The sequence below is a fragment of the Ptychodera flava genome, chromosome 17 (genome assembly GCF_041260155.1).
Source record: "Ptychodera flava strain L36383 chromosome 17, AS_Pfla_20210202, whole genome shotgun sequence".
NCBI classification, from domain to species: domain Eukaryota; kingdom Metazoa; phylum Hemichordata; class Enteropneusta; family Ptychoderidae; genus Ptychodera; species Ptychodera flava.
In genome coordinates, this window is record NC_091944.1 from 6,959,666 (window position 1) to 7,103,844 (window position 144,179).

General features: G+C 37.1%; 4 protein-coding genes across 6 annotated transcripts; 2 read left to right on the plus strand and 2 right to left on the minus strand.

The window, feature by feature from the left end:
• Positions 1 to 11,223: 11,223 nt before the first annotated feature.
• On the minus strand, positions 11,224 to 33,536 carry LOC139115278 (gamma-aminobutyric acid type B receptor subunit 2-like). Of its 2 annotated transcripts, XM_070677285.1 has the most exons (19): positions 33,410 to 33,534; positions 33,089 to 33,259; positions 29,917 to 30,201; positions 29,492 to 29,629; positions 26,408 to 26,578; positions 25,516 to 25,617; positions 25,031 to 25,096; positions 24,087 to 24,281; positions 23,188 to 23,343; positions 22,225 to 22,347; positions 21,504 to 21,567; positions 19,308 to 19,382; positions 17,624 to 17,774; positions 16,825 to 16,966; positions 16,230 to 16,343; positions 13,900 to 14,022; positions 13,274 to 13,443; positions 12,574 to 12,733; positions 11,224 to 11,546 (listed from the first exon to the last, which is right to left on the minus strand). In XM_070677285.1, exons 3-19 carry the CDS (start codon positions 30,172 to 30,174, stop codon positions 11,421 to 11,423), a joined length of 2,334 nt encoding a protein of 777 aa, XP_070533386.1. In that variant the 5' UTR covers positions 30,175 to 30,201; positions 33,089 to 33,259; positions 33,410 to 33,534; the 3' UTR covers positions 11,224 to 11,420. The 2 variants fall into 2 exon arrangements, with proteins under 2 accessions (XP_070533386.1, XP_070533387.1); XM_070677286.1 differs by lacking the exon at positions 33,089 to 33,259 and having other exon boundaries at positions 33,410 to 33,536.
• A 2,596-nt stretch (positions 33,537 to 36,132) lies between these two features.
• LOC139115279 (uncharacterized) lies at positions 36,133 to 46,349 on the minus strand. Of its 2 annotated transcripts, XM_070677287.1 has the most exons (6): positions 46,004 to 46,349; positions 43,563 to 43,719; positions 42,006 to 42,129; positions 40,245 to 40,433; positions 39,379 to 39,546; positions 36,133 to 38,318 (listed from the first exon to the last, which is right to left on the minus strand). In XM_070677287.1, exons 2-6 carry the CDS (start codon positions 43,710 to 43,712, stop codon positions 37,540 to 37,542), a joined length of 1,410 nt encoding a protein of 469 aa, XP_070533388.1. In that variant the 5' UTR covers positions 43,713 to 43,719; positions 46,004 to 46,349; the 3' UTR covers positions 36,133 to 37,539. The 2 variants fall into 2 exon arrangements, with proteins under 2 accessions (XP_070533388.1, XP_070533389.1); XM_070677288.1 differs by lacking the exon at positions 43,563 to 43,719 and having other exon boundaries at positions 46,004 to 46,241.
• Positions 46,350 to 48,158: 1,809 nt separating this feature from the next.
• On the plus strand, positions 48,159 to 51,677 carry LOC139115280 (uncharacterized). Its single transcript, XM_070677289.1, has 2 exons — positions 48,159 to 48,445; positions 50,658 to 51,677. The coding sequence occupies exons 1-2, from the start codon at positions 48,296 to 48,298 to the stop codon at positions 51,549 to 51,551; spliced, it is 1,044 nt and encodes a 347-aa protein (XP_070533390.1). The 5' UTR covers positions 48,159 to 48,295; the 3' UTR covers positions 51,552 to 51,677.
• Positions 51,678 to 55,540: 3,863 nt separating this feature from the next.
• Positions 55,541 to 87,735, plus strand: LOC139116607 (gamma-aminobutyric acid type B receptor subunit 2-like). Its single transcript, XM_070679203.1, has 18 exons — positions 55,541 to 56,030; positions 57,756 to 57,893; positions 58,499 to 58,666; positions 59,182 to 59,286; positions 60,101 to 60,166; positions 62,167 to 62,364; positions 74,226 to 74,336; positions 78,406 to 78,486; positions 78,937 to 79,000; positions 79,545 to 79,628; positions 80,134 to 80,287; positions 80,713 to 80,839; positions 81,363 to 81,476; positions 82,209 to 82,325; positions 83,140 to 83,303; positions 84,219 to 84,381; positions 85,197 to 85,427; positions 85,771 to 87,735. Exons 1-18 carry the CDS (start codon positions 55,731 to 55,733, stop codon positions 86,059 to 86,061), a joined length of 2,676 nt encoding a protein of 891 aa, XP_070535304.1. The 5' UTR covers positions 55,541 to 55,730; the 3' UTR covers positions 86,062 to 87,735.
• The last annotated feature ends 56,444 nt before the right edge of the window (positions 87,736 to 144,179 follow it).

The following is a 144,179-nucleotide window of genomic DNA, read 5'->3' on the forward strand; positions in this document are numbered from 1 at the left end:
ACCGTATTTACAGAAACATCAATTCAAATTTAGAAAAAAATAACTCGAACAATAGAAGTGATTAAGACTTATGCGTCATTTTGATGAGCATGCAAATTTTGTACATGTCATTAGAAAAGAGTCAAAGTTGAGGCATGTAGTATAGTTCATGAATATGTCCTAATTCGGCAACTCAGAGCCAACTTAATGGGGTCTCACAAAGCTATCTTGACCGAAAATGTCCACGCAAGTTACATCGCTGATATTCCCGATACCCCTTGGGCAAGAAATGTCCACACAAGTAATATTTGTTTATCACTGTTTAAGCTGTTGGGCAAGTCTCTTTTTTGCTTCAAGTGCAGCTCGTCTTAGAGGGCGCCGTTAAATTCCTGGTCTTGTTGATTTTGCAGGTCACAATCTTCCTGAGCTAATTTTTTTAGGCATTCAATAGGATACAGTGAATTCGCAGGTCGATCGATGAATTTTCTGGACGGCAGAATTACCTTAACAGCTCTATATTCTCTATCTATGCTTTTGAATCAGTTCATGAACTTTCCCCACGTTCCATGATCAACTAGGCAAATTGTCCTTAAGACTGCATTCAATAAAAATGGTGAGGGGGGGGGGGGGCTGGAGGAATCGCGATTGAAATCTTATTTTTTTTTAGATCCCCCTCAATGCCCTCAAAAATTTTTAAGCCCCCCGTCTATATGATCAATTATTTTAAAGTCCCCCAATTATCATATGCGGCATACTCATTAGGAATGCACGCAGACTATATTGCGTAGTTCTGCACGCAGATGTTCAACGCTACCTCTTATCAGCAGGTTGTAGAGCTACATACCTAGGGCAAGTTCTTAAATTGATTCATGTTTAAATGCATCAGTGGACTTTTTGGATTTGTCAGTCTAAGCTGACGTGAGTTTATCCATCTCTGCCTAGTCAATGGCACCAGCTGAAAAGCATACAAAATGACAATCGTATGCAAATTGTGAATTCCTGTCTACATTTTACCAAAATGTGAAAAACTGAGTACAGTGACCTACCGAAAAAATATTTCTCTTTCAAAAGTACAAGACAAGTGTCCTATGACCCAAACTCTTCTTAAACTACATCATAGTCAGAGCTATCACTGTCACTGCAGGTATGCAATGACAGTGATGCTGCCCGTAGGTAGTAGCAAGGCAGTAGTTGTATTAACTTTGTATTTTGACAATAATTTTGTTCAGTTTATACAACTGTTCTACTCCCTACAGCACGTAGAGCTGTCCAGTATTCAGCTTGTCAACACAGCCTACTAGCTACCAATATTTAGACAAACAGGCTTTGTTGACAAACTGAATATTGTGTTTTTCAGCATGCTGTAGAGAGACACCAAGAAACTATATTTGATACCTTGCATAGAAATATTGCACAAATATCAACAGTTGCAGCTCCTGCCCCATTACTAGGCCGACTTCTTATATTTTACCAAAATTGTGTGGCATTCATACATTTTTATATTTTTCAAGATTCAAGTCATAAAATGCTACAAAACGGTTCTAGAGTTTGTTTAATTATTACTAACATTAAAACCATGGGACGCCAACAAAATTTTTGGAGCCACATTATTTTCAGGTTTCCCCTATAGGCAGAGAAAAACTTTCAAGTACCCCCTCGACTACCCCCCAGAATTTTCGAATCCCCCTGAATTCCTCAAGCCCCTCTCACCACTTTTTTGAACGCGGCCTAACAACACAACATCGCCAGTCTTCGGTTGGTAAGAAGCTTGAATTCTTGGTGCGCTTTAATGTTTCTGGCTTCTTTCTCTCAAACTGAGTACATTATTATCTTTCAACCTGTTCAAGAATCTGTTCAGAAGTCACTCTTTCTTGAGGTTTGTAAGAGTTTCTCAGCAGATGACATTATGGATTTGTACTCTAGGTCAGTATCATCGGATTCAGGCTCAGCATCGGGCATTTCAGTCTTCGGATTTTGAGTCAGAAAATCTGCTGGAGTCAGGGTTATTGATGAGTTGATATCGAAGTTGGTCGTACGTGAGTCTTGCTTTTCCTATTGCTTTCCGAAGGCACATCTTAACACACCCAACAAGTCTCTCATAAAATCCTTCCATCCATGGAGCAAGTCCAACGGTGAATTTTCCACTTGATACCATGACCAGTCATGTACTTTCTAAGACGACGATTCATGATGACATTCGTCTATACTTTGTCAAAGACAGTCTTTGCTAGGCTATTTTGAACTGAAGAGCGTTGTCAGGATTTACTTTGGCAGGGGTTCCGAGGCGAGCAATAAATCTCCGTAAGCACAGGAGAAATTGTTCTGCTGACATGTATTTTATCAGTTCAAGATGAATTCCTCGCACAGTTAAACAAATGAACAGGCAGATCCAAACTTTACTTTATTTCATTTATTTATCTTATTTTATTTATTTATTCGGATAACCAACAGGAGTAAATTCTCAATTACAGGCCCCACAGAACATAGAAAATACATAAAATTACAGAAAAACATACAAATGACGCAAAAGACAATTACAAAGAACATACAAATCATGAATAAAAATAATTCATTACACTTGTTTTAGAAAGACCAAATCTGTCAAAAATATCAATACTCGAGCTTAATTTTTAGATATCGTTATAAGTCCTGAGAGCACGTGGCATAAAGGAGTGTTTACGAATATCGATGCTGGAAAAGGGGAACCAGAAATAGTAGGTTTATCCGTAGTTAACACAAAGGAACGACACGGAGACAAGTGTTTGGCCGAAATCCGGGGTTATGCATGTACTGCCATGGCGGGGGCGACGAGGCGTCATGGCGGCCTGGATGGCGGCACCGGGTACAGGGGCTCTGGGTACCGTGCTTCGGGCAACGTGTTACCGGTCGCCCGCGGCAGACCCATGACAGTACCCTCCTGGAACTTTATTGTGTAAAGCAAGCGATATAGAGACATGCAGTATATTTTATTGTGAGCTGCTACCCTGCAGCGACGCTTTTTTTTGCGGAGGGTTGGCGGGAATTTTGTGGTGTGAACTTGAGGCTGGCAGAAGTTGAAATGCACGATCTATAGCTTTGATCACACTGGTATGCGCATGGATAATGATGTGGAAAGGGTGCCGCACCTTGTTTAGGTAACGGTAAATGAGGGCAGTTGGTAGAGAAGGTTACGTCTCAAGTGCATCCAGCCAGTAGTAGGAGTAGGTGAGTTGGTGACCCATACATGTCAAGGCCTAAACCCTTTTCCCCGACGTTAACAATGATTATAGCAAAGCCATAATCACCCATTAACGCAAAGGAACGACATGGAGACAAGTGTTTGGCCGAAATCCGGGGTTATGCATGTACTGCCATGGCGGGGGCGATGAGGCGTCATGGCGGCGGGGATGGCGGCACCGGGCTCTGGGTGCTGTGCATCGGGCAACTTGTTACCAGTCGCCTGCGGCAGACCAATGACAGTACCCCCCAAATTACCACGGGTATGCATGACTGCGGTACGGCAGTAACACAGTCCCCCCCGTGATGACCATGCGCCACTGGGAGATGTCTCATAGTATATGTTCATTGTTCCTGACGTTTCATGTCTCTATAGTTCATGTCGTGCCATTCCATCATTGGCATTGTCCAACGAGAACCGAGTCCTCCGTCAAATTGTTAGCCAGTCGCGAGTTCCTTCAGTACTACGTCGAGGGTCTCCCGTGGTGTCTTGATGTAGATCTGGTACGCGTCACTCCTCCATCTGCCCAGTGTCTTTATGTGCCAGTCAGGTAAGCTGGCTTCGGCAGTGGTTGTGGCGATGCCACTGCAGAAGCTATGCCCCCAAATTGAACCAGCGACTCATATTGGGTACATCTCTTTCCATTCTCTTGCCATTCCCTGGCAGAGATGGCACGACGAGTGGGCCAATTGTGTGGCCGAGGTGCAGTTTTTTTGTTATGGTGGCGGAGACATCATCCGGGTCGATCGTTGCTGACTGGCGTTACCAGTGTAGCACGGTGCACGGTTCCCACTGAAGCCAATGTTAACACCATGGTTTAGGTCGTGGATGAGGCTGGCTGTGGCTTGTTTGTGCGGGTGGTCGTGCAGGGCAGCTGAGAGTTTAGTGAGGTTGATTGGCGTTGTCGGCTGTAGCATTGCGATTGTCGCTGTGTGGACGGTCGCTCCCTCAAAAGGGCTGGGGGTTTCTTGTTTGGTGCGTTGGTGGTGGTGCAGAGCATTATGGTCAGTCATGTTACACATGGAACATTTGTGCAGTCTACCATATTGGCAGGGGGTCTTGCTTGAGCCACAGTTAAAAGATTGACATAGCTGAGGTTGGTCATACTGTTACCTGTTCGCTGGGTTCTCCCAGTAGAATGGGTGGTGTCGCTGCTGCGTATGTTTGGGCAGTCAGTCTTCACATGACCATGTTGGGCACAGGTGAAGCAGGAAGGACGCAGGAGGTGTGGCTGGTTTAGGAAGTACTGGAAATTGAGGTCTTGGTTTGGCTTGCTCCAGTTGGCCCTGTCTGGGTAGCGGGCAGGGTACAGCGGAAGAATTTGTCGTACGCGAGCCAGACCTCCGGCTTGTAGGCGGCAGCTTTGGAGGCGAGGAAACGAAGGTAGGTGGCCATGGGGATCGCCAAATGTGGGTAGTAGAATGTTCGATATGAGAAAAAGACGAGGAAGCACTGTAACCAGGTGTCAAAGTCGTCGATAGTTTTCCGCTTCACCTCGGTTGTGAATGTGGCTATGCCAAGGTTGTCTGGATCGAAAGCTACTTGTGTCTTGGTAGCCTGGATTGAGTTGGGCATCAGGGTGCAAGTCACCAAATTCGATGAACTTACCGAGGTTAGCCAAGGCGTTGAGTGTTGATTGGTCGACATATGGCAGTAGCAGGTCGGCTAGGGGTATTGCTGCGAGAAGATTTGTCCGTTGGCCCGGCTCTAGGTGGTGGGCGCCATGGCGGTGCGTTGTGGCCAGCTGGCCGGGCGGGTTGAACATAGGGCGCAGCCATATAGCGTTGATCGCGATTTCGGATTTGTTACTAAATATAGCTGCATGCGCACGACTTTCAGACAAATTTGCTAAAATTCGGACAAATTTTGTTGTTGTATGTGGGGCTGCTGTTGCAGCTTGTAGTCTCAGTCATCAATTCATACAAATAAGTGTGACGCTAAATAGCCATTCTAACACTCGCAGGTTTTATTTTCGTCGTTTCTGCGGAAAATGCGGAGAAATGTTTATTTATGCATATTAATGAGAGAGAACAGTGACGTCATTTGCGATCAGCGATATTGCCCGGGTTGTTGTTATGAGGTGCGCCACCATCGGTAGGGTGGTCCCGGATATGCGCAGCGCCACCACTGGTGGTCATGTCGGGTGGGGCAGCTGTAATAGCGGGTTGATATCCATTAACGTGATTAGCGAGATGATTACTTGGGTTGGCTTGAGTAAGCATGGAGCTGGACAGAGCGGCGAGCGTCGTCGGTCCTGCGACGATGACTGAAGCGGGTGATAGTGCACCAACGACTGTATCAGTTGGCTGGACTTGCTGGTTGGGCGTCGGGATAGGCGCCGGTGCTGTGGTGTTGGTAGTTGGCTGCCGTTGTTCGCATCAGATTGAATCAATGGCGCTTGCAATGCTGGTTTCTATTAGTTTGGCGACGTGGTCTGACATGCCTGGGTCGGCTGCTGCTTTGGCAGTTGTCGGCATGACGCCGGCAGGGTTGATCGGTGTGGTTTCCGTCGGTACTGACTGGAGTAGGTGTTTGTCGAGGTGCGCTGGGCGTCTCTTCGACCTCGTCGATGTACGGGTGGCCGCCCGGGCGCGGCCCCTGCTTTTCTTCGTTTTTGGCATGGTGAATTTTGTGGTGTGAACTTGAGCGTGGCAGAAGTTGAAATGCACGATCTATAGCTTTGATCACACTGATATGCGCATGGATAATGACGTGGAAAGGGTGACACAAGTTGTTTAGATAACGGTAAATGAGGGCAGTTGGTAGATAAGGTTACGTCTGAAGTGCATCCAGCCAGTGATAGGAGTAGGTGGCGCATGGTGACCCTTACTTGTCAAGGTCTAAACCCTTTTCCCCGTGTCCCTCCAGACATTAACAATGATTATAGCAAAGCCATAATATCCCAACTACGTTGAACGTTTAGTGTGATTTGAATTAAATGAGAACAATTTACCGCAGAATGAACACATATTTGCACAAGAAGCTAGATCAAAAACCTTTCTACGATGGTATAAAGGAGGCAAATTGAAAAATTTGCATAATTCTGTGTATTTCGATGAACAATAGCGCATATTAAGTTGAAAACACAAGTACTTAATGAATTTCTTTTGAACATGTTCGACTTTATCAACATTGTTGACAATAGTATGCATGACAAAAGTGATTTCAAATGTGTAAAGTTGGCCTTTCTAAATTTGTACACGAATCTTTCGGATTTTAGTGTATGGCGCTTACCAACAATGAAGAGCGTCATGATTAGATTTGACGGCATTCTCAGCTATAATTGTTGTACATGATCAACCAAAGGAAAACACTTCATCCAAAAAGTGATTGTTGTAAGTTCTTTGAGCGTTGAACTGGGTCAAACTGTACTCATTCATTATATGAATACAACGTTCCGACAGGTGTTTATTCCAGGATGTTGGCCGCATAACAATCTTACATATATTTAAGATTGTTATGCGCTAATACGTCACAGTGACTGGAGTTTGTTAAAGTACCATGGGACCGCAGCTACGGGAACCGTCGACACCGAGTGACCACCGCCGAGAACCATCATCTCATGAGAACCGTTATATATGTGTTGTTGGAGGAGCAGATAGGTTGCACTTCCAGCGTCACACTTCGTGGGAAAGACAATAGTAATGAATGACTTTATGAGGACGACAATATGTTTTGTTAAATGTTTCAGAATATTAGGCAAATGGAAAGGCTTTTGAAGTTACTGCTGTACTCAGCCATCGGAGGCTATTCTTTTAGATATTTATAATTAAAAATCACAAGGAACCGCATTTTTGATCACACGGTCATATTGTTTGGTTTATTTATCCCACATTTCATCAATAAATAGCACGTATGATACTGTATGAGACTAATCTTTAAATGGTATCCTTACTTTCAGATTTAAGAGCCTTACCTAATCATCTTTCCATATCCCAAAAGCAATTCATAGTTTTGAAGTATATTAGATCTTTTGTTGACGTCATCCAAAGCCAGTCCTTTGGCGTAATTCATTCCACCAGCTGACTAATTTGAGTTTGGATAGGTTGGTACAAACGTAAAGATAGATGCATTGGAACTAAAGACCAATCGATACTTTCCTATTTTGTCATATGTCTTTGATTGAGTAGTTTTTATTCAGGAGAAAGATAGAATATCGGGTCAGGTACAAATATTTGGACTCAAACCTTTGCAATACTTTTCTGTCTATTGCAGTAAGCTACAAGAAACATTGCTATCTCTCATCGGTACCTTTCTAATGATTACATATCTTGTGGATACGTAGAAAGGGAACATTAACCTTTTGCCAATTTAGATTAGTTAGTTCCCTGCTATTTCTTGTTACTCATTGTCTGCAATTAGTCACGATAAAACGTTATATTAACATGACAATTTGATGTCCCCGTTATATTTTTAATGCTCTGAGCTGGTAACTCTATATTGAATGTTCCTACAATATTTTGCAGGAACAGAACATCGAAAGGCTTCAAGATTGTACTTTAGAGTAAGAGCCTATATGGAAACAATTTTCATAATGGCGATAGTAAAAAACATCAATTGTCATCAACAATATCAATAAAAACAATACACTGTACTCACAAAAACGTAGGCAACTATAGCCAGTGAAATGTTAGCAGAGTTTGCAAGGTTGCTCTGGTGTAGGTTAATTCAAGAATACACATGCACCCTTGTAAGAAGCCCTGAAAAAAACCCAAACTTTGAATTTACCTTATCTTGACATCTTCTTCTGAACAACGATTTGGACAATGAAATTGTATGTAAGAAATCAGACGTTTCAACGTTTATGATGTTGTGCAATGTCGCGATCTGTCCGTCATTCTGACAAAGAAACTTGACTGAGAAGTCTTGTTTTCCGAGGGTCTAACCTTTCAACTCCTGAGATTTCAGCTGAAACGCCCCTAATTGCATGTTATCGATATTTTGTACGGTTGGCTGCCTCTATCTGCTAGCGATATTATTATCAACATGTGTAAAATTTTAAGTTAAGAACAATGGGTAGTGTAAAGGCCAACATTTGAATATCTCTCTCGCATCCAATTTGAAAACGTTTCAGAGCTCCTTTAAATATTCTATAAAAATGAAACATTTGGTCAGAGCTTCGCAGAGAAAGTGGCAACGAGTCGTAATGAAATCATTATGAAAACTACCTTCGTCGTGTTCAGTTAAGACGCCCTCCCTTAGGAAACATCGTATCTAAAGACATCGTTCACGGTGACAGATGCACTACGTAGAGACGGTACAAGTGCCATATATCTTATCAGTTTGGCTGACAAGAGAAAAGTAATGTCGGGTAACTTCACCTCATTCTCTAGGGTATCAAAATGATGGATTGGTGTAAATAAAAAACCAGTCAGTCCAATTGGCCATTGAATCTATCCCTACGCTCTAAGTCGATTCAAATTTCATTGTTATTAATGCACCTTCAATGAACAGCGGTATAGCTGTTATTGCAAACTCGCAAATAGGAGAGATTTTGCAAGCCGAAAGAACCTTTGAAATTTGAAAGCACCTTTTGTATTAGGAGTCCCATTGGCATTGTCACATGAAAATGTACATGAGGTTCTTTATAATGATATTCGGTTCTCATACGATTTTTATTAACACATGCGTGTTTATTATTAATTAATATGTACACTATTGGCAAGACATTCCTTTCCAAAATTACCATGTTGTTTGTGATTTTATATTTTTAATCGATAATGAAAGTATTCTCAAGATACAATGATAGTTGGCAAGATAATCCATTATACCAAGCCCACTAGCTGTCTACAAGCGATATAGCGACACCGAATTGGGTTACATACATGGCCCTATAGCAATGTGACCAGCGTTGATAGAACTTCCTTGCATATTTTGCAATCTCCACAAATTTTAATCATCAGTTATCGTTTCTGCATGCCAACTGTTCGTTGCTCTTACCACGCCACGCAAACCGCCTGATGCTAACACATTAAAAAATTAAAGGAACGTGCACCATGAAGATTCTAGTATCCAATGGCAACCTGAGAAACGCTACCAACGGCAATTCTCAAAACGTAGTGACGATTATAATCACTCTACCTCAAAATCAAACGGGTTCTATTTACAAGACCTGGAAATTTAAGCCTACATCAGGCAGCACATCACCGTCTCATATTATGTAGTCATCAAACCAAGAAATGAAACGACCTCATCCGAGAAGGCGAAAACATTCCCGAACTTTTGCGCAAAGTGTGGTTGAAGAAAAAAGCTTATGCCCTTTCTGTGACTTTTTTTATTTTACAGTGTTGATAATCATGAGTATTGCAACTGAAATGTAGCACCGCTTATGACATCATAACTCTTTGAGCGGTTTCTTGATAGTACAAACATCAACGGTTACAATGTGAAGATGGCAACTTTTAGACACTCGAGAGACAAATCATGACATTAAAGCTATTGATCAATGGTATACACTTGTAAATCTTTATTTTACAGCGTAGTCCAACTATTACAATGCACTGGTCACATAACATAGTCATATATTTGTTTCTCACTGCAATTATAGTGAATTTCAAAATAGCTTGGAATTACAACGTGCTTGGGTGATTAGAAAAACATTTCTGGCGATAGAAAATAACTCCAACTGCATCCATTGCAAATGTTCTCCTTTGATAGACTTTGCAACATTTTGGCCCATTACGACGTCCACTGTTCCCACTTACAGAACAAGTTCAGTGTAGGAAATAAGAATCCTTGTATCGACCTGTACAAATTCCACGAGAAGAAAACTATCGTTAGCGTTCCGTGAAGTTTCAGAGCCGGGAAATGCGATAAAAGCAATATAAGAATATTCCAGCAGTCAGTGTACGGGTGTGTTTTTCAGTGGGAGCGCAGCTACACCGACGATGTAGACTGTAGCACAGTGAACGTCGTATTGGGTTAAACTGTTGCAAAATTTATCGAAGGAGAACGTTTGTAATGAATGCAGGTGGCGTCATTTTCTTATCACCAAAGCACGTTGTTATTCCAAGCTATTTTGAAATTCACTGTAATACTGACACCAATTTTACAAAAAAAAGTGTTGGGGAGACGATGACTGATCAAGTTATTACATCAACGATTTCGTTAAATGGTAATCTGCTCCAAAACTTACATTTCCGAAATTTTACATGCGAATATAGGTTTGTTACAGAGCGGACGTAATCCTGCATGACTTTCGAAATGTCTAACAAAACGTTTGTTCAAGTTGTCACTGACAAAGTAACAAATGAAATTTTATCCACTAAGACATCAGGACCTAACATTTAGGTCGGTTTGCATAAACAGGAAACATACACCTAATCAACGGCGAGATTAATTGTGTTCTACTAATCTGTTTTCGAACGCTATTGAATTGCTCTATTTCACGACTTCTCTGAACTGTTTCTGGATGACAATTCCATCAAGAATTGTGATACTTTGAGAGCTCTATCGAAACATGTATATATATATATATATATATATATATATATATATATATATATATATATATATATATATATATATATATATATATGTATATGTAATGATTGAAGTCATACCTTTTTAGGCATTGTTTAAAACGCTGTATTTTACCAACAACTACAACATAGATTTAAATGAAAATAGCATTCATTCATTCATTCATTCATTCATTCATTCATTCATTCATTCATTCATTCATTCATTTAATCATAGACATCAATATGGTAGCGTTTGGAAAGTTTCCGAAGAGGTTGGTTCTCACTTTACACGGGTTATTTGTTTAATGGTATTGTTGTAGTTTGTCGCGGAACCAACAGATAGCAGTTATATGTGCCTCGAAAATGGAACAGACTTTTGCTCAAACTGTACTTTCGATGATTCTCTCACAAAACAAAGAACAAAAACGAAGGATCATTGTGCAGACTTTGATACTAGAGAAACAGATTACTTATATCATATACCAGTATTTGAAATTTAATATGGCCGCCATCCCAGCGTTAGATGTATGGGTGAAATATAATTCCGGTTTCAAAAAAAACAAATACGGTGAAAATTATTTTTATTTTCTCAACAAAGAATTTTAAAATGAGCCCTACAAGCAATAGACTAGAAACTTATTTGAAAAATATGAAAGTCCGAATATCCGTCCTCGAGACGCATTCTATCTTAAAATGGAAAACATCTATTCAGCCATTTGAAACTAAATATGAACCTCTATCAACTCTGTTGTGACAATTATTTACGATTGAGTTGTGCGACACTGGCAACGCCGTCGTGCTTGGACGTTGGTCGAAACAGTGAAATCCACGGCTGAGAACTTCTCCCGATGAGCACGTCCCGAAGGGTCTTTCACAACGTTCACAACCTTAAATGTAATAAGTAATTTCAGTAAATAGGAATGGGCAAAAATATTTCAACAGAATTGCTGGTTAATCCCCAATCCCTTAATATGAGAGAGAGAGAGAGAGAGAGAGAGAGAGAGAGAGAGAGAGAGAGAGAGAGAGAGAGAGAGAGAGAGAGAGAGAGAGAGAGAGAGAGAGAGTGCTTTGTTTTAGCATGAAAGCGAACGTACGTGACACAAAACGTACTATTATGGAATATGAATATTAGCATCTAGTTACTCTGTTTACTCGATATAGTGAATTTAAACAGTTGTCAGAGTTCCATTGGTATATACTCCATTACATATTTTTGTAATTTTTGCGAGACCCTCGCGATAGTTCGAGAAAATAAAATATACAGGCTAGTCGCGTTTTACTCGACAAGCTAAAGTGAAAATGTTGCATGATTCTTAATTGGTTGCCTCGGACTGATGTTTGGTTTCATTCATTCTTCAATTGGAACGAAACTTTGCAAATACCTCCTCTGAAACAAATGGTGCTATAAAAAGAAAACTTTGCTAACGTTCTAGTTAGCGATCACGTACAAACTTCGGCGAGCAATAGTATGCCAGGTATTATGCTAATATTTTATTTCTAAACCCTACGTTATGGTTAAATATTGAACTTTAATTGAATAAAAAATATTTCTCGGCAGGAAACCAAATACAAACACAATTTAATTTTTCAAACAATACACATAATTAGCTAAAATAGGACAATCGTGCGTGTGAAGGTGTATTCGCATAGAAATATGTTATAATTGACAACTAGATGTTAGAGGCCAGTAGGGAATGAACAATGCAGTGAATCTGTTTGATGGAAGCAGAAAATTCGTCCATCTACAGCACAGTGTGTTCGTGGTGTGCAGCAAAATGAATTATTTGCGAGCAACTTCTTTCACGGTATCACAGAATCAAGCGTATATCACACGAATGCTGTGAAGGCGGCTATGCACGGGTCATTAACCCATTTACGCTTCGTTTAGAGCAAATAACCATGGCAACAACTTACTTTCGGGATAAACATCATACAGAGCGTGGAAGTGAAGCATAACACTGTCAACGCACTGATCAAAATGAATTTTACGGTGGTATTGTCTCCGAGCACGAGTTGTAGGGTTATTCCGATAACGCTTGACAGAAAAATATTGTATATTGATATGCCAATTAGCCTGCAAAATAGAAAAATACCGATAAAATTTGATCATTTTCATTGGTCTTTTTGCTTTACGTCAACTTTCGAGGGACAGTTTAAGTAGTCCAGCTTATTCACTAGACTATATGATGATTGGAGAATGAAGTTTTTATACAAAAAACAAATATTTAGAAATGACATTTTGATATTAACATAGGACTGTGAATGGCATTCAAAATTCATAGAGCAGTGCTAAGTATGCAGAACCTTAACATTTGTTTCCAGGGATGAAATTATCCGAAATTTGTCAACAGGTATAGCGCGAAAAAATATATTTGCAGAGTCAGAGGTTGAGGTGTCGAAATCTGTTCACTTGGAAATTCTTGATCATACCCTCTCTCCAAATAAATGTAAATGGCACCGTGAAAACACTTATGAAATAAAAGATAAGCAAATAAAGGACTTATTTGTTTACGTTTTTTGTTGTTTTCCATTGACAGAAAGCTCTTATTGTCATCAAGTTTGTAATTTTGCATTAAACTTTCAATAATTATACGGCGGACACTGCGATGCTTACCTCGAATCGTTTAAACCTTCAACGGTGATATTTCTTATTTCGTAACTTAAGAAGCAGCCAAACAATAGTAGCAAGCCCTTTTGAACTAGTAGGGCGCCACTCCACCACCAGTAGAAAGCGGATGAACATTCAAAGACTTGTGTGACAGTTTTGTTGACGCCTGCAGAAATCTAAAACAAAAAATTGAACGACGCTATAATACTTAATAAAATATTTTTTGTCTTCTTTGAACACTAAAAGCCAATATGCGATGTGATGTTTAAGGTTTCGTAGCATTCCAATCACACCATACCGTATCATGAGTAAACACTTCAAGCTAGTTGTGTGTCGTCTCATCCGGCCTAAAAAGACTTTAGGTCGACGGTCAGATCCTTGCCGGGTTAGTAACCGGAGGGACTAATACCGACAAATATTTTGAGCAGAACAAGAAATTATATTTTGAAAGAAAATAGCAATGATGGGAAAAACACATAAGTACAGGTACTAAAAGACTTTCAACCATGGTGTTGAGTGACCTAGGTAAACAATTAGGTTAATGAATGAATAATTTGTATAGAATGCAATTTCCGTGTGTTTGGAGTGCAGCCTACGATGATTCATAAAAGCATGGAATTAAATGAAAATACCTCTTGGCGGACTGTTTTGAGATAGGTTTCACATGGATGAATAAGCTGCCAACTCGTCAGGAACACCACATCGATGAGCGTCAAGCAAATTACAAAAGCTATCAGGTTGGTGTCATGTATTGGCTATGGAGACAATTGATACGTGTTAAGAGAAAGGAAACGTTACTTTGACATTGAAATACGAAAATGGCTTGCCAGACAAGTGACACCCTCGCACAGCGGGTAGATAATTAAGCTGCTAAAGTGCTCACCATACTACTATACCCTACGGGATGGAAGCAAATTAAGATCACACAAAAGTCACAACATCCACTCTTCCTGAAATGAATTAAGGTACACAAAGTACGGTTACTGTTATTGTGTAATATGATCGACTTGAACGTGATCATGAACGTAAACAAACGCTCTTGCCAACGAGACGTTTACTTTCGTGATTGACAGCTACACAAAGTCTTCATAATTATCTCTATTTTTTGCATTTCCTGTTTCTGCTTCAAGAAAGTAATTTACTCTCGAACCTAAGTTTGCATTAAAAGTGAGAATTAAAGAGTACAGATTAGAGCTATCTGTATATAGATAACACAAATAGTCTCGGAACTCTTCTGTTTAACATGTTTCTTTTTCATTTTTCAGATTGGTTGTACATTGACAGAGAATAAACAAGTGTTTCCACATGATGGTACTATTCGTGGACATAGCAACAACATGTACGTCATATACTCTGTACAATATTAATCATTCCAAAAGGTCAACCTAAAATAAATTAATCATCTTTATGGAAGTCGCTGTTTTAACGACTTACTGAATTTACTATGCAGCATTAGAGTGGATCTATACATGATAAATGATTGAAGACAACAAATGGGTCACTGTCATAAAAACAACAAAGGCCGTTTTGACACATGCAAATCGTCGTATTGCTAATACACACAGTTCTTCAAGAAGACTGTGTAAATGTGATGTTGAAGGTACAGCATTATCGACAAATGTTATGCACATTGCGCTGAAATTTCACAGACTCGTGATAATTTAATTGCTTTTTAATAATGTTCACAATAAAACGTGACACAAACAATACACACACACACACACACACACACACACACACACGCACACACACACACACACACATATATATATATATATATATATATATATATATATATCACAATTAGCTAATAGCTTGCAATAACTATTAATGCAAAAATATCTATGCCTCCAAAGAAATTGTATTCAGCCTCGATAGTTTGATGAACTATCAGTGAGTTTAGTTACCTAAATTCACGATTTTGACACTGAGTGATAAAATTAAAGACAGGAAATCAGACCTTGGCCTTACAAACTGTGTGGCATTACGATAGAATGCACCTCGGTGACAGATATTCGGACACTCGAACTTATACAATACTTTATACAAAACTTGTTTGGTCTCATTTTGAAGATTATAGAGTAAATAAAGCTTTCACTGGCTTATATTTGTTAAAATCGAGGATTGATATCTCCCCAAAGAGAAAACCCTAGGATGGCGGCCATTTTGAATTTCAAATATCGTTAAATATCAGGTTATTTGTTGCTATAGTACCAAGATTTACATGGTGACCCTGGGTTTTTATTTTTGATTATGAAAGAGAATGGTTGGTGGGTTAGAAAGGTTCTAGCAAACGTTTAAGTCTTTCATTTTTGAGGCACGTTTTAACCTTTAATATCAATTGGCATAATCAAATGCATTAATACACCAATAGATAAAGTATATGCTGTGATTCTCACAACCATACCACATGCAGATAATGGCCATGAAACATTAAATTCTTTAGCTCCTTGGCTTTGAACTTCATGAAAATATCATGCAGGTATCTGGCTAACACTGTGTGCCTCATTAATAGCAATAAAGGGGCAATGTGAATTGAAAAAATCAAATCTGAAGATTAATCGTTTTGAACCTGAGAAAATGAGCTGTTAAACACTTATTTAGAGCCATTGCGCTAAGATGCCGCTTTACTTGACTTGTACATGACAAAGCATGTTTCGAAGGCTCCAAAATACTACGACATCAAGTTGTCAAATGTATACTTGTGTTTTCGTTAGAAGGATAGTTTTCAGACACAAGAAGAGTATCCTCAATAGAACCGAATGCAGGGCGTAGCCTTGCCTCAGAGAGACACAGAACTACGAATAGTCGTGCAGCTACGGACTTTTGTACATAAAAACAAAGCTTTTATAAGCTATGGCTGACAGTGTTTTGCCGATATCACAGACAGCAATTTGTTGTGAGTTTTTTCAGCAAAGACTATGTGAAAGGTTCATATTATATGTATATACATACGACTCACCTCTGTCATGGGCGCCGCCTGGAAATTTGTGAATATTCTGTGGATTCTCCATGTTTTAGCAAACATAGAGCCGAATGCCAACGAAAAACCGACCGATAGGAACCATTTTCCAGTCTGCAGATGAATCAGAGAGACAGATATGTTTATTAGTGCGTCCATATGAGTTTAGTTTGGTTACGTTGTTGACGTGTTGATTTTAACGTATGTTTTTAGTATTAGTGTGAACGTAAACTTTCCCCTACATCACTGCATGTTTCGTGTAAAATATACAGCTTGAATCATTTTGATCGACAATCCACCTACGACGTTAACGTTGCAGGTTTTTGATGTGGTAAGTTTGTATTGCAAACTTGGACGTTCTACAATTGTTTTTCAGTTTTCAACACCTACTCTATATCCACTTGCAAAAAATATATCGTTCATTGGCACAAACGTTCAAAAGGCAAGGTATCTCTAGATCTCTAAGCGTCATCATGATCGATGAATAGAATATAGAATGCCAGGCTTTTAACCTTTGATATTTATTTAAGTGGCGTTGGCAACTAGGCAACTTATGCAAAAGAAGAGAAAGTAAACTCTTCCAATGTATACGTACCACGCAGAAGAGATTTCGTATCTCGAGATCGTCGCCTAGGTAACTGCATCCAACTAAACCATTTGCAATGGTAGCGAGATTAACTAACAATGCACCGAATACTACCATATTATTCATCCGCGGAGATGATAACTTGACATATCTGAAAGAGTCACACGTCATCCTTTTAAAAACATTGGAAGGAAAAAACTTATGGGTTATTTAGAGTGAGAATGTTCTTATACCTATTGTACTTTAGTGAGAAAATCACATCAATGACGTTTCAAGGGTTACACAGTGAATGCTGAAGGCAATAAGCCGCTGCATCAAAGTTCGAAAATGCCCTTTTCTTCTAAATTCGGTTTACACCTCCATTATATTCCCAGTAAGTATTAAACGTCTCCCGTTCAACATGTCTCATCACACAATCTGAATTGCTATGTTACAGTGCATGATGTGTCGTCAGTCGGTTACTGCATATTTACACATATCCAAATATAGAAGAGGCTTGTCAGCCATTTTATAAAATCGACATTAGGAGCAACGTATAGGATTTTTCTCAGAGAGTATTCCATGACTCAAAGTGAAAACTAGTGACTGGATAATAGACACAGTAATTCCTATGTCGACATACATTAACAATACACGCTAAGGAGATTCATATTACGTTGAACAGCTAACTCAAGTGTCCATTTTTATGAAGTCGACAAGTATAAAACCACTTAACCGCTTTTTCTTCTTCAATGAAGAAACTTCTCCTCCTCAAAGTTTCAATCTCATAGATGAAATAGTAACCTAACGTTACCGTATGTGAACATACCCATGATTTCGATGACGAACATTGAATACCAGAAAACTCATAGCAAGGATCGCTCCGAAGATACAAACAATAACGACTGCTAGGAATACTTTATCGACTATGGTATCAATCTTGTACATAGTTTGTTCGCTGTCTAAAGGTGGATGATCTCCTGCGTAGGGTTAAAACATTGACATTTCATGGTCAATCATTGACAAAGCATCGAGCTACTCTAACATAAGCAAGCGATGCAATCTCTGTATATCAGAAAAGCTGCACATTATCAATGCTGAGAAATTTACGCTGTTAAACAAACGCTCTGAGTTGCTTTCAAAATGTCGCCACGAAAATATTATTTACCAAATTGTAACACCACCTACAAATAAAATGGTACGTCCGAGAGATGTAAAATAAGGTGTACGGCTAAGGATCCATTCACTTCATCTGTGTGATGACTGCAGGATGCATGACACTTAAGTAACAGATATCATTACTTTGTACTTGAAGTTAAATTTTGTGTAATTGTAACGCTCTGCTTTAGCATAGAGCACTGTAATTTCCGGGACATCTGTATACTTTGAGATATATATATATATATATATATATATATATATATATATATATATATATATATATATATATTCGAGTTCGAAAACGAATTTGCCACAATCAAATTGCTTGTATAAGCAACCACTTTATAGAGTCAAGGTATAACATTGGGTCTGACACGTGATATAAGATATTTGTGCCCATAAATGTCTAGAATTTCTTCGACGTTACCGAGCAAGAACATTACAGACAGATTTCAGTACATGTCTTCAACAGCGTCAGTCCCTGAGAAATAACCTCTGTTACAGGACCTGTAAAATTTATCAGATATCAGGGTTGTATGAACAGGTCTGTATCAGGCCAGGTATTAAAGGAATGTATACAGTCGTGTTATTTCGGAGTGTGTTCCAGTGCTGTGACCATATGACTGAAATGCTGGTTTACAAACAGTTGTGTGTCAGTGTTGAATTTACAGGGCCTGTTACAGGTTCTGCAAAATTGTCAGATTTCAGAGTTGCATATTTACAGAAAAATGGGCAAATTTTGATGACAGAAATGGATACAAGCATTATTGTGTGTACATTAAAATATTGACCCTGTTACAGATCTTTAATCACATTGTTGTGTACAATCCTGTAAATACAATAATGGGACAAGCAGAAATCTCAAGCCCTGTCACATTACTGTGTCTACAGCACTGTATATTGCCATGTCATCACAGCACTGGCCAAATACCTGTACATCAGCCCCTGTCACAGCAATTGGACGTCTTTGCTGAGACAGACCTGTGCCACAGGGTTGTGTCAAGGTCTGTAAAGGGGAATGTTTTTGCAGTATACACTTCTACGGCAATGAGAACTAATGTCGCAGGTGATCGCGTTCAAATCTACTGCACCAGCCAGCCGACCAGTCTGAAAGAGGTTTATAACAACCATTTGTTATGGTGCACCACGGTACTTGAAATTGCCATCAGATTAGCTCCTGGAAAGCGCGAAATTTGAACGCAAACTTCTGTAGCATTAGATAGATGTAATGAGGTGACTTTCAACTAACGAGGACAGCACAGATCACGCAATGGCGGAAACTACTTCATCTGGTTTTGATGACATTGACTCCCGGGATTCACTCCCCTTGGCGAAAATATCGCCAACTTTACCTTGCCATTGAAACGGGCTTGAAAGAACCATATTTCCCTCTGAATCGCATTCGCCGATAAGGCGTGAAATTCCATCTGCAGAATTTGAAAGGCGAATTTGCGACAGTTAGCAATTAGTTAGCATGAAGATAAAAGGAATTGACGCTTTAAATGTCGATATCATAGATCTTGTCGAAAAAGCCAGCCAAACAGATTCGCATCCCAGAAAAAAGAAACGATGTCAACATAACTATTTTCTTGACTTGGCAGATTACATTCTATCATTTCAATTTTTCAAAATACTCAACAGATCGGTATTTCGTATGTTAGTTATCTATTTGTTCTAAAGGAGAAAGTGAATGCGTATCATAGTTGGTTTTCGAGAATAAGGAAGATTAACAAATAAACAAAAAGACTAGAGACAAAATGTCTACGACATCTAACACTCCATGATGACGTAAAGTAAGGTTATCCTTCTTGCATGTATGTATGTATGTATTGATGTATTGTATGTATGTATATATGTATGTATGTATGTAGGTAGGTAGGTATGTATGTATGTATGTATGTATGTATGTATGTATGTATGTATGTATGTATGTATGTATGTATGTATGTATGTATGTATGTATGTATGTATGTATGTATGTATGTATGTATGAAAATGAGATTTTTGTGAGTGTGGATGAAGTTCGTACTGTTATTGACAATCTGGTGATCGGGAAATCACCCGGTGCAGACAGCTTAGGGGTAGAGCACTTGCGTTGTGCAATTGGTAAACAGGCCGTGCATCTGGCCATGTGTTTCTCGTGAATGTTAGTTCACGGTTTTGTCCCTCAGAACATAACAAATGAAATTATTGTTCCCCTTGTGAAAGACAAAACTGCTGATTTATCAACTAAAATAACTATCGTCCAATCGCCCAGACTAATGTGCTTTCAAAAGTTCTCGAACGCGTTCTCTTCAATCGCTGTGAAAAATGCCTCACAACTTCTTATCATCAGTTTGGTTTTAAGAACGGCCACAGTACCGATATGTGTATCTTTCTTCCGAAGGAAACTATCAGATATTATAAGAAAAATAGCAGCTCGGTTTATGTTTGCTTTCTTGATGCTGAAAAAGCACTTGACAAAGTGAATCATTTTAGCCTACTGAAAAAAGGTAATCGAGAAACATGTACCTCCTTTTCGTATTCTACTTTTTTGGTATTCCTTTCAAAGGTTTTGCGTCCGTTGGGGTAAATCAATTTCACCTGTTTTCGCTGTTTCAAATGGAGTTCGCCAAGGGGGAATTATGTCTCCTCTTCTTTTTAATGTATATATAGATGACCTTAATAAGGCACTGTCCTTGTGTAGCGTTGGCTGTGAAGTAGGTGGTATTATGTTAAATAATTTAGCCTATGCCGATGATATGTGTCTGGCTGCTCCGTCTGTAAAGGGTTTGAGAAAGCTTATGAATATTTGCGAGCGATTCGCCGCTGAGCATGACATTGTCTACAATGTACAAAAAACAAAATGTATGCGCTTTCATTCTGTACACAAACTTCGGTCTGTACCATCAGTCTTCCTCCGGGGACATTCAATCGAATACGTCACTAAATTCTTGTATCTTGGTCATGTCTTTACATGTGACCTAAAGGACGACCATCATATTGCTTCCCAACGAAGGGCATTTTGTGGCAGGTCAAATTTACTTTTGAGAAAGTTTAGAGATTGTAGAATACGTCGAGTAAAATGCTCCTTTTTAATGCTTTTTGTAACAATATTTATTGTATGCAACTTTGGTGTAATTTTACTGTTTCTGGTATTCGAGCTTTACATGTCTGCCATGATAACCGCTTCGCAGGTTGTTGGTTTTACCATGAAATGCTAGTATTTCATCGGCTTTTGTAGAAAATGGCGTCAACAACTTTTCTATACTGAGAAGGAAATCGGCATATTGTTTTATCTTGAGACTCCAGCCTACTGAAATGTTTTATTAAAGATTATACTCGCATCTGACGTCCGTTACTATGGATTACAGGATCATTGGTGACAGCTTTTGTACTTTAGATTTTAATGTGTATATTTTTAATGACTTTACTGTTATGTCCGGTATTTTTTTCATAGTTTGATGTTTGTGTTGTGTACTGGAGTTTCTGTAGTCGTTTTTGTTTATCTATGGACGGTTTTTGCAGTCTGAAATAAAGTTATAATAATAAAAAAAATATCATATCACCTTGTATTTGATAAATGGCAGTCTTCCCAATTCTGTCACCATGTTCGTTGAATGAAACCATACCCTGCAGAATGAATAATTTTCAGTGCCCCTTAAGGGAGGTTGAGCGAATGATATTTTGACGTATCCTTGACAATATCAATGCAAATTAAATTTTAATGCCAGTAATGTTGTTATAAACTGTCGTACCTGCCCTCTGAAAGCGTCGATGAACAGATGACTCGATGTAGGTAACAGGGCTCAGCTATTTGAAAAAGGCTCCTTCAAAGCAAGGTCGTTCTCGGCCTTATTGAAAATTCCTGCATTTTACGTTGCATTATTTTCAAAGTCACTATATCATAATGAAATTGTAGGACAATAATGTTTAACCTTTTAATATATATTTTCTATCTCTTCTACTGAAATCAGGAGGACAGTTTTTTAAATTTTGTCCGACAAATTATAATATGTAGACACACATCACATCATGGAAGTGAAAGACGTCTTCCGCTAAGTGTAAATATTGATGAACTTTAAATCTAAACACGAAATTCATTTGTTCAAAAGTCTAAACAAGAAAGTAATTAGTAAAAGATTCTGAACTGAAATAAGTTATTAAGTAACACGTAATCATTTGTTAAAAATCGGCTTGGTCTTTTACATATCACCAGAAGGTGTTTTAAAGTAAACAATGTTATTGAATAATGAGGTCGACAACATTGTATTTCGATTGTATTCCTACCGTTGTGCCACGAAAGGTAACGTTTTGGAAGGACTTCTTGAATATTTGAGCTGTTTCACGGTCCGTGTAGGTGAAATCGTCCAGTCTTTTTTGTCTTATTTCCCCGTTGGAGTCTGCAGTTGTCTGTACAGCGATCGAACAATCAAAGAAATGAAAAATGGAATTGACAAGATTATAGTGTCGATGTTAGGGGTTTACGCGAGCAAGACCTGTTGGTTTAGAAGCCTCGGTTGCAAGGCCGTATCAATAACTCAATTGAATAAACTGAATACTCTATAATATGCTCCGTATACTCTGTCGCGATTGTATTTGTTTGATCTGGTGATGATGAAACATTGACGAGCCACTGATACTCGTATACGAACGCCAGTATGACAGAATAAGTTGAGAGATTAAGGTAGAACGCGCCTCGGGGACAGATATTCGGACTCTCAAATTTCTACATTTCCTTTCTGATCTAAAACATGTGGGGGTTCATTTTAAAACTCTTGGAGAAAAAAATACTTTCACCGGATTAGTTTTTCGAAATTAGATTCGAAATTCAAATTTTCCTAAATAGAGTTACCACAGGGATGGCGGCCATTTTGAACTTCATATATCGCAAAAAGTTCGACAATTTTTTTTGCTATTTTTTTGCTATTACCCAGATTTATATTTTTGATTTGGTAAGAAAGTGGTTTAAAGTTTCATTTTGGAAAGTCTAAGCAAAAGTTAAAGTCTTTCACTTTCGAGGCGCATACTAACTTAAAGAGCGTAGAGTTTGAAAAACTGGACTCGTCGTAAAAAGAAAATGTTTGAACGATTATTTCTGTTCCTGGTTTTCGTTGAAACACTGACAAGCGCACGGTGACTGGTGACTCTATTAAATTTATGTGGAGTTTTCAACTACATGTACACTGCAGTTCATTTGTGACTTGAAGTGGTACAGTAATTGTAAATCTTGAGAAATATAGTCATTCCTACCTTACGGGCAACTTGGTCAATACTTGAATTTAAAACCAATGCAATCGCCCATATTGCGTCATAACCATACCCATGTTCTCCATGAGGATCGAGGTTCCTGTATTCATCATGGGTTTTGAAGCGGTCTTCGTATCGTTCTTCGTATTCGTCAAACGTCTGCAAGAGGCAAGTAGCTGTCAGTAAAGTTGCTAAAACATACAATAAATAATGAATGTTGAACAAAAAACCTCCAAAACCCATCCGAAAATATCCGTCCCATCCTTGTCATATAAAGTTTATTTATTTGTTTAGTTTGTTAGTTATTATTAAGATTTATCCAACGTAAACTGTATAAAAGGTCTATATAGGGTTGAGTGACCAAAACAGGTTCAAATGACCTATACAAAGTCAGTCCCCCCCGCGACACACTACACAGCGAGCAAAAAGAAAAGCTTACATAAAGTATACAACAATCAAAAGTAAAGAAACAACAATGAAAAAAAAATATTAAAAAGCCATGTAAAGCAAAGTTGCCCTGTTCATAAACACTTTAATTTTCTTGTTACAATTAACAGATAAGATACTTTCTGTAATCATTATGTTACTTGTTTATCGGCTTAAATTCCATGGTCTCCAATTTATGCATTTCATTCGACGGTATTTACATGTATAAGAATGCAAACACGCTACCCATTTCCGTGATAATATTTAGCCATAACATTTACGAGACTGAACAAAACATGTAAAGATTACAGTTAATTTAAGTCTCACTAAAGTTTAGCTAGTTAAGCAGCGCAAGAAACTGTTCTCGGAGTCAAAAAAGCAAATAATCAGAAAGAGAAAAAAAGTTGTATACATAAAAAATGCCATAAGTACAAGTCACCAAAAGTTTTATTCTAACTGTTAAACACAAAACTAACCTCTCCATTAATGGTTTCTTGGTTTGACGAAGCGTCCTTAATCACCGGCCCTGTCCCTATCGCACTTTCTACTGCCTTGTCCATTTCGTCGGCAGTGCAGTTAATCGTTTCGTCACTTTGTCGCCACCAATCTCGTGTCCACCAGCTAGGTATTATCCATGCATAGTTTTTTCCGTACATTCCGAGTTGGTACGCCTGCATATACAATAAAAAGGGAGCAATCAGTCCAAAAACAGACCTCCTGCATATGGGACCATGGTTACTTAAAACACGCGATTGTGAGCGAACCTCCGATTATATTGTTTGTCCTCAAACGCACACCTACCGAAAGAAAATCTGCCGACGAAACGTTGGCCTTCCCAAAATGCGGCAATGATAGTACTAATTATTGTAATTATAATTGTAATAAATGAATTGTAGAAATATCAAACTGTTGATACAATATGAACAACAAAGATTTCGAAACAAAACCTGAACGGTTATTGATTATCACGCATATCACAATTTCCATGCTTTTTGATAACCCAACGGTCTCTAAAAGGTTCTATCACATGCATTTCCTGTGGATTGTTTGCATGCAACGGCTTCTTACATTATCCCCACCCTATTGTGAAAACATCTATAACACGATTGGAACTAATTTGGGATAATTTGATGGTGAAGTAATGTCGAATTAATCTGCAAATGTAATCTCATCTGCTTTTCTTTTAAAGTTACACACTTGTTTTACAAATTGTAATATTGCAACATTCAGCTATAGGGCATCTAACACTTTTGAGAAATTTGAAAAATATGAAGATCCTATTATCCCAAATTGAATCCAATCGTGTTCTATGGGCTTCATTGAACTTTGTCAGGGCAGGTCTGGGGTTGTAAAAAGTTGTCATCTGCAAGAATACAACGTTTTACCAGGAAATATATGTGATCATGATTGGTGAACTTACGGCACAAAACAATGATCTTGCTTCATCTTGGTAGGAATGTAAGGCTATGATTCGACCATCGGTCTCCTAAGTAATGTTTAAAGAAATCATATATTACGTTATAATCTGTAGATATCAGATGTTTTTGAGGTTCCCTAATTTTTAACTCATCTCGATCAGGATAATCTAGCGCAGTGTGAACGCATTAACTAATCGGAGGATTGCGGAAGAAAGTTAATGTTAATTCTTCTTTTGCATATGTATTTCGTGTAATACTTATACCATGTTTTACCAATGAATAATTTTAAGCACAATTTACAAAAAGACAAAATAAGTTATTCAGTGAAGTGCAATTTCAAAAGAATCTCAAATTTTCCGTATTTTGTCATGTGGCCGCTGACAAACATTTTCATCAGATATCTTATTCGCTTTACTGTATTTTAATTTGTAAAAGCAAAAAAGTCAACGAAAGTCATGTCCATATATTAAAAGAGTTCATAATTTACCTTGATGATTCTTAGCTGCTCAGCTGGATCGTAATCGATCGCAAGTGACGTTATCAAATCTATACCCTGACTTCTCATTCTATCTATGAGATCCGCTATTACCTACGAAATAGAAAATCCCTGAAACTAGTTGTGTGAAAGTGACGAAAGACAGGGCATATTGTGCAAGAGGTAGGCGGAAGCTCTAAAGCTGGCAATATGCTACAAATATCAAACATAAGATATCCAATCATGTGTGAAAGCGATTGCTTCAAAATGACAGATTTCACTCGACACTTGTAGACCTACCTCAAAGACATTTTGCATTTTCCATTACCGACCGTTGATATGGAGACATATGTTTGCTAAACATGTATATTATGTAGTACAAGTGAATGAGTCCATTTCTGAAGGGAGCATGTCTTTCAAAGATCACATTATAAACCTCTCAACTTTAGGCAATTTGGAATAACACTCGTACTTAAATGCAAACTCTACTCAGATATCTTAATATGGCAATCTGATCTGAGAGGTATCCAATAAAGTGACCAAGAAGGCTGTGTATACTATCAATACGAAACCGTATACTACAGTCTAGTACCTTTTATTGCCCAAAGATTTGATAAAGGCTGCCATCGAACGTACACCGGACTTTGCACACGTTTATCAAAACATCGGCACTGAGCCGTGAACTTTGCAATTATATTCTTTATCAGGTTTAGCATCGTGTATTTAAACTTCCGTTAATGGACATATTTAGTAAGTTCATTGACAAACCTATTCTGGGCTGTGTACTGCCTAGGTATACATCTCATTAGATCTGACTATGATATATTCTCAATTTGGACATATCAGCCCGATCCCTGACTTGTATGTTATAGAAACACTTATAACATCGTCAATACATACATACCTCAACAAACATTCTCTGTTGCCCATACACCGTTGCAACTCGAGTCCAATTAAAATATTTCATGATCGTGATCCTAGCAGCATTGTATCTGTTTTCAGACTGCGAAGTTCTGAAAAATAGCGGATATTTGGTTTTGTCCGATAGCTCTGGTGATGCCGCGGAATATGACACCTGGATTGGAGAAAATATTCAATGTAATGTACGACAATGATATGGGGAGACATTACACAACTGTGATGGACAGACGGAAGGAGGATTAGAAGAGATTTGCAAACTGTAGTGTAATGGATAGATGGACAGACCGATGAGCCTTCAAACGAATAGGTAAACAGATAGACAGAAAAGGTAGTATGCACCTCGAAAGTGAAAGACTTAAACTTTTGCTCTAACTTTCCTCAAGGGATCTTTCAATCATTCTCTTTCAAAATCAAGAATAAAAATAGGGGATCACCGTGCAAATTATTGTACTAGAGAAACAAATTACCCAAGATTTACCGATATTAGAAATTCAAAATGGCCGCATCCCTGTGTTAACTCTATGGAGAAAAATAAAAATGTTTAAATTTCGAAAAACTAAGCCGGTGAAAAGTTTTCTTTCACCAAGAGCTTTAAAAAGAAACCCCCATGTAGTATATCAGAAGAGAATTGTAAAAGTTTGAGAGTCCGAATGTCTGTCCCCGAGGTGCGTTCTACCTTAAGATATTTATCAATGCGCAAGTGTAGTTTTATGTATATGTCTTAGGCTCCTGTTGTACGTGTATTGTATTTGGAATCACGTATGTCTTCGATGTAGTGTTACATGCTGCGCGCTCAGGTAGCAGGCGACTCGAAACTGAAAGACCTAAACATTATCTCAAACATTCCTTGAGGATAGTTTAAACAACACTCTTACCAAATCAAGAATAAAAATTGGGGGTCAGAGGAGAAGATACCTTAAGGTTCAATAATTGGAGAGCAGATCAAAACTCAATATTGGAATAAACTGTGATAGGGAAAGTATCTTATCAATAATAGCAATAACCCTACACTTATTGCTTTAATACTTTTGCGTTATAACAACAGAAAATTTTAAATTTCTCATACTCGTACCCGACAGCTCTAATTAAATCAAATCAAATCTAATCACACGCCAATTTCAAATCTGAAGCTGATAAAAACAAAGACGTCTAACTCTTGTTCTGCTCTTCTGTTATTTTAAATGGACGCATCGAGATTAAATGGCGAAACGGACTTTGGTTAATATAAATCGGATATGTTCTAGCTGAGCAATCAATTGTGGTCATGTAAGCCATTGCTTCTAGACACGGGTAGTTTTTATATTACTTGTGTATAGTGAAAATGCCATTTGGGATGACAAGATGATGCGTTACCTAAATTAGTTTAGCTGTCTGTATTGTCAGTTTAATTTTTGTGTATTCAATGACATGAAAATGATGAAATACAAAGAAAAAACGAGCAGAAACATTCGTTATTGTCAACACTTAATACAAGTCAGTAGATTTCTGAATGGATTCGAACCAACGACGTACGGCACCTTGTCACCCATAGTAAAGACATCGCTGTCAAAAATAAGTCGGTCAGTTTTAGCGTTTCACGTTTCAGCAAACGTTTCTAAAACAGAATCATTTATCATTCATTTGATAGAAATTATCAGAGTGGTATACCCTATAGTATCGTCCCACAATGCGGGACGTTAATAACGCGAACATAGAACTGTATCATGCATTTCTCGGAAGACTTACTTAATTAAGTCCGCCGACCTGAAATCATCATTGAGCCAGAATGAGTAATTTTCTTGTTTTACGTCCGCGCGCACGTTGATTTTCGATTTTTTCGGTATAACATCATAATCATTGTTGACGATACTCTGTCGCAAAACGATGCCATGATATTTTAATTGCACAAATACGTCCTAACAGCAGTCATACGAAAACAATTGAACCATGTGCTGAAGTAAAATTGTATCCTCAAGAAGCGTAGCTTTTAAGCTCAGTTAATTAACTTATACTCTGGCCTTTAAGTAGGTGGTAATTGCTAGAAATATAATTTTTACAATAAGAACATAAATAGTAGCAGAATGACGTCACCAGGTGAAGGTTTTCGTGTAAGTTTTAAACATCGCCAGTATGCAAGCAGTTCTGTTGTAATTATTACTCTCCCTTCGGGACACAGATGACAGTATTAGTAATGCATGTGATGAAAAGGCCAGTAAAATGCTGTGTTAGGACTCAGTATTTGACCATTAATGCGTTTTGCTTCATACCATCGTGATCTGCCTCTCTGTGAAATTCCAGGGAACATGTTCCCTTGCCAGATGAACCGTGCAGCCCGTCGGGAATTTGCAGGTATATTTGCATCTCAATACTCATTCAGATGAATGAAAGCTCTCTTTGACTCTCGATATGAAAGTGGAAAGATACAGGGGACATGTTTTTGGGCTTTTAAATTTTTACAAAACCTTTTTGTTCTGGTGTTTGCGAGTGTTCATTTTCAATCTCGATGGGTGAACTGATTTTTCACTGCCTTGTCTTCGCTAAAATAGTGCTGCAAAATTATTTTTCAATGCGTTATTCCAATTGAAAAATGTCATGATGACCTCTACCCTTTAATCTTGATAATGAAAGAAAACGGTTTAAGATTTTCTTGCAGAAAAGTGAATAAAAACGTAAAACTTCGTTTTAAATTTCGTTTGTATTTTTTGAGGTGTAAATTATTTTTAGGGCCACAAGCTGTTACTTTTAATATTTTCACAATGTTTGCTTTGTATTTCAGTAGGAATTTCTTGTTTTATTCGCTAAGGCAAGTTGGAACACAAACCATTTCGCTCGTTTAAAAAGTAACTGGAGCCGTAAAATGCAATTTACTGTTTACCTTTGAATTCATTCCTGACCAGAATTAATTTTGCAGCATGAACAATGTAGTCTATAGAAGTAAAGACCGAGCTGACAAGCTAAACATGCTTCGGTGAGTAGAAGATGAAAATGTTACATTGAAAACAAAGTATAGTGAAAAATTTTCAAACGTTAAAGCTTCTGGCCTTCAAAGGTCTTAACCGACAAGACAATCAACTATTCTTGCACATACCTGAATCATATTAAAGTACCACGAGAACGCAGCGACGGGAACCGTCGACGCGGAGCAACCACCGCCGAGAACCATTATTTTTTGTGAGCCTTGCAAGAGATGTTGGGAGAGGAGGTAGCTTGCCAGCCCAGGATTGCACTGCCAGGAAGAATGTACATACATTTGGCTTAGAAGCGTTGTTTGGTTCAGACGGTGAGGAATCATCATCACCATCATCATCGTCATCGTCATCATCATCATCATCATCATCATCGTCATCATCACCACTGTCACGTTCATTTTTTTAGTAACAGTCTTTTTTTTGTCCAGTGTGTTAACTCGGGATCATACTTATCTTCTCCCCTTTTCATCAATCTATGCAGAGTCTACACATGAACTGAAGATTACTCGAAAATTTGATCATAATTTTCACATTTGGTTCTTACCTCGTCGTCTTTCCATTCCCACACCAACTCATAATCCCTTAAAATGTCAGATCTATTGTTGACATCATCAATGGCCATCTCTATGGCAGGAATGATTCCACCGGCTGACCAGCCCGACTTCACGTCCACTGGAACAAAGCCAGCTAGGGTTAACACTTTCTTTTGTTGGCTTTTGACTAGATAGGCGCCAAAAATGGATGTGAACATGGCACATCGCAAAAAGCGAAAAAGCAGGTGACGATTCGTGATACTTGGCATATTTTTACCATTGGTCGTGTGGAGTTCCTAGATCGGGTAAGACAGAAAGCGTCACGTATGAGCATGCGTATATGATGATATGATGGAGAATCCGGGTTATCCTAGGACAGTTCACTGTCTCCAATCGAAGAATTGCCTGCCAGAGGTCGTCGAGACGCACACACAAAATATTGGCTCACAGTCTTAAAAATTAACATCCATTAGAGACTTAACATTGTCAGACAGTGCTAGCGGTAGGGGTATTGTCTAGGTCAGGTTTTTAACCGATTCATAAAGAGACGAAAGAATTTAAGATAAAGAATTAATCTAATCAAAAACATCGATACAACTCTTGATATGTCAGATGCATCGATCGTCTAATAAAGTAAATTTATTATTCAAAACCAAAAAAATCAGTCTCTTCAAAACTTGTTCCTATAATTCTGCACAAAAGAAAGGTCTCCTATACTATCTCCATATGTCTGACTTAACATTTTAAAATGTTAAAATGTTTCTATGTATCACATAAAAAGAGACTTTTGTGTACGATCGCTAATAGACGTGATGAAACATCTGTTAAGAAGGGTTTGACATAAAGAGCACGGTTGATTTACCCCCGGTAGATTCAGGATAAAAATAACTTTGTAATAAGTATATCGAAGTGCGCAAGCTCAGTGTGCATTTTACCATAATGTAATTAGACACACACGAATTTTTCCGTTTTTTATTATTTGAATAAACGCATTCTCCTGTTGATCATAGATAAGTTCAAGATTAGTGTTTTTGTAGTCATGTTTTGATAACAATGACTCTTCGCATGTTAGTAGCGGTGACTATACACTGAAACGTGTAAAGTTTATCGTGTTTTATTCCCCATCTCAAAACCTTTTAACATACATTGGAGTTGGCAAGCGCCTAATGGATGATTGGCCGATGAGTGACCTTGCATTTTCTTTTGCTTCTGTCATGAAAGTTGAATTAGTAATTTATATATTGTCCTCTGTGATTTGATATTGACTCTGGGTATGGCATTTACCTTTCAGACGAAGATAGCACTACTGAACAGTTGAATTGAAATTGTGCATTATAGACAGACGACGTCGCTAGCGTTGACATCAGCCATTAAGTCCCTATTTTATTTGTTATTCGACAGTCTCTATTTATCACATCGGTTAATGTAAGGCTAACAGGCTAATGTTATAAAAGATAAGTAAAATTGGATATTTTTTCGGTTTTACCTTTCTCGTTCTTCGCGCATATGACCGTGCTGAAAAGGGTCTCAACTACTTAGCATTGTATATTAAAAATCTGCTATGTAGAAATGTCTTTGCAGACGTTTGGCTAAGTCCTCACATTGTTAACTGCAATATTTTTCTTCAGCGACTTAAACAGAGATGTTATAATATTTCCATACGAGAATGGTGTTCAGATATGAATAATAGCTCGAAGTTAGTGACATACCGTGAGTTCAAAAATAACTTAACTTGTGAATTGTATCTTTATTGTATTTTAAACAGAATATATCGAAATGACCTTTCTCGTTTTAGAGTATCATCACATTGTTTTCTTATTGATAAGGGTAAGGGTAGAAAGAGTGGAATCCCACGAGAAAAAAGATTATGTCCTTTTGGTTGTAATTGCATAGAGGACGAATATCATTTTGCAATGGTATGTCAAAAATATCAAGCTATGAGGAGAAGATTTATCAACAAATTTTATTACACATCTGTAAGTGTATGGACATTTTTGCTACTTATGCAATCAAAACTGTAAATATACTGGAGAATTTTGGAAAATATCTCGTTTACTCATTTCAAAAGCGTGGAAGTCTTGTAACAAAATAGAATGTTGACAGAGAAGAAAAAGTACTTTCATTGTCACAGGTGACTGATACTGTGTCTTTCTGTTAAACTTTTGTTTTACAGAAAGGCTGTTGCCCAAAGTACTGAATAAAGTGTGTATCATATATATATATATATATATATATATATATATATATAATATATATATATATATATATATATATATATATATATTATATATATATATATATAATATATATACATAATCCGATGGTATTTTTCTCTGTTTGACATCATCGTATACAAGTGGTATTTCTTTCGCGGAGCCGCACAACTTCGAGTCCAGAAGTCCTGAACTAGCGTTGACCGCATAACTTCATCCGCCTCATTGACACAATAAAGTTCCAAATAATATTGTACCGTGAAGCCAGTTTTTATTCAAAATAGAAAATAATGAGGTCTATGGATGTGATAAATATGTAATCTCCCAATATTGCTCACTCGTGCGACGTCATCGAAGACTAGGGTTCTCCTCCCCAACCTAGCTGTATCCCTCCAATCGGAGGGATACTGCCGCTATGTTGGGCTCGTCTTCGATGACGTCACACTCCTTCGGAATGCAGGGAGATTACACACAGACACAGGCACAGACACACAGACACAGACACAGACATACACAGACACACAGACACACACAGACACACACAGACACACAGACACAGACACAGACACAGACACAGACACACACACACACACACATATATATATATATATATATATATATATATATATATATATATATATATATATATATAATATATTATAATAACAAAAATTACTTCAAGTACAAAATAATTTTATCTTCAACTAAGTTTCCTGCATCCTACAATCATCAGACAGGATGTCAGATGATTTTGTTTATCTTTTTACTGATATGTATGTCATATTACTTTGCTTTTTTTTGCTGCACCATGTTGAAAGCCGTGCTGTTTGTTTATTGCCTCGTGTAGACATCTTTCAATCCTGAGTCTACGAAGACGGAAATCAATATTATTTTTCTTAAGCTTATTTGAAATTTTGCCCAATAATACAAAAAAATAAAAAACATCGTGACAGTTTTGTAGATCACTTACGGTTATACTTGTAACGGTACCCACTAGTTTCGTAACTCATAATGACAGTTGCTTGCCCTTGTCAATTTTCACCATTGCCTTATAGTGATGTAGCGGGTACAATCATTGATGGAAAAGTTGTGAGCATATTTCGAAATGTCGTCTAGATGGATAACATACTCCGTGTGCATGCTGTTAAAAGCAATTCAAATAACTAATGATGTGAAGAGATCATAAAATACCAGTGATTGATTAGGTATACGTATACAACGTACCTGTCTCAACAACACACATTGAAGAATGTTTATCGGTAAAATTTTGACGTAACCAGGAGATTCTTACCTGCTTATTGGTTCAGTCTAATGTATAAAACGCTTTATCCGGACTTGTACACTACGGCTGGCGCCTCATGCGTGACCGTGGTTAACAAAGACAATGCAAAGACAATCTTCCAGGCGGAGCGTAATATTCGAACTATTGCGCATGCACAAGATATAGTCAAGCGGCTCTACAACGTAGAATTGCCATCGCCACGGTGATTGATTTAGGACTCTGTATTGAATATGATTTGTCAGTAACATCATGACATATCTTATGTATGTAAGGCGGTTTAAACCTTGATTATGTGGTCATTAGGTCTATCCTATCATACAGTGTCTTTGTCACTCTCGATTTTTGATATCGACGCTGTTAATAAAAAAGGCAATTTCATGGACCGGAATTAATGAGATGAAATTTGATCAGTCACAAAGCACGGAGAGCAGGACATGACCGCGTATTAGTACATACACATATCGCCAGCGAGCGGCCCATAGATGAAGAAGAGCTTCTTCATATGTTCACGTGACGACAGAAATTCATCACAATTTCGACCACAATTTCTATCAAAACAAATAATGTACATTATATAATGTACACTCTAGTAACATCAGTTATACAAACGCATAACATTGCATTTTTACTTTCAGACAGTCATCATATAATATCCACTTCAAGATTTCATGTGAATTACTTTCAAAGCAATCCTCTTTTTTAAGCCTTTTCACCATGCCGGCCTACGCACTCTATGGATCCCAATCACTGAGTAAATATAATTTCTCTCGGTTCGATAGTATAGAGAGAAACTGATGTCTTCGCTTTATACTTGGCATTGATAAATGGCGTGTAGGCGGGACTACGGAGCTATTAGTGGTAAGTTTGATATAAGATACTCAGTTGAGCCAGGCACTTCAGCAGCCTACAGACGGGTACGTCCAAGTTATCATCGAAATACAAACATTTGTTTTTGTTTGCATATTGATAGAATGAACGAAGTGGTGAAGTCCAACAACACCCGGTGGTCCTGTGTTATGCATTGTTTTCGGACACAGGTTTCCAGAGAATTTCCCTTATCTTAGGTTTTTTATCTCTGGTTTTTCCAGTGGGCGGCATACACAGTTGGCGCGGGTATTTCATTTCATTTGCTTCCGCACCCTGGTATTATGCGTACTGTATACTTTCCTCTACTTGTCTGTAACAAAGCTGCAACTCCTGGCTGATCCATCATTAATGAACGAATGGAGTGGGACGTAATTAATTTATTAAAATGAAAAGACCAGTTGATATTTGAGCGGGGGCAAGTCTGTGTCAGAGCGCCGCCACTGGTCAGAATAACTAATCCTTTCGCATAGCGCCACCACTGCTAAGATGGGAATAGCTTTTCCGAGAACGACATCACGGGTGACTGTTTGGGAAAATTAATAATGTGCAATCAAACTGATTCCTGGCTGGCTCTTTTATCTGTTTTTTTGTTAGCAATAATAACGGAATTGTCCACACTGGATTTTGATTGTCTACACTTAATTGAATTGATTTAATATGAAAAAAGCCACTGACGGCAATCGACGTCCTGATGGGCGAGATGCCAAGTATTTCGATGACAGTGCATCTTTCACAGGTATATAGTCCATGGCTGGTTGATGTGCCACTATAAATAAGTATAATTGAAGATAATTTAATACCGAAACAAATCAATCTTTTGATAAAGAATTGAAAATTGTCGTCAAGGCCCCGTCTTTTGATAGGCGCATTCGACTTTAATTTTGTTTGTGGCCCGTAAAACTATCAAATATTTACCCGATACAGATCTTTCAAGCTTGATTTTTGATATTCTAACTGCGTAAAAACGATAGTTATGAAGAATCATGGAAATAAATGAGATGAAATTTGATAAATCACACAGTGGGAGAGCAGAACACGATCGTGTCTCCCTGCACGGCGATCGATTGCCCGTTTTTAGTTGTCCCAAAAAATATTCGATGTCATGAGTCGTTTGATACTTCAAAATTAACAATAGAATGCATTTAAAATCGTTTCAATCACGTATTCACTGTTCAACCGCAATTCCCCTCGTCTCGGTCCCTGGAAAAGATAAGTTTTTATGCCACAATAAAAATCACCGTTTTCTTTCCTCATGATAAATATGCTACAAAATCAAAATCAAAAACACGGCATCTCAAGTCCCCTTTTTGGGTTATAACGTCCGACGAATGAACCTGTAATTACCCATAATGCTCCCTGATCTGTAAACGTGACGACCGAAGCACAAACGCATTCTATTAATTTCAGTTTAAAATGTACCACGTTACAACGAAGCCGTCACTACTTCTGATAACCAAATATTGTTTGCATCGCAACAGCGTTCCCTATTGTAACGATCGCACGACGTACAGCTTCATGTTGCTATAATTTTCGACCGTTACTATTATTCACAGGAGAGATGGTAAAATTACTATTGAAATTAAAAGTGGAAAATATATTTAAACCTTCGGCCATCGTCAGCCTTAATCGAATTCTGCTTAATTTTCCACGTAAATAACTGATATTGCACAACGCATATACGTGTGATAGGTTGACATGAATCTTGAACTCTCGGCATTTTAGAACACTCGTTCCAGTTGTACATTGCATGGTCATTTTAATTTGTCTGCTCTTTTCGCTCGGCGCAACTCTGGTAATGGGGCAGCAGTGATTTTTCTGGTTCCAGGGCATCATGAAGTGAGCGGGCGGGGAAGATTCCTACATCGTAGCTTTTGAGCAGTTACGAGCTTTAATCTTTTACAATAACTCGCAAAAGTACACTGTCGTGTCGAATACCAAAAATACAATTTCTCGAAAAAAGACTCAACCTGCTCGGTTGTCCCTGCTGTTGCTCCAACAAACATTTCTATTTTTCAAGTATTACACTGGACAAAGAGTTCACTGGGTCAGTTTAGGACAAAGTCAATGATTTTTCTTTGTTTTGTTTATAAAGGCCCCCTTCAGATTTTGAATACTACACGTATAACTTAAGAAGACACAAATGCATTCACACGTATTTTTTTTATTTCACTATAATTTTCACTTTGCTTCTTAATTCAAATGCAATACAAATGCATTAAGTATCAGCGCTAAAGTTCAAGTTCATAAAATTCATGAATAATATTTATTCTTCTTTGCATTTTGGCTTTCAGTTATGACTCATTGAATTGTCAATGTTAAAACTTATTTCCAGGTTAAAACGAGTAACTTTCCAAATCAAACGTGCTTGTTCTTTGTCAATATCCTTACTAGTAGACACAAAGTACTACCTGTATATATGTTGGGTGAGTCAACGGAATTCAAAGAGTCGGTAATCTTAATATTACGTGAGCAATTCTTCGTACTACGTGATGCTCCGTCAGTAGATTTCATTGTTATTGCCATGAAAGTACGTATGACAGATTGAAGTAAGATATGAAAATTAGGGTTATGATACAATGGAAAAAACATAGTCCCCGAGGAGAACAGACAATATCAATGCAGAGCTGATGTCATTGCAACGTTAGTGTTTCTGTTTTAGTAAATCAATCCATCAACTTTAATTCTTCCAGTATTTCGGTCTCCCTGTACCTCCGACAACCGTATACGGGGCACTATGTCTGAGTAACAGTCTCAACAACCGTAGACTTGAATCCATTCAGTGACTCTGCGATGGAGGTGTGATACTTCACGAGTCGACAATATCGATGCAACAAGGCATTTTCTAACAAAAGCTGTTCAGTGACGTAGCCCCTCTCATATTGACAGCGCAGTCCAAAAAACGGACAAAGTGTTGTCGTGGGCGGCTTAATGTCCTGTAACAGTACCCAGGGGCAAGGAATACAGCTATACGTATTTTTTATTTCTTTGTCTGGCAATATAGTAACCATGGTAATCTAAATATTGTGAGATGAGATTTAATTTAAAGTATACTTCACATAGATGGAATGAGAATGTTCGTAAAAGTTGCGCCAAGTTGATGAGCAAATATATTGCCTAAAATTTATTCATACATCCACAGACAAATCTTCTTGTTTTCCTCATTGAATTAGTTTAACTGAAACTGAATCACTTGAGGAAACCGCGGCCCTGAAGGTGCTACAGCAGCTGCATCAAATCGTCGATGCGGCACAGAGGATATATTTGCTCATCAATTATTTGTATTGAGGGCGCCATCCATTGATGAACTTTTCCAGTTTAATGGCGTGCAGTTTGGTCATTCCTAGGTCACTCTGCATGATGTCTGCAGTCAGTCCGCAAAGAAGATTGCCGTCAATGTCATTTTCTTCGAAGTTGTTCACGTATTTTGACATGTTTAAGGTTTTTAGGCAATTGCAAACTTCAAGAACGCTCAATCCATCTACTTTGTCCGGGAGCTCTGTTGTCTTTTGATCCATGGCTCGACCTTTGAAACCAACCACTGGTTTGACGGGAATCGCGGGTTTAGTTGTGGTCGTTTCAGCGGGAACAGCAGGCCGCGGTCTTAAGAAGACGTATGATTTATCAGGTGGTAAAGACATCGACTTGGTGTGCGGTATTGCAGAACTTTTGCGAGCATCTTCACCAGAACTCGCAAGGTGGCGCTCTCCAGTAGAGCTTCGAAATGCAGTGCGAGACGGCTTCTCATACTGCCCCAACTCCGACACAACGCGCATATACGTTCCAGGCGCAGGCAACGTCTTGTCTTCTGGCGGTATCGACGGTGTAGGCATCCCTTCCTTTACTTCAGCCCTAAAGATGTCCTTCACTTCAATTATATCCTCGTATGTTGCTGTCGAATCAGAGTAGTCAATGCCTCCCGTAATTCCACCCGATGTGCCTCTCAATGAGGAGATTCGCAAGATTTTCGGTTCAATTTCTTCATAAATTGTTTCTTCTTTCACATTTGCTTTTCTCTTCACGTGGACATCAGCAGCATCGTAAATTGATATACCTATCGGTAGAATGCATATATATATATATATATATATATCAAATTATACAGATGTCTTTGTGAGAAATTGCTGTGCTCGATGCGAAAAGCAGAACGTTATAATAACACAAATAACTTCAAGTACAAAGTAATAATATCTGTTACTTAAGTTCATGCATACTGCAATTATGAAACTAAGTAGCAGATTTCATTACTATGTACTAAGTAATTTGTGTTATTATTATAGGGACGACGTTTTGATTGACACATTACACTGAAGTTTTTTTTTAACTATTCTTTTATAGTGTGGTATTTTTAAGGTAGAATGCGCCTCGAGGATAGATATTCGGACTCTCAAACCTTTACAATATTCTTTTGGCCTAAAACAATTGGGGTCGATTTTGAAGCTTATAAAGTCAATAAAGTTTTCGCAGGTATAGTTTTGTGAAAATCGGGTATTTTGTTTTTTTCCCCCATAAAGATAACAAAGGGATGGCAGCCGTTTTGAATTTCAAATATCGGTACATGTTGGGTAATTTGTTTCTCTAGTACCAAAATTTGCAAGGTGATACATGATTTTGAAAGAGAAGAGTTGAAAATTTGATTGAGTAAAGTTTGAGCAAAAGTTCGTCGTTCGTTTTCGAGACGCGAACTACCTTAATAATTTTTTTCGCGCACGTCTGAGCTAAAATACAGGAATTGTGTATCATTTGATGAGACAAGATCATTTCATGAGCGAACAAGCTACATTATTGACGATTTATTATACAAAGATATTGCTGACACAAATATGGTGATCCGATTGGTCGAGACCTGACGATAACTGTGCTTTATTTACGATATAGCACGGGTTGAAACACACGCAAGCTCGTAGCTAGAGAAAACTTCCTTTTTCAACGTTTTCACGTCAGAATTTCAATATACTGTTATGATATAATAACAGAAAACCACCCCAGCAGCGGGTATACCACTCGATTCTGACCAGTTCTCTCCATTCATGGATATATGCGTGAACTGGTCAAAATCACGTGGTTTGTCGTCATCGTCGCTCGGTATAGTTTATTGCTTAAATATTTCTGACCTTCGTTTCCTTTCACCTCTTCTAAGTTCATATGGCTTTCTACGGCTTGTGTTCGTAGACGTTGATATTCCTCCCACTGTTTCTTTGTTCCTGTCACTAACCCTTCACCTACCACAACCTCTATGGTGATATACATTGGCAGTATAACAGGCTGTCTTGTGACCCCAGCTGTAGATTGTAGAAAATGAAATGCTCAAAGTTTGATACCATCTGTATCATTTAATTGCTTTGAAAGAGGAATGTATTTATGCACAAAAGTTGAGACAATGTGGCGCTATGTGAAGAAGATAATTGTAATATGTCGACTTATTACAAGAAACATACAGAGTGGCCACCATCGGTCAGTGTACGTTTGATTTCTCTCAGACATGTGGTCGTCCAGAACAGTCTCACAGGCTGTTTTGCCGCTACTTAAATTAGCGTATGCGGCTACCCTTATGTTCTAGCTTGTGCCGCTTTGCCCCTGGCAGATTCACACCTGATCCCTGGTTCTCCGTAATCAAATGCTGTCAAAACTGAAACCTGTACAAGTAGCAAAATCTTTTATGTACAGCTATCCGTCTACCTCATTCTGTGCATCACGTATATTCTTCAGTACGATGTTTTAGCACACTCACTGATCATCCATTGCCGACATATTACACCACGTGCTGAGATGAGGAAACGCGTAATACGCGTAAATGTATCAGGTGAAATTATCGCCTTTATAAATCAGTCTTAGTTTGCATCTATGTCTAAATGTTCGTTGACAAGTATACGTGGTCGTTTGTCCATTATGATGTTCGCACCTTGGCGTTATAGTGTTATACACTATCATTATCTGTTTCTGCTCCCCTTCGGACAATTCATTCTACCGTTTTACTTACTTGGTGTCAATGAATTGCAGACAAGGTAGGACACTTTGTGAGTTTTCAATAACTTGAGAACTCCAAAGGGATATTCATGCTTCTTCTGTCCATCGACAGTGATAAACATTCCGTCGTCCTTTACGAGTTGTATTTTCCTCGGCAGGGAGAACGCCGCCAAAATCTCTTCGATGGTGTAGGAATTGTTCGCTGAAAGGATACAATGGAGCGGTTCTAGGAAGACAAATTTGAAAACTTACAAATATGGCACCAAATCACGCGATTGCAGTAAAAATGCCGTGAAATCGATCATAAAGTGTCCAGAATGACATTTGCCCTAAAAGGAGCCTATATATCTGCAGCCATGGATTCTAGAACAGCCATAGGCCTAAAATAATTTCTGTACATTAATGATTTTTGCTTACGATATTCAAGTCTTCGAGCGTTGAGTTGCAGTGTATTAGAAATGGTTAGGGAGTATTTGAAAAGAGAGTAATGATTTGAAAATATCTTTAATATACATATATATATATATATATATATATATATATATATATATATATATATATATATATATATATATATATATATATATATATATATATATGATATATATATATAAATATATATTAATATATATATATATATATATATATCTAGAGAGAGAGATAGAGAGAGAGAGAAGAGAGAGAGACAGAGACAGAGACAAGAGAAAGACAGAGAGAGACAGAGACAGAGGGACAGGGACAGGGACAGGAGAGAGTCTTTTGTACAGGTATTGAAAGTAGGTATGGTTGACGTATAATGGAAAGAGATACAGAAATCGTTGCTGTTTGTGAAATCTGTTTTAGAACATCTATCACAACAGATTTTTGTCTGTACAGGTTTTGGCTTACATAAACTTGCAATATTTACGATCGAATATTTAACTTTAAGTTACTGCTCTCTGCCTATACAGCAAAGTGAACCAGTCTGAGATTAGAATTTTCCCGCCCTCTCGCGGACAAAAAGAAAATCTGGTCACACCAATTCGTACTCAGCTTCGTATTTAAGTCAGTTTAGCAAAATTGCCAGACGCTATTCAGCCAAAGTACTCGCTGATTGCAACGCTACATCACGTATTTAAAAATGTCAGTGTTGGGCGACGGAAATCGAGCATGAAGTGTTTCTATTTTTACCAGATTTAAAATGTAAAAATACTGTAATCTCTACTTCCTGTTTTTTTCACTTGTAAACGGATTTCGTGTCATGGTTTCCTGAGCGATTACGAAGAAGGCGGTACATAAACCAATGATATATTTTACTGTTAAATATAATGGATCGTACTCCCGCCGCAAGTTGTACGTTATGAGACAAACTTTGCAATATTTAAAATATGCTTAGTGATTATCTTTAAGCGCCTTTCCCCATAAAAATTTACAATTAGCTTGCATTGTCCAATAATCTATAAATTCCAAACTTGAAAGATTAAAGAAAAAAATGAAACGCAAACAGTGAAAGTACATAACTTAAACAAAACAAGTGAAACACTATAAATATAAATAAATCAATCAATCAATAATCAATCAATCAATCAATAAATAAATAAAAAATAAATAAAGCGCGAAAGCTGAAACCTTTGGCATGTTAAGAGAATTGCACAGATTTTTATTTAGAAAAGAATGATAGTATATTGCAGCTGTACAAAACTAGCTTCAAAATTATCAAAAGTATTGAAATTTGAAATTTCGTCGTTGAAATCTACACAGAGTGTACTTTTTAAACATTATTGTCTGCACTTACCATGTTCACTTGAAGGAAGAACGTTGAATAGGTGCGGGCAATCCTTCGGTATGCTGATGTGTAGCCCCAGTTCGTCCTCTGCAACCACACGTGGTTGTTCGGACATTCTAGCTACTCTCAGGATCTACGACAGGAAAATTAGTGAGCTTTGTTTTAATTTAGAGCTCCATTAGCTGTCATTTTTGATGTGTTGTCTGTTTTTGAGCCCCCATTTATACTACAGTTTCTTGCTCAACTCACAAATCAAAGTCCACAGCGTTCAAATTGTCAGCACAACCTGTACGTTCAACTTGTCAACCCAGGCTGTGATAGACGATGTTATTGTTAACAACTAAAATTTAGTCCGAACTATAAAACATGTGACAACAATACTATTGTATGTTGATTACCATGCATTGTAATGGCCAGGGTAATCTTATATCTATTAAAACACTTTGGGGAGAAATTGGACAACATGTACGCATTTTCTATAATTGTATTGGAATTGACTACGCCATATCACACAAAATTCATGTTTTGATTTTCAACACGTGTGGAGCATTACGCTATAGATGTGGGAGGCAGTCGGGCTAGTCGAGCACAACGGTTTGTGAGAGAATTTTAATATTTGATTTTGACATGTTTTCAGCATTTCATAGTTTGAAATCAGCTTAATAATAAAAAACATCTTACAAGTATTTTTTTTGAGCTGCAAGAACAAGTCTCATGTTTCTTACAGAATATCAATACCATTTTTGTCAATTTTCTGTCCACGAATATTTTTATTTGAAAAAGAAGAATCAAAATTTCCCAAAGTTTGCTTGCCGAATTGTTTTTGGCCGTCACTCTTCTGAGGTGATTATCAACTCAAAGATCGAACGTCCAATATCTCTTATTCTGTGAAAAAATGCATGAAGAACATGCATGTGTATTGATTGTCAAGCTTTAGTCAATTGTAACAACATGCAAAAATAGAAGTAGACTTTGAATTGGTGACTGAGTGAGAAGATAAAAGTCAGTGGTCCACTGAACTGGCCGTTACTAAGCCGGGCTGGACTCAAGCACTACACCAGCGGACTAAACGTGCTTAATACTTGACTCGGGAGATTGAAGATTTAAGCCTAATACTAGTATTTATGTTTAAGTATATTTTTCAACGACGATTTATTGAATACATTGTTAAGATAGAATGAACCTCGGACAAATATTTGGACTCGCAATTCTCTTCTGATCTACCACTGATGGGGGCTAATTTTGAAGCTCTTTGAGTGTGAAAAACTTTCACCCTCTTAGTTTTTCAAAGAAATATTTTCCGTTATACAGTTAACACAGAGATGGCAGCCATTTTGAATGCTAAATATCGGTAGAGCTTGGGTAATTTGCTTTAGTCTCTAGTACCAAAATTAGCACGGTTATACCGATTTTATCCTTGAATTTGAAAGTGATTGGTTGAAAGATTCCTTTAGGAAAATTTGAGGCGCATACTACCTTAAGAATAAGTTATTCGTCATGGCACAGTGGCTAAAACGTTCCCTAGAGGCGAAATTTTGAAGATTTGAGTGTAAAAATATCCCTCACCTGGCCGCTTGAAATGGTTTCGTGCTCATCGCTGCCACACCAGCCACTTATGACCTTCACGATCTGCGGCAACTGATAGTTTTTTGTAAATTTCTTCAAATTGTACTTGGATTTGGTCCACTTGATAACGGGTTTTCTTCTTTCGGCCATGATTAGTCTATTAGGGAAAACAATAATAACTATTCAAGTTCTTGCCGGTTTAAGGGGGGGGGGGTCGTCGCAGCTTTGCCTGTGTAACTTTGCTGACGTGCCTGTGTTTGCAAGCAATGTATTTCATGCAGTATATCAAGATAGCTGCAACATATTGGACCCATCCAACCAATGTAAACACTGTATCCAAGGTACGATTGTTGAAAGTTAAAACATGTTGGTCATAACGTACATATAAATGTTGCAGCTATATCGACGTGTTGCGTCTAGATATAGAGCATAAAATACATTGTTTTAAAGAAGAAAGTCACGTAGGCAACCCCATCCTAACCCCTTCAGTTTAAAATTGGAGATTTATTTTTCCTCATAGAGTTATGTACAGGATACTGTGGCCATTTTAAATTTCAAATATTAAGTAGAATTTGATAATTTGTTTCTCTGATGCCAAAAATGCACGACGAACCCTCGTTTTGTCTTGATAAAAGAAAATGGCATGTTTGGAAAACTAGCAAAAGTTCAAAAGTTCATATTTCGATAATGGGATAAGTTTCCCAAATTCCTCATAACAGCTATTGACAGCCAACCTCATCTCAAACAATAGACTCTAAACTTCAAATCGACGAATCGGTTCATCGAAATTACAGTCGCACTGTAACAATAACACACTGTATTTGAAGCGTTTAATAGTCAATGAAATATGACACAATTGACGTCGATAGCACTCTTACAGTGTTTCGATTCATCAGCTGACTTTCACGCGTTTTGATGAAATCTTTCAATGATACATGGTCACATTGGTTGGCGTAGTGACGAGATGTAAGTTTTATCACCCTCCAAGGTTTGACACATTTTTTCGGAGTATTAAGCGCAGACAAATTACCCCTCCACAATTGTAAACACTTTTCAGCTCAGGTGCAATGGATGTGAAAGAACAGAACAGTAGGGAGCCATTGCAAAGAATTTTGCTTAATCTGCACCCCTTTTATACAAGTCCAATGTTTCATCTCTTAGCATATAAATGCATGTTTTATTATACCCCTTAGTTTGCTTAACAATGACTATAATTTACGACTTAACGCTAAATCATCCGTAACTATTCTATAAACACGTGATTAGTGACGTCATCCTATTCCCGAGCTCACTGAATCTGATGCCCCCGAGTCAACGAACTATGTTGAAACGTCACAGCGTGCATTATACACGCGAGAGGTTTCACATTGGTTCAATATGCCCGCTGCTGAAAGAATAATTTACTTTAGAATATACGTAAACAGGTTTAAAGGTCACAACTGTTAAGCTTACCGACGAAATTGCCATCGATGTAACCACTAACACAAAGTATAACCTAGTATCCCGTCATCGTAAATGTATGGGGGTCAGTAAATTCTCGGTCGGATTCGAACTCATGAAGTCAGACCCGTAAAGTAACTGCTACTATTCATGATTAGAATGTCATACACGGAATTAGGTTGCCAACGGTGACCTCGGTGAAAACAACTGAAGTTTTAACTCGATAGCACCGTCACCCGTGCACAACTAGTGGAGAACTGACATTTCGGTCAAGTCTCTTGGAAATCAAAATTTCAAATGCATAGAACTAAACAAATTTTGACGACAAATATCGTGAAATGGTCCTTTTTTGTTCTCAAACCTTCTCGCGTCGCGTAGGCTGTATAGGGTTGTGTACCATAAACGTTCAGTAGTGCACCATTACCTTTTGTGTCGTGAGACTACGACGCAATGGCGGGCGGTAAAAGTATAATTCATACTCCGCGAGGCGCACAAGTGCGGGGACACTAATATCCTACAGTATTAAAGATGTATATTTTCAGACGATCTATATAAAGTGCATTTTGCATCAAAAACAAAGCACACTGTACATTTTTAGGAGCTTTGCTAACGCAACACCTTCAAAATATGACACGGAAATATATGACTTCGTGTCCTGAAAGTGAACCCGAATGCAATATGGCCTGCAGTATAGTGTACATTTGTAAAGTGTAATTGTTTTGCACCAGGCTGAGATCAGGATGTAGACACAATTATAAACTGTTGCACTTTCAAGTGATGACCATATTATATCTTATAGGTTACAGTACTGTCCACTGTCGCCGCCATGGGTAGGTAGTGAGTTTAAGGCTTTGCAAGGTGCAACCGAATTTCCGGCTAATAGGAAAACTTTCAGTGTACATGGTAGTTCAGTACAGTGATTCTCACATTATGGCACTTGAGTGTATATAGAGTCACTATTTTGAACATGTAATACCATTCTCAGTATAATTTCCACTTACCTGGATCAGCTTGGTGGAGAATTTCAAATGATTGCTTAATTTGCACGCTTCCTCTCAACTAGGCAACTCCCTGTTCCCTGTTGGGTCAAGACCTCTCACTTTTGTAAGCTCTGACGTAGAAACAGTGCGACCAGTTTGTTTGAATTGAGTTTACGGGTTTGCAAAATACAGACAAGTACTTCCAACGAAACGCTCCAGTGACTCTCACGAAGCAAGGCATTCAATTCAATTTCCCAAGTAAAGGTATTTAGCTATGTAAAGCGTATTAATTAGCATTGTTTGAGTATGCAGATCACCTTATAATGAGTTATCATCAATAGAGATCAGGTCTAAAACTGAGCAGTGTGTAAAGCTACGAGCAGGACACGAAAGCGAAGCAATAAAAACCAAAATAAAAACGAACCGATAACCTTAAAAAATGAGTCAATGATTTTCTACGAAATTAATACCATGAGGAGAGTTCATTGTTTGTATGTGAGCCACGTTCCTTCTCTTTTGTTACATATTGCAATTCAATGGCTATTCTCAGCAGACGTCACAGGAAGTACAGAATCTCTAGTCATAGCTATCATGCGTGTTCACATAATGTCTCATTTGATAAAACAATGCCTATGACGTCGACGTGACGTCACACTCGAAACAGCGAGAAACTGAAAGTTTGATTGTCACCCTATGTTTCTACAAAAAGGTGCGTTAATCAGTTTCCTTTATAGCCTACTTGATTCAACTAACGAACCAAAACCACATAGAACGTTACGGTAACATGCAGCGATAATTCTGAAACGCGGCGAGATTAGAGCAAAGGCTGATTTTAGCTTCAGAGGTATTCAGTGCAAATATATAGACATGAATTGATATTTTCTGCAGCTGTTCGTCACATCACTGTCGACGATATTTACATTTTTCAAGAGAACGCGAAAAATAATGAATATAGTTTACTTGCCTGTGCGATAAAATACAACCCTTGGCAATTCGTTCGGATAATCATTGTTTGTACCACTTTCATTTATTATGCCAGTGAATTGAGGCAAATGGAAGTTCGGGTTTGGCGAGCAAATCCGACCACTTTGGCCAAATTACTTGACAATTTTCAATCTCAGAGGAAACCACTGTCTAATAGTATATTGCATATTGTAGGCCTAACGCATTTTTATTCCTTGATGTTCACAGCTGTTGGTGAGGCATTTGTTCGACAACGCTAGAGGGCGTTTGAGAGTTGCCACAGGTTCGCAGGAGTCGGTTCCCATATTCGAAATTCGGTTACTCTTGATCCCTTCAATCCTATGTCATGCAATTGAAATGTTATCTCTCCTCATGGATGAATACATTGTATTTCACTTATAAGATGATGAACAAAACTGAGGATTTTATCACAAAGTTTTCAAGCCTTGTAAGACTTGAAGGAGAAGAATGCATCCTGAATGCATTCATATGATGATCTTTGTAATTAAACAGCTAATTATTTGATTTTTTGTTTTCAGACAAGACGCATTGTAATTTTAATGCATTCACAGTTATGTAGATTTGTTTTATTTGTGACTATGTGGAAATAAATTTATCTTTTTCAAAAAAAAAAAACAGGAGTCGGTTCCCAAATGACGAGTAATCGGAGTATAAGAAAATTAATATTTTTCCAATCAGGTAAACTTCCATGACAGTACAAAATAAACTGTCGATATTCTGGAGAAAATCGACAATGCACATATTGGTGTTTATCATGCAAGGATATTGTGGCGTTGAGCTGCACGGGGTCCTTCATTTCTGGACGTTCACATGCGGAAGAGTCGTGGACGGGAGCAGAGAGCTAAAAATAGATCTACCTATTCACGCGAAGCAACAATAACACCCCTTTATCGGCCAGTGTGCTCAGTACCTATATGTGGAAACTAATTGCACGTTTAATCCTTGCATAACCATTTCCAGCGTCGATGTACTCCCTAACAGCTTTTGTACATGGCAGTTGCCCCATCCCTGTTGTCTGGGTGTTCGGTTGTTTTGGTGCTAAACCTTGATAACTCATTACGCCATCGCGGGAATGCCAGGTGTCGCGCAAATAAATGCTAGTTACTGTTTAACGGCGATTTATACTCTCTGTACGATTAACAATGTAAGTATGCAATTATATATGCAATTAGGTTACCGTACATATCGCTGGCCGACATCACTTGAATTCTGTATACTCTGACACGGAAGCAACGGGTCACCGTGCATGAGGACTCCCTAGTATAGATTGTCATTTCTATTTCAGTTTGATTTGTCGAATACACGTTTAAAATTTTGCTTCACCTGAATATGAAGAAAAGTATGAAATGCATTTACGTTATCCGGATGCTGAGCAGGCGAAGGCTTATACTCGCCATCACGATTGGTTTGATTATCTTTTTCTTCTATGTCCTCCGCTTTGAGAGCAAATCCAGAACAGGGGTAGCACGTAAACAAAAGGTAGGTAAACCCACAGTCACCTGTGGTTCGATACACCGTGACAGCGAGGCCGCTGTTATATTTTCGAATGCTTTGTACAGCGGCCTTCGCTGTGTACCGAATCACGGGTGGCTGTGTAAACGAGACTCACTCATGCAGGCCGCGATACGATTTCAGGAGCAGAGTAAACCACAGAAAAAAAGGGAACTGGTGTTTGCACGGTTCTATACCTCATGTATCAAATTAGTACATTAAACTGGACAGCGTCGACGTGCGAGTAAGCCATATGCTAGTTTGGCGCACGGGACCTTGTTCTGTCTTTTTTATTCGTGTTCACCACGGTCAAAGGTCAAAACGTACGACATAAATTCAAATAACCAAGTATTATCATTACAACGCCTATCTCTGCTCCAAGGACTAGGCCTAGCAAATCGTACAAAGCCAAGAGATTAAGTATTTTCGAGGCAAGTTGATGATGTAGTACGCTCCGGTACTATTTTAATCTATCAACAAACTTTATCAGCGTAAACACGTGCGCGAACATACCATTTTGATTGATAAATTGGTGGTCATGAGTGTAAGGGTTCGTCCAAAAATTTTTGGTCGAGGATCATGTGTTCAGACCTGTAGATTGTCAAAATTTCCGGCCATACCTGATAGATTAGCGCAGACGCCTTCAGGTGGTTTTAAATTTCCTTACAAATTTGATCAACATTCAGGTTACGGGGGCTGAAGATGAAATTCTGTGTTTGTTTATGGAACATACTATGCCCATTATGATTGGCAACTTAAGGTTTTGAAAATTGTTCTTTAACACACTGGACGCTATCTCACATTTATTCTCACTCTAATTTCAGCAGATGAGAACTTTCTCAAGCAAGTGACATTAACACCCTTTGACGTCATTATGTGCACACGTAGCGAAAGTAAATGCAAATATGTTTGGTGAAAATATAAATCTATGGTAATTCTATTAGGCGTAATCATACGCCGTCCAAAAGCTAAGATGTTTCTACATCTTTAGCCTACTATCAGCCCCCGAAATAGAAGAAATCAAAGTCTTAGCCAAATATCGAGAAGCGCAATGAAGATTTGCGTAATGCTTTTTGCTGCTTACAAAGAGGAAATTTACCAGGAAGGTAATGAAGATGCGATCTGAAGGTTCATCCCTTCAGAAGCTGGTACTGATCTCAAACATGTAGCCTTACAGTGGTTTAAATGATGGCAGAGCACTGAACACATTCACATGGCACACCTAATACAAGGTGGGATATTTTCAAGAAATCTCATCGCTGTAACGCTACATGTGAGGAGTTTGAGAGAGCAAGCTCCTTCCCGAAACTGATATATGACTCTTTTGCGGCATTACTGTCCGAAAGGTGACATCATTAAGTATAATGGGCCTAATTAAAGGTATGAAAACATACCATTCAAAGATAGTGATATCCTTTGAAAAATGCTTGCAAAAGGTAACTATCCACCGTAAGCTAATATGTACGACAAGTTATGAATGGATCATCATACACGGTAGCAATGAAATTAAAGACATTAATTGCCTATGGCTTGAAACATCGGACTTAAAAGGTCTTACGAATTTGACAAAATTCTTAGCAAGAGTGACACTCAATAGTTTCGGAACCCTTCCGTGGAACGAATCCAAACTCAACAAGGTAACAACTTTCACCCCTCCCTCTGAATTTCTCTGACCCCTTGTCCATATATATGGTCGAAGCCTAATTATTGTAATACAGTGTGTTCAAACGACAGCTACACCTGCTCCTTCCCAGTCAGGGCCCATAATCTAACAATTATTAAATATTAATAACTATAATAGTAAGACAACACTATGATATTTTACTTGAACCAAGCTAGAGGGAGCAAGTACATACATACATACATACATACATACATACATACATACATACATACATACATACATACATACATACATACATACATACATACATACATACATACATACATATGCATGCTTGCATGCATACATACAGACAGACAGACACAGACAGAAATAAGTACACACGGAAATACATTTACTTAATATGAAAAATAATTCGTTGACGTACTAAATCTACAACGTGAAATCAAGATTTTAATGTAGGGATGCTTGTCATTCACCCTAAAACTCTGGGAATATGTGCCAAAGTTGTAAATATTTGATATTACAAAAGCTTAAAGCATCCAAATTAAATTAATAAATGATTTATGTTTACAGGCAAGGCCGAAAGAAATAAACCTAGAGGAATTAAAAAACTTGACCATTAAAAGGCACGAAGTTATCGGAGCATCGAATAAACAGGGAGAAGACTTTGGATTTTTGATGCCGAAGGAGCGTTTTGTGGTGCCAAATATTGCTCATTTTATATGGTTCACGTGTCATACATTCAGATTTGAAAATTTGATAAGTCTACTGAGCGTCCACAGGATAATGAGAGCAGATAAAATCTATTTTCACACCGACTGCGAACCTGACGGGAAACTATGGCAGGAAGCGCGGCAGTTGATCCCCACATTGATTGTGGCTCATCGAACACGTCCGTCAGTGATATTTGACAAGAAACTAAATCCGATGTGGCCGGAGCATTCGGCCGACATTGCTAGATTGGAGATCCTTATGGAGACCGGAGGGGTTTTCTTGGATACCGACGTCATCGTCGTTGCTCCGCTGGAACCGTTGCGGTACTACGACTACGTCGCAGGCAGGTCCTCCGACGGATACCTCAGTAACGGAATCATACTAGCGACCAAGGATTCTGAATTTCTGCGGAGGTTTTATAAGAGTTACGTCGAGTACGAGAACGACTGCTGGGATTGCAATTCGGTCACCAAACACCACGACCTGGCCGTACAGAACAGCGCCCTCATACATGTAGAACCCACAAGTCTCAATACACCGTCTCCTGACCAATGGGAGCAGGCACTTTTGGGAAAGTTTGACTGGAAACATGACCATTTTACTATCCATGTCTGGTTTAGAAAATTCAGAGATGGCGGTAAACGGAAGTTTACCTTCACTCCTCAAAATATTAAACTACTTGACACTTCCTTCGGTGAAATGTGTCGATATATCTACTTCGGCAATCCAGATCTAGTTAAACCAGGATTCTGACACTTCGAATTTAGAACAAGAATTTGGTGTAAATCTGGTATCTATTTGCTGGAAGATTTGCTGTATTTTCCTGTTATTGTTCTGTTTGTAAATACAACTTCTTGTTCCGCTAGCAAGATCATTTAATATGCGATTTGCCTTGACAATAAAGTATGTTAAAATATACAAGCTACTAAGCTATCCAATGTGATTGATCAACTGAATTTTACTTTCGGACTAGAATGTATTAGTCAATAATAACACTGCATATTTTAGACAATGCTTTATGTCAGTTAGCTTATACGTATTTTACGGAGAAAAAGAAGACAACATGATTTCGGGAATGGAAAGAAAGCTATATATAAACTATGTATTATACACAACAAAAACGTTGCGTATATCAAACAAGAAGAATACTCTAAAGGAGATTAGACGCTTCTATGAATTTTTAGCTCATATTTGGTTTTATATATAAATACCAAAAAGAGCTTATATGATGAGTCTAAGTGTCTGTATATTTGTGGGTATGTGCGGATGTATGTCCGTCACACACAAAGGCTCCCATACCGCCAAAGCTACTGTCTTAGTATTTGGTGTGCAGGTAGATGTAGGGGTGAGATGTGAATTTGTTCAAATGAACACATCAGTGTCAAAAATGTGCAAATGAGGTAAGAAAAAGCGTGTAGCTGCCTTTCTGCTATGCATATCATGTTGCTAAAGTTGATCTTCAGTACCTAAAGTTTCAGACCTTAATTACTTTTGTCATTCTTGTTTTTCTGGTTTAAATATTTCTTGTTGTTTTTCTGGTTGTACTGTGCAGAAATCATTGTCATAACATCAACGTAGAATTTTCCTGCACTGAACAGATAAACAACATTTATTGTTGATCTTTGGTACCCATACTGGTATGTACCAATTCTGATCAATTTGAGCGACACCGTATAATTGCGGTATTTTTTTGTTACGACTCTGATTTTTACGAGCTACAAAATATCATAGTTTCTCTCATTTGCTTCATATACTACGAACGGCAGCACAAACAGTGAACTGACGCCGCGCACAGTTCTAGGTGCTTACCGTCAGCTAGGTCGATTGGACTCAGTGGAATCGCGAGACCGAAAGAATCGTCAAGTGAGGGCGCCCTTTGACGGCAAGTTGCCGCATAAGTTTGGTGAACCTACTTCGATGTGTAAGAAGCGGCTGCTATAAAATGGCTATTCTATTTCAAAGTATCGGCGTAATAATATTTATATGTTTGCTGTTTATGAATAAAAAGTGTTTTTATTCATTTATTTCAAATGAATCACAATCTTCTGGCGTGCATTTTAGAAAGCCTGTTTATGTGTCTGATATCCGGGGATAAACCTGTATAAACTGGGAAGAATGGTTAGAAACGGAAAACGTCTACCGAGTGAAAATTATGAAAAAGAAAGTCAGGCCTACGCCTACTTCCTGTTCGAAGAAAAATGTTCACATTACTACTAAGTGAACAAAACATGTCATTTCGAAATTTTATCTCACTTTCTACCAACTCGTACAATAAGCTTATATACCAATAAATGTACGTCATTTTCTCTATCGCTTTCCAGCTCTGATTGGTAGTCACTCACGTTACCAACCATATTCAATTGTTACTATCCCCGGCGCACACCTCAATCGCACACAGCACAGTGACCGTGATCTTAACAACCGAATGCAGAAATTATATATAGTTGTGAGTTGCACGACTTGTAACTCGGGTAGTTCAGTATTGTTTATGACGTACTAAGTGTAAACGGTAAATATTAACTATCTTGTTGTATCTCAAACGAAACGAAAAAAGTTGTGGATAGATGAAAACGACTAAGGAAACCTCCGTAGTTATGAAATTAACTCTTTATTTTCACATACAGAGCGTGACAGGCACTAGGATTAGTCGAACACGCTTTCCTTCTGGCCAGGATATTTTCTTTCTCGTACGTTTTGACGAAAACACATGAAAAGACTGTCTGTAGATTTTGTAAGATCTATGCTGGCATTAAAGAAAAATTAACATTACAATACTATGTGTTTCGCAATCTGTCAAAATTTACTTTTTCAAAGTCAGTTTGATTTGTTCTTTTCATGTGTTGCGTGCATGAGTTAAGTTTTGTATTCTTTCGAATCCTGAAACAAACTTTGCATTCTGTTGAAAGTCAACAGATAATAATACAATTTTAAAATGTCCACATCACTAGCTCAAAAATCTCTCATCCGACCTTCTCGCTCCTGGTAAGTAGACTTTCAATGGTCTTACGATTGACTTAGCAAGTACCCATGGCTCGTCTTAGAGACAAAGTGATATACCACGGAACCGGTAGCATGTAGTTTATTTTCGGTGTCTAGGCGAGATCTCTTGTGACTTCAGTTTTAACGACGCATGTCTGATGTTACATTGTACTGGTCTTGTATGTAACTTAAATGAATGACTTTTTTTACCGTTCGCGAAATTAGATGATGAATTTCAAATTCTGGACATTCGTTAAACGTTATGGGCAATTTAATACAAAATTGATGGAAAGAAGACATTTGTTGACAGACATTGATGAAGTGCCATTATGGCAAAGGTCTGGGTGTCTCATTGTGCTATTTCTTTATGTAGATAGGAAGTTGAAAATAGAGAAATTGTATTGAATTGAAAACACAAAGGGCAGGACAGTGCGCGTGTGCGGATAGGGTTGATGTTTTCAAGTAAAGGCACAGTCATTAATTAGTAGAGAAGATGTCACGGAGGAATCCTTAGTTATAAGAAGCAGAGTAGCAAAGGGTAGGAGACAGCGGCGAAGATGAAAGAAAAGGAAGAGAATATCAAAGTTCGTTTGTGAGAGTAAGAATTGCCTTCAGTTTAAACACAGAGAAACAAAGACAGAGTCGCAACGGGTATTGTTTAAGGCGTGAAGCGGTTACGTAACCCATCCATGTTCGCCTCGCCTCAGGTTGCTCTCGCCTCTCTTTCCCGAAGAGTGCCGACCATGCATTCTTCGGTAATTTTCGGATTTTCGCCAATTGTTAAGCGAAAGTACGTTCGGCAAAGTTTGTGTTGTTGTTGTCGTGTGGTGCTGAGCGGAATTGACTTGCTGGCGAAAACGGGAGTGTTTTGAGCTTCAGGAAAGTGAGTTTTACCGTTTTAAAAATCCTCTCCTATTTTTATGAATATATAATGAGTGTGTTTGAACCAAATTTGAAAGTCTTTTATCGAGATACCGTCTGGTTTTACTCAAGGTTTACGGTCAGTCATACCGTCGTTTACACGTGCGTCAAGGAAGGACATGTTTATGAACTGCTGGCGTGTTATGTTTTTATTGGCGTGAAGCGGTGTTTTCTGGCCTGAAGCTCACAAAGTAACCATAGTTGCTACCGACTGGAGTACGATGCATCTCGCCATATTTTTCGCGTAATCTCGTGTAATTATCAACCACAAACAAAGCCTCCAAAAGTTTAACACCTTTTAAGCTCATTTTAATATGAAAAGCCAATAGTCTATCGAGACGGCCATGGAACAGAAGGCTTGCAAGCGTTGCGACTCTGTCTAATATGTTTCTCTTTGGTTTAAATCTGCGTTTGAGCGTAGGCATATATATGCGTTAATGTGTGAGAGACAAAATATTACACGGATGAGATCTAACAGACCTAAAAAACAAAACAAACGAGAGAGAGAGAGAGAGAGAGAGAGAGAGAGAGAGAGAGAGAGAGAGAGAGAGAGAGAGAGAGAGAGAGAGGAGAGAGAGAGAGAGAGAGAGAGAGAGTCTGAGAGAGAGTCTGGAGAAGAGAGAGAGAGAGAGAGAGGAGAGAGAGAGAGAGAGAGAGAGAGAGAGAGAGAGAGAGAGAGAGAGAGAGAGAAAGAGAGAGAACAGATAACTCGGCGAAGCGAACGACAAGCGGAATAATGTGATAATTCTCTCCAGTATCAATTATTGTCACATCTGTCCCAGAGGGATCATTTTTATTCGGTGTTCAGTGGATATCAGACGCAAATTGCACACGATCTGTGATGTGAGACAGTATTATTGTTAGACCTGAAGACTCTGAAGTCTTATTGAAGAAGAGCCACGAAACGGAAAGGATCCGCTTTGCAAAGCATGAGTTTCTTGTCGAAGAAGCTACCGCTGATTTATACGCTTGTCAACTTCTTGGTATATAGTGTAATCTTTTCGAGCTATTGTTAATCTTCTGTTCGAGGGGATGGATTACATTCGTTGCGTGAATCTCTGCCTACATACGCTGTTTGTGTCATTTCTGATACTGACACCTGCATTTGAGGGGACGACAATACCACTGACCATCCTCGGAATAGCAACTTCAGACTCACAAGCTGAGATTGAAGAATTGCAAAACGTCGTAGAAGGAGCTCTCATCGATTTTAAAACCCACACAAGTGCAACCTCCACAACCCGAAGCAGCGACAACTTCAATAACAGAAGCGACATCAATGGTGACACTCTACCTGGCTACGATATTCGCTTTTCTTGGATTATTTCAGATGTGAGTATGACATGTTATTTATTAAAGCACATTTACTGGAATGATTCATATCTCAAAGATTTAACAAATGGATAAATAACATCGATAGACACACTCATTAGGTCACATATCTATGTATCTATCTATCTATCTATCTATCTATCTATCTATCTATCTATCTATCTATCTATCTATCTATCTATCTATCTATCTATCTATCTATCCATTTACACTCGTATACATATTAAACAGATTATACATGGATTACACATACAGATTATTTATATAAGAGAGAGAGAGAGAGAGAGAGAGAGAGAGAGAGAGAGAGAGAGAGAGAGAGAGAGAGAGAGAGAGAGAGAGAGAGAGAGAGAGAGAGAGAGAGAGATATGGGGGAGAGAGAGAGCAACCGTTTGACGCAAAACTTGAAATTATTTTCAGATTCTATTAAAAATGAACACGTAGATGTTTATGTTTGCTGATATATCATACACAATTTGTGTATTTTTTCACGGAGGGATCGCGTGTAGCAGATAAAGTCATTGTTGTGTGTCTTTGAAATTGATCATTGAATGTTGAAAGTCCTTTAGATCGAAATCCCTGAATTAAATATGAGAATGTTGTAAAAAAACAAATTACACCCGCAAATCTGCCGGCGGCGTTCTGTGTATTGATAACAGATCCGTAAAGAAACCATAGTAAAAAGTTGTATATATGGAACCGTGTACAATAGAAATAAGGTTATCCATACGTAAAGCGATAAATATCCTGTATTGAAATATATAACCCTGCAATACAGTGTGAATCATTCTAAAATGATATGCCGCAGTAATGCGATTCGTGGCGTTGTTTATCGAATTAGGATGAAAATGCAAAAATGCAAATAAAAATGACATCTCGCATTGGTCAACGGCACCTCGGTCCAATTTTCTGCGTTTCGTGTACCACCGTTTAGTGATCAAAAGTGTGAAGAAGTCTGTGCTATGGTTCAAGTCTCCAAGCGCCCTGCGATGAAAAAATTCATTTAAACTTTCATGCACTTCACTACTTCTGTATCCGAATTACAGATAAACGATAATTCGGTGAATCAGGCAAATATAATCCTCCCCTTTGTAAAAACTTATCGATATGATTCTTAAAGTCACGCAGTGTTCCCACCGAGGGGGTTCATATTTCAGTATTTTCCAGCGTTTTCTTTAATATTGCTAATCTCTTTCGTTTTTCGTAGTCTTTATCGCTTTGCTGGTGTGAAAATGACAATATGGAGCATGGCTTAAAATTTACCCTACATCAATCATGATTATCAGAGACTAGGTTGACCAGCTTTCATACACTGGATTGTGACAGTAAAGTCATCAAAATCGAACTTTTTTCAGAAAATTAAACTCATGCTGAATAATTTGGAAATAGTTGGAGTAAAAATGTTTGCACCCTATTTTTTTTACTGAAACACTTATTTTTCCATTGTAACGTACAACAGCTAATAATTTCTAATGTTGGTTACATTTAGGTAATTCGTTTTGTCTAATCCCAAACTTCGCACACTTACCCCTTATCATAAAGGAGAGCATTTCTATTGAAGATATTGAAAGAATTAACGGCTATTGTCCTTTTCACAATGATTTTAAATCACTCTCTTGATATTGCCACAAAAGCATTCACTAGAAATCATAATTCCTATGTAAGCGCATTTTAAGGCGAACAAAGCAAAATAAACGACGGTAACCGCTATACTAAATTACCTTTCAGTGTAACGCAGACAGAGTTGCAAGGAAAGTGATCGCATCGGTCTCAGACCCTCCAATAAAATTGGCCATATTTGGAACTGCGTGTTTAGAGGCGACCCTCGCATATCAAAGATTCGTTCCGTACTTCAACCTCGTCCAGGTAAGGTTGCTTAATAATTGACTGGTACAGAGTACATGTAGTTTTACTATATTATCTTGATCGACGATCATGGAAAAATGATGCATTTTGATTTGCCATCAGCTATTATTTGCACCCGATGAAACGTTATGAGCATTCTTGTATCGTTAAAACGTCATGCTGATATACTGGCAGTGATCTCTTGCAATCGGATAACACTGTGAGGGACGTTTTATCTCACACCTTCTAAATTTCTCCCTACTTCACAGCGTCACTTATTATGACCATACATCAGACTGATATCAGTGCGGGCACAAGTGTTATGTTACCGAATGACTCGAATGACTATACACAACAGTATGAGGATCGCGTGATATTTTGGTCATGTCAGATTAATGAAAAAGAAAAACAATAGCTTTTTGTAAAATACAGTATACTGCAATAATGCTCAAGAAAGTTTCAGTGTTAGATTTTCTTTCAGTAACTCTGATAAAAGGATAAAATTTCAAATTTGTCGTTTTTCAAAGATATGATTACGCTTCATGTCCATATATATTTTTGAATAATGACTGTATGATATAAATCAATTATTTTCTTCGATACGTAAAAACATTTCACGTGACAAGATGGAAACACGCTCCCCTTCAGCCCTTCTATCCAACGCTGGCACCCAACTGGTAACCCGGATTATCGGTTCTGATATCTTACACAATAATGGACGAATACAAGTGCTGAAGCTCTTTGATTGGCACATGATATCGATTATTTACCAAGACACCGATGAACATTTTAAGGTCGGTGTACTTCTTGAATTAAAGTTAGCACACGACTAGAAACACAAGCAGCTCACATTTTCAGTGAGGAAACTGGAGGCTATTAGCTTACACAATATAGAATATAATCGGAGGTCACCTTGGAAAGGTAGTAATGAGAGATACGAATCCCCTAAAGTTTACTGATATTTGAAATTTGCATCAACCGTTATAAGTTTAGTAAACTGTGTTATAACTCAATGGGTGAAACTTGATATTTTGATTTTCACTAAAACATGATGTTGTAAAATTTTCTTTACTCCATGGGTTTCACAACTAGTTCACACAAACAGTATAGACAAGGAAATTATTGCAAACTTGATTTGTGTTCTAAAGGCTGATTTGAATAGTATTCCTTGTAATATCGTAAATTGATTCATCGACGGGGAAATGCTAACTGCAGCAACGAGCAATAGCACCAAAATCATTCGTCTATTATCGCAACATCGCAGTGACCTAGACATCTTCAGAAAGTATAAATGTGATTTCCGTTCCAGATTGCAAAGGATCTTCAGGAAAAGACCCTGGAAAACAGTATTAACACAACTTTGATGAAGTCGTTTCTGAAGGGCAGCTCTCAAGACGTGATCACCGAGTTGTCGGTAGGTAATATGTTGCCTAAGTTTGCCTCTCATTTTTACTCACTGACTGCAGTGATAGATCTAAGAATTTATAAGCGTGTACTATTGCAGAATTGCATTTCCCCACTTATCGTCTGATATAATACTTCTTACGTCTGGCCCCGGTTAACGTTGTTGCAATATCAATTTATGTGATGATAGTTTTGACTAACAACAATATTAACACTCGTAGCCTGCACTGTGGACATTGCTTTGTTCGTTGGTCGAGTCGGCGCACGCTCTGCATATCATCTGCTGATTCTTTGAAAAAGGTGGCATACTGTATCACCAATATTAAAGCTAAATACAGATCATAGAATCAACCTTAACAAGTTGATTTATATGTTGCGTAATTCAGTTTCGAGCACAAAATGTTCTCTTATTCTGATAGATGTCATTCCCCAGTATGATGCTAAAACGTCTATTGTAACGTGTTCTGGGACACTGATTTATAAGTGTTCTCTGCAACATTGTGCTTGACTTCTACGACTGTACTCTTTTATCTGTCCGTTAATTTATGAAAAGATAAACGAATTGATTCTTAACAGTGAGAGAGAGAGAGAGAGAGAGAGAGAGAGAGAGAGGAGAGAGAGAGAGAGAGAGAGAGAGAGGTGTTACATTTTCCTTACTTCTTATACATTCCTTGTATGTGTTGAACATTATATTCAAAGAACCAAGAGGAAAGACTAAATATCATCCAAAGGGCTTTTTAGCCAAGTGAGCTCGTTTCTCATAAGTGATGATGTACGTTCAAGACGAGTAAGTTTTGTAACAGGATCGTCTCTAATACCCACAGGCAGCAGATTCTAGGATAATTGTTTACGAAGGTTCTATCGAATTGGCCGTTGAACTATTCTGTCAGGTAAGTGCTATTCATTTCATTTGGATACGTCCCACCAAGGCGTCAAATTGACTCAATTTAAACTTTCAAGTTCTATTCGATTTGACATTGTCGAACGATATTTCAAACTACGACTCTGCCACAAACATCATAAACCGAATCGATGTCTTTTAAATTTGAACCTTGAGCGAACTCACGGCGTTCTTGAAACGACCCGTGTTTCCCCTAAACTGGCTTGCTCTGCAATTTATAAAATGAGACCGAGGCATGAACCCATGGCAGTGACAAAACAATCTGTGCACGCTTCCTTTCAACGACGACAATTGACTGGTAATCTCCCGAGATTCACTTTTAATCTTTTTATTCATTGTTCTCGACTACGCTAAACCCTGAAACTTCTACAGAATTGTTCGACAGTCTTTACAATTTAATCATCACATCTTGAAAAATATCCATGGAAACTGTATGTTTATAAAGATTAATAATACCCCCGGTAACAAATTGATAACTCTCATTGATCAAACATAATGGATTTCAATTTTTGTAAATTTCGAAAATGTTTTCACCTCTACACAATTATCCCAATTTATTAAATCATGGATAAAAAGGTGATAATTTCAACACGCTGTCAATAGCCTTTCATTCTAGAGTGATAGATACAGACCCGATAGACTAGTATATGTACAATAGAAATTAAACGCTATAGAGGGAGGTCCGGAACAATTTCTGAGTGTAAAAATGAGTGTTTTTTGTGTACCAGTATCCCCTCGCCTGATTGCGCTTGTCTGTTGAATATTTATTCGTAAGAAGTGGAAAGGCAGAGAGGAAACGTGCTCTTTCTTATCATTGTGATGATTGTCGTTCAGAGCACAGCATTTGTACTGAACAGAAGACATGCAAAGTGCTTGCTAAGGAGTAAAAATTATGCAAGCCAACTTAAGGAGTCAAACATTCAACTGTGTTACAGAAGATGTTGAATCTTAAATTGTTCTACTCAAATTGCTCCACTTAAACTGCGTCGTCACTCTTGAGAGGAGCAGACCGAACAGAGCTAACCAAGTTACAGTGCTGTTACCTTCTTCAAGCCTTCGTGTACGGCGCTAGATTCTGTTATAAAAGGCTAAATAATCAAGTCGATGTATGTAGCAGTTTCACATAATAGGAAAACTATATCATTGTGTAAATTATGAATACGTATTACTCACACATGTATACATACGTATAACATAGACAGGCAGTTAATTGTATATATTGTATATATATTATATATATATATTTATATATATATATATATATATAAGATATATATAGAGAAAGAACAGAGAGAGAGAGAGACAGAGAGAGAGACAGAGACAGAGGAAGGGAGAGAGAGAAAGACAGACAGACACAGAGGTGTGTATTTAGCAATTGCACATAATAGGAAAACTATATCATTGTGTAAATCATGAATACGTATTACTCACACATGTATACATATGTATAACATAGACAGGCAGTTAATTGTATATATTGTATATATTTATATATATATATATATATATATATATATATATTAAGATATATAGAGAGAAAGACAGAGAGAGAGACAGAGACAGAGACAGAGACAGAGGAAGGGAGAAAGAGAGAAAGACAGACAGATACAGAGGGACAGAGACAGGGAGAGAGTCTTTTGTACAGGTATTGAAAGTAGGTATGACGTATAATGGAAAGAGATACAGAAATCGTTGCTGTTTGTGAAATCTGTTTTAGAACATCTATCACAACAGATTTTTGTCTGTACAGGTTTTGGCTTACATAAACTTGCAATATTTACGAAGATTTTGCAAATTTTAAGTTACTGCTCTCTGCCTATACAGCAAAGTGAACCAGTCTGAGATTAGAATTTTCCCGCCCTCTCGCGGACAAAAAGAAAATCTGGTCACACCAATTCATACTCAGCTATCTAAGAGATTGTCTATCTGATACATACATACGATACTAGGCATTCCCCTCTCTGACTAGCTTCATATGTTCGTTTGAAGGCTTACAAGAACGGGTTTTACGGGTCACGCTATGTGTGGTTACTGAGGGCATCAATCGTGTCTGGGCTCCAGGCCTTTCTAGGATCAGATTCTTCATGTGATACAGGTCGGATATTACAAGTTGTAGATGGGTCCATCTTGACGTCGATAAATGATCAGAACATAGTTACCAGGAAGGGAGCGATGAGAGAGTTTCCAGTAAGTATACGTTCGATCACTGTATGCCAATGGCGTACTGGTAATGGCAGATTTAAGTCACCAACACGTTACATAGACAAATTAAGCTTGTAGAATTTTGTAGAATTAGGCTTGTAGAATTTTAAAGTGCAGGTAGTTTCTTAAACAATGAACATTTTAATAATAATTAATATAAGTATTATATAGAAATAATAACGCGAATAATAATAGGTTCAATTTCCGTGAAAATTTCACAATTAGGGTATTTTGGGTCGAAAAGACCAAATATGATATCGATTTCACTGCCCCATGTTTCCATGGTAACCATTTTAGGGGTTGAAAATATCAATTTTTCCAATATTCCATGAAAAGTTACTTTGATTGATATGAAAATTATTTAGTGGGGGAATTCGGGTCAGAGAACACAAAAACCAGACTTATTTTAATGTTTCAAGTTGCCATGGTAACTATTTTGGCATTGAAAATGTTCCTTTTTCCCTTATTCCTATTAAAAATGTACTCGGACATAAATCCCAGTATTTTGGGAATAACCTTATAATTATACACCTTTTTAAATCCAATTTTACCTCGAAAAAATCAAAATTAAAGCCTTTTTGGGGATGACCGTCCCGCACTGCACTGAGCGATCGCGAGCAAACTGAGAACGCGTTGAGCGCGTCCGCTAAGCGCACAGAACGAAATTTCAAACCGCGTAGCGCAGTGTACGTGTGAGAAATTGTAGGCCGGCAGCATAATTTCACCCGAATTCACAGGCTTTTGATTCACCACTACTAACGTTGTGAAGTACCCAATGTTTAGAAGTATTTCCCCGCATTGACGTAATGGTGTTTTGAGGTCAAATGTCAAATAGCGTCCAATAACACCAAAAGTTATTGTACTCCGCGGCAAAGTTATTGGACTCTGCGTCCTCTGATACCGAAATTTACTGTACGAAGAAAACTCCAAAGATTGCAGACGCAGGTGTATAATAATAAAGATAATGTATATTGGGGCCATTCTGGTCAAAATTATGTTTTCCGTTAATTTTAGTGTGTTAGAATTAATTTTATATAGACCAGAAATAATTTTTCAAGCATTTTTAATTTGTTTTCATGCAGTCATCTCAAATAAGTGTTATGTAGTATATTACTAACTTGGCATTCATCGAATTAAGTTTATGCCTACAAATTAATTTTGTGATAAAATTAATTCTACTAGTATCTAAAATTAATTTTTTTAAAATATGGTAGCAACGGCTTAATTTGAACATGGTGCCTGTATACCTTTAAACACTTTTTAAAAACCCAGCAGGCCAAGACAAGGGGAAATATTACAAGATATCACGTTTAATACTGCCCTACTTGACATAGTATAGGGCTCTCACTTGTGCGAACGTCGTAGGAAACACTTATTGCAACAATTTACCTACATATAAAGAATCGGCTGTCAATTAAACTGCGGTTACTAACCAACCGGACAGTGCGGACGCAGATATGCGATTTTCCGTTGTTGCTAAGCATGCTTATGCCAAATTCCATCGTTGCCAAGGGTCCTGACGTGCGCTTCAGAGCAACATCAGACTGACTGGGTGACGGTTCAGGTAGGTGGAGCTCTCCAAATTTTCGTTTAATTTCGCCAAGTAAGTTTGAGATCGAATATTTTAAGTAATCTTATTTTAAGAATACTGGTCTCCGATCAAAATTGACCGTTCATGCAGTAATCCTCCTCTAAATAATGTAAATATGCCCAAAGAAAATTGACATTGCTGACGATAGTGGATTGCATCGTTAGGAGAAAGTTGTCGGTATTATGTCCTGCTTTCTGATGTTAACATTTTCGTCTCACGGCCTTATCTTGAACAATTTTGGTAATTTCCGTAACAGTTTATGTATAGGAATAGATTTTGTGAATATCGCTTCTGGAGGAGGTCATTTGACAGTACGATAGCGTATGAAATGCAGACACCTGAAAACCGGAAGTACATTAACTTTCCAGGCGATATAATTGATGATAACTTCGTTCACAATATTCATATTTAGTATCACGGTCGTTTAATCCAGTTATTTGTTAGGGAAGCATTAAGTTGACAATCTTCTGTCGCTTACCGTCGCGGAATTTCAAAAACAATACAGTGCAAGTTACCCTCGAGCCACAGTCACTTGCTGTTCGATATACGGCGATGGCCGCTTTGGTATGCATTATGGGCCCTAGAAACATAAATGGAATAGCCGCTATACGCACGTACAGCCGAGTTCGGAGTCGGATTTTCCTGTCAAAAAGCTATAGTTTACTCAATAACCAGCATCGATGGCTTCCAATACGTCTCTGAATCCATACCTGTTATAGTTTATCGTCAATAACGATTTTCTTGCATTTTTGGGTACGATTTCCGATTCTTCTTGATTTTTCTCTGAGTGTTTACAATGTGACGTAGTATTAAACATGAAAAAAACAAAGTCCCCTTCCTATGACCCGCGTCTTTAGCCATAGCAGTGACCATTTTTTAGTTTCACCTGTACACATAAGAGAAAATGATAGTCTAGAGGGCGATGCTGTATACTAATTAGGCTGAAGTTCATATCAAGTATAGGGAGTCTATTGGGAGTTCACATAGGATGTGCATTAAGTTTGTGAGATGAGATCCTATCAGAAACAAATGAGAGCATTTCAGTCGGACGATTCCACAGAACAGCTGATATGGAAGGATGTTTTGTGAAAATCCTGTTTTATATAACAGTATCTGCTACTGATATCTGTTAATATATCATGCATGTTTATCCATTGAAGTGATAATTTTCAAAGAGTGTCATTCTTTGTACAATTTACGCACTAAATTGTCCTAACAATTGACTGAGGACTTGATAAATAATCATTGACAAATACTTTTAAAACACATGTATAATAAATGATAAATTTGCTGGTTTTTAACCCCTTGACTACCAAGGCCAATGTATTCCTATATACCAGGCCCCTTATGTAAATATTGATAAAATCTTGGGTGTGGTAATTGCATGAACACTGCTTAGAGTAAAAATTAAGTAAGTACCAATAAACCATATATTTTCTGAATCAGCATGAAATTTCCCACTTTTTCATACATAAGTTTTGTATTTCCAGGTCACGTGACTGATCACATGACACATCATGTGACCAGAGTTGGCAAAGAATATGAATATTTGAAGCATCAGGACGTGTTTTGAATCCATAAAATGACGCAAATTTGAATACAGTTGCAATTTTCATGGCATTGTCTTTACATATATGTAATAATAACTACCCTTTACTTTATTTATAGATGTACCTATTTAAGATTTTTCTCACAAAAGGCAGAGTAATGAACCACAAACATCAGCATCTGACATGATTCTGTATTTGAAAAATCAACACATTTTATATTTGTAAACACCTGCTTTATGTCTTCCTTGCAGAAATATGCATCTAAAATGGTTATGATTTATCAAAAAATAATTCACAATATTTAAAAATACATTTTAGGGAACAACATATCACATGACCAAACATATGACCAGTCATGTGACCAGTCATAATGTTAATATGGCTGCTATAAAATTTCACTGGCTTATAGTAAAAAATTGTATTTCCTCTAGTTTCATTCACGAATATTGCTGTTAATAGAACATATTTACATATAAATCATTTGTTTTCAATAAATAAACATTTCATTTCATTAAAAAAACAAACCATGAACATCTTCGCGATCGTCCGTACTTCTGAAAACTGTAAACAATCAGCGCGACGCTTCTGTGATCAGCCTGACCTTTCAGGGTCGAGGTCATGGGTCACGACATTTGCTTCCGGATTTTGGCCATACTCGGACATACGGGGGCGCAATCACATTCAGGCCAGATCGGAATACATCAATCTTAGTCGCGCTGCCTTCCGACGCCGAAATTACGGGATTTTTAGCGACAAAAACGAAGCAAATACGCCTATTTAACTGTGCCGGATATTTCCGGCACTCTAGGTATATGGTAATTCAATATGGCGCCGGATATATCCGGCGCCATAGGTAGTCAAGGGGTGCATGCATATCAATAAGTGGTGTGAACTTATTCTTTCAGATCAACATCACCATGGACTGACGGCCAGTGAACGTTATGCGTGACAAGACTGAAACATTTAAATTTCTTTTTGACATGTCATTACAACAATGATTTATTGCCATTAAAGACATTAATCATTATTACAATCTAGATTTGCTGCAATTTTATGAATTTTTGTTGAAAATGAAGTTCCATTATAAGATGGGTGACAGTGATATTGAAAATGTAGAAAGCGAAAAGCTGTTTGGTGTGGAAGATTCAGAGTCATTTATCATAAACATTACATGTTGATAGTATTGTGAAAAAATAAAGAGTAATCTGTATCTTCTTGCCAGAATTTAAGCATTTTGACCAGTTTCAGCAAGGCGTCAATTTTATGACAGTTTCATTTTACCATATTTTGATTATGGTCTCGGTATTTGGGGTTGTTGTAGTCAAAAGGATATGGATCACTTGAACTGTCTTTTAAAGCGGGCAATGTGACTGATTTTGAATTGTGACATTGGTACCTCATCCATTGAAATGTTTACACTTCTACAATGGTATCTGCTATCCCATCGCTATAAGTACAACCTAATAGTGTCTGTTTACAAGGGTATGTTGTGGCCAGTCTCCTCCATACATCCGGGATATAACAACGAAGTACAAAGATCCACAAAGATTTTAAGATTTATTGGTAATAAAGCTCTACAAGTTACATTTGCTAGAACCGAATTATTTAAGCAGTCTTTTTGAGTAATTACCTGTACAACAATTTGCCTTCAGCAATAAGAAGTTGTACAAGTGTCAGAGGTCGACAAAGCCTTTTTGACACTTTTATATGAAACCTGTTTGTGTTGTAATGTTGTTGTTATCATCCTGTACTCTGTCTTCTGTGTATAAGTTTTCTTTGTGTTTGACCCTTGTGAAAAGAGGCGTATACCTATCATGGCTATAGAGTTAAAATAAAGTTTATAGGGCCTATTGTTGTTGTATTGTTATAAGATACTTATTGCATCAAATTGTATAAGATTTATAAAAAATACGTATTTTAGTTTAGGTAAATCGCATAACCGTACTTTTAGAACAATAATTGTTAAAATAACTGAACTCAGGTATAGCCTTGAAGCTGTGATACTTGTAATTTTTTCCCTTTCTGGCTCAATATGCAAGTGTGCATTTCAGAAAAATCAGTGACAATCAGTAATAGTTCATTTATGTTTTTTTAGTAAATTTATATTGGCCACTTTAGAGATACAAGGCTTCAGTGAATCGCCTCGATTTTTATGCTTAATTTTCTGCACTTTTATAGGGGAGATACTTTCTCCGGCGCAAAAGTTCAGGATGAGAAACGGTAAACGGTAGCCGACTGGTTTTGTGTGAGGCCTAGCAGCTAGGCGATGTTGCTGTGAGTGTGTGGGGGTTCGAATCCCGTTTGGGTTATAGTAAAAATTATATTTGAGAAACGCTACAATGAGTATCGTCGCTAGAGGGCAACCTTCACGCATGCGCTTTAGCTGTTATTTTAGGGATTTGCAAGGACTACCTGTACCTGTCAGTGCTATTTTAAGTTAACATTTCCGTCTCACGGCCTTATCGCCAAAACTGAGGGCATAGCGTTTAAGTTGGATGTCTGTGTAAAAGGACAGTGACAAAATCTAACTTGGAGAAGAAACATGTAATGAGCATGACCGGAAAATTCAGGAGTGAATGAGTTGCATTTTCTGTCAAAACGCACGAGACAACATTTTGACTTCGCGATTTTTCAGCGATATAAACTAATAAGACACTAAATAATGTACGATTTGGTAAATCTAACTATTTATCTTTCAATTCGCCTAGTTATAATTAACATAAGTTGAATTCTCGATGAACTACAGGCGACATTTCTTTACAATGTGTAGCGCTAGATTTAGTGATTTTTTTTGAAATTTTCGCGTTCCATACCACCCACGAAGGAAAATCGATTTTGCGCGTCTCGGGTATCTGCGTCCGCACTGGGAGGAAATGGTGAGACTAGACGTGCCCAGAAATACGAGCGCGATAGACTAATCGTTTGGCGCGTGCCAACTCAAAATTATAGAAAACCGCAAAGACTAGTCGTTTTGGCGTGTGCCGGCTAATCGGCTAACAAAAAACAGGAAACCGCAAAACCGCAAAAAGTGATAAAGAAATGTAAATAGCTATAGAATAGTGTCTATAAAAATCTCTACATATGTATATCAACCAGGGGAATAAGATTTTGACCTGTAGCACGATGCTCAATGGAATAGCCAGTATTATTGTGAAAGGCGTTAGTCATATCAAACTACTGACGTGCTACAAAATAATTAATATTTCCACCTTTCAGCTTGGTGAAAAACGCATTTATTGATTCGCCAAAGGCCTGTCACAGTGTGGATTCCCTTATTTTTGTACAAGTTCTACATGGACATAGGAAAGAGTTCGACTCACCCTCTGGATTGTTGAGCATAGAACTGACTGTTTCGAATTCAGTGAATCCAACATGATGAGAGTTCTCGAATCAAAAACTGTACTGTAGCCGTGCTCGAATACAAATGTCTTCCCATTAAATTACGTCATTGTTATTCAACAGTTAGCATTCCAAAGTCTGTCACCCTGTTTTTTCAAAGTTTGGAGTAGAGAGCGGCATTTCCATCTGAATAATTGAACGACGTGAAACGCAAACATTTCCATCGCATATGTTCCGGCAATATGTAAAGTAGAAATACTGTTTACGCTGTAGTTACGTAAGCTTATAAGCTTATACTCCACAAAATGGCCACAGGCGGCGTGAAGTTTCTGAAAGGATTTCCTAAACGTCCTACTTGGTACCTTAGACACTCACATGTGATATCCTGAAAAGTATTCTCTGCAGTAATTCCAGTTTCTGTTGACATTCCATCATTTTTTAAGCTAACGACACGATAGCACGAGACGTTCTACTGTCACGCGCATGCACTCTCAATTGCGCATGCTCTGGGAATCGCGTCGCGCCTCTGAAGGGCGCGCGCATGTTCCAACAGAGAAGAACGCGACTACCAGACTACACTGCCAGACTACACTGGTTAGATTTATATAATGAACTTTTAATGTTACCCCTAATGTATGGAAAATGTTCGTTCGGTGGTCGCAGCATGGCTATTTCACTGCCATGCGAGAGAGAGAGAGAGAGAGAGAGAGAGAGAGAGAGAGAGAGAGAGAGAGAGAGAGAGAGAGAGAGAGAGAGAGAGAGAGAGAGAGAGAGAGAGAAGAGAGAGAGAGAGAGAGAGAGAGAGAGAGAGAGAGAGAGAGAGAGAGAGAGAGAGGAGAGAGAGAGAGAGAGAGAGAGAGACAGTTATTTATATTGGAAATCTTTTTCATAGGAGAGAGAGAGAGAGAGAGAGAGAGAGAGAGAGAGAGAGAGAGAGAGAGAGAGAGAGAGAGAGAGAGATAGAGAGAGAGAGAGAGACTTTTGATGCAAGAAAACTGCGCTGCACGTACATCAATGGGAAGTCACCCCTATTGACAAAATTAAAATATACAACACCTCTTTATCAGAATTCCCACACAGCCTCAATGAACTATTATTAGATTTCTATATAATACTTATAGCCCCTAAACTTGTAATAATAATAATAATAATAATAATAATAATAATAATTAATATAAGTATTATATAGAAATAATAACGTGAATAATAATAGGTTCAATTTCCGTGAAAATTTCACAGTTAGGGTATTTTGGGTCGAAAAGACCAAATATGATATCGATTTCACTGCCCCATGTTTCCATGGTAACCATTTTAGGGGTTGAAAATATCAATTTTTCTAATATCCCATGAAAAGTTACTTTGATTGATATGAAAATTACCTAGTGGGGGAATTCGGGTCAGAGAACACAAAAACCAGACTTATTTTAATGTTTCAAGTTGCCATGGTAACTATTTTGGCATTGAAAATGTTCCTTTTCCCCTTATTTCTATTAAAAATGTACTCGGACATAAATCCCGGTATTTTGGGAATAAAGTCATTATTATACACCTTTTTTAATCCAATTTTACCTCGAAAAAATCAAAATTAAAGCTTTTTTGGGGATGACCGTCCCGCACTGCACTGAGCGATCGCGAGCAAACTGAGAACGCGTTAAGCGCGTCCGCTAAGCGCACAGAACGAAATTTCAAACCCGCGCAGCACAGTGTACGTGTGAGAAATTGTAGGCCGGCAGCATAATTTCACCCGAATTCACAGACTTTTGATTCACCACTACCAACGTTGTGAAGTACCCAATGTTTAGAAGTATTTCCCCGCATTGACGTAATGGTGTTTTGAGGTCAAAGGTCAAATAGCGTCCAATAACACCAAAAGTTATTGTACTCCGCGGCACAGTTATTGGACTCTGCGTCCCCTGATACCGAAATTTACTGTACGGAGAAAACTCCAAAGATTGCAGACGCAGGTGTAATAAAGATAATGTATATTGGGGCCATTCTGGTCAAAATTATGTTTTCCGTTAATTTTAGTGTGTTAGAATTAATTTTATATAGACCAGAAATAATTTTTCAAGCATTTTTAATTTTGTTCCATGCAGTCATCTCAAATAAGTGCTATGTAGTATATTACTAAGTTCGCATTCATCGAAATAAGTTTATGCCTTCAAATTAATTTTATGTGATAAAATTAATTCTACTAGTATCTCAAATTAATTTTGTGAACCCAATTCCCCTTAGCATCCAAGATTCACTGGTACTTATTTATTTTATGGATTGACAATTAATGATTTCTTTGTCTCATTCCAGGAAGAATAATGAAGTGAAGACAAATTATGACCATGTAGTGGTGCAGTATTTTAGTGTGACCTGGCGTGACCCCATAAACTCTATGACTAGCTAGATCCCTTTCCATGGTTGCAACGGCTTATTTTGAACATGGTGCCTGTATACCTTTAAACACTTTTTAAAAAACCCAGCAGGCCAAGACAAGGGGGAATATTACAAGATATCACGTTTAATACTTCCTACTTGACATAGTATCGGGCTCTCACTTGTGCGAACGTCGTAGGAAACACTTATTGCAACAATTTACCCTAAATATAAAGAATCGGCTGTCAATTAAACTGCGGTTGCTAACCAACCGGAGGTAAACAGTGAGACTAAAACGTGCCCAGAAATACTAGCGCAATAGACTAATCGTTTTGGCGCGTGCCAACTCAAAATTATAGAAAACCGAAAGACTAGTCGTTTTGGCGTGTGCCGGCTAATCGGCTAACAAAAAACAGGAAACCGCAAAACCGCATGAAGTGATAAAGAAATGTAAATAGCTATGGAATAGTTTCTATAAAATCTCTACATATGTATATCAACCTGAGGAATAAGATTTTGACCTGTAGCACGATGCTCAATAGAATAGCCAGTATTATTGTGAAGGCGTTAGTCATATCAAACTACTGACGTGCTACAAAATAATTAATCTTTCCACCTTTCAGCTCGGTGAAAAACGCATTTATTGATTCGCCAAAGGCCTGTGGATTCGCTTATTTTTGCACAAGTTCTACATGGACATAGGAAAAAGTTCGACTCACCCTCTGGATTGTTGAGCATGACTGTTTCAGTGAATCCGACATGGTGAGAGTTCTCGAATCAAAAACTGTACTGTAGCCGTGCTCGAATACAAATGTCTTCCCATTAAATTACGTCATTGTTATACAAGAGTTAGCATTCCAAAGTCTGTCACCCTGTTTTTTTCAAAGTTTGGAGTAGAGGGCGGCATTTCCATCTGAATAATTGAACGACGTGAAACACAAACATTTCCATCGCATATGTTCCGGCAGTATGTACAGTAGAAATACTGTTTACGCTGCAGTTACGTAAGCCTATAAGCTCATAGTACTCCACAAATGGCCACAGGCGGCGTGAAGTTTCTGAAAGGATTTCCTAAACGTCCTACTTGGTACCTAGACACTCACATCTGATATCCTGAAAAGTATTCTCTGCAGTAATTCCAGTTTCTGTTGACATTCCATCATTTTTAAAGCTAACGACACGATAGCACGAGAGACATTCTACTATACTGTCACGCGCACACACTCTCAATTGCGCATGCTCTGGGAATCGCGTCGCGCCTCTCAAGGGCGCGCGCGCGTGTTCCAACAGAGAGAACGCGAATCGCAGGTCTCTGCCAGACCACAGAATATCGTAACGTTGCTTGGATAGTCGTAAGAGGCGGGCGGCCGCAGGTCGCCGTTTACTTGGAAAAAAAGACCCAAGTAAACGGCGACCTGCGGCCGCCCTCCTCGAACGACTATCCAAGCAACGTTACGATAACCTGTGTGCCAGACTACACTGGTTAGATTTATACAATGAACTTTTAATAATACCCCTAATGTATGGAAAATATTCGTTCGGTGGTCGCAGCATAGCAATTTCCCAGCACACAGAGAGAGAGAGAGAGAGAGAGAAGAGAGAGAGAGAGAGAGAGAGAGAGAGAGAGAGAGAGAGAGAGAGAGAGAGAGAGAGAGAGAGAGAGTTAATTTATATTGGAAATCTTTTTCATAGTCGTGACTTTTGATGGAAGAAAACTGCGCTGCACGTACATCAATGGGAAGTCACCCCTATTGACAAAATTAAAATATACAACACCTCTTTATCAGAATTCCCACACAGCCTCAATGAACTATTATTAGATTTCTATATAATACTTATAGCCCCTAAACTTGTAATAATAATAATAATAATAATAATAATAATAATAATAATAATAATATAATAATAATAATAATAGTTTATTTCTCATAGGTCATGGAAAAAATGACAATACAACACTATTTAAACCTGGCAAAAATTCAATGAGAAAAGGACTGAAAAATAGTTGCATTCCGCAACTAATCGGGTTAAAGCTCACAACTCACTGTACAACAGGTTTCAAAATACTGGTATAATTTAGGTTACACTGTTCCTTTTAGAAAATTGATATAGATGAACAATTTTAGACTCGGTAAATCAGTACAGTATAAGAAAATAAATATAAATCAAAACAATACAACAATTTCTAAGAAAAGCTATACACGCATGACAAGGAAAAGATAAAATTGCAAGCCTAATAAGAGATACTTTTTCAGTTCATACTTGAAGAGGTGTCTTGAATGAATAGTTTTAATGTTTTCTCCACTGGCCCAACAAATTTGATTGAAGTCTGGCCTAATCTACTGTTTAATTTAGGGGATGAAGAACAATAAAAGTGTTATAGAGCGTAACCAACGTTCGACTGTGGTACTATCGTTCTCAACTTATAAAAATTCCACATAACCTACAAATCTTTTTTTTCACCTCCGCAATATGATGTCTCCACTTTAACGCATTGTCAATAAGTAAAGTAAAATCTGAGTATCACGTACATACGATAGAGGGTTCAATTGTCACAGCTCCTTAGAGGAGCTGTAACTTATATTTTTCACTATTTGTGTTTTTTATAATCTCAACTAGTGTCACCTATTGTACTCACCTTAGCATGTTCAAACACTTACTATTTAGCGTCCACTGTCCACATGTGTAAAGTGCGCTGTTATTGTTTACATTTGAATAATAGTCCGAACCAGAATATACTTGTCAACCGTAGCAATGCAGTCTACACATGTACGACAGCTAAACAAAAATAGTGAAAATATGATCAAACGTTACAGCTATTGACCAGCGCAAGTTGTCTGCTACTATTATACCATTGAATCTGGCTTGCCCCTCTAGCATCTGTGAGCATATACATGTACAGGTACAACGTCGATGACGCTGCTTCTGTGAAATAATCTGAGCGAATATAACCATTGATAGCACAGTGCTGAGAAACGAATCATACGAACTCTTTGCAGGAACATTTGGTCGGCAAACAGAGCACGGCGATAGGATCAACGCTCAACTTTGACGCTGTGTATGACGGAGTGTGGGCGATAGCATTCGCATTGACCGAAGCCGCTCTTCGTGTAAGTTTAAGGGAACGAGCACAATTAACGGCGGGGGGGGGGGGGGCTGAAGAGAAAATATGTGGTGCAAAAATTTTTTACAGGCCCCCCCCCCCCTAACACCAGCAAAAATTTTAGTGGCCCCCCCATCACCGGCAACAAAATTTTTGTGGCCCCCCCCCCCGAAAAAAAAGAAAGATTACATGGGTACAAAGTTGTACACATATATATAATCCTTATAACTTTTAATATATGCTTTAGTGAAAACAACATTCTTGCATTCTTGAAATAAATAATAAACAAATAAATGTATAAATAACAAACAAAATAACATATGTTCAAGCTTTACTACTTGTAACACCTACAGCTAGCTTATAGAACAGGAATGCCTGTCAGTACCATGTGAAATTAGCATTCACATGGCTAGTTGGCATGGCTAACTGTATGTGCATAGGGAATAGGCAGTTAGGCAGTACACATTCATTTCAGCTAGCCATTCACATAAATGTGAACGAATGGTTATTTTGAATAACGAATGGTTATTTTGAACTGTTCACATGTATGTGAACGAACGGTTATTTTGAATGCACATATGAATGACAGGGTCATCCTGGCAGAAAAAGAGCACCATGAAAAGTACTGATTTGACACCAGATTTTACTTTTATTGATGTTGCTGTTACGAATTTGGTAAACATTGTTACATTTGCATGTTTGCAAGGTGTAAGCAAATATCAAATAAGTGAAATCAAATTCCAGTGAAATCAAGTACTTTTCTCTTTTAGTGTACATGTATTATATGATACAATTGGTTACAGATGTAATTTAACCATATTTGGCCTAAAACTAAGACAGGCCAAACAGAGTTAAAAGCAACTCAGACTCACCTGATCACAGCAAACACAAGCAGACTCACCTTTCCAAACGTTCAAAATAAAAAGCACAAAATAGGCCTATATCTGTAAGTCTGATGACCAATTTAATAAATTTTTGGCTTCAACAAATTCATAGACACAGTGAAAAGTGATTTAGTCAAAGATTAGTTTTTAAAAGAGTTCATTTAGCTCTGGCCAAGTCTCGTCTTTCATGTCCTATTTTGTTTTGAAATTTGATATTGAAGACTTCTTTAGGTAGGTCATGATTATTCTTGCCGAATTTTCTTGGGCCTTGGCTGATATGCACACTGAAATGAAACAGAAAGAAGAGAATGAACTTAGCAACATTTATTAAGACAACAAATTTACAATACAGTTTCAGAACATGTGTGTGATTTGTTACATACACATAGAGGAATTTTTTACATGCATCTTTGCGAGTGGAAAATTAACACATTAAAAGTGTAACATATCTAGAAATGTATTGGGCTTGTGTAAGTTGTATTGACTTGACTAGTTGTTGCCACTGGCCCTCAAGCTCAGGTTAAAAATGTCGGGCCATATACAAAGCCAAGCTTCCCAGGGAAACATCGATGTGCAGAGAAAAGCCTCTCTATAAGGCATACTAATTTCGTAATTGCCCTTTATAAATATGCATTTCAAATACTTACCGGATCAATGGAAAATTATCGTCCACGGCGACTTGCTATCTCGGTCACTGCATCCAACAATGTCGCGGGGAAATGTCCACCGAAACATACATAGACCTAACTCACTTGCTGTTTTGACTAAAAATGTGTCGTCACTGGGGGAAGAAATGACTGAGAAATCAGCCATAATTCGTAAGATTCAGCTGGAGATTTGAACAGCCGTTAATACTTGAAAAAACTATGCGTTATCTCATTTGAGAGATGCAACGCATAATGTGTCCGATAACGATCGCGTGGGAACACAAAGCATTGGTCAAATTCGAAAGGTCAAGGGTCGTGACCGTCGCAAAATTTTGACATTTCAAGTACGCGTAAACTGTTCTTTTAGATTTTTCTAATAAGCAAAAAATGACTTTATATGAAGAGATCAGTTAAAATACGGAAGTCCAGCACACTAAGCCAGCACACTAAGTGAACCCCGTTGCAATACTGATCAGCCTTGTTAAATTCCAGCATACTCATTTACGGGACCCTTACGTTCATACCCTGTTGCGTGCCGTCCACTCTCGGAAACGCAACTCTTTCCAAAGTCACGACATCATACATCGTCAGAACCGTTAGTCGATCCGGCTCGATTTTTGAACGGTTTGGGGATGAACAGTACCTGTACTTCGTTTCCATTAAGTTTTATGTAAGTTGTGATCGCGAAAGTTTTACAATGGCAGATGCAGAACCGTCGCAAGTGTGTTCGTCGTTGTGTGATGATCTGACAAAATTTATTGACAGATCCAACCATGTGAGTACCTTTCAATAGAATGCAGGTTCCGATCATATTGAATATTTAGCGGTGAACATGTGTTAATTATTTCACATTTTGAAAATAAAAATAAACGATGTTTAAAATTTGATCTGTGCTGATTTATCTGATTTAATTTACTACTCACAGACGTTCGCAGCCATCTGCATTACTCCCCTCTTGTCATATTCATTGGTTTATGCTGAAAATCCTGGTCTCTTTTTTTTGAATGGAGATGAATTAAATTAATTCTAACTATATTTAAGGGATAGTCTGTAACTTCATAATTTTGGCAGAATTTTGTTCTTCGTACATCGACTACAGGTTTTTCTCTCTTTTCAAAATCATGTTAGCCAGTATTGCAAATGTTATTCTATTTTCTAAAACACGTTCAAATGTCCAGTGTTCACAACCTGTATTATGTAAAGTCAGCATTGTTATTGTTGGTAAACACATTTTGGTCTGGACTAAACTTTAATTGAACACAATAACACGTGGACTTTTATAATATACATGCACACAAAGTGTATGTTGGTTGTATTGATAATATCAACGAGCTAATTCAACTTAAATTTGTGAACCAATAAAGTAATACATAACAAAAATATTAACAAAATCAAAAACGTACAGCTTTACACTGTCACTTTAAAATGGCAAACCGTTGCTTCTGTATCCACTAAATATTTAAGTCTGAGAACAATTTAACTGGTAACCAGTGCATGTGACCCATGTGACATTTCTATTGTGCAAACATGAGTAATTTCACCTGAAAAACTTAACTCAAGTAAAAACAACTCTACACATGAGTGCTGCCTAATTTATTTAAATTAAATAGACAATAGGGATATGAAAACATGAGAATTGACAAACAAGTCAGTCCTTGGAGTTTATTAATGCATGTCTAAATTTTTACTGCCACATGTGTAAGCTACCATTCAATCCATTGACAATCTTCCCTTCTGTCATGAATTCAATAGGACTGCTAATGAATGGTTACTTCACATGGCTGAGCCTGATTTCACATGCATAGCTTGTGATGAATGTTCAAATTTTAACATGTCGTATTTCCAATACTGGCATGTGGCAGGTTGGGCTGCTATGGACTGCCTATTTTCCCTCAAATAGCCATGCCACCTGTTCCACACAGTTATGTGGACTGGCTAATAGGCAGTTCAGTTTTGTAAGGGAATATACTTGTCAGTATTGTGTTGTGCTATTTTAATCATAATATTGCTGATTTTACACAGAACAACTGCATTGTGAGGTTCAAGACTTGGTATTTCATCACGCTACAAGAAGTTTAACAAGGAACTCCAACTTCAACAAGGAACAAAAATGCTGAAAAATATTCTCTGTCTGTCATGGTGTAAAAAATTTTGGTGGCCCACCCTTACCTTCCTGGAATTTTCATGGCCCACCCCAAGAACACTCATTTTTTTTCGTGGCCCCCCCATTTTCCTCTTCCGCCCCCCCCCCCCGCCGTTAATTGTGCTCGGTCCCTAAAGTTTAACCGAAGTTTTTCGCTTCATATCAGAGAGAGAGAGAGAGAGAGAGAGAGAGAGAGAGAGAGAGAGAGAGGAGAGAGAGAGAGAGAGAGAGAGAGAGTGAGTTAATGGTCAAGCTGAAAATAATTGCTTAGCATTTGAAAACCTCTTAAATATCAGCATACGTCAAAATCAATAATTGTGTAAAAACAGAGGATATATTGTATTGCGGACGTAAAACAAATTAAATCAGTCATTAATAACAACATAACTTTACTGTCTACAGGCCAATATGACAACAGGCGGACCCGAAGTTGCTGATGTTGTGTACCAATCCCTGATGGACGTCAAGTTTAATGGCAAGACTGTATGTATCACAATATTCTCTAAAATTGACTATTTCTTTCTTAAGCGTGGAGATTGTACAAATTCGACCAAGCAACGTATCACAGACGATACTCACGCACGGTCAAGGGACCGGTCATTTTCTTCACAATATGAAAGTATTTCCCCAGGAAAATAGTCTTTGAAAAATACCCCCGGCCCTGTCATTTTTTGAGGCAACAGACACCAGACTGCGTATTTTCTCATCATGTGACTTCTTCTAGCGAATCGTGACACAAAATGAGCATGTGGCGTATAACAAAAAATACTACTAGCGATGAAAATAAATACATTCATCCGTAATTCATGATTTCAAGTATGAAAATATTGCTGTTATAATATACCAACTGATTCTCTTTTCATCGGTGGTCGACCAAGAAAACTCGCACTTCCTATATTACAAACGCCGTCTTTAACTGGTTGTCTTTTGAAGGGCTACGTTGAATTCAATGGCAAGGGGGAACGAGAAATGCCAGTTACAATACTACAGTATCAAGGCAAGTTAGCTTTAAAATAAACATGTCTTCTCTCATTTGTAGCTCCTTTACATTGCCGTATTTACTCTGTAAGAAGAATCTATACTTAGCCTGACGGTGATAATAGTGGTATCGTTCTCAGACATATCTGTGTCACTACAGTGCTTATCTTTCGTGCAATCATTTCCACCGTCCGTTTGAAATCTATAGCTAGTCACTTATATATAGAGGCAATTTTGATGAGTAATCCGTTTAAAAATCAGGCCTGCAGCCTGTTGCTACACCCGAATTTTCAACACTATTTATAAGTAAATTAATGTAAATTACCCGAATCGTAGCTAAACTGGCTTTTACCACTTGGCTAAGGCCCTGACAACGAAGCACAAGTAGCGAGTGTTATCTAAGATATGATTGAAGAAGTGGACATACGACCACTAATTTATAAGAACACCAGAAAGTAATCTAACGAGATGTTATATTGTAATGTAAGACCTGACATTACTTTCCTAACCGTGGACTACATTTACCGAGTTACAATTTGTCATGAATACTACCCTTTCAACAGAAAAAGAGTTGGTTGAAGTTTCAGTGTATTCTCACATCACGGATACTTTGATACAGATCGAAGGGAAGACTTTCCAATGGCATGGTAAGATAAAGATGCTATTCAGCAAATTTCGCGAATTTCTGCTTCTACATCGATAATATGTAAGGAACATTGCATATTTTTAAATAAAAATATGCAAGGTTGCAAGGACGAGTATATATTGCTAAATTGGAAATATGAAATCGTATTCATTGAAGTTTCGTCGAACAATTGGAAACAAAAATTCTCAACTGTCTACAATTATTAATTTAATGGGTGAGAAAATTATCATTTTGTCAGCAGCAAAATAATCCTTATTATATATGAAAAAGGCTAAGAAGCTTTTAAGGCTGACAAAAACTTTGATTGCAGTATGTACAGCTTGCAGTGATCATGGCATTTTTTGCGCACTCAAAAGAGATTTTTGAAGAAAGGTTTAGTTCCTCATCTGTTAAGATTATCATTACCATTTACCTTGGCCATCTACTTTTCAAAGAGCCCTAACATTCGTACGATAAGTTTGCAGTCGGCATACACATGATAATTTCCTTGTTCTTACACTGTACAGGCAACCAAACTCCTGTCGACGGCCGAGGGATTACAGAGAAACAAGTTGACTTATATTTTCCACTTGTTTTGACGTTTGACGCTTTAACAGCCTCATGTTTTCTGTTTACGTGCATATTTTTGTACGTAACATTGTGTTTGTGGAGACCAATATTGTAAGTAACTTCCGCTAATCGGTAAACAAAAGCGCAACCGAATTTAGCGCTCCTCTGCATCAAATGTTACGTTTACAGGTTTGTCCAAATTCGAACTAAGGATGTGATATGATGAGTTCACATTGCCAATGCGGGCCCATTGAATTTAAGACGGCAGGCAGAGTGAACAAGTTGACCTTGCCTTATCTTTGCATATGTGAGAGCATTCACTGAGTATTGTCACCAAGATTATAGTTGTCCATTGAATATGTGTTTCAACAAGGAGCGTGATTCTTAGGGTCATTTGCTAATTATAAGCAGCGCCACGAGACATACTGTTAAAGTGACAGCGCCTCCGTATTATGCAGACGAACTTTAGAACAATCTGCATTGTATAATGCTATGTTCAGATGAAATATACACACTCAAAGTTTTTTTCTTTTCAGAAAAAACTCCTACAACGGTCTTGATTTCATTTCAATCGTTGGATGTATACTGGCCTATGTTGCTGTTGCTCTGTACAGTCTTGACGGTGGCTTGTTGGATTCTTTTTACATCGCTTTGCTCTGCCAGGTCTAGCGTCTCGATTATTTTTTGTGTAATTTTCAAATAAACTAAGCACAATTTCAAAACGATGATATCACAAAACGATCTGGAATCCTATGAATGTGACTCCACCAGACATTTATTTACGTAATACCTTCTTGTCGTAATACCGACAAGAGACATAAATACACATACAATAACGCATATACACACTCATATATTCATATATTCATATATAATATATTATATATAACACTATATTATATATATATATAATATATATATATATATATATATATATATATATATATATATATATATTGTTAGCAAAAAGCTTTGTTTCTTATGCCTAGTTGGACCTAACAAACAACAATCGACCGATTAACAAACACTCCAAAAAAGAAACAGTCGGTCAAGTTCCATTACTCTTCGGAGCAGGTCTTGACACATGTGCATTATCCTCGTTATGGTTATGACCTGTAAATATTCCTGCTAATGTGACCTCCCTTAAAAATATTCTTATTTCAGTTAATGACATATCTTCTTCCAGATTCGTCCATGGGTTATCTCCCTCGCATTTACCCTGGGTTACGGATCTATGTGTGTCAAAACGGTATATATGTACCGATCACTGTCGACGATCGAAATGTTCAAAGTTAATCGGGTACGTGTAGGGTTCCACTGGTGTCACTCCTAACTTACAATTTATCAAAACTTTGAGTCAATTGCAATCAAAACTTTGAGTCAATTTTGGAATATCCTCGAAATTTCTTTGAACCTGCCTTACACCTGTGAATGTAGTATGTGAATATTCTCGAGGATTTGTGGAGCTCATGTCGCTTAATTTCAATTCAGGGCAAACTGGTTCGCAGTTTGTTTGTAATTTTTTGTAATGTCTGTTTTTTTTTGGGGGGGGGTGTGGTTAAGCCAATATTATACGTTTAGCGAATTATGTCACTGTCAATGGTAATGTTAAATGACTGCGGACCGCGACACGGTCCGTGTCTGGAAACAATTTATTTTGAGAGACTCCAGTTGGTCCACAGTTCTTTGTCAAATATCTCAACTGACGTCAAACTATGATATTAGTTCATGTATAATGCCATGAACAAGTCAAAACCCAGGGGTGTACTCTTAGCTGGAGGATGTTTGTTGCTTGATGATCACAGAATGAAGACGCATTGGCTTTAAGTATTTCATAAAGACTTGTGTACCAGCTAGAGGGCGATATAGTAATCGGTCCATCTAATACTTGTTCAGCATTGTTAGGGCAGATCACAGATTTAATTCAATGGAAGAGAGTACCCACTGTTGAATTAAATTAGATGGTCACTTATAAATCATTTGTCCTTGAATAAAGATTTTAACTTCGAGTATCTTTTCAATGTGATCATAGTCAGACATGTATCAGGCTTGCAGCGTCGCCGGCATAGTAATGGTTGACCTGGTGATACTGATGACACGACAGTTTTACGATCCCCCTGAGGTTGGAGAAGTCCGCTTTGCAACAGAGGTAATGTCATTCGTTGATGGAGAGAGAGAGAGAGAGAGAGAGAGAGAGAGAGAGAGAGAGAGAGAGAGAGAGAGAGAGAGAGAGAGAGAGAGAGAGAGAGAGAGAGAGAGAGAGTTTCGAAAACATTGACCATTAACATATTATATGTAAAAAAGTATGCTAATCTGCTGCTTAAGAAATCATCATTTGAAATAAACTCAATTTTTATCGGTGATGTTCCTCTGTAGAGTTAACACCCCGAGTGTTTTTGACTTTTGAATATTCGATATGCTTAGGTAATCTGTTTCTCGAAGCTCAAAACTTGCTCGTTTACTCTCGATTTCACTTTTGATTACCAAAGGATTATTGAGAAATATTCTAAAACTTACTGTACCAAGGCGGGTACTACAAGAAAGAAACCGGGAAGATAAAATATATTGCTATGTTTAACACAAATCCTCTTCTGTATAGAGTGATCTCTGTGCGCGGAAGATCTTGAATGATTTTCTCTAGGAAGTGTGCATGCAGCCGTCCAAAGAAAAAAGTTTAAGCCTGGTATTTCTACTAGTGTATTATGTATGTTTTTATTGATCCTTGGAAGTGAGACTTGGAAAGAAAAAGAAAGAAATTCCATCTTATCTTTAAAAATTATTACTATTCATATGTTCCACTTGATGATTTCGAGTAAGCCATTATATTTCTCAATCTCGTCATCGAAACATTTAGATAGCTCAGGATCAAGGAATTGTTTGCAAACTTGTGTGTTGCCACGCTTACAGTCCACCCGAGTGGTTATTGTTTATTTTTAGATTTGACATTTTATTATTATTGGTAGTTTCGACCGGATGAAGTCATACACTTCAAAAGGACCACGTGTTTTACAGAATGGAATTACTGGATTTCCGCCCTCTACGTTTACAAGGGTGCACAAATAATGACAGCATGTGTCGTATCTTGCAAGAGCAAGATAACCTCGGCAAAGATGATGTATGAAATCAGGTACAATGATGTTGTGGTGTTTTTACGCTGTCTGGCACCTGTTTTGTCTGTCTGTCTGTCTGTCTGTCTGTCTGTCTGTCTGTCTGTCTGTCTGTCTGTCTGTCTGTCTGTCTGTCTGTCTGTCTGTATGTATGTATGTATGTATGTATGTATGTATGTATGTATGTATGTATGTATTATATGTGTTTGTCTGTCTGTCTGTCTGAGTTTAGTCTACCAATAGACCAATAGGCAGTCTCCTTTTTGTATGTTTATGTTTTTCTGCCTTTGAATACACACCTCCTATAACCACTGTTTCAACATGCCAATTTTGAATATCGTGTCAGATACAGGCTGACCATTTTTGTGCACCATTTCAACTTTGTAATTAAGTAGTACGTCTGTCTGAGCTACTCTGTTTAAATGTAATAAAAGTTCTTTCTTCAAGGACCGAATTGAAAGAATTAATGTTTTGAATCTAAAATGACCTCTGGAATAAATGTTAGTTGTCACTGCACTTCAGTTATGTTTTGTGAGCCTTTTCACAAAATAACCAATACCCATCTTCACAAAGATTATCGATTGTCAAAGTTAAAAACATTTAAATTTTGATAACAGTGTAATGTCTTTACATCAATGACTAAATACTTGATGGTGTGACAGTTGAAGTAAATGCCCCTTCCACAGGCAAAATATTATTGAGAACTTTCTCGTTCATCTCAAATTTTGCTAATGTCTTCATAGGGTAAAATATTTATGTTAGTTATGTTTGGTCATAAAACAATTTATTAAAAATATTGACTGTGAGCTTGTTTTGCTTCGCCATCCTGCTGAAAAAAGTGACGTCAGTTTCTAATATATCCATTGGTCACTGAGTTCTATACAGTGACATACACAATCGGAAAAGATATATCAACATTTTCAATTCTCTTACAGGTCTATGCGTCTGATGACGTGCGCCAATGGTGTCATATCCATTATCGGCGCCATCTTGGTGATACTTTTGGACGTTCACAATCCAAACATCGAGTTTGCTATCATCGCTTCTTGTACATTAGTGGGAGCTTGCTTTATCTCCACCAGTCATTACGCTTTAAAGGTAGAGTTTGTTATGCAACGGTGCGCCCTCAACGAGTGTTGATTAGAGGCCACATTTTCTTTGCTGACTAAATCGTGTCAGTGTGCAAATTTTACATTTTCCTAGACAAAGATTGATAACTAGCCATAAGATATACATAAATTAAGCCCTTTATAGTGAACATAATAATTTTTTCACGACTAGGCAAAAAAGAATGTTTGTTTCTCTTTGTCGAGAGTCTATCTACGCTATTATATTAAGGGCAAGAGCTTTCAATTCGTGTCCGCTCTTTAAAACAAACGTAAACAATGTGAGTGCACTCTGCGTGACAAAATATGTTCAAATTCTATATGATTTTGAACGGTAAATTTATCGTCGGCAGAGGTAATAATTATATTAAATTATTCTGCGTGCCAGAATTACATAAACATTCTCATGCACGATACAGTTCTAAACAGTAAACTTTTCGTCTTCATTTTACTGCGTGTCAGGACAACAAACATTCTCGGTTTGATTTTTATGTCTTGTGAGCTTAAGAAAGAAAAGGACATGAAAAGAACACCAGCGAGTGATCATTTAAAGAGATCTAGGGTCAGAAATAAAACTATTTTTGCCCAAGTAAGAGGGCTAAGATCACACATGTAACAACAGCTTTCAGGTGTAGCTTTAACATCTCATTACAAATACTGGAGCTCATATCCAAAGACATGTGATGGTGATCTAGTGAGATATACATGTGAATTAATTAGATCTCTCCAGTCACAAAAATATAAAAATATCCATATCAAATCACCGTAACAAGTTCTTAAGCACATTTTGATATCACACTTTTGAAGGTTTTTGAATTGACCAAAGTCAGGCGCAAATTGAAACGCCGACATATCCAAAGGTCTGGGGCTCGCATACAACGAAATCGCTCGTCTCGGAGGGACTCGTTTTCGTCTGCGGCCATGTCAAGCAAGGTAAACCAGCGATGGGTGCCGGATAGCACAACATTTCTGTCGAAGAACAGCATCTATCTTGGCGTAGTCAAAGACAAGGACAGCCTATCCAATGTCTACACAACGGTAAATGGACAATATCAAGTACCCATAAACTAATACACTCAGTCTACGAGACGAATGGTTTAATCCGGCGAGCATCGGAGGAGGTGCTCGTTCAACTTTTATCATAAAAAATTCTAAGTTGTAAACGAGTATTAACTCTGTGCGTATTTTAAAATGGTAGCATAATCGGCTGCATATTTGTTGGTCTCCCAATGCGCCCTTGAATGAAATGGTTCGATTAAAGAGACAGTGTTACAGTGTAATTACTATTATATCAAACTTTTAACTTCTGAAAACGTTTAATTGTTACCATCAATCGTAGAATGAGGAGATGGTTAAACGTTACTATTGTCGTTATTTACAGGTTGAAGGGAGCATAATAGTACACACAAGGGCAAGTGTAAGCGAGGACGAGGTCAGCGAACTTAAGCTTGAGATCAGCCAGCTGAAAGAAGCGATCGAGAAGTACCGAGCGAGAAAGAAACCAAAAAAAGATGCCGACGAAAGCGCTAGTGTAGTAGATCAAGAAGTGGGACGGGATCTGAATCCTTCGACAGCAGACGAAAGCAGCGCCACTGACGACAAAAGAAGTGTGTCAGGTGACACCGTGAACGAGCCAAAGACGACAATTGTGAGGCTGTGCACGAGTCTTTGAATGATGTCATAGTTACCGTGTCCGAACGCGATCATGAATCAGGAAGCAGCGATGAAGATGTGTTTCAGGATTGAATACCTGTTAATCAATCTGGCAAGACATTCCCATATGCTCAGATCAACGTTGATTTCAGTATGGGTTCGAGAAAGTAATTCAAAGTGTGATCATGAAGCGTTTCTTATTCATGCCATCAGTTTTTGCTGTTACTTTTCAGTAAATATTTCGAGCAGATCTTCACAAGAATTTTGTAGCTTCGATCTAGGAATAGAAACACCAAAAGATAAAACATGGTAATTTTGAATGTATAATCATAGTATTTCGAATCACGTGCACATTCGGACGAACTTTCATATTTAGGAAAAGCATGTATGAAAATATTATATATACAGTGAAAACAAATTGGTTCGTTAGAATTTTTATGATTTTATGTGTGATAAAGCACCACTTTCACTCCCGTCGTTCAAAATCATTAGAATCTCTAGTCAATATTCCTTTTTGATCTTGTTCAAAGATGCAGGCCCTTTATGCACCTTGAAAATTCTCACAGATTACGTTGTGTGTATTGTGTGTAATATATGTGTACATCATTGTCTGTAATTTTCTCGTTCTATCAGCCTTTCACTGAACGCTGTTGACATCATGACTATTATATTATACCCTTCTGGAAGGGTCATCTGGATACGAAGACTGTGATTGAAATAGTGCGACATTTGTGCTATCAAGGGACAAATTATCAGTCACTCTGTCGCCATTGTTTACAGCTGCGTATTAATATTTAACAAATTCACTGGGGCATACATACCCAGTACGAATAAATTTGCAATTGATCTCAAATATAAGATCCTAAAGTGCACCCCATCCTTCTGGCTGTAATTTATAGCCGATTTGCAAATTTTCGTGCGATTAACAAGGTATGAGGGAGACCATAAAGGGAAACCTATTAACCATCACGAACAAGATTGTATGGTGATTAATACATCAACTTTACCAGGTGTCATCTAGTGAAATATTTGTACTTTTGGTAACAGCTGGCCACCAGATCCTGAAGGTGCTTCCTGTATCAACAAGACTTTAAAAGGTTCATACAGCTTCGTCAGCTGTAAACATTTGATGTGCATTCTGCCATATATGTCCTGATTGATACAATTTAACTCGAGTTCTACTCCGGAAAACAATATATGACAGAATGCTGAGTATTTGACTCTTCAATATAACCTATATGTGGGAATTGTGAGACGTTTTATTGTTCACAGACAAATTAAGAAATGACAAGAATTTATAATATTTCATATTATTGTATGTTGTATTAAACGTGTTATGTTTTGCAACGGCAATGCCTTGTATGTCAACGTAGGCGTGGAAGTGAAATACCAAAATGTGTTTCTTTTATGATTGGACAGCAATGACATAGTGTCACATTTATTGCTATTGCATGTCCAGTTTATTGTCCCCTGCGTATAAGTGGAAAATGTACATTTATTACAAAGATACCTCTACTCGAACGCGTCGACGGAAAGTTCTATTAACCACCAGATATTTCAAAGCGTAATTACTGGGAAGAAGGACCGATTACATATTAAATGAAGTATTGAATTTTATTATTTCGAGTGAAAGATATATTTTGTCATGAGTAATCTGGTACAATGAGGTTTTCTAGACCACTCAGTAGCGTGAAAAGAAATGAAAGATGTACCTCTATGTTGATAGTATGAAAATGAACCTGAAACAGAGATTACTTTTTGAATAAATTCGAGTATACTTTTAAAAAGTTGACACTGACTTGGTAAAATTTATGTCAAATACGAATTGTCTCCAGACAGTTAAACCAAATCGAAATGTTACAGCACACGCTTAACAGAAACGTAGAATCTGGTTTTTTTCTTACAACTGGCAAAAGCTTGTTATTTCTGTCGAGACGCAACCACAGAAATTTCCATTTCCTTATTTGTTGATATCTAAAATTCTCGCTCCTATATTTATACTATATGTATTCTGTTGTACCTGTAATTCAGTCATTTTCGATCGGATCGAAACTCGTATACTGTTGAACCTACTCACGCATGCGCAGTAAAGCATAGGCTAAATCCCCACCCTAAAGATTGTCAATAGTATTGTTACATGATCGAGATACATTACGGACAAAGATGAAACTTCACTATATGTAAAATGTCTCGCAAATGCTTGAACTTTATCCTGAGTGTTTTACAATGTAGAGGCACAGGTACATATGCCGTAAAATTAACGTGCTTAGAATTTTAATGTTCGATGGTACAAGCGGAACGTTATAAATAAATATAAATGCTTGTATAGAATAACACAAATTACTTCAAGTAAAAGTAATATATATATATATATATATATATATATATATATATATATATATATATATATATATATATATATATATATATATATATATAAGTTTCGGACTAATTTTTCACTACTCTGTTTCAATGTATCAACTACAGAATTTTACTATAATCCGATCATCATGACCAATGCCCGTTGTCCTGCTTGCCAACACAGCCTGTGTATGTGAAATGACCATTGTTATTGTTGATAAATGTATTCTAGTCCGGACCTGAATACAAAATTTAAACAATAACAATGCAGATTATACGCATATAAGGTATATTTATGAGCTAAATAATAGGAATTTCTCCATGGTTCAGGGATTCACACCAGAAACTGCAGATGATATACAGAAACAAACAAAATAAAAAAATGACCAAAGTTACAGCTAATGGATCTTTAAACTTTCGTTTGTCTTGCAGCATTTCTACTCTTTCGGGAGCTCCGATCTTCTATTTCGCTTTCGGTGCTTGTTTCGTCCTCCACGTGTTGTTTAGCCTTAACAAATGGACATCTCCTTCTAATATACAACGCTATCAAGAGCACAGCGAACACCGACACAGCTATTATAGCGAGGTGTTTACTTTTTCCTGATAAAAAGAGATGCATTTCATTAAAGTAATGTTTGTCGTATTCGCATACACCCAAGAGGATCATAACAATGTATTATTTTCCACTGTATATCAATTTATTTGATGTGATATTTTTACAGCTATCTATTTCACAACCTGATTCGGATACACTTCAAGCAGAATAGAGATGGTGTATCGATATATGATCATACGTTGCGAAGGCAGGATAATGAGAGGTTATTAACCAATACCGCCTGTTCATTAGCATGAGTGTCATTTCTGTTCATTAGCATGAGTGTCATTTGTGGTGATTCGTACACGAGAGGAAGTTGACTGTCTGACTCAGCACGAATAACACTAATGTTGATACGGCGCAAGGAACTGCTGCTATTGGGCAATAACTGATCTATCATATACCAATGCCCCGCCCGGAATTTTACAGATGGCGGAAAAAAACCTAATGAGGCTTTCCCTTGCATTGTGCCATGCTCGTAAATATGGGGCATTTATATGGTGTACTTCATGAACCCAACGTTGCTGTAGTTACTGTAGTTATCCGGGAGTGTCATGTGGCAGTCATGCAACTAGCTATCCCTGACATATCCCCTATGTTGACATAACCATATGTCCCCCAGACAGTATGATAATTGTAGTAAGCTATCTATTCCTGATCGGAGAAAATTTCTTAGGCAGGGACATATCCCTCTAATGATAATCAATACACCTTAAGAAACACAAGACAATCACATTGTCGAATATAACGAAGGAAGATTTTAAAATGAAGAAGAGATGTAAATGAGTATGTACATTTTGCGAAGTCGAGTCGTGCATGATATCTACACTATTCATCTTGAAAGGTTTTCACAATAAATTCAGTCACCATCATACATATTTCAACAAATATATTGAAAGTTTCGAAATATTTTCGAAACTCTCAATATGAATGCAGTGAAAAGACGATATCACAAAAATCTTGAACATTCTGTTTGATTGCGTACACAATGTATTGAAAACGGTGAGGCTAAGTTCTTGAAACAAAGGTTTTACTTTTTAAGTACGGGACGCAATGTGAGGAATGCAGGATATTCCGGTTGCCTTTGACATTAATTTTGATAAAAGTCACTGAAAGTAAGTTGAAAACTTTAATAGTTGAAATGTGCGAATGCAGAAGATTATCAAATGAAAGTTCTGTGATTTTGAGGAGGCATAACACATAACGAGTAGAATATTTCTGGACTGAAGCGACCTACTAAATTGAGCTCACCAAAGTCATGATCCTTCTGCGTGTCCTCATTTTCAGCTGTTCTTCCATGTTTATCGTTTCTACGAAGAAAACGAGTCAATTCCGTTGAACCCAAATATGGATTGGTGGACGTTTTGCTTGTAGAAATCATACTTGTAGGACCTCGAATGATAAAATAAAGTGACAATACAAAATGGTATATTTCTTTTAATAAAACGGAAGGTGAGTTTAAAGATAAGAAGATAAACCATCTTTGTCACCAATTTTTACGATGTAACATTTTCCTGCTTTGCGCTACAACAAGCGTCAAAACTATCCCTAGGCCATAACATCTTTGCTGTACGCTCCTTTGTTGACAATGAAAATACGTTTGCCAATTAATAATTAAGGTTAACAATCAATAGCACGTACTTCAATCAATCTCTCTTAAAATACCTGATGACGTTTGCTGAGATAATTAACGAATGCTTCTGTCTATACAATTAATATCAAAATTCGATGCATTTTTTACATTAATACTTTACCTTAAAATAATCTGATGCATGTAAAAATACCTTATCATCGTCCTTTACCCTGTCGTAGATTATGACGGCTGTATTCATTCAAATTTTGCGCGAAAATCCGACTCTGTCAGACGGAGACTACTCTGACGCATCAATAGGAACGCGCGTCCGAATGTGACAAGCTTAAAGGTATACTGTCACCTGTTCCAATTTTGCCCCAGTTACCATGGAAAAAGAAAATCTAACCAATCACAGATTTTAAGCGGGTGGCCGCTTTTTAAAAACAGCGCCCTCACATGGCATTTGAATACCAAGGAATGCCCATTTGACCATATATGGGCATATTTAGATTACAGGTGACTGTATACCTTTAAGAATCAGCTTGAGCCGAACAACTTCATCCGCCACGCTGGTATAATAAAGGTCCAAATTACATCGCACGGGAATGTAAATTTTATTCTACTAAAAGAAGTCGGTCTATGCACGTGATATATGCATAATCTCCCAGTATTTCTCACTCGTGTGACGTCATCGAAGACTTGTGTTCCCCAAACATAGCTGAATCCCTCCGATACTGATTACTGACGCTAACAAGATGACGTTACACTCAAATATATATATATATATATATATATATATATATATATATATATATATATATATATATATATATATATATATATATATATATATGTATATAAGGGGCCAAACTTACCTAACGCGGATTCAGCGGTAGATTCATGTGGGTCCCTATTTGAAATAGCTGTTGTTGGTTTAGCTTTAAAGGACAGGAGATAAGAGAAAAAAGTGAAATAAGATACGAGGTAGCCTAACAACATTTCATTGTCCTAAATGAATAAACAAAAGTACAAATTTTCATTTGGAGGGAATGTTTGAAGACACCACTGGACAATGGGAATTATAATGACGTTATACGAAGCACAATCTTAAAGGTCTGATGAGTAGATACAAAGTATTATATCAATTATTTACACTCCCACTTTGACACACCCTCCAACATTTCATCATTAATCGCGTACATCAGAGACAAAGAGAAACACAGTGTTTCTCTTTGTCTTTGGAATTGTGGAATTACAAAAATGTAAAATAGGACGAACACTTACGGCATATTCAGTGTAAACATACCTTGTAAAACCATGCCCGTGTCAAAAGCCGCTGCAATTGTCATTGCGAGCCAATCGAAACCAGATGGTAATACTATTACTGTGTCATGCAGTATTGTAAGATCAGTTGCCGCTGTACCTATGGGTCGGTGTTCTTTGTCCCAGAATTGGCCTTCTTGAAATGCTGCTACAAGAACTGTGTAACCTTGTGATGCCAGACCGACCAAGAGTTCTTTGTCCGGAGAAAAAGACACTTTCTTAACACCAGCGCTGTTTTGTATTGGCTCCTCCCAAGATAACGTTGCACTTGACCAGAGGTGTACCATCTCTCCTGTTCCTACTCCCAGGAAAATATCTTCTTTCGCGACAGCAATGCCAATCATACAACAGGAAGTTTCTATTGGATCTGACCATTTATCAGAGATCTTAAACTTAACCTTTCCTACTGTGTCTAAAGCAACAAGATTCCCATTCTTCATCACTTCAACGTCAGTGATTGGTTCCGAATCCTCTAGTGTCACGAGTGTTCGATGTTTATCTCCTGAGTAGAGCATGTTATCAGATCCTACATATAGAAGAGTATCTCCTAGAAATGTGAGAAAGGAGCATTGTCGTCATCAGGATAAAGAGAGATTTTGATCTCGATATTGTTTGCCGACTTCTCGTTACTGTCATGTGCGCCTAAAGATTGCACTTGAAACATTTTTGAATGAGATAAACATACATTTAATTTTAGTGAAATCTAACATTGTTTCCTTATAAATTCTAGGGGTAATTTTCAAATATAACTCATATAAGAATAATTATGCAATTTTGTGCCAATAGAAACGATAACAATCATTGATTAAAAGATTGTTTAACATTTTCGAAATTATAACGAGACACAGACGATAATGATTATGGTATTGGGGTTGTTGATGATGATGATTACGATAACGACAATGATGTCATGTGTTCCACCTAAATAAAACTAATACTACCTGAAAGTTAATGGAATAGAAAAGAGATATTTGAATACAAGGAATCTGGGGACTCATTTTCAACAAGGAATTATTGTTAATAAATAACACAACAGGGCTTAATTCTTTATTACAAAATAATCTTTCAAATCACTTTTGTTTTTCTATCTGCGTTTGAGGTTAAATAAAAAAATGATGCTACTGTAAATAGTGACAAGTTCTACTTGAGAAATGCCTGTACATCAGCAAGGAAAGCGTTATATGACCTGTACTTGATCATGTTACATCGCTTCCTGTACTTGCATAGATTATCGTATTCCTTAAACTGTGTGGGATGTTTGTCTATGTGTTTTCAAATACCAATATATGCAATGCCACTTGTATTCGTACTTTCTGTTGTTGGAGCATCATTATCGCCTTCGATCGTCAGCTGAGAGCCATCTGAAAAAGAAAACTGAATAATGTATTTTTGGTGATGATGTTGACAAATGATGACGATGATGATGACGTTATGGTATCGATGTCTAGCCCTAGTAATAATCGAGTTATTGAGTGTGAAGTGTGAATACCAGGTGCAACCATTGTAGTTTCAAACAGAGAGGACGGCTTTGCAACTGTACCACACTATCGCCCGTAAATGTTACATATATAAATATTTTCCCTTCATATACTAGAATTGAATTTGATCTAAAGAATGTATGGTATCTCCACCGGGTGTTTTTTACCACGATATATCCGAAATGCGGAAGTTAAATATTTGACAAAAATTCTATTAAATTATATGCAATCCGATCTATCACAGTGTATATACATATACATACCTATATATATATATATATATATATATATATATATATATATATATATATATATATATATATATATATGACCTACCTACCTGTCGTGCTAACCTGATTTGTCGTTGATGCGGGTAGACGTCCTGAACAAATAGCGATCAAGCTGCCAGATCCATTTGTCAAATAAAGTATGCCATCTAAGTGTAATGTAAAGTCAATGCACTCTGAGTCCAAATGAAGGACTCTCGTGGTCAATTGGAAGTCAGTCATTCTTGCCCGAAATATTTGTTTACCGTCCATTGGAAGAACAAAAATGCCGTATTCATTTGAGTATACCACACTTCGGACGTCACCACTATTTTTAATTAGTTGCCAACCGGCTGTTATGTTGTCTCTCATTAAGAGTGCTCTCTCTGCACTTACACCAAGAACGCGCTTCTCGTACCATGTCGCACTGGTCACACAACAACTGTGTTCAATTAAAATCCAACCATCCGTTTGCATCGATATTTTGATCTGCAGTTCGTTGTTTACGCTCACACCTAACAGTATACCATCGCTTACGTCGACATCTTTTGTCGCCCAAGTGCCTTCAAGTGGACCGTATATGCTACCAGTGGAGCTGCTTTGAACTGCTAATTGCATACCACTCGTTACGTAGATAAGATCCACATCGGCAGGAAGTGTGTAAACTGATCGTAATTTTCTGCTGTCAAGGTGTTTAGCAGTCAAGATAGTGCCAAAATCGTCCACTAGGGAATAACAAACAACAAAACCCTTTTGACTTACATTATTTTACCTTTTTTCTCCTTTTGGAAAAAATAATGTAAACCGTCTACCCTCAATGTGATGGCGGATGCCCAGTGTAATTTGTTCGATAAAGACTAGCGTTCTGAAATGACATTTCAGCACCCCGCACAATGTTGCCAATAGCAAAATACATTATTCGATTGTCGTGCTATTTAATGAAACTCATGAACATGATACACTGAGAACATGACACGATTCGAAATGCTCTCGCCTACTCTATGTTGTGATATTGTCCACCTGGGCGAATTTCAGTTTTTTAACTCTCTCTTCTGCGCACATCAAGTACTAGTGCCGGTTTATTTGTCGCACAAAATGACACATCTCGTTAAATTTAGCTGAATTTTAGAAACTTTGTTTGACTTGTAGGATGTAACGTGTTCATCTGTTATCTTGTAAATTTTCATAGGTGTGGAGAGCTTGACAAAAGACTAAACACGTATATAACGATATTAAACGTAAAAGCTCGACATTACCTTTAAAGTTTCTGCCGTGAATTGAAGTCATAACATGTGCACTAGTTACCATAAATGGAACAGTGTATAAGCATCCGAACATTAGATTCAGGATGAGCGTCATAATTAATCTTCAATCAGACTATCCAGAAAAAATGAACAAACACACACGACTGGAACTAATATATGATAATTGGATCTTAATATTTTTCAAATTTCTCCAAGGTGCTTGCTGCCCTATGGTTGAATATTGCAATATTACAAATTACTCATAGAAACAAGTGTATAACTTAAGAAAAAAAAAGCAGATTAGCTTACATAGTGAGATTATACCGAGATTACTTCACCATCCAATTATCCTAAATTAGTTCCAAATCGTGTGAATAATCAAGTTTTGTTATTGCGTTACGATTTATTGTTTTTAGAATGAACGGTTTCACGAGCGACTACACGTGTGACTGGAAGGTTTAATTCATTATGGTTAAAATATGACATTAAACTGGTCCAATAATCATTTCCATTCAAGGTAATTCATTACCAGGTCCTTGAGACATTTGCAATTTTCAATTTAAGTAGGACCATCTTGAACTACTGTTAGTTAGTGGTGGTACCAGGTGTCCGGAATGGGTAAGCATACCCTGCTACAACCGTCAGGATATATCCCAAAATTGTCTAAATATTGTATATAATGATACAGTATATAAATCACAGTAATGAGTCAAAGCCGGGAAAGCTGTCACTAATCATTTGAGTGACCGAGAAGTCATCTCTTTGGTCATACAGCTTAGTGTGTAGCCAATTAGTACCCACTTGTAGGAACAGATCAAGATATGAAGCTGAGTTCTTACCCCTCGGTTGTTTCAAATTCCAACTCATCTGGATAAATACGATGTAAGTAATTTGATATGTCTGGATTGTCTAGACTAATCAGATCACCAATATATCTGTGCGTGTTGTTAAAACGCCTTTCAAGTGTTTAGACCCGGCTTGTAGAGAAATTGTGGGAAATCTGCTTCATATGAATAAGGGGTGCACAATTTGTACCATTGGTATGCCGATATATTGTTGAAATGTCATATTTCCAAACTTAACAAATATGTTGTCGATAAGAAATTAACCATTTTAACTTTTTATTCATCTAAAATAACCCGACCTATAATTGATGATAATGTATTGGTACCTTCTACTGCCATTTTTATCTAGGAAAGCTCGTTTAACAAAAGATGACAGTCTTGTTTAAGTTTATCGTGGGGAATTATGATGTATGATATGGAAAAGTCAAATGTTCGGACCAACCTGTATTTGTTTTTCTTGACTCTTAAACCAAGCAACAATTCCTTTGAATTTTTAGTATCTATACATTTGATTCAACCCACTCGTTTAAAAAAAACAAGTATCTAATTTTACTTTGGCAGAATGCACACACAACTCATCAGTGCCATATTTTAACCAGATCTTTATGTTGTTCATATTAAGTTATGTTAAGAAATTGTTGATGAAATTCAGAAGAAAGCCTCACAATGATTTTGTTATTTGGAACAAAGCCATACTAAAGTTAGATGCCTATATCTATTTGCAGACTTTTCAGAAGTAGAACGTCGAACTTGAAAATGAGTCAATACAAAATGGTGGCCAGGTGGCCATATCGAATCTCACCGTGAAATAAAATGTTAAAGTAAATCGACCATTGGTAAGATCCAACATAATCCATTGAATTCTATCAAGAAATGGTCAACTGACATTGGATTGTCTATCCCATCGGCTGATAGTGACGGAGAGGCATGTCCCTAGCATTGTATTACCCTACATGGAACGGAAAATTACTCACATCGAACTATAAATTATGAGTCGATGGCCCACTAAAGGAAGGAAAGGGAAGGAAACTGAGCTTGAGGTAGCAACATACAAAATCGACTTTCAGATTTTCATTTTTTCTCAGTTATAGAAATCCCAAACCCCAATAAAGTATATTTTCTAAAAGCCCTGATATTTGGAAATCCGACAGTAAAGCCATTTCATAATTGTCACGTGACAAGCGTTTTGCTGAAAATTCAAAAATCGGGTTTTCCTGCCCTTAGCGAAAACGCTGCGATATTTTGCTTGAAATTTATGCAAGATTTTAGCAATATCCTTCAAATCAGTGTGTTTGATCTTTTCTCCGAGTCTCAATTTATTACAGGGCGTGACAATTACAATTTCTTGAAAAGCACCTCAGTCTAACACCTTCAAATTCAATTGTGTATAACAAAAAAACCTGCACGCTTAGCCAAAGATAATAAAACCTTAAATTATAAAATTTGTTAATTGACAAGGGAACTAGACAGTTTGAACGGGCAGATAAAAAGGAAAATTCTGTTGAAATTACCAAATAACTGTTATTCTCTTGAGTTATTTTCTCGGTTAAATCTTCTGTCCATTAGACAAAAAATTGATTTTTTTTTTCATGGGAGTGCTAACATTTAAGTGTATGACTGGAAATGCACCAAAATATCCGTGCATGTTTTTTGTATTTATGAGTGATTTTCATCTTTATAAAACGCGTTCTGTTTCTCGACAAGATCACTGTATTCCAAAGTCAGTTTTAAATACTTGTCAACGGAGATTTCATTACCATGCAACAAAACTCTGAAACGTTACTCTCTGCCAAACGACATAAGAGATGCTCCTGATATTAAACATGTTATGGTGAATCTGAGAGAGTTTATCAAACTGAATTTTCCTTTGTGAACATGTACTTTAATTTTCTCAATATTAATATTGTTGTATGTACTTAGCCCCGATAAAAATTATTCATTGAGTAGCTCAGCCGCTAATTCAATAAATAAATAAATAAATAAAAAAAATAAATAAATAAATAAATAAATAAATAAAATTTGTAAATTTGGGACGTCTTCTCAAACGCTACAATTTGAAACGGGCCGGTGGAATACTATTGCCAGACCCGACAGAGTTTGTGACATGTTTACCCTAAATGCCGTTGAAAATGAATTGTTCTTTCTACTTATTTTTCCCAAGTATATTGACTTGAGAGCTAAATATATATACCTTACTTTAATCCGCCTGTTATGACTTCAAAACTCTCCTTTCATCCCAAAATACAGACACACTCAGCAAAGATGAGCAGATACATTAGAGACAAAATACAGGGAAGTGTTTGCTAGAGATGTCCACATTGTAAATATCTAAGATTATGTTCTGTAGGTATGTGTGTGCGTGTTTTGAATCAGCAATTTTGCAAACTGGCGATCTGTATGTTTTCTATATAAGTTTGTATACCTTAGCCGATGGCCAGAAGTACTGAATAAACACTCACTCACTCACTCACTCACTCACTCACCTACTCACTCACTCACTCACTAATTCACTCACTCACTCAATCAATCAATCGATCAATCAATCTATCAATCAATCAATTACTGCTAGCTGACTTACGATGTCTTACTTACGATGTCTTACGATGATGACTACCGCTGATTTTTTGTAGCTGAATCGTCGTACACTTCCAACCAAGATGCGATCACGATGACAGAATACAGCGAGGAAACACGACTGTGATTTGATTATATGCTTCCTACTAATCCTAAACAAATCTAACATTATCTTCTGGCTAGACTGTCACCAGATGTTAACGAGAAGGTTTGGGCGTGGTATCGATCAACAATAACTTGAAGATGTGCTTTTGATCCCATCACATCACGTGACGTCGATGCTTCCTCAGCATTAATTATAGAAATCGCTGTTATAATTGGCTTAAGATTATGGAATACAGATTCGTTAATTTAAAAAAATCAAAGATGTGTTGACCATACAATGTCTTGTACAGCTTCTACCCAAATATTATTATATTAACCACGGTCCCTCCTGTGGAGGGACCGTGTATTAACCTTGTCTTGTTTCAACCCTTTGGTAATGCATATAATATTTAGCGAAAGGGTGTGTTTGCATTATGATGACGTTAGAGACAATAAGACATTTATTGTTCATAGGCTTAAGTAAATATGTTGGACGGAAAAGTAAGCAGTTGGAATTTTCTTAGTGTCTAGATGCTACATTGTTGCAAAGTTTGAACCTTTTGAAATACAAGAAGAGTAAGAAGAAACTGTGACAGCTGCTCCCAAAATACACCCTTAGTATCTTAATATTGCTTCTAGCTACAGCAACATGATCACTGTACACATTTTGCACCTGTGTATGAAGTGAAGTCTATGCATATGATTTATGAATTGTAATCGAGTGTACCGCTATAACTACCTGAGATATCTCATGTTCAAAGATTGATGTTGTTATACCTTGTAACAATCATTGATTCAATAGCTTGAGTGTGAAGAAATATATGTTATACAAATAAGTAAGTGAGCAAGCAATCAAACGAAAACATATATGGATGGCAGATGGCAGATTTGAACGTATGAAATACAAGAAAGATTTCAACAATGTGACAGCTGCAAAAAATACAAATGCCCTTGGTCGTAATATTACAGCTAGCGGCAGTACATCACTCTGCATTGCACTTGTGTATAAAGTGAACTTTATGCATGTTTTGTTAAAATGTTATTGTATTTCTTTGTCAATAGTCATAGAGTGAACAGCTATAACTACCTAAGGGACCTCATGTTTAAAGATATACATTATAGGCGAGCGGCAGACTCACCTAATTTTCATACTTAATGTACCAACCTTCCAAACCACCTGTCAAATAGGGTCTTACCCCCATATTTGCATAATTTGCAACCAGTTTGCATAAATCCGATATAAAATTAGAAAATGCATTGTTAACTGCTCTAATCATATTTTAAAACGGTCTAGTGGCATATCAAATAAAAGGTATGTTCATGTAGAATAGAGCTACGAACTCCCATTGCAACGTGTATTGCAAATGTTCTTCTTGAATGTTTTCATTTAAATCGTAAATATCTTGAGTTATTTTTAATATTTTCATAAAAAGTGTGTAGTAAATACAAATAATGCCCACATTATGGAGTATAAATATCTGAACTTTGTTTTGCAATTGATTTTCGTTGTTTAGGATACGCACATTAGAACCTTTCCCAATCTTATTCCCATATGGCTGAACAAACAAGAATATATAAATAGCTGTGTGCTGGATAGCCCATATGCATTATTGATGTCATTTCAGCTTGAATTTCTTTCGAACCTTATTTTGATGGATAATCATGTGTTACCACATTTGTGTAATATCGATATTTCATTTCATTTCTTCGTATATTTATTGGTCTGTAATAAAGGGAAAGCAACTCCAAACATCGTTCATATTATAGTTGTTTGCGTGTTGTATATGATATTGTGTAGATTGTAAGTGTATATTATGTTTTGCTATTTTATGTAAAGTGCTGATTAGCTATGACGAGTAATCCAATAAACAGTAAAATACTAATACCTCTTTGGTACCTCTTGCCAAAAATACACAGAATGCCGCCAACCAGGAACTAAGTTCATGGGACCCCCCCAATTATAAGTGGATGATGCAGTCCAACCAGGACCTTTACGAATATCAGATCTCATTGACTAGTTTCCCAAACAAATCGTGAAGAAACGACCAACATACATCAAACATACAACAAACTTTACACGGAAAATTAAGACAATCAAAGTTCCGGCCAATGCGATATTCTTTACACCAAACATTGTCAATGTACACTAATACGCCATACAATGAAGCAATTGAATCAGTCGGCAGAGCATTAAATCGGGAAAGATCATCAAACGAGTACACAACCACTACCAAAATACATTATATGTATGCTGGAAATAATCTTAAAAAACACGTTTGAATTCAAAAATGAATTTTACCATAGGATATTTGGGTGCAGTATGGGATTTCCAGCTTCACCAGAAATTGCCGACATTACTTTTCACGAGAAGAAGTGAGAATAACAGCAACACACAGAAAAAAATATCGCTATGCCTGACATTAAGAGACGATATATTTCTGATTTCCAATAAAGCTCAACACGAGCTTAATGAATTCATATCAAACATGAAAAATGCATTTTACTTTCACATTGTCGGAAGTCATCAAGAAATCACATATTTAGAACTAATTTTCCATAAGCTTATCGATGCAATAAAGAGAACATTTTCGACATCAGAACACACATAAAACCAACTGATATATTTCAGCTCTTATACAAAAACTCATTCCCCAAAAAAGCAACATTCAAGGCGACTGTTAAAGGTGAAACATTACGATACACTATATTACCATGCCCTGCCCGTCGGATTTTGATTTGTCGAGCTGAACCACGTGACTGACCACAACAACACAGTAATGGTTTGTTTACATGCCCGTGAATATGAATAATAAGATTAACAACTCAAAGTATCGTAACTTTACGACTCAAACGGTTATTTTTGGGCTCCGCAAGCCTCGCCCGTTAATTTTTGGCTTTCCTTTCGCCCTTGCCCACAAATAAACGTTAATGGTCAGCGCGTCGCCCGTTATTTCTATAACATGCAACAGCGTAGACAACACAAACAGTGAATTAGAACGCATCATCGGAGAAACAGAACATTATAAGAATTAAACAACTTGAACAAAAACAAAACAATAATACTACGTACAATACTCTAGTTTCCATTACAACATACAGTCCATACATCAGAATTAAGTGAATCAAACAAGCGCTAACAGAAAACATAAGTGAAATGGAAAAAGACGTAACATGAAAACTCTGTTTTGAAAGCAATCAATAAGGCTGCTTTCACAAAAAAGGTGAGGGGGAGGGGAGCTGGAGGAATCAGAAGGGACTTTTTATCAGATTCCGCTCAGTACCCTCAAAAACATTTTCAAGTCTTCGTCTATATGCTCAACATTTTTCAAGCCCCCGTCCCCAGATTATCATGTAGCGCATATTTATTTGGGCAGTTTTGCTTGCAGATGTTTGACATCATCTTTTGATAGCAGTTTGTGGAGGCAATTCCTACAGTAACTTTTAAACGCTTCAGTGGGCTTTTTCGATTTATAAGTCTTGTAAGCTGATTTGAGTTAATCCAACTCGGGCTAGAGCACACAAAATGACAATCATGACAGACTATACAAATTGTTAAGAACTGGCTACATTTTGCCAAATTGTGAAAAAGCTTAGCACAATGACCTACAAGTTTTTTAAAAATACAAGACATATATGACTCAGTTTTTACTTATAACAGTTTTGTAAAGTTGACAACACTGGATAATTTCATCAAATAAACGTTTTAATCTCTGAAAATATGATAGTGTGGTAATGGAAAATGTGGTTAGAAATAAATAATCTATTGAGTCATATATTTTTTCATTTAAATTACAGGCATTACTGTTCAAAATTTTTCCTTTGCCACGCAGCGTTTTTTTTAACATGAGAATGTGAAAATCAAGGAATGAGACTTGGTGAACCTATCTTTTTTCTTCAATATTTGATTTTTCTCATACACCAGAATTCAAAAATCCCTGATAAATGTCACGTCTCCTGGTCTTCCATGTGCTGCTCTCTGGCCTGATCTGTGCACATGTATGTGTCACTATCATGAGCTTCATAGTCAAAACTACAGTTTCTCTGGGAGGGCATTTAACTTGCATTGAAATTTTGGGGTTGACTTAATAAATTATTAGTATTTCAAAATACAGGTGTAGCCTTTGTTCATCCTCGTTTCAGAAATGCTTCACCGTGCGATTGGCACTTCGCAATTTTTGCACTTTTACTTTAATTTGTGTCGTCTGCTCTGCCCTTGGATACTGTGTTGTGTTGTCAACGTAATTTCTAAAACTTCTCTGTCTCGCAAGCTGAATTTCCTACCTGCCATGAGCTCCAAAACGTCGGTTTTCGGCATTGGGGCTTAAAGTGACAAGAATACCCGAACAAGACGACTGATTGCCAAAGACTTATCGAATAAACCAAATCTGAGACGAGTTCTTGTATACTGATCTGATGCCAATTCTGGTTTATTCCGTTGACAAATATTGAGTTGTACATGGACTATTGTAACAATGAAAGTGATGTCTACATCGGTTTGATGTACCAGAAATATGCTTAGACCTTAGACCGTAAAACTGGAATACAATACGAAATACATTGTGTCGCAATCGCACTATATAAAGTATACTCAATTATTTAGTTTAGAGCTGAATATTGCAGACGAAATAACTTGATCCTCACAGAGACGTAATATCGAACAGCTGAATGGATCATATACACTGTACTTCACTGACCAACTCACTATGAAGTCAAAACTCAGACTGGTAAATTCTGAGCGAAAATACAAATATACAGACAAATTCTATTCATGATCAGTACAACATGAAATATATACCTGTAAGCCTTGGAATCAGGAAAATTCTGAAACGAATACAAAATTTGACGAGTACAAAGTTTCTTTAGCTTTTCGCTGTCTCATGGCAGCAAAGCGGAGGAATATTGGACGTACTTGTGTCTGAAGTAAACCATGTGTATCATCTTTTAACACGTATCGAGTTACAAGACACGACAATCTGTTCCTTAAAAAATCTTATTCACGTTAGTAAAAATCTCTGTTTGAAAATAGAATCTAACACATTAAAACCTACATATAGTCCAGTCAAAATAGGATTAGTCCCATCACAAATTGCAGCAAAACTTTTTTCTTAAGAATGCGTTTTGGAGAGGTACCCAGAACAACATATTAAAAGTTTACTTGAATCTATCTTTGGAAAACATTGGCATAGATATAATGTTTTATATAGGCACCTCCTTAATTTGCAACTCGGCACAAACAATAGATGAAGTAAACAACCTAACAAAAATATATGATAAAAAAACCGCATCGATTACCGCATATATATCTTAGTCCATTAAACAGTAAATACAACCATCAGTTTTATACATACTGCCAAAAATACACAGAACTCGATCACAAGGCACAAAGTTCATACGACGCGCGTTAAGTGGATTCTGAAGTCCAACTTTTCACATTTCGAAACAATAGTGGGAAAAAAGCACAAAAACACATGACATGGTACATCACAGTATTAAGCATTTGGCTCTGTCAACGGAGCACTAAAACATAAAACGTTACCAAACGATTGTACGATCAGAAAAACCAGAAACAAAATAAATGCCATCCATGCTAGAAGTAAATTAGAGAAACGGCTGATTTGAATTAAACAATGAATTCTGAAAAACTATGTTTGAGACGGTGCAGTATGGGATCTCCAGCTTCAGCGGAAAGAGTTAACATTACATTTCACGATACAGAAAAAAAATAATACGGCAACATGCGTAGCAAATATCGTTTGGCTTTGATTCTGAGACGGAGGATGAAAAGCAAGCTCAATGAATTCAAATCGAACATCAACAAAATGCAACACAATGCATCCAACTTATAAATCGTTGTATGAAACACCTATACAATTTGCAAAATTTGGTGTACATTGTTGAATCTAATGTTATATTCAGAAAGAAAATACATTATTCAGACGACTAACAACCATTATATAGTCGTCACATATAGAAAATCACAATGAATTCCTAAGCACTTAACAGTTTCTTCTTGATAGGTTCCTAGAGCTAAAAACTATACCAGAACCTTATTTATTTTAGAAGCTATGCTATTAAGCAATAGGACATTAATTTTGCAGTTATATTTATTTTATGCAAATCGTCAAAGCGCCTTTTAAAACAATGAACCGCTAAAAGATTCTCTTTTCCTAGGCAATATATTCAAACCTTGCAATCACTAAAATAGCTTGTTTAAAACGTGGTATATGACCGAATATGTCCTTTTTAGGAATCGCGGCCACCATATTGAATTCATGCTCATGTAAAACATTGTACCTCCAAAATTGCTTGTTCATGCCAAAGAAATATACTTTCAATTGTACTTTAAAATAGCTTTTTTTTAAAATGTGGTATAAAATCGATTGGAATGTTGGCTGCCATATTGGATTTATGCAAATAAACAAAGTGCTCAGACAAATCATTTAATCTCCATAATTGTTTGTCTGTGCCATAAAGCTGTACTTATAATTTTAAAATCACTGAAATAGCAAGTTTAATACATGGTATATAATGGAAAATGTCTATTGTAGGAATGTTGACCGCCATATTTGAATTATACAAATTAAGGAAGTGCCTACATTTCATCTGCAAAATGATCCCCATGCCAATAAGTACTGTCAGACTTTTAAATCAGTGAAATAGCTTGTTTAACATGTAATATATGGCCAACTATGTAATGTTGTGGGACGCCAGGCAGCCATATTTCATTTTTGCAAATTAGACATATTTCTCCCAGGTAGATTCGAGTAAACTTTTAATATGTTGGTTTTAGGTCCCTCTCCAAAGTGCTCTCTGAAGAAAAAAAATTCTGTTGCAATTTGTGGTGGGTTGGGTGAGAAAATCTCGCAGTTTGACTTGGCTAATAAAAAACAGACCTAATTTATGAGAGGCGGCTTTACGTCCGCATGGAAAGATGGGAGAAATCGGGCTTGCCTGTGCAACGCCCTCAACATGACTGCAGTGTTTCCTTTTTTTATTTACGGCAGTGGAGAAAGAGAAAAACGTGTTGATATAATATAATCGCAATCACCCCGACACAGTCGGGTATACACTCGAATTTGGTACAATGCACTCAACATAGCACGAGCCGCTATTTGTCTCAAATCGTTCAAACCTTCCGAGTATACTCGCCCGCGGTGAGCGTTATTGCTTAAAGGTATACAGTCACCTATAATCTAAATATGCCCATATGGTCAAAGGGGCGTTTCTGGTATTCAAAATGCCCATGTGAGGGCGCTGTTTTTAAAAAGCAGCCACCCGCTTAAAATCTGTGATTGGTTAGATTTTCTCTTTCCATGGTAACGGTGGCAAAACTGGAACAGGTGACAGTATACCTTTAAGTATATGACAATGTTATCACTGGCCTATTTCTATGTAGACAGTTTCTAATCTATTATGACGACAGATCTTTTTCATTATATCACATCATGGGCTTTCACACATCTCTAATTCCTCATTGATGACTGCGATCCTTTCTTTCCGCAATCAACATCAGTTTTAAATTTACATATTTATTGTCTATCGATTTGAGTAAGTGGTTGCTATTGCACTTTATTCACGTTTGCAAAAACAATAATTATGAGTACTTTTCATGAAAACTTTAATATGATAGATTTCATCCCGTTGGCTGCAAAGGATATAACTCAATTTGCAATATTTTGTCTTTTCTCAAATTCAAATTGACATTTTTCTACAATGATTGTCCCTTGGTCATTGTAATGACTAAACTCCGTTTGGTCGAGGCAGAAACTACATTTAACCATTTAAACTTCATTAACTAATTTTCTCTCTTCATTGTCGAGTTCTTTAATTAGCTATCTTAATTTGCTGATTGATGCATAATCTTTAAGATGTAATTGAAGGGAGATAATCTGGTTTATGTCAATTCATCGTCTCAAAGCACCAGCTTAAATGTGAAAATACATGACATAGTACACCAGCGTTGGGTGCTGGAAAACATAAAATTTCTGTCGAAAAATTATATACGGCATGTATCGTAGCGTGCTCAAAGAACAGGGTAGCCTATTTAATGTCTACACAATGGTAAAAGACGATATCAAGTACTCAGACACCAAAATACTCAGTCTAAGAGACGAATGGGTTAATGCACTAAGCATCGAAGGAGGTGCTCATTGATTCAATTTATTATATAAATTCCCGATTGCAAAAAGTAATAGCTCTGTGCGTATTTTAAAATTGTAGCGTAATCGGCCGCATCCTTATTTGTCCTCTAATGCAAATGCGGCTTGGTATGAGATCGGATTTCGACTATTTAAAACTGAAACCTCATTCTTGCTACACAGAATCATTTGCACATCTGATTTTTAACAGAATTTTTCCTTTATGGAACCAGTTGGATTCCCACATCAGATCTTTGTTTTGTCAGCAGCAATTTAAAACTCATTTCAACCATACCGACACTTGTATATGGAAAATAACATGTCGCTGTCACTGTTGCCATCCAACATAATTTTGCTCCTGTGTGAGATTTTATCTGACATTTTCTATGAATGTTTGACAATCAATTTTTCTGTTTGTTGTTGTTCTTTAACATTTTCTTTTCCCTTTTAATGTATTGCTGGACACTGTTAGAGGTGTTTGACAACTGTTTGTCTTTACCATTTACTGGCTTAGTTTTGACTTTCTATTTTTCAACTATTATTCAGAGGGTTTATCTCTTGCTGTCTAGTTGTTTTTATTTTCATGTCTTTGCTCCGTCTTTTATGTCATCTGTATGACAGTGACGAAGTATAATAAATAAATTAAAATAAAAAAATGGTTCGACTGAAGAGACCGTGCTACAGTGTATTTATTATTACATCAAACTTTTAACTTCTGAAAACGTTTAATCTTTACCATCCATCGTAGAAGAAGGAGAAGATGGTTAAAATGTTATCATCATCGTATTTACAGGTTAAGGAGAACATATTAGTACACACAAGGGCAAGTATTAGCGAGGAAGAGGTCAGCGAGCTTCAACTCTGAAATTACAGTATCATATATCATGAAACGTGATAGAGATGTTGATCTGATAGATGTCTAAATGTCCCATAAAGCATTGAGAAATGGCATGTTAATAAACAGCTCATTTGCATATTATTGGTGATTTAACTTTGAGAGAACTGTGCTAAAATTGACGAAACCTGCTACAGATATTGATCTGACAGATGTCAGATTGTTCTGCGAAGCAATTAGCAGTGTCGCGGTTCGAAAGGATCAAAATGTTCAAAGATTACTAATTATCTCACTTCGACCACCAGATTCCATTTTAGATGGTACATCTTGACCACCAAGTTTTCGGCGATCACGCTAGTACACTGCAGAGCTGTAAATGTTACACACCTCAAACAGGGATTGTTGCTAGAAGTATCCAGACGCATAATAGATTGTCCTCAGAAATAGATATTTTGGCAGTTATGTAGATACAGTTATGTATGTTCAATCACAGTCCTCCACTTGATCAATTGCAGTCCTTCAACAACAACCGTCTCCATTCTACTAAAATGTCCGTTCATTTCGATAGACAGCGTCTCTCCTATTTTACTGTTTACTGCAATGATCATCTTCATAATTAAGTCTGCAAACGTTTCATAACATCTTTTTATAAATGTCGTCTCGTCACTAGGTGAGACAGGTCAAGGTTCAATTCTCTTACATAACTTTATAACAGTCCAAAAGTATGCAATAATTGTCAAGTCATCAGCAGTACATGTAATTGTCATTACTTGATTTCTCAGATCGTGATTCTGTCAAAACTTATTCTGTAAGAAACGTCCTTTGCATATAGCCAATCAGTTATGCAGTGGTTAATAATAGGTCAAGTTGATCTGATGTAAAAATACTGAAAAGTTTCTAATGGCTTTACTGGGCATCAAACTTAAACTAACTTATTAACAGTGACTAGCGTAACAGCATGGTTCCAGAACGAGATGTCAGCTCACTGTTACAGACAACTGTAATATATACTGAAACAGGAAAGCATTTTCGGTTCATATCTGGTATAATACTTGTAGGAATAGAACCGCAAAAATTGTAAGGTTTTAACTAATATTTCAAATCACACACAGAAGAAAATTCATATTTAGGAAAAGTATGTATAATATAAACACCTGAATAAAAAATTGGTTCATAGAATGTTTTAGATTTTATATGTAATAGAGCACCAATTTTACTCATGTCGTTCATAGCCATCTTTGTTCAAAATAATTAGAATCTCTAGTCAATATTTCTTTTCGATCTTGTGTTTCGCCTTTCCTTCCGACATTCAAACCTTTTATGCACCTTGCCGACTGCCAATCCTCATAGAACCACTTCCTGTGTATAATGTCTGTGTATACCACTGCCTTTATTAATTTTCTCGTTCTGTCAGCTTTTCACCGAACGCCGTTGACATCATGACATTTATATTGCGGCCTCCTGGATGGGTCATCTGGTCATGAAGACTGTGATGAAAACACCTAAATGATCTTAAGATGTGACCCTTTTAAATATATAAATGCAACATTTTCATGTCTAAACTATTTCCGAGTGCATAAAATACACACTCTTTCATGTTATACGGAATATTGAGTTTACGAATGGCTTTCTCTGAGCATAAAATATGCATGTGTCATAGTCCTTCTTGCTCCCAAAGAAAAAGCACAAAGCCAACACACTTCAAAAATATATGAAAACAACCGATTGAACAATTGTACAAGGGAATTTCTAACATTTCTAACAGCAAAACTTCGAACCAATATAGATAAAAATCAATATCGAAAACAAGGGATCACTGTACTAAACACATTAACACGCACACACACTCTCATATATATTTCAGTTGTCTTGCAGCAGTTTTACTCCGATCTTCTGTAACATTTTCTGCGATTTCTTGGTCGTCCACGATCTGTTCAGCCTTTACCAATGGACATCTCCTTCTAATATACGACGTCATCAAGATCAAAACGAATGCCAACAGGGCTATGATAAAGAGATGTTGACTTTTTCCTGATAAAAAGAGATAATATAAATATAAATACTATAATATAAATATAAAATCATCTCTGTCGTATCGTGTATGATCATAACAGTGCATTACTAGCCACTGGTACATCAATGTACTTACATATAAGGTGATCTTTCAACTGCAGTTACTTAGCTTCTGCACAAACTGATTCAGATATCCACAATTTCAAGTCAAGTTCGACTTCCTATTGTTTATCTATCTTTGTAATAATCCTCGCAGTCAGCTGATCCGATGCGTCATATATAAAGATGATGACACGAGTGAAGAGAATACAGGTGATCACAAATATATGATCATATATTACAAAGGCAGAATAACTGATGTTATTGATTTTATCTTGAAAATAATGCATAGCGTGGGACATAGAATAAAGTGGTCGTGTATTTCCAATAGAAACATGCATCAATTTGACATGCATGACCAGCGATTTAAGTACAGGGGAAAGTTCCTATCTGGGATAATTTTCCAGTTGTAGAAAGGTGCCTTGACAGAAAGATCAGAATGAATTGTTGAAAGATGGTTATGTCCAGTTCCTTAATAGATTGCAATCACATGACTGTCACACGACTGGCGGCTGGTTCCCCGTGCTTGTGTAGGTGACTATGTAACTGCAGCCTACACTATGATTTAAAATGTGCAATAGGAGCACTGTATTTTTAGCAAATAAGTTTCCACTACCAGTCCATCCATCCTTATTCAGAATCTTCACATGTACATTCATCAAGTCCACCAGCCTAATCCAGCTCTTAATCGAACTTGTCCACTATTCCATTCCATAAGACTCACTCACGCTGGGTATCCAGGCCTACTCCTAGGAGTAAATTCCTGACTATATTCCCATTCACATATACAAAGCTTAACTCACATTCTTCCCATAAAGTATACAATCACTGTCTGCGGTACATTCTATTGATTTAACCCACTGTACTAAACTCCCCTCTTTCCTACATCTCTCACAGTACTTTTATCATCTCCTCTTAACTTCAGTGTACTTCCTCAATTACAGCTTGAACAACTCGTATCCTCATGCACGTTCACGTAGCACTTGCAGTAGTCCCACATTAGTCTCCATACGTCGCTCATTAGTCCCTGTATAAGTCACACGTAAGTTTAGTATAAGTCTGCATAACATCTTCATAAGTCCGTTGTAAATGTTATTCTTCATTGTCACTCAGATAGATGAACACTTGTCCATAATAAACAATTTTACTAAGATGGATAAGTTGATATACACTCTTCATGGAAAAAAAAGTACAGTCACACATATATTCTCTCACATGGACTGTTTTTTTTATAACTCTTAAGCTGCGTTTTTCTTCATTTCCTCCTTACAGCAAGAAAGTCGCAGCATTAATCCCATACATGATGTAAGTTTAAAGACTATTCCTTTTCAGGTAGTTTGCGCCTCGAAAGTGAAACGCTTTAACTTTTGCTCAAACGTTTCTTGAGGAATCTTTCAAACATTCTCTTTCCAAATCAAAAATAAAAATTGGGGGTCACTGTGCTAATTTTAGTATAAGAGAAACAAAATCACCCGAGATTTACCGATAGCTAAAATTGAAAATGGCCTCCATCCATGTGCCATCTCTATGGAGAAAATAAAATTTTCGAGTGTTGAAAAAACTAAGCCTGTGAAATTTTTGTTTACCACAAGACTTTTAAAAACCCAACGAGTGGTAAATCAGGAAATAATTGTAAACGTTTGAGAGTCCGAATATCTGTCCTGTGGCACATCCAACCGTAAAGACGGCTAAGCAGCTGTACATCGGTAATATAAGATGACTTTTACGTCTGAATATCTCACACTCTCTACTTGTGCGTTTCTTGGTGTCTCACCTATTATAAGCTGATAAATTTATTATAAATGACAATTGCATATAAAACTAGCTTAAGTACCACTCGGTGCCATCTTTGTCACACGGTCAGCCGACTGACCTTAAAGTGAAAAATGTCGTGCACTTATAATAACGATGCCAACCGTGTGTTAAACTATTTTTTTCTCTTCAATAACTTACATACACGCATGTATATACCACTCATGCTGCCACACTTTCTCGCTTAACTGTAACCTCATGTATACACGCATTCACTTGGGAAAGTTCAGTATTAGGTAGTAATAAACGCTCATTGAGAACCACTTACATTTTCATTACATTTTCCAATACACACACAGACATAACTAGCCAATTAAGAATTCGCACTTTTATATCATGTTTGGCCAAGCATACTTAACACAGGCCACATAAAAGATATGTGTATTTCTGGTAACCCGATTCATATATATATATATATATATATATATATATATATATATATATATATATATATATATATATATATATATATATATATATATTATATATATATATACATACGAAGTATGTGGTTCGACTAGTCCGATACAAAGTGCTCAATACAAAGTAGAGCAAGATATATTAGGTTGCTGGAGAATTGATTTTACAATTTTATTTCTACAACGTTGTTTCTTGACTCGCTCGCGAGACATACTCATCAGGAGAGTAGATTGGAGTGAATCTACATGGGATACGCATCGCTGGTTACGCATATGGTGGAATTTTGGTTGAGATTGACAGTTGTTGCATAACAGTATATTGCTGCTGCTATGAATATTCATGTTTCCAGAGAGGACTGATTTACTTCGTTGGATGTATTTGAGAGTGACAGGGTTTTATAATTATCAAAGAACTGGAAATATATGTGCAAATGTACATAAGAAGGTTGGAGTAAATTATGTTAAGTTGACTATAAGGTGTAATAGCTCTATAAGAATAGTTGAATAATAGTGGAAATTTTGTTGCTCAAAATGCATGGCTCCTAGAGCACATCTTAATCAATGGTTTGACGTACAGCTATACAGTGACTAACGCCAGGTCATGGAATTAACCACAGGTCACACGATTAGCTATGACAGACTGGGAGTGTCATGTGACAGTCATTTTACTAGTCATCCCTGACCTATCCCCGACTAAGACATAACCTTTTTAGCTCACGTGTGTAAACACGTGGGCTAATGTCATAGAGATGTCTGTCTGTCTTTCCGTGTGTGTGTGTGAGTCTGTCTGTCTGTATACACGATAACTCAAAAACGCTGGACGGATTTAAATCAGATTTGATACAAAGGTACCATATGCTACTGGCAAGAATTGATAAGATTTTGGTTAGTGTGGCTTGCATATTAATGAAGTTATGCAATATCGTTTTTTTCCGTACAATGGTTTCCTATGGAGACGGTAATGACAGTGTAGACATATATCAAGAAATACTGCACAAAATTTCATGAAACTTTTCGCAGATGACTATCTCAGAACATTATGGTAATACTGCGCGTGTCATGTCAATTATCTTCCTATTTGCATATTTATGAACTTTTGTTATTTGTGAGATAACTCTGAAATTCCTGCACCAAACTTGATGATACTTGCAACAAATATTGATCTGATATATATCTTATTATACTTAGAAGCATTGGGCAGTGTCAAGTTAATAATAGCTCATTTGCATATTTTATGAAGTTTTGTAATTAGTCATATAACTCCGATATAACTTTACCAAATGTGATGAAATCTGCTGCAGATACTGATCCGACTGATATCTAACTGTAGTGTAAAGCATTTAGTTTTGTGAAGTTAATTAAGGGTTCATTTGCATATTTAATGAACATTGTAATTAGGTATATAACTCTGAAATTACGGCACCCAAGTCAGTGAAATCGGGTACAGATATTGTTTTGATAAATATCTAATTGTACTGAGAAGCATTTGGCAGTGTCAAGTTAACAAATAGGTCATTTGCATATTTTATGAAGTTTTGTAATTAGTGATATAACTCTAAAATTACAGCGTTAAATTTGATGAAACTTGCTACAGATGTTTATCTGATAAATATCCAATTGTACTGAGAAGCATTGAGCAGTGTCAAGTTAATAATTAGCTCATTTGCATATTTCATGAAGTTTTATAATTAGTCGTATAACTCCGAAATAACTGCATCAAATGTGATGAAAACTGCTGCATATACTGATCCGACAGATATCTAACTGTGTTGTAAAGCATTTAGTAGTGTAAAGTTAATTAAGGGTTCATTTGCATATTTAATAAACTTTGTAATTAGGTATATAGCTCTGAAATTACGGCACCAAATTTTGTGAAACGTGCTACAGATATTGAGTTGATAAATATTTAATTGTGCTATGAATCATTGAACAGTGTCAAGTTAATTTAGGGTTTATTTGCATATTTAATGAATTTTCTAATTAGCGACATTACTCTAAAATTACAGCATTGAATTAAATAAAACGTGCTACAAATGTTGATCTAATAGGTATCAAATTGTCCATAAAGCATTGAGCAGTGCCAAGTTAATTAACAGCTCATTTGCATATTATATAAAGTTTTGTAATTAGTGATTAAACTCTGAGAGTACTGTGCGATGTTGAAAAAAACCTGCTACATATATTGTACTACTATTAATGAACCTGCTGTAAAACACGTGAGCATATTCGGTTCATATCTTTTTTCACATAGAGAGTGTGGTCATTGTAGTTTGTCTTCTATTGCACGCTGGAAAAATATCCAGGGCAGGAACCTATACCTACAGGAATTAACACCTTAAGGAACAAAAGACAACATGAATGGTCAAAGCCAACGAAGGATCCTAAAATCAAGAATATATATCCTGAAGAGGTTCAGTACATCCTGCCACGCTAAATGTTGCCTTAGATTTGTCAATCTCAGGTGACAATATAAATGTCAAATTTTGTGATGCTATATCGTGCATGACATGTGAAACCATTCATCTTAACAAGTTTTCACAATGGATTCAGTCTCCATAATATATGCCGTTAGATAGTTTGAAAGTATATGAAAGCCATTCCCATACGTAGCGTCAATGTAGAGATGTTTTGATTCCTTCACAGCTATTTTATTGAACTGCGAATGCACCTCACGCTCACTACTGTTGTATATGACTTAGTAATAAAAGATTAAAGTAAATCAATTGTGTTTATGTGTGTTACTTTTGAAAATGATCCTTTTTGAAATTTTCAATTTTCGTATTTGATGAATTCACCTTCGTGAAAATATGATATCACAACGATCTTGAACATTCTGTTTGATTGCGTACAAGGTGTCTTTGAAAACCCTATATCATGCTTTTAACCCGGTTTAGGAGATGTTGAGGCACCTGTATACACAATAACAAAGGCAAGATATTCTGGCCGCCTTTCATGTTAATTTTGAAAATAGTCGTTGAAGTTAGATAAGAAATTCATAGTAGAAATCTGCAAATGGAGATGACTATTAGAGAAAGGTGTATGTCTTCTCTACTTTGAATGATGCAATAACAAATAAAAGTGTACAATATGTTGCTCACTGAAGTGACCTACTAAATTTAGCTCACCAGAGTCTTGTTCATTCTGTATGTCCTGATATTCCGATGTTACGTCAGCTTTATCATTTCTACGAAGAGAACTAGTCAATTCCATTGATTTGTTTGTAGTTATCATAGGACCTATAGGACCTTAAATGGAGAAATAAAAGTGATAGTGCGTTTTATTTTAATAACACAAAAGGTGAATTTCAGGGTAAGAGGATAAAAACATATTACATTAAGTCTGTTTTTATTGCCATTTTTAAGCTTAAACATTGTACCGCTTTGCGCTACAACAGGAGTCAAATTTATCCCTTTTCATCCAAAAAATGTCCACTCACCATCGACCAGTTCAATGAACATCGACAAAACATGTATCTTATACAATCTATCGCTATAATATATATATATATATATATAATATATATATATATATATATATATATATATATATATATATATAATATTTTATCATATATATATATATATCTATCTATCTCTCTCTCTCTCTCTCTCTCTCTCTCTCTCTCTCTCTCTCTCTCTCTCTCTCTCTCTCTCTCTCTCTCTCTCTCTCTCTCTCTCTCTCTCTCTCTCTCTCTCTCTCTCTCATGCATCCTGCAATCCTTAGACAAAAGTTAAAGGATTCCTACCTCAAATATCGTTTTATATGTTTTGGAGGTACCACTCAATTTATAGGTGGTGTTAAAATTTTACAAAATTATTTGTTCTGGTGGCGATATTCTGTAACCAACTCAGAGCGTTTGTTTAACAGTGTAGATTTGTCAGCATTGATAATGTACAGCTTTTTTGTATTGTTCGTGAATACAAAGTTGTAAAATTTTGTATGGAACTTAAAAACTTAAAGGTAATCGAGCCACTAATTTTTTTACCAAAGATTTTCGTTATTTTTCTTTAAATATAAGAGTTATATATGAGGATGATATTACGACCAAAAATATGTCGATTTTTTTGCATATCAAGGCGGCCCGAACAGACATTTGGTCTCCAACCTCCGCAAGCTTGTTTCTGTTTCTTCAATAATCGAGAGTTTATTATACCTTGGCTGCAAATAATTATTGGCGTTATATCAGTGTGATTCTTGTGAACTATTTGTAGCCGTATGGTACGTAAGAGTAGAAAGCGACGACGGCAGAAGTCTTCCACAAGTTCCAGGTGTGTGGTCTTGACATGGCGTCTAATGCGGCTACCGTGAGTATTGGCAATGAAAATGTTACGCAACATGCTGATGAAGATATTTTCCCACAACTGTCGTCACTAGAACTGAAGGCTTTGGCAACGATACTTACTAAGGGAGCCTTCAGTAATTACAGGAGGGGGTGGGCCGGGGAATTGGGGGGAGGGTCACTTTTTAGAAAACAGTTCAAGGGGGAGGGTCATTTTTTATAAACCTATCTTGGGGGAGGGTCACTTTTGACAGAAGCTGATATTATGGCCAAAACTTTGATAGTCCGCGTGATATTTCCTGAATAGGAAATCACCAACAAAATACGCACACACTTATAGACCCAATGCATAGTGAATTGACATTTGGTGAAATTCCAAAAGCACATTTCTTACACAACCATGGACTTGTAACCACTCTAATCTAATCAAGAACAATAATGTGAATAATCAAGCATACATAAATGCACAGATTTATCTAATTTTGTACTGAAAAAAAAATATTCATAGTTTCATCATAGACCGCAATGCATAGTGTATGGACATTTTGGTGAAATACCAAAATCATATTTCTTGCACAACCATGGACTTGTAACCACTCTAGTCTAATCAAGAACAATAATGTGAATAATCAAGCATACATAAATGCACAGATTTATCTAATTTTGTACTGAAAAAAATTATTCATAGTTTCATCATAGACCGCAATGCTTAGTGTATGGACATTTTGGTGAAATTCCAAAATCATATTTCTTGCACAACCATGGACTTGTAACCACTCTAGTCTAATCAAGAACAATAATGTGAATAATCAAGCATACATAAATGCACAGATTTATCTAATTTTGTACTGAAAAAAAATATTCATAGTTTCATCATAGACCGCAATGCATAGTGTATGGACATTTTGGTGAAATTCCAAAATCATATTTCTTGCACAACCATGGACTTGTAACCACGCTAGTCTAATCAAGAACAATAATCTAAATAATCAAGCATACATAAATGAACAGATTTATCTAATTTTGTACTGAAAAAAAAATATTCATAGTTTCACCATAGACCGCAATGCATAGTGAATCGACATTTCAGTGAAATTCCAAAATCATATTTCTTACAGAACCATAGACTTGTAACCACTCTAGTCTAATCAAGAAAATTAATATCAATAATCAAGAGTACACAAATGCAAAGATTTATCTATTTTTGTATTGGAAAAAATTTTCATAATTTCATCATAGACACCATGGATAGTGAACCAACTTTTTAGATGAAATTCAGAAATCAATTTCTTGTACACAAATGTTCATTTTACTTCCCTATTCAAGCAAAGTACATTTAAATACATTATCAAACGTATATAAAATACAGATATAGCATGTTTTTGTGGGTAAATTGTCAATAATTTGCCTGATAGACTCCATGTATTATGATTTTATATTTTTGGATGAAGCGCTAAATCAGCTACATCTTGCCTTCTTATAGTTGCACAAAATAAGGTGACCCTCCCTAAATGTATGAATTACCATATCTCTTCAAAAATTCTTGCATGATAAATTGCAAATTGCATCGACCCTCCCCTCTGCAATTTGTCCCTAACATAACAATTGAACCAATTGTGATGTAAATTAGCTGATACAGATTAGCTGAGAATACCGCAGTGGTTGGGGGGGAGGGTCAAGTTTTAGAAAGTCGGACAAGGGGGAGGGTCACATTTTAGACAGGAAGATAGGGGGAGGGTCACATTTTACCGTACAGGTGTTCGCGAAATCCACCCGGCCCACCCCCTTGTAATTACTGAAAGCTCCCTAAGCAAAATGAAACTTTGTCACTCAAAATAGACCAAGTGAAAGAAGAATTAACTCTAGAAATCTCTTCGGTAGTCGCTAAATTGAACTCAACGGTGGAAAATGTTATAGACTTGAAGGAAAGGGTCGCTGACGTGGAACGCTGTCAAGAGTGCCAGTCATCGGAGATTGATTCCCTTCGTAAGATGCAGGTTAATGAGCGTCGTGAGCGGATTACTGCTCAGTTGTTACTAGATAGATATAGTCGAAAATATGATATAATTATACGTGGTATCCACTATGAAAAGGATAAAGATTTAGAACGCAAAACTTGGACCTTTTTGAAGAACTCGTAAAAACTTCCGACGGCTGAAACCGTACAATTAAGTTCTGTTCATCGTCTTGCCACGTCTTCTGAAAGTCGCCCGTTACCTCCAGTCATCACAAGGTTTGTCAGTCTCAGTGATAGGAATGATGTGCTTAGTCGTGGACATTGATTGAAGGACACCAACTTTATCGTTCATGAACATTTACCTCCTGCCCTACAGAATGCACGCAATAAACTGTTGCCTGCGTATTACACGGCCAAGAAAGATGGCCACCGCGTCCAGTTACGAGTACCACCACGAGACTGTTGTGCTTTGTTTATTATTGACGACAATTCAGTTAAAGAAGAGACATTTTTACTTGCTTACGAGATATATCTTACAACATCTATTGTTTGCAAGAGACTCACTCCACTGTATGTAATGAAAGTTACTGGAAAGCTGGATGCGGTGCGGATATTTTTTTCAGTCATGGTACTAGTAATCGGAGAGGGATTGCAATTTCTAAAAAAAATAATTTTTCGTATACATAAGCCCAGACAAGAGTAGATTCTTAGGGTAGGTTGATTATGATTGATATTGCTGTTGATACACATCGGTTCATTCTTGTTTGTTTATATGCCCAAAATGATGATAATCCCCTTTTCTTTGAGAATATCCACTCACAAATTGTCATCATTTGCGGGGATTTTCACACCGTTCAAGATGACATGGTTGACAGATTAGGTGCTAGACAAAAATGTTTATCATCGGAATGCATTCAAGAGCATTAAACATTTAATTCATTCGTGGGACTTGCATGACATATGGCTATTACGTTACCCATCTGTGAAGCGATACACCTGGAGGAGAAGCAATTCGGCCAGTTGAATTGATTATTTTTAGTGTCATTTTATTTTTTCTCAAAAATAACATGTCACCCATCGGCGAAAGATATCGTTCAGATCATCACCTCATTGGTATTGGTTTGGAAACTAATGTTTTCACACGTGGAAAGGAATATTGGCACTTCAAATATTCTCTCCTCAAAAAACCAGCATTTCATTATCCATTCACAACGTTTTATTTCCGACTTCTTTGTTGCTAATAATGGCTCTGCAAACCCTCACAGTGTCTGGGATGCCTTTAAATGTGCTTTTAGAGGCCACTGTATTAAGTTTAGCTCATTTAAGCACCGCAAAAGAACAGAAATGGAGAATTGTCTTAGTAGAAAAATTAATGAATTACATGCCATTATTGATTCTGGGTCTAGTCATTGTCGAAGTGACCTTCCTCTCCGTTTGCCATTGAAACAGGAAGAACTTGAGTCGCTGTATGCAGAATGAACAGTTGGTCTCATTATTCGTGCTAAAGCCAGGTGGATGGCTGGTGGCGAACGTCCGACGGAATATTTTCCTAATCTTGTTCACAGGAATTATTCGAGGAAAAATGTCATGACTTTAGTACAACCCGATGGCACCCTTCTGTCAGACCCATTACAGATTTTGAGTGAAGAAGTTTTGTTTTACAGGAAACTTTATTCATTCGATCATCCCCCGATTTTACTTAGCAATGAAAATTGTCATACTTTTTTCCTGATAATTATAATTGTCGTCTAAGTAGATCTGAACGGGAAGCCTGGAAGGTTTAATTGCGACAAATGAAATGTTGCAAGCTATCAGATCCTTCCCAGCTGGAAAATCTCCTGGCTTGGACGTTAATACAACTTAATTATTCATATAATCTTGGGTTTTTATCATCCTCACAAAGAGAAGGGCTTTTATCACTTCTTTTGAAACAGGATGCACAAGGTAATGAAAAGAATCCGGTGTTTCTTAAAACTTGGCGACCTTTAACTTTCCTTTGTTGTGACACTCGCATTTTGGCCAAGTGTCTTTCTTTGCGAGTAAAACGTGTTATCACAAATATAATAAATGAGGACCAAACAGGTTTTATTCATGGTAGTTTTATAGCAGACAATATTAGGAGGATTCTTGAAATTATAGAATTGTATGAGAAGAAGAATGAGTCTGCTTTGGTCTTTATTGCCGATTTTGAAAAAGGCCTTCGATAAAGTGAGATGGGATTTTATTTTTAAGTGCTTGGATTTTTTAAAAATTTTGGTCCATCATTTATGACATTGGTGAAAGTTATGTATAACAATATTTCTAGTCATATTATTAATTATGGTCATATTTCTGATAATTTTAGTCTTTCCCGAGGCGTCCGACAGGGTTGTCCACTGTCACCTTATTATTTGTATTTGCTGTAGAGATGCTGGCGATTCGTGTAAGAAGTTGTAAAGAATTAAAAAGTTTTAAAACAGGCCCCGTCAAAAATAAGATTTCGCAATACGACGACGATACTAACTTCCCAACTCAACCAGACCCTGGACCGTTGTATGCATTACTTTATATCTTGAATGTTTTTTTTCCATAATTTCAGGGTTGCAACCTAATTATGATAAATGCAAGGTGTTACGTATTGCTGGGTCACTTAAAAACACCGATTTTCATATCAATACCAAACGTCCCCTAATTTGGGCGGATGGATATGTAATGTTCTTGGTATCCAGATTCCAAGAAGATTTATCATATCTGGTTGGTGCCAATTTTATCCACGTTTTTAAAAGGCGAGAAAGTTAATGCAGCCATGGCAGATTAGGGGACTCGCTCTTTCACAGTTATCACATCTTAGGTTAATTCACAGTTTACTTATATGTTTGTGTCTCTCGCTTCACCAAGTAGCGACTTCTTCAAGAAGTACGATACTTTATTTTTTATTTTTTGTGGTGAGGTAAATGAGACAAGATCAAGAGATGTACTATACAAAACTCCTATGAAAATGGGGTCTTAAATTAACAAATTTGAGTGTTCGTAACCTCTCGCTTAAGACTGCCTGGTTTATTAGACTCTTGTGTAATAATAATTTTTTTTTGCAATAAGTGGTATAACTATTTACTTTCCAGTTTTGGTGGTCCTCCTTTTTATTATGTTAATTTAGACAAGACTAATTTTCATCTTTTAAAGTCCATTAGTTCTGTTTCTTAAGAGTAATCTTTTCAGCGTGGCTGCACTGTAACTTCACCACTGTTGGTGACAAGGTAAATGTTTGCTAACAACTGATCTGTTATAATTCTGAAATACGAATTGGGGACAAGCCAATCATGCGGAAACGCTTTTTTTGAGAATGGTATGATTTTTATTAACGATCTTCTCAACGATAATTGAAAGCTTTTTAGTTATGTAAATGTGATCACAATGTATGGTAAATATCTGTACTCGCTTTCAGTACAATCAATTATTGTCTGCAATACCAACAGATTGGAAGAATTTTTACAGGGTTCACACTCATCACAATAACAGGTCTGTAGGCCTAATTTTCGCAATCTTAATGTTTGTCTGGTTTAAAAATTAACAGAAATATTTACACTTTCTTTGTAAATATTGAAACACCTGAGGACCTTCCTCCACATATAGTTTGTTACTGTTACGATTTATTTGATGAGATAATATTTCTGAAAAAAGTTGCTAGTGCTTCCATTTAAATTAACTAGTTATATTAAGCTAAGGAATTTTCAATATAAGTTGATAATGAAGATTCTTCCCTCAAATCGATTACTTTATAAATGGCAACTAATTAATTCCCCGATGTGTAATTTTTGCAAAGAGGTTGAAGAGGATTATTATCATTTATGTTGGGATTGTATTTATATAAATCGTTTTTGGATTTCATTTAAGGAGCGGTTTTAAATGGTTACACAAAATACCATAACGCTTAATGCAATATACTGTATACTTGGTGACTCGTGTTCGAGTTCTTGTTTACTTACAAATATCATCTTCCTTATGGCACGTTTTTATATATTTAGATGTAAAAATGCTAATTCACTGCCAAATATTCTTCAGTTAAAATTGTACGTGGATTCTGTTTACAAAACAGAAAAGTATGTAGCAATGTCATAAGAAGACAAAGGATACATGTTTAAAAGTGGGGAGATTTTGTCAACTTTTTTGATGTTTAGCTTTTCTTCGATATGTATTGTCTTTCTTTTTCCTCTGGTCTTTTTCTGTAGTCTTTGTGTTTGTTTATTCATAAAAAAATAAAAAAAGCAATATGTCACCAGATGAATTTGGCAGCCAGAAGGATTTGAAAAACAACCTGTTCATGCAATTTGAATGGCAGAAATTATTAATCTCCCGTAAGCATTGCCCAACCCGTTATATTTACTTTTAGTTCCTTTCTTGAAATGCTGCACTTGTTTTATTTACATGTAAACCACATTGAATAATAAATGAAAGTTTTAGCTTTTTTCCCGCTGAAAATGTGCATAAGAGTTGAAATTATCACTTTTAAAGCCTTCCAAGACAACAATAAAAGCTGTTGCAAATTTAAATGTAATGACCCCGCCTTATCCATACATTGTAGAACTATTTGGATTTCCGATTCAACAATTTTATTAATTTTTACATAAATTATTGTTCAGATATTGCACAGTATATGCATCAAATAAAAGTATGGGGTCATCTGCCCATTTACAATGCTACATCGCTTAACATCACCCCTTTCCAATATGTGAAATGGGAAAAATCACAACTTCATGAGAAACATGTCCTTTTTAAATTACTTTCTTTGGATTTTTAAATACTTTGTAATTATATAAACATTTAAACGTTTCACTTACAACTCGCAGATAATATAATGATCATTCAATCATCACCAACAACGTCCGCTTTCATGCTAAGAGCTCTGACAATAATTTGTATGAAGATAGGTTCCCATCAAAACCACGGTGTAATTTTTACAGTGAGCACTGTCCCATACAGTTGACGCGCGCGTTGTAGAGTCGCGTTCTATTGTTTGCAGCTATGATGACGTAGCAAGTGACTCGATCACCCTTAATAAGTAAGAACCAAGTCTTTGACATGTCATGGTCAATTATTGACAAATCATCGAGCTACTCCAACATAAGCAAGATATGTCATCTTTGTGTATCAGAAAAGCTGCACATTATCAATGCTGACAAATCTACACTGTATATGTGTTATCATTTTCACGCTCTGCTTAGCATTGAGCACTGTAATTTCTCACAAGGACATCTGTATACTTCGATGTACACACACACACACACACACACACACACATATATATATATATAATATATATATATATATACATATATATATATAATTATATATATATATATATATATATATATATATATATATATATATATATATATATATATATATATATATATATATAATTGTCTTCGCTTACCTAACGTGGATTCAGCAATGGTAGATTCATGTGGTCTTGTGGTAGAAGTTGCCGTTGTCGGTTTAACTGGACAGGACAAGAAATGGGAAGGAACGGTAAGATAAGATACAAGGTTGCCTGACAACCGGTTATTGTGGTAATATGAATGAACAATAAAGGAAAGGACGATCGATACTTCGATATTTGAAGACATCCGACAAAGAAACATTCATTTAGTATAATATTTGTGTTATGCCACTGTGGCTAGAAAAGAGAAAAAGATCAGCCGACATGTGATATTTCAGAGTTAGGATTTGCCCGAGCGGTTCTGTCTGTTGCTTCTCTTCTAGGTGACTGGATGCCGCATACTGTGAAATCGAACCCGATTGAAAACAGCGTATAAGTGTATGCGATCAGCGACATTAAATATTTTTCATGTGTGATACCCGACTACTACAGTAACTCTGTCACAGAACTGTAAATACGACGGCCATTAAATACCCTGTTCAACTCGCGTTTTGTGACAAAGTACCTTTTTCTGCATTTGAAATGTGATATCTTGATTTAATTGATCAACAAACGTGAATCATCCTATTTTAGAAAAAAAATGTTTCGATCTGTTCTTTTACAAATGCGTTCCACCATATGTAGTAACTATGGAAATGAAGGAGCTTAAGAACAGCAAATGACCTGAAATGAACTGTCTTCTCTTAGCTTCATTAGCGTTTGTTCTGTGTACAATTTTGCTTTTATGTCAGAAATGTTGACATTGGATTCTTTAGTTAGGCAGATGGAGTTTCAAATCTATCATTCATTATTGTAGACATTTATGACTTTTGTATTGACGCCAGCTTTCAGTTGATTGCCTGTCCATAAATAACCTAGAGGATTACTTTTTCTCGCTACTTTCATCTTGTTGTTTTCGAGAAAAGGACATCTTTCCGTTGAGCATTTTACTTTCGTTCAAGGAGATCATTTCACTTTCCCGCAGTATGTGAAGCAATCGATACCGTTACACGTTCGCCATAATATATCTCTTTTGTCCTAACAACAGAAGTACTCTGCAGTCCCTTTCAACGTCGATGTGTAACTTGCCGAACTTCCATGCCAGCTTTTTCCAATACAAATTTCTTGGAGAGCTTATTACGCCAGCTCAATGAGTTATTGGGTGTGTGTGTGTGTCAATATGACCTACTGATAACAATAAATTTTAAATCTGGAGCTTAACCCAAGCATAGTTAGTGATTGGTCAGAGACGCTGTTCCGTTTAATACGAACACCCCACTAGGTATAACATTTTGTTTATCGGGTCCTCTACGCTATTTTGTACAAAGTCAGCCGTGACCTGAGCACAATCACCTAAGTCTTCTAGACAAAGCATTACGTTTAATCAATTGCGATTGAAAAGGATGTCATTAACATTGGAGTGAACAGCAGAGTTGATGCACTTGACGAAGTGAAGTTGTGGCGAATGTAATAAAATGTGAAAGAGGCTCCCACCTTACTATCCAAAAGTTTGTGTTGCTTTCGTGTCTGTATCGTTTAGGATATGTGTGAAATAGGATCCCTACATTACTACAACAAGAACATGAAATTCATCAAAAACCTTAGTCGCACAAACTAACAAACATCGGAATAACAGCGCTTGGCGAAGGCCTAAAACTTATTCCGACACTAACAAAACCAAACAGAAAAATACTGCATGATTTCAACAAATACAGTCGGATAATGTGACTACGATACACTATGAGACACAAACAATCGCAACAACACCCATTGAAAGAAAAGTCAAACTGGACTCCCCGGTCAACAGAAAACACAAAACTTGAAAGTTATATCAAACACGAAACTCGCACTTCTATATATGGCCGTGGTTTGAGGGACTGTTGGGCTTAAATACTCGAAATTATCGTGTGTCCAACGCATTTCTTTTCATTTTCGACCAAACTGGTGACTTGGGTATTTAACAACATAACATGCACTACTAGTTTGCTAGTATCCGTTTCAACTTAATGGACAATGGACACATTGTTAGGTGTCGCTGTTCTCAATCTACCGAAAATCCAGTCGTTGTAGACTGCTCCGGTATGAGTTCACAGAAATACCTAAGGAGCCAAGTGTGGAATTGGGGATTAAGTGGAAATAATTTGTTTGCGTTCCTGCCAGCCTGATCCGACGCATTCTTTGAAGTTTTATGCCCTCGTTCACGCTGAATATTCATAGACAACGCCTGTCCGAATGAAGGCTGAGTGAGTGACGTGACTGACTCCATACAGGGCTGCAGGTTGTGTATTATCGTCTAATTATTCACCTTTCAACGCCCACTGTATGTCATTTGGTGTTATTGGGAGTGTGGATTAAAAGACAGAGGGCATGACGTGATTTGAGCTGGCTTCTGCATTTGGAATATATTTACGCGTATTATTGTAGTCGGCATTGCAAGTAGAAACGTATTATCTTCTTCTTTCTAGTGCATGATGTCTGCTACCGTTTAAAATTTTACATGGAAAGATTATAGAAAACGATCAGTATTTTACATCTCGTAAATGGGCAGGTCGGATATCACACGTATCTAATGTATGCTCGAAATTGTACGGCTCTGCGTTAAAACACTTTTAAACGATGACGTCATACAAAAAAATTCATGAGCTGTCTTCTTACTTTTCCTTTGATGTGGATGGATCTTAGTTATAGATATTGATTGTGAAAATATTGTCACAATCTGTGTTTTATTTCCCAGGACGACTCATATAAAGAGTGGAACTGCCCATTAACCTTGATATATACAAATGACGTACAGTGTACATTCATTCATAAATCAGATCTAGTTGAAAATTTGATACACCGAATGCAATCTTTACCAATCAGACACAGGAATTCGGTCACATTAACTTGTCAATTATTGTCTCCCGTTTTCCCGACGACAAAACAAGTGAAGTCACCAATTGATGAGCAGGAGGGTTTCATCGAGAGAGCAGCGGACAGCCATAGTAATCAGAGTTGTTCAGAAATTTTCAAATATATTCACGAAGAAAATGCAAAAAAAAACACGATCGAAAGAGTATGTTTTATTATACACGGTGCAGTGGCTTTGAAAAAGATCACAAAGTTGCGAAATTGCCGAGCCCAAAAAATTCCGTTCGATGTCACCCAGATTACTTTATGAGTCATTGGATCCTTATGGCCAAAATGCTTTCATCGCCGTCGTTGGACATGCCTTCGATATTTAAATTTATCGCATCACCTTTTCGGAATTATCGTAAGAATACTGCATCGATCTTGACAGATTGGTCTGTGCGCGCTGGCGTGCAGGAAATAATCAGGTAGAACAGGGGTAATACGATTTTTTAAATCTTTTTTTTTTGATTTATTTTTATTTTTTTTATCTTTTTTTATTTTTTTTTATCCGGGTCAGCTCGTGTGATAGGTAAAGACAGTGAAAGGCAAAACAACACAGGTTCGATCCGGGCCAGTTCATGTGATACGGAAAGCTATTGAGTGCCTGAACAACAAAGGTCACTGCAGTATGACATACAGGTCCAATAATCATTTCATTTAAGGTAGAACGCACCTCGGGGACAGACATTCGGACTCTCAAACTTTTACAGTTCTCTTCTGATATACCACATGTGGGGGTTCATTTTAAAGCTCTTGGTGAAAGATAACTTTTCACCGGCTTAGTTTTTTTAAATTCGAAAATTTTTATTTTTCGCCATAGAGTTAACACAGGGATGGCGGCCATTTTGAATTTCTAATATCAGTAAATCTTGGGTTATTTGTTTCTCTAGTACCAAAATTTGCACGGTGACCCCCTATTTTATTCTTGATTTTGAAAGAGAATGATTGAAAGATTCCTTGAGGAAAGTTAGAGCAAAAGTTTAAGTCCTTTACTTTCGAGGTGCATATTACCTTAAGGTAGCTTTCCGCCTTTGCGACGACCTATTTTCAAACGTGAATTTTGCCATCAAGATGTGTACTTTACCCAAGCATTATATATTACCTGAAAGCTATATCTATGAATTTTTTTGTTTTATCAAGAAAATTAGTGTGCGATGATTTTTTTGAAGATCTTAGTGAAAGTGTAAAGAAAATGGGTGGTCTCACGTAAAAAAGTTTAAGTCTGAGCGGAGACTGGCTATTGTTTAGGTGTTAACGGGCAACTGGTCTTCAGAATACTGGCTACAAAACCGTGTCTCAGATTTTTGAAAAAGGCCTTAGTTTTTTCACATCGTTGAGTCAAAGTTTATCCACCGATTAGTCTTACAATGCCGCCTAATTAATCAGCAATAACTCGTCTTTAAAAATCTTCATAAAGAAACTGAGACACGGTTTTGGAGACAACCTACTTGACAAACGTCTGTGAAAATCTGGTGAACTTCCGTTCACGCGTTCTCGAGTTAAACTCTTTTGAACGTGCTGCAATGTGACAAAATGCCGAACTGAGAAAAAGGCGATTTAGTAAATTGGTTCTGTTTTTTCCTTTTGAATGGCAATAAACAATATACTCAACCGACAAAACACTAAAACCAGATAGTGAAATCAAAGTGTTCAACTTCAACAGTATATTCACTCATTGAAATCAGTGTCAACGGTCGAAATGAGGCTAAAAAGGGTGAATTTTGGGAACGTTGTACTCTTTTTAGAGCGCAATCTACACAGTAGCTGATGAGTAAATAAACTTGGGGAGTGCCAGGGAAGGGATTATGCATAATCTGTTGACTGATAAGTTGTAAGGTTTAAATAGAGTATTAACTGTTCGACCTAACTGTCGGATCTGCTACGGCATCTCGACGCCGTCTACACGAGCGCTTGGACTGATTACCTCCATGACAAGCGTACACTACAGTGTAAGTTTATGGCAGCATTCGATTCGACCTCGGAAACGACTCACGGCAGCGGAATGAAAGCGAGCCCGATGAGTGATTTAGGGGAAACAGTATTGGCTGACAACAAAAATATCTGCGTTTGTATGTGGATGTACATTCGCGGTGTCTGTGATCATGGAGATAAAAAAGAACATCTCCATGCTGTGATTCATTACGGTTAGAGTAACCGAGGATTCAGTGAGCAGCCATTTTAGATCTTCACGCGCCTTGAAAACCGATTAACACTAATCAAACTGCGAGCATTTCTGAGACAATAGTTCGTCCTCACTCTGTACAGCATTTCTGTGGGTGAAGACCGTTTCTGGAGTCATTTATGCTAAAATGAACCAATTGCTTGTCAGCGGCATAAAAGTCAAAGGAGAGAAGTTGAGAAAACATGAACATAGAGAAAAGTACGTCATTTCATCAAGCGCAAGTTGCATGCGATAGACCGCTCGTCATGCGTCATACGTCACAGATAGATAATTCTCTGCTGTTGTTCGTATCCAACATGAGTACCACGCCATCGATTCCAGGCGAATATGATATCAGACCCGTCTTCATTACATGTAAATCTCAGGATTAGGATGGTGTTTTGCACTGTATTCAAGTAGTTAGCCCGGTAAGCGTCTCATTCAATGGTTTACCGACCAATGATGACGTGTTGATGAAAACTCAGGGCGATTACGTATAATACGTTGTGACGGTCAAATTCATATTGAAATTTGTCTTCGGTCGCAGTACTGCAGCATTTTGGCTACTGCCATGATAACTGTTAGCAATGTTGTCGTGTCCATTCCCATAAAATCATTTGATTCACATTCGTCCGGTGTATGATGAACATTTGTTAGTCGACGTATGTTTTTACCTTGTCAAGGTCGGCTTCTCATTTAGTGGTAGGGTGGTTGCATTGTACAATTTTTGGGTAATAGCGAGGTCCGGAAACGAAATGGGACAAGGAAAAAACGGGACCGCGGGATTGAAACGACTTCGACATTATCAGTTCACTGCCATTGTGCCAAAACGTCTGCAAACGAGGCAGCTATTGTTTTGTGGCGTGTGATTTCTGCATCGCTACGTATTTTGCCTTGGGAAAATTTGCTGTCGCTGTCTTGAAGCCCATGCAATTTGTTTCCACTTTGTATTTTCTAATCCCAAGTAGTTCCAGTGCCGCGTTTTCTGATATTTCATTTTTATTCATAAATTGTTCAACTCACTTAGTATTCTCATCGAACGGACAATGTCGGGTTTCTAGACCTTTCGGCGCAAAGTCGTTTCGGCCGCACAATTTCCGACCCCAAGACGTTTAGGCAACGCGACCAAAGACGTTTCGGCACTACCTGGTTGGGGGAACTCGTGCCAAATGTGTTACAAATCAAAACACTGAGAAGTATAGTGTCAGCATTCACATGCTTTAAAGTTTGTGAGAACATGGTGAAAAACCGAGAGAAAAGAGTTTCATATCATTTTCAATAGCAATAGCCGCCGACACTGTCAAAGTTTGAAAAGCGGCGCCTAAACGGCACTGTAAAAGTCATACTGGTCAGAACGCAAAGGTCACGCTTATGAATATGACTGGTCTGTCAGTTACTAATAAGTTTGAAGGGAAAAAATAAATCGTAACGGGGGTGTCGAAATGTCTTGGGGCCAAAAGAAGCCGAAACTTCGGCCGAAAGAGACCAAATGTTGCTTGAATGTTCAAGATGTGAAGGGTGTCTGTTGCGGTTAGGTATTCAAGTGTTCTCGCTGTCACTAAGGCCGCCAGTGGAACGTACCATTTATGTATACGGGACAGCCTCTTCAAAGATGTTTAACATTACGAAACTTATCCACCACTCCTGGTGCTTTTATAAAAGCACAAAAATGTCCCAGATAAAACATTTAGTGTGTGGGCCGTTTGTGTAATCTGAAATTGTACCGTCAACAATGTCATAAGTCTGACCTTGTCCGATTGTGTCGATAAATTGTGATCTTTTGGGAGCGGCCACCCCTATGAGAAAAACGGTAAGACCCACCTTTCGACGCCTAATATTGCCAGGTACATACACGGTCCGAGGGACCGTGGTACATACTATGGTCTTGACCCACGCAGTGAACGGTAGGTGCTAATGGGATTTTCACAGCGTATGTTGTCTAAGTGCATGTGAATACTGTGACGCTGCTTGCTTAGCGTAATCCCCTTGTCAATCAAGACTTAACGGTAGTCTCAAACGCCAAAATGTACACCTGTGCCTCTCGTACATTTTTATTCCAAAATTTCACCCAAAAACAGGAACTTCGCGACCAAGATATTCTACACGCAAGGAAGATCAATATTATAGGAATACTTTTCAGGGATAAAAAAAAAATCGTGTTTTTGACTCAAAATACCAAAACAAAGGCGGAAAGCTACCTTAAGGTAATACATTGCCAGGTCCATCGGACCTTTGTGTTTTACAAAGTTAAGTAGGCCCATCCTGATCCACTATTGCTTAATGGTGGCAACATGCATATGATATTATAAGGTTATTCACAAAATACCGGGAACTTTTCTGAGTGCATCGTGCACTGAAGGTATTGCCCTATAGACGCTTAGAGTCAAGGACAATACCTAAGTGTACAATTTACTTGGTTATAAATCCCAGTATTTTGTAAATATCTTTATTATTACACACCTTTTTACTCAAATCATTCCAGAAAAAAATCGAAATTATAGCGTTCTGAGGACGTCCATCAGGGAACCCATTTAGCGAGCCCGCCAAGCAAACAGAACGAAACTTCAGCCGGCGCAGAACAGTTCAAGTGGTAGAAATTATAGTTAAGCAGCATAATTTCACTCAAATTCACAGCTTTCGGACTGACAATTTTTAATTATTCACTGCATGACGTACTAAATGTTGTCCCCCATGTCAACCTAAAGGTGTTGTCAGGTCCAAGGTTAAATAGTGACCAATAACATCTAAAGTTACAAAGTTGCATTCGTCGTCAAAGTAATTGGACCCCTCGTCTTCTGATACCGAAAGATACTGTACGACGCAACAGGTTAGAAACGCAGGTGTATAATACTGTTACATATGTAGGTGAGAAGTATTCATTTTCACCCACATGAGGCCCTCTACTTTATACCCTACGCAAGCGCTGGTATCCTAAGGCATTCCCTTGTTAATCTTAATTATAAATGATGGATATGTATGAATGCTTGTTACAGTAGTGAGAAATATATATCACCTTTATTGGTGGATTAACTGAGTATAGTTAGATAATACATTGTTTATTGTAATTTCACAATTACAGGCGGTTGTACCCAGTATGTTGATCCAGTTAGAGATGATATATACGTGATCAACATTAAATGTTGATAGGGGTGTTAAAATGGGAGTGTAAATTATAAAATACTTTGTATCCACGCGTCAGTCCTTTCAAAATATGTTCACTTCAGTAGTTTGTGTAGAACATATCAGAACAGATTATCAGTAAGTATTAAAAGTAACATAAAATAGGACGAAGACTAGCGGCAAATTAGGTGCAAACATACCTAGTACATTCCTGCCGGTATCTAAATCTGCTGCAACTGTCATGGCGATCAAATCGAAATCAGATGGTAGTATCCCTATTATGTCAGACAGCAAAACTATATCAGTTACCGTCGTACCTTTGAGTAGCGGCCCTTTGCCCCAGAATTGATCTTCTCCAGTTGCATAAAAAAGTGCATCACCTTGTGATGCCAAGCCGACTAAGGCATCTTTGTCTGGAGGAAAAGACACTTTTATAACGCCCGAACTATTTTTAATTGGCTCTGTCCAGGACGATGCACCATTTGACCAGAAGTGCAACCCGTCTTCTGTTCCAACTCCTAGGAAAACATCTCCCTTAGCGACAGCAATGCCAATCATACAACATGAAGATTTAATTGGATCTGACCATTTACCAGATATCTTAACCTTAATCTTCCCTTCTGTATCTAAAGCAACAAGATCGCCGTTGTTCATCACTTCAACGTCAGTAATTTGTTCCATATCCTTTAGTGTCAAGCGTTTGGCGCCTGCATCTCCTGAATAGAGCATGTGATCAGATCCTATATATAGGAAAGGATCTGCTGGAAAATGTGAGAAACGAGCATTGTTGTCAGCAAGAGCTTTTGATCTTGATATTGTTTGTTGACTTCTCCAAACTGTCATGTGTGCTACAAGATTATAATTGAAACCTGCTTGGTTTTTTGGGACATATAAATTAAGTGACCTGTAAATTAAATGAAAACTAACATAGTTTAGTTATTAACTCTGACGGTAATTCTCAAAACTAACTCAGATAAGATTTCAGTAAAGCATGGTGAACATATCTGCTACTTCTCTTTCTGCGATATTTTGCCAACAGGAATGATAGCAACTTTGTGTAAAAAACTTTTCCTACCAGTTTTGAAATCATAAAATGACGATGACGACTATGGTGACAGGGTATTGTTGATGGTGATAATGATGATGATAATGACAATAATATTGATCTTGTAAAAGAGGAGGTGTGGCGCTACAACTCAGTGATAACTTCCCAGCTCTACGCAGAGAGGAACTTGAATATGACGACACAGAATCATTATGGGTTGAAATTGAATTATCAAGGAAGAGAACGTGTATGTGAAACCACTATGTGTCTTTTGTTGTCCACAAAATGAGGATATTGAGCTCCTACATATTGCTACTCCTACGAGAAGCAAACTTTTAATTATTAGCGATACTAAATAAGCTGATATTTAGAAATAGGCAGAAATTAGTCTAGCTGGTCTGGATCACTCATCGAATACTTTGCAGGCATGTTTATTACTGTTATTTTAAATTCTGGTGATTTATATCAATATTATTATCACCCTATTTGTCATAATCATTTTTGGACATGACTTTGTGTTCCTCTCGTATTGATTAAGTCAGAACCAGCTGGAATATTTTTGAGTAAGACCATGATTTTATGTCGTGTTCTTACATATTCACAAATAAGACAAAGTCCTATCGGAAGGATAGAGTCATCGATAACTTTAAAAAAAAACTTGATTTTCGCCAGGGTCTAGAGGTGCTGTCATTGCGTATTCTACATGATCTGCATATTGATGATTCTATTGAAATTTTTTATGTATGACTTTTGCAGCGATTAAGGATTTTATTGCATCTTACAGACCCAACCGATAATTTCCTGTTTGGTACGACAGGGAATTAATTACAGCTTTTAATGGAAAAGAAAGCTGCATTCCATCTAAAAAGGAAAGACAATAAAATTTATGATCATCTTCGACTTAAGTAAAATATAAATTATATGTCAGTAGTATTGCTGATGAAATTGTTAATAATAAAACGCGATTATGGTCTCTAGTAAGACCATGGTCTAAGAATTCTTCCTTCCATTCATTTATAAAATATGATAATATGTCCGCCTCTAATCCATTTGAGAAGGAAGTATTTTTAACAGATGGGTTTTTCACTTATTCAAATGACTTTGCTTTAAATAATTATCCTGATGTTTCTCATTTTTCAAAGAATGTTATACCTATGCTGAGCAAGGTTCATGACCTTCTGTCATGTTTTGATGTCAAAAGACTCCAAGGATGTGATAATCCCTGTAGTCACATTCTGTCGAGGTGCACTACAGGTTTCATCATTCCTGTTTACAAGTTATCTTCAACATCACTTTATCAAGGGCGTTTTCCTCATTACAGGAAATCAGAAAACATTTTTCCAGTTCATAAATCGTGAAGTAGACACGTGGTCACAAACTATAGACCAGTTTGTTTACTTCCCACTTTATCTAAAAAAAAATTTAGCGTCTTATTAGGGATGTGATCTATCTTTATATTAATCCACTGATTCTTGATGGGTAACATGGCTTTGTTAATCATACATCAACTACTTTAAACTTACTTGTGCATACGATGCCATTGAACAATAGCCTCGAATCACAATTAGATGTTATTTACACTAATTTCAGCAAAGCATTTGACGTAGTACATCATGCTTTCCGATTGAAAACTATCCGTATAACTTACAATATTATGTTGTCATAAGAATCTGTTAAAGTGGTTTCTTAGTTACTTAACCAACAGACATGACAGAAGGGTACTTATTGATTGTACCTCATGTTCGTTGTGTGACATAACGTCTGGTGTACCATAAGGATCCACCTTAGGTCCTCTTTTGTTAGTATTAAACGTCAATGATTTGCGAAAGCTAGACATGTAAATGATGTTGACCGACCCATACAATCCCTGTCTACGGATTAGCATAATTAGTTGTGTGCACTAATTAATTACAAGATGTGTAGACGAGAGATAAACGTCCTTGTAATTGGGTGTAAAATAAATAAAAAGACAAGAGGCTAGGTTCGGTTTAATAATCATTTACTCCGATCACTCAGAGCATGAAGAAAAGGAGAGAAACTGATAGAGAAAACAGTGACAAAAACTCAATACGTCTGGGCCGTCTGTGACTTCATTATAGAACCGATGTTACAAAGAGAGGGTTCATATCCTTATTTAACTATTGATGTCTTTTCCAATTCATTGCAACTTTACAAAACACACATCTTTGCTGTTTTGTCTATATGATTTTAGTCATTCTGTCATATGTTTCTTTTATGTAGTTTCTTCATTTGCAATGTCGTTTATGAGATCTAAATTTTGTATTTCATATTTTGACTTATCTATTAGTGGCTGCCAACTGGTGCTGTTGACGAAAGCTAACATTACCTAAACGCAAGTGGAGTTGTAAATAGTTTCTTGAATACAGCGAATCTGGAGTGCCTTTTTCTCAAGAAATGATTGTTTAACAAGCTTTAATAATCACTTTTGTGTTTTTTATGTCTTATATCTGCACTTGAATTCAATTGTTATTTTAAATTGATAAAGAAGTTGATAGTGACAAGTTCTACTTGATATTGCATTAGTTTGAACATTTTAACAATTAGATAATCCACACTTATTCCTTAAACTGTGTGGAATGTTTGTCTATCTGTTGTTACATACCCATATCTGTGATTTCTGATGTGGGAGCATTAGTATCGGCCTCGGTCGTCAGCTGAGAGTCATCTGAAAAAGGAAACTCAATAGTGTATTTTGATGATGATGATGATGATGATAATGATGGATAACATTATCGTATTGATGTATAGCCATGGTACTAATCGAGTTATTGAGTGTGGAATGGGATTGCCAGGTTCAACCATTACATATTGAAATCAGAGAGGACAGCATTGCAACAGTACCAAACTATGTCCTAAAATGTAATATAGAAATGGTTTCCTCTCATATATTGTAATTGAATTAGATCTAAAGTGTATGATATCTCCAATGGGTGCTTTGCAGGCCAACTAAACAAAATTAAATCGTACAGTAAAATATTATTGTCGATATTGTGCACCGTTATCAAGATTTATTGTTTTGCGTATTTAATGGTTTATCATACTTTCCATATATCCAAAGATATATATATATATATATATATATATATATATATATATATATATATATATATATATATATATATATATATATATATATATATACATATAACAGTATTTAAATGTTAAATATGCAACTTAAGTTTTGTAGAAATTTGCTTGTAGTTAGGTCAAATACATCAAATAATGCTGCAGTACACATGACAGCTTTCCCCCACACAGATTTAGACGTGGTCGGTATGGCCTATTTGGGGGAAATTGGCCATACCAACCACTTCTATTAAAATTCATGAGTTTGCTTTTCTTGTTTACGCACACATTCACATCTGTTGGAAATTCGGGGAATGGCTATTACATCACGTTGACAACCCCCGCACGTGGGCAGTGAATTAAGATTACCCTTTGTAAGACAGTTACGATTCTGAATAAAGCACGACAAATTTGTTGCTTTCTCACAAATTTCCCTTCAAATACAAAACTAATCTTCATTAAACGAGGAAAACTATGCAGACATTGCATAGACATTTGTAACGACATTCGAAACATGTGAGCATATAAAGACCAAGGTATTCCTCAATGCTTGCCCACTGTCCCTCAACAAACCGTGGCTTGCCGTATAGCTTGGTGGTACTAGCTCCGCTCTTGGCACCATGATAATAGGGAACGACTTGAACCATGGAGGTAGAAGAGAACTCTATTGATAAATGTACACGTGGCCGTAAAATAAAACCAAGGAGGTTAAAGCAATTTTCTGCCACGGTGTCAATCGATGCACGATGGTAAGGTATCAGCCTTACAGCCGGTATGAGTCTAGCTCTGCATGGCAGGGCTGTGTGTTACCGGCGTTATATGGCCTCCCACAACAGGGAGGCCGTATAACGCCGGTAACACACAGCCCTGTCATGCAGAGGTAGTATGAGTCAAGAGTGCTTGGCTCCTGCGGCTCGGTTATAACTACGCTGTAGCCGTATAATAGCCCTACCGCATAGAACGGACTAGCGTACGTCCAGACTGACACCAGAGTAGCCACCGAGGCCCTTCTTTTATTGACATGTAGTCTTTGGTCCGGGCAAAATTTGCAGCCACCTGTGTACGGTGATTTGTGTTCTTCCACTATATGTTTCCCTCCTTTGTGGTGGAGGGTAACGGAGTAAACGGAACATGTACACAGAGGTCCACACAGCATCTTACCTATGGTATATTGGCTGAGTTGACAGTAGCTCATGGTTACTGGAAAAGACCGAGACTAGCCCAACCTGGACGTTTTTCCTTTTCTGAAGTATACAACAGCATAGACTCTGGAGCGAGAATCTCCTTTAAGAAAATATATGCTCACTCACTCACTCACCCAATAGAACCGCGTGGGTGAGGAGCTCATGCAAAGATACCCGGCCCAATATATCCCATGAAATACTTAAACTAATCTTTCCGAAACAAATAACAATCGCATACATTCGAAACAAGAACGTAAAGTTTAGTAAAGGCAAGACTAAATAAACAAACAAACAGCAACGACGTGGTAACAGAGTCTTCAACCAAGCTTTAACAAATGAAAGCATATATTTTTAAAGTAGAGCGAGGCAAATCAAACAAGAACCAAACAAAACCCATAATCTCAACCTACTGATAAAGGAACTACTCAGGGTTCCGAAACGAAAGCGTCAAAAGAATCACAGTGTCTCGGACATAACCGACCCGGCTCCTTCGTTTCGCCATATGGCTAATTTCTAACACCAAAAAGCCGACACACAACACAGTGGAAAGCATAAATATACTACACTTAAATAGTCTCTAAACAATTACACAATGAGACCATACCACAAAATGTTAAACCATACGACTCCTAACATAATTTAATGGCCGATGAGTGCAGCTGCGTTCCCTTATTTTACTTGTAATGTGTCATGTTTTCCTGTGTTTCGCTAAATTGCTAATGAGACTTTTAATTACAATGTTGTTTTCCAACTCATCTACACAACCATTTTAAAGGGGTTATCAAGATGGCCAGAACAGCCATTTTTGTCCAATTATGTTCAAGAATCTGGGAAAATGTGCTGAAAGCGTGCGATAGATATATTGACGAGATAAACATTTAGAGAAGTAGGATTAAGAGAGGTGTGACAGGTCCAACCTGTTCTGTTTCTGTGTGGGGAAAAGTTGGAATGAGGGGAGTGCGGTAGATTCCAGTGTATGCACAATATAAGAAGAAAGTAATAAATTATTGGTTAAAAATTATACATATGGACAACCATAGACAATCTACGTAAAGCATATAATATGCTTTACAAGTTAGAGCAAAGTGGTAAAACAAATGGGTAACTCATATATTACGTAGTTTATTGCAAACCATGGTTTCAACTGTGCGTAGATTGCTCATGAAATAGGAGATGAAAATATTTTTGTCTTTTATTACGAGACGGAAGGAAGTTTTAAACCAAGAGTTGTATACAAATGCGAACAATGATAGAACACAATATATAACCATGTAAATTGTAAACTAACTTTAGAACCAGAAAGATACATTGACCTTTTGCCTGAGAGGTACTTGGTATCAGCAATAGCTCGAATAAGTTCAGTGGATTCTAATCTTGAAATTGTTAAAGGGGTGAAACAAAATTGAAAGAGGTTTGAGACTGTGTACATTTCGTGATAAAATAAGTTAGATGACGAATATTTCATATAGGAATGTGAATTTACAAAGAATCTAAGAGAAAAATGTACACAAGCGTACAACCTTTAAGATGTATGTTATTTATAATTTATTCCATTAATGAAGCGTAAAACAAACAGACTTTGCTTGCTCTCGCTAAGTATATCGTAAATAGTATAAAGAAAGGGGCAAGGAGCGTTATAATGTATTTTGAACAGAATTTAGATTTGATGTTTTCATCTAGAAACCTTTGGTTTCCAAATAATGTAAGGTTTGTGACTTTGTAACGAAAGGCCGGTGGCCGTCGTGAACGAAATAAAACTTGATTGGATATATCTGTGCCTGTCTTTCTCCCCAAATTCTAAATCTGATCTACCTACCTGCTCTGTTATCCTGATTTGTCGTTGATGCGGGTAAACGTCCTGAACAAAGAGCGACCCAGCCGTCCAATTTATTTGTCAAACAAACTATGTGATCTAAGTGATATGTAAAGTCAATGCAAACTGAGTCCATATCAAGGAATTCCCTGGTCGATTTGAAATCGGTCATGTTTACCTGAAGTATTAGTTCACTATCCATCGCCAGAAGAAGAATGCCATATGCTCTTGAGTATACCACCCTTCGGACGCCGCCTCCGTTTTCAATTAGTTTCCAACCGGCTGTTATGTTGTCTCTCATTAACAGCGTTTTATCAGCACTTATACCGAGAACACGCTTCTCGTACCATGTTGCACTGGTCACACAACAACTGTGTTCAATTAAAATCCAACCATCCATTTGCATCGATATTTTGATCTGAAGTTCGTTATTTAAGCTCACACCCAACAGTATACCATCGCTTACGTCGACATCTTTTGTCGCCAAAGTGCCTTCAAGGGGACCGTACATTTGACCAGTGGAGCTGATTTGAACGGATAATTGCATATCACTCGTTACCAAGATAATATCCACATTTGCAGGAAGTGAGGGAAGTGATCGTACTTTTCTGCTGTCAAGGTGCTTAGCAGTCAATAAAGCACCGAAATCGTCCACTAGGGAATAACAAAGAACAAAACTGCTTTTGATATACATGATTTCTACTTTTCTTTCCTTTTGGAAAAAATTCTGTTCACTGTTTATTCTCAAATCATATTGCGGCTGTCACGTCAATTCGTCAAACAAAGTCAATCATATACCAATATTTTAATGAAAGCAATGGAACCTGTGTTTAAAAATGACATCTCAGAACCTCCTCATATGGTTCCCAAAAAGAGACATTTCGTTACTGTTCGATCGTCGTGCTTTTTTATGATGATTCATTAACATGGCACACTGAGAACGCGATATGCTGCTGCCCTCTCGATGTTGTGATATTATACACGGGCGAATTTGAGTTTATTTTTTCTCTTCTGCGCATAGCAAGTACTGGCTGAATTTTAGAAAACATTTTCTGATTTGTCAGATGTAATGTGCGTATTCAACAAATACGAATTTTCATAGGTGCTGAGATCTTGACAAAAGACCCATGCATTTTAATGATATTGCACTTGACTTTACCTTTAAAGCTTCTCCCATGAATTGAAGTCATTACATTTGCACGAGTTACCACAAATGACACGATGTAAAAGCATCCGAAAATTAGATTCAGAATGAGCGCCATGATTGATCTTCAATCCGACTGTCAAGAAAATATGAACAAAATTTTATATTCCCTATTGCAGTATGTATTTATTGCTAATGCGATAAACGTAAACATGGGTGACTACATATATAGGCCGAGAGGCTTAATTCAAGATGGTTTGATGAAAAAAATATAATTTTACTTTGGTTGCAATTGAATGCATGGACAACTCATCACTGCTATTAGTTATATGCCTATCTCCATCTATGTTTTGTCCAATCCCATGATGTGCAAATTTGAAGGCATTTCAGAATTACATCATGAACATGGACATGAGTCGACACAAAATAGTAGCCAGTTGGCCATATTGAATCTCACCATGAAATAAAGTCAAAGTGAATCGACTATTTGCAAGTTTCAACAAAATCATGGTCAAGTGACACTGGATGGTCTGTCCTATCGGCTTGTATTGATGGAGATGCATATCCCCAATATTGTATTACTCTACATGGAACGGAGACTTTCTCATTTCAAACTTGAAATTTTGAGTCGATGGCCCTCTAAAACGATGGGTACGATAGAACACTTACACAGACAAATGTTAGGTGCAATCAAACGTTTCGTGTCAAAAGCGAACGTTCCAACTAGTACAATGAAAGAAGCGCACAAGGATGGTAAAGGAGAGAATTTCCATCACTATTTATGATTTAGTTATTTGTGCTTATGGCAAGTTTGAGCGCGGTTGGCATACTTGCATCTAAGTAATTGCTATGACAATAACTATAGTGAAATAATCGAATGGAAGTAATATTTGAATATATGATGAAAATACATATGAACTACGGTCTACTGAAAGTAGCGATTTATATGTTAAAAGAAAGACTTTCTTCTAATGACTTCATGACCGTGGGAGCCAATACCAGCCATTCCCTACATGCATCATTGTACCAGATTTCTTATTTGAACTAGACAAAAAATGATACAGTAACTAAGTATTCGAGCACTCAAACTAAAAGACAGACAGACATAAAAAACTCATAAAATAACAACTCCCGTGAGTGGGCCGTGTTAAGTCATAACCTCAGCAAAATAAAATTGCAATTAGCAATCATCATTCCTTTGGGTACAAAGTTACGCCATATTTACGTTAATATCATATGGTACATTAAGAAATTAATAGTGAGAACGTACCCAGATGTGTACTTCTTGGCAAATTGATCGAAATATGAATTTAAACATGCATAACTTACTGCAGCTGACTTACGGTGTCTCACTTACGATGATAACTACAGCTTTTTTGGCAGGTTAATCGTCGTGCACTTCAAACAAAGATGCGATCACGATGACAGAATACAGCGAGAAAAACGACTTTGATTCTATTATATGTCCTCTTCTAATCCTTGCCATCCTAAGACAATATTTTGCCATCAAATCAATAATATTTTGGCTACATTGGCACCAGATGTTCAAGAGAAGGTTTGGGCGTGGTGTCGATCAATAATAACATGAACGTTTGCTTCTGATCCGGTGACATCACTTGGCGGAGACTATCCTCAGCCATAGTACTTGAACAAATCGCTTTGGAAATAGTGGCTTTGGAAAAAAGATCACAGAATACCGATTCGTTTAATAAAAATGTGTTGACCATATCATGTCTTGCACAGCTTCCATCCAAATCTTATTACTGTCCTTGTCTTGTTTGAAGACTTTGGTAACGTATATAAAATGTGGCCAACGGGTTTGTTGACATTGTGACGACGTTAGAAACACTTAGGCATTATTGTTCATAGGCTTAAGTAGAAATGATAGACTGAAAAGTAAGGAGATGCAATCTTCTTAGTGTTTAGATGGTAGAGAGTTGCAAATTTTGAATCCTTTGAAATACTAGAAGAATAAGAAGAAAATGTGACAGCTGCCAAAAAAATCCGCCCTTATCATCTTATTATTGCCGCTAGCAGTAGCAAGATGATCATTGTACATATTTTGCACATTTTTATGAAGTGAAATCTTTGCATGTTTTGCAAAAAAAGGTTTACTGTAGTTCTTTAATATCAACCACTGACTGAGAGATCTCATGTTCAAAGATTACGTTATACTTTGTAACACTGATTGACTTGAGTGGGGAAAATTTATATTAAAATAAATAAATAAGCAAAGAAAAGGAATCAATATTTGGATGGTAGATTGTTGCAAAATATATGAAATAGAAGATATAGAAGAAAAATGTAACTGATGCAAAAATGTTATACGTGGGATGACATCACTTAAGTTTTCTTCCAATGATTGTCAAATTTACATATTTGTATTTTTGGGGCAATTTTTGCTGTTTTTGGTAAAAAAATCTTCTTCCCTGAAACTACATGTCTGATTGCTGTGAAATTTGATATGCAGTTTACTTAGGATGACTTTAGTTAGATTTGTTCACATCGTGGTGAAATTTGTATATTTGGATTTTTAAGGCAATTTTTGTCATTTTGGTCAAAAAATCTTTACAAATCTTCTTTTTCAAAAGTCAGATAGCTTTGATTTTTTGTACATACGTCCGTAGGGATAATCTTTTTCAAATTTATTCACATTACCGACTGCCAGAAATATGCTAATGGGTATTTTTAAGGAGGGGCTCCACCCAACACTGCATATTTTGCTCAAAAATACTTATTCAATTGTTATAAATTTGTTAACCGAAGATTAAAATATAGGTTGAGTTCACCTTGTAGCTTGTCAAGTAGTCGAAAGTTGCGTGATAAAGAAGTGTTAATTTATGTAAATGTATGAAAATCATTCGATTTTCTGGCATTTTTTTTCTCCCGATTTCAAGATTTCCAAAGAATTTAACTCCATTTTCGCTGGGTTAAATTTTCTGAAATTTTCACATTATGTTCCTTAAATGCTATTAAACAGAACGACTATTTATTATAGAAATAACGGGCGACGCGCTGACCATTAACGTTTATTTGTGGGCAAGGGCGAGAGGAAAGCCAAAAATTAACGGGCAAGGCTTGCCGAGTCCGTTAATTTGGCTTTCCTCTAGCCCGCGCCCACAAATAAACGTTAATGGTCAGAGCGGAGTATGTTATTTCCATTATATTATCAGCGAAGCCAAGAAAATCGTCAAAATTTTCGAAAATTTCAGGAGCGAACGACAACTGGGCCCCAGAAAATGAGCAATACGCGAGAACTATCACGCGCGCTGTAAAAAATTGGCAAATCCGGAGATGTTTTCATGAAAAAGTATCTCAACTTGACCTACAAGTGCTCCATTTTATTTTGTGATTGATTATGATTTACGTTTGAGGTGTAAAGTTACGATACTTTGAGTTGTTAATCTTATTATTCATATTCACGGGCATGTAAACAAACCATTACTGTGTATTTGTGGTCAGTCACGTGGTTCAGCTCGACCAATCAAATTGCGACTGGGCAGGGCATGGTAATATAATTAGGAAATAAACTTCTTAAATGTTGAATAAGAGTCGTTTTAATGTTGCTTATCATTATTTTAATTAATTTTTTTGAGTGTCAGTCTTTAAACTTATGCCATTATAGCATCATGAGGACAGATCATGAAAAAAAAATAGTCGTTTTTTCTACCTATACTCTTCTTTTAAGTGAAATGATACATTTCAGAAAATAGCATTAGGTTTGTTACTTAAATTAATTTTCATTATTCATACCAAAATTGAAGGTTTTTTACCCAAAATATACACCCTCTTCATGCTTTAAGTAAACTACTGCTACCATACTAAACTTTAGAGTCTTTTGTTTTTGTAAATATATAGTATTAGGGGGTTTCCTAGTCACCTTGATGGGAATATGACATTAAACTGGTCCAATAATCATTTTCATTCAAGGTAATACATTACCAGGTCCACGGGACATTGAGATTTACAAATTTAAGTAGGACCATCCTGAACCACTGAGAGTTAGTGGTGGTACCAGGTGTCCGGAATGGGTAAGCGTACCCTGCTAGCATGCTACACCATAACGATTGGTCCCAAAATTGTCTAAATATTGTATGAAGTGATACAGTATATGAATCACTGTTGTAAGTCAAAGCCGGGAATGCTGTCGCTAATCATTTGAGTGACCGAGGTGTCATATTTGGCCACAATGTCATCATATCGACCGTAGAACTTTTCGAAAGTCCCCACGAGTCTTTTGGATGTATATACCTGTCTCACTAGTTTTGATACTAATAAGCTGTGTCTCATTTGAAAATACGCGTAGGAATCACAAGCCGTACAATATCTGAGAAGTTGAGACACATACACACCATAAGCAGGTGCAGATGGAATATAACTTGATAAGTGGGGATAATT

What these genes read in the sequence shown, in the direction of transcription:
- LOC139115278 (XM_070677286.1), bottom strand. Translation starts at nt 30,174, where the DNA reads ATGCCAAGTATCACGAATCGTCACCTGCTTTTTCGCTTTTTGCGATGT. An exon ending in AAGAAACCATTAATGGAGAG is followed by an intron (nt 23,344 to 24,086) that starts GTTAGTTTTGTG and finishes TGCCTCTTGCAG; the next exon opens with ACGTTTGACGAATACGAAGA. An exon ending in TTACCTTTCGTGGCACAACG is followed by an intron (nt 21,568 to 22,224) that starts GTAGGAATACAA and finishes TTCATTCTGCAG; the next exon opens with GGTATGGTTTCATTCAACGA.
- LOC139115279 (XM_070677287.1), bottom strand. Translation starts at nt 43,712, where the DNA reads ATGGCCGAAAGAAGAAAACCCGTTATCAAGTGGACCAAATCCAAGTAC. An exon ending in TCTTCCTTCAAGTGAACATG is followed by an intron (nt 40,434 to 42,005) that starts GTAAGTGCAGAC and finishes GTATCCTTTCAG; the next exon opens with CGAACAATTCCTACACCATC. An exon ending in CTGCAATTCATTGACACCAA is followed by an intron (nt 39,547 to 40,244) that starts GTAAGTAAAACG and finishes TACAATCTACAG; the next exon opens with CTGGGGTCACAAGACAGCCT.
- LOC139115280 (XM_070677289.1), top strand. Translation starts at nt 48,296, where the DNA reads ATGAAGAAAAGTATGAAATGCATTTACGTTATCCGGATGCTGAGCAGG. An exon ending in GGGTAGCACGTAAACAAAAG is followed by an intron (nt 48,446 to 50,657) that starts GTAGGTAAACCC and finishes TTATGTTTACAG; the next exon opens with GCAAGGCCGAAAGAAATAAA.
- LOC139116607 (XM_070679203.1), top strand. Translation starts at nt 55,731, where the DNA reads ATGGATTACATTCGTTGCGTGAATCTCTGCCTACATACGCTGTTTGTG. An exon ending in ACATCGCTTTGCTCTGCCAG is followed by an intron (nt 80,840 to 81,362) that starts GTCTAGCGTCTC and finishes ATCTTCTTCCAG; the next exon opens with ATTCGTCCATGGGTTATCTC. An exon ending in CCAGTCATTACGCTTTAAAG is followed by an intron (nt 84,382 to 85,196) that starts GTAGAGTTTGTT and finishes ACACTTTTGAAG; the next exon opens with GTTTTTGAATTGACCAAAGT.